Below are 136,374 nucleotides of genomic sequence, written 5' to 3'. Positions count from 1 at the left end.
TTTGGATGCAGTTCTAGTTTTTACTCTTGTCAGTTCTTCATTTCTCACCTTTTGATTGATTTTCTTCCTTGTTTAATATGGTGGATTGGTGGGAGGGGGAAGGGGAGGGGGATTGTTCGAAGGTAATCTCATGGAGGGTTGTTCATATTATTGGTGTTTTTTATACCTCCAACTCCTAACTGTTTCCGTAGATGAACATTTTTTGGTTTAGAATTTCACTCGAGTGCTGGAATTTTTAGAATGCAAGTAGGAAGCTATAAAACACGCAAATACAAATGAATCGACTATTTAAATCTTAGTTCTCAGAGATTAGTGTCATTGGCAGTAATCATAGGTGCTATAAATTTGAGCAGTTGTGATGGTTTAATGTAGATATTATCTTGTCAACAATTCCTGACGTCATGTTGCGCGGTTTGGGTATATTTACTGGGTTCCAATTCCTTGAACCTTCTTCTGATCTTGCTTTACTTGTAATAGCATGTACTGGAGCATGGCAAGCCACATGAGCGTACTGCTATAATTCAGGAGCTAGCCGGAAAGATTGTCCAAATGAGTCAGCAGAAATTTGCCTCAAATGTAGTTGAGAAGTGTTTGACTTTTGGTGATCCTAGTGAACGTCAGCTTCTGGTGAATGAGATGCTTGGTACAACTGACGAGAATGAGCCTCTTCAGGTTTGTCATTTCTTCCCCTTATAAATGATTCACGTTTAGTAATCTGAGAGTCGCAAGGGCTATAAAAAGTTTGATTATGCAAATTATAGCAGCCTATGAATAAGAAACAGTGTGAAGTTGATTTCAGGCTATGCAAAAGTTCAGTAGAAGATTGGTTGTTTTAACAGCCTGCCTCTTTATGCTTCTCTATGCAGGCAATGATGAAAGATCAATTCGCAAATTATGTTGTACAGAAAGTGCTGGAAACTTGCAGCGATCAGCAACGGGAATTGATCTTGTCAAGAATCAAAGTTCATCTGAATGCTCTGAAGAAATACACATATGGGAAGCATATTGTTGCGCGGGTAGAGAAACTTGTTGCTGCTGGTGGTATGTAGTTGCTTTCTTAATAAGTTAGTGTCTTCTGTAGTTACCTAAAAGAATTCACAGGGATGCCCAAATAGCTTCTTGCAAATTTCTGGTGTCCTGGATTCAGAAATTCAGACCTAAACCTGAATTTTACTTTTTGCTTGTTTGCGTCTGCTGGTGGTAATTTTTGACTCTCTCGAGCAATTTTGTGGCAATAAAAGGCCTATAATAACCTTCGGTAACCTAATATTGTGTGGAATTGCTCATGCTTTAGAGGGCTGTTCGGATGCCTGTTAGTAATTAACTAATAACTGTAGGCCTGTTGAAGGTTCAGCAATTCTCCTGGAACGTCTTTAGTTATTTTGGTGATGCAACTTATTTCAATCAGGTAAGGCGCATTTTGTAATTGACTAATTACCTTGATTGTGTGCAGAAAGGAGAATTGCTCTTCAGAACCCACATCCTGCTTAGATCAGATAGGAAAGGAAGTTGTACAGCTAACAGAGGATAGTTTGAGCTACCTCTCTTCTCTTTCTCCGGAATCTAGTGTTCGTGCCCTATGCCTGTCTTCAACAGGTGTCTTGGGCGACTGCAAATAAAGTTGTTGCTTGTACTAGAAACCTGTACATTGTGTAGTTTAAGGTTTATACGTAGAATCTAGTAAGCCGAGGCTCGGATGTCAAGTGTTCCTGGTCGCCTTGCAGAGGAGATAAATGACAACACGTGTTTAATGCATGTAAAAAGGATAAAATGTGAGGTAGTTTATGTTTCATCGCGACTGTACAAATGTTGCCTTGTGGAGAGTTGATCTTTTAGGTGAGAGCCAGAAAGTTTTATCATGTAAGGTATTGACAATTTTCATGTCATGGCCAAAGTATATTTAAATTCTCTCTGATCTGCCATGTTTCAATTTTGTGGTATTAGCTATTTCTGTGTTTTAGTATAGTCTAGTACGTTGATTTTTTTATCTGGGGATGTTACATTGAATGGTTCGTAAGGTTGCCATTCTTGTACTCTCATTGATCATTAAATGGGATAAAAACTCGTCCAAGTGGAGGAAATCTAGTTGTGAATTACTGTGCTGCCCGCCGAAGGATGGCCAGGGTCTCTGAGAACTCGAAGCTTAGCTGTGTCTTGCCGGTGTTTGAAGCACCGTAAGTTTTAGGCTGTAATGCAGCTGCATCTAGCAGAGCCTTAAACCATCCTCTTCCTTCTTCCAGCGCAGAGGGCTAAAGAAGACGGCAATTGAAAAGGCAGAAAATCGAGTGATAAAAAATTTAACCATTTCTCCTGAGTTACATTAAATATTTTTCAATGCTTTGCACTCGTCGACAGCTTATGTAATGTAATTGTGGATGCGGGGGAGGGAAGAGAGACCCCTTATATGTGCCTTGAGCAATTATAACCATAAGCAGCAAACGTTGACGATCTCTAATCAGCTCTTATGACAACTAAAACCAAAAAAATCATTGCCATTCCGTTATGTAATACAGAAACATTTCTTACCAAAAATTGAGGAAAAAAAAAGAAGAGGAAACATTAGAACGCGTGAAAAAACAAAACATGAAAAAGTCGCAGAATAATCCTAAGCGATTGTTCTCTTTCCTAATCTAATTCATCACCACCGTCCTCCTCAATCTTTTGTCCGAAACCTCTAGGCCCAGCTCTTGCTCTACTTCCCATCTTCCCCTTCTTAACCCTTTTCTTCTTCGCAGCTGCCTCCTCTTTCTCGAATTGCTCTCTTTCCCTTTTTTGCAAGAAATCCGTCACACCCATGTAGATTACCTGAGAAAGCGATCAAAACCATGAAAAATTAGCAGCAACCCACGTCAGGATATCACAAATCTGAGCACCCCCATCAAATTTAATTCTGGAAATTCTCACAAGAAATTAGAAAGAAAAAAAAAGAGAGAGTTGCAGATGTGTGTGCAAAAAAGGCTGCAGCTTTGAGTTTTTACCCCAACGGTGAGAATAGATAAGCCTACGAAAGCAACGAACAGCAGTGCAAATATGATGGAGGATGCACCATCATCACCTGCGGAGACCAGTTCTTGGGAATTCTCAACGGTGCTCGCCTCTAAAAGCAAAAAACTGTCCCTAAAAGCAGAAATTTTCCATCCTTTACCGGTTTTTAGAGGAAGCGCGCAGGGTGGATTTGGATAAGATAATTTTCTCCTTGAGGGAAAAGAGGAAGGTACCAATGCATGAGGCTTAGGCCTGAGAACTAAAGAGGTTGGAAGATGTGAAGGGGATATAGTTATGGATGTTGTGGCCATGAGACATCTGCCACCACTTCTTCCAGACTATCTTCCACCGTAGTTTTCCTAGCTATCCAACTCCCATGAGTCTTTTTGGCTTCCGGCTCCCAGCTGGGTAGGATAGTGTTCGGGGAAATCAAGGGAAAACATCAATCATCTTGCTGAGTGTGCTGTAAAAGACTCAATGAAAGACTGACACGTGTCATAACAGCACTTCCTCTTTATTGTTTCCTCCACTGAATATTATTTACTTTAGTAAATTCATTTAGACAAATTTTTATACGTTAAGAGCATAAAAACTAAATCGTGCATATGAGATTAATCTTTTATACATAGATATCATAATACCAGCAATTCTAAATACATGTTATAAGCAGTAGATAAAGAGATATTTCAATTTAGTAACATTATGGATTAATAATTCTAAATATCCAAGTCTAATTGAGCATTCTGGATTGTGATTTTTTGCAAATTTTTTTTTTTTTTTTACGTTTTTTGTAAATATATATTTTTAATTAAATTTTTACCTCAAATATATCAAATTATTACATTATATTTTTTTATAAAAAATTTCTAAAATAGCAATCCAAACAGGAACTTTCGTAGCAGTATTGGTCATTTGGTTGAGCTACTCTAGTGCTCCATAAACGTTTATTATTACTTATTCGGGTCAGAAGGGAATATTTCTTTTTTTTTTTTATTTTTATGGGAAAAGATATTGATTTTTGGGCCTAGCTAACCAATTTGATATTGGGCTGACTTCTCTATGTGATCAAGAATAATGGATGGTTACGTCTATTCAAGTGATGTCGGGACCTGCCACATCTTCCATTATACTAGTACATCTTTTCATTTTTGCCTGTCTTATTTCCTTTCTGATAGGCCAGGGCAGTAGGCAAAGCATACTTTAGATGGCATGACTGTTTACAATGCACCAGGAAAGAATGATACGCAACACATTTCGGAAATGGGGCAGGGACGGTCCCTGAGCAGTTAAAAGGCCATGATTTGGCCAAAAAATTCTGTGCGGTCCAGATAACAAGTTGTGCATCGATTTTCATACCGTGTGTGGGGCCCGCAAAATTTTGTATTAAAGTTACACGATGTGCAAATAAAGTTACGCCGTGTGTAATCAAAGTTACGCGCTGTTGAAAATGACCAAAACCGTTGGGGACGGTTGCACCTGCAACCGTCTGTGCCCTTTGTCCACACTAGGGTTGCAAATGAATCGAGCGGCTCGAGTCAAGCTCGACTTGAGCTCGATCAATATCGAACTCGAATCGAGTCGAAATCGAGTTCAAAATATTAAGCTCGGCTTGCGAGCTCGAGTATATATATATATTTTTTTATTTTAAGTATATATATATATATTTTTTATTTTAAGTATATATATATTTTTATATTTTTATAATTTTAATAGTAAAATTACATATATATCTTGAATATTTTATTATTTATTAAGAAAAAAATATTATTTTATTTATTTTTTAAAAAATAAAATAATTATTTTTTATTTTTTTCGAGTTCGAACTCGAGCTCGAGCTCGAGCTTGAAATTGTCAGCTCGTCGAACTCGAGCTCGAGTTCGAGTTTAATGAAATTATGTCGAGACTCGGTTCGATTAGGCTATAACTCAACTCGACTCGACTCGGCTCGTTTGCAGCCCTAGTCCACACATTTCAGGGTGGCAACGGGAGCTGGTGCGCTAGGGTAGAAATGGGGCGGGGCGGAGCGAAGGCAGGGGCAAAAAATTTTCCCCGCCTTAAAACGGGACGGGGGTGGGACAACATACACCCGGCCCATCTTCAACATACAAAAAAAATTATATATATATGTGTTTAAATTTATAGATGTATATATAATACATATATATATACACACACAATTAGTTATAATTCAATTTTTTATATTTAATAATATAATTAATAACATAATTGTGAACATATAATTGTGACTTCATTCTATAGCATCTCAGTCGAATATTTTAATGTTATTTTCATGCCATTGACAGGTTGCTAATATTCTGAAGTTACTAGTATTTGCAACTCGTTAAATGGTTTAAAGTTGAGTACTTAAGCATTTCTTATTAAATATTTTGAAATAGAATAAATGATAAAATTGTCCCATAAATAAGTAGATTGTTAAATATGATAGGTTGATTTATTCCCCCACAGGGATTGAGGGCGAAACTGGGTGGGAGTGGGGCAGGAGGCAAGAGGCAAGGGATGGGAAAGTTATTTGACAATGGGACGGGGGGTGAGGGATCCTTCCCCCGCCCCATTGCTACTCTTAAACACATTTAGCTGCACCATGCATTAACGTTTGGTTTAGTTGATAAGGATGAAGCGTTTCCTCACAAAATCAGTTATGTATACGGGTCTAACTATAGATGTGAGAGTTGTGTTAATAGATAATCTATAAATATGTAAATGAGGCATACTTAGATCACAGACATAGTGATCTACAAACTTACGGTCACCTATTATAGCAAATTTTTGTAATACCACAAAACACTTCTTCAACATTGCTAATTTATACATAGCCCCAATTTTACTTAATTTTTTTCTCATGTGTCGGTGTTCCCTTTCTCCGTCTATTCCCCATTTCCCTACCTTTGCTTGGCTTCCACTGCCTTTACCTTGTCTACTTCCTCTACTCACCCTTCTTTACTGTGCCTCTTTTACTTCATTCTAGGTGCCCTGAATACAAAATGTTTATTATTCAATTTTGGTACAAAATAATAATCAGGGCACCCACACAACTATCAAAAACTCAAGAATTAGGTTGCACAAAACCCAATGATAATTTGGAAGACAAGAAGGTAGGAGAGGAAAAAGAGGTTTAATTAAAGATGATATAGAATGTTGAGTTTGAGGGTGAGACAACCTGGTGTTGCCCTTCAATTTTTCTACCTTTCTTGTTTAAACCCTGATTCTCAACTGAGTTGTACAACAAATTCAAGGTTGTCTTGATTTGTGAGATTTTGAACTTTTCTTTTACTAATCGTGAATTGTGAAAGCAAAAAATGCCACGAAAATCATGGCAAAAGGCAAGAGTTTTGTTCATACAAGGTGAAGGAGATGGTTAAGGTTGCTTGTGAATGTAAGAGATTGACAATGCAATGAGGCTGAGGGGGCTGTTTGCAAAATTTGGAACTATGGGAGAGGAGTATATAAATTGATTTGCTTTGCTTACATAACTGGACATGCCGGTAAACATTTTATTCCAAAGTGATCGAACGGCCATAAGGTGTCCGTAACTCAAAATCAAGTTATGGACTGTGATGGCGCTATTTTTTCTATGTAAATATATGTAAGAGATCTATAATTTTAGAAATATGTCTTGATGGTGACTAGAATTGAAACTATTTAAACTTTCTATTACAAAAGAAGAGAGAAAAAAAATGGTGCATCATGCCAAAGAAGTCAAAAATCATTTGAGCAATTAGAGAGATATTGAATGATGACTCACAATGCAAAATGGGCCGTTTTGGTAAATTTAATGAGCTAGATTTGGCAAATGAATTTGCCAAGAGGCAGATTATCCTTTTGAATTGCTATTTTTTGAAGTTTTTGTAGAAAAATATAATGTAGTGATTTGATATATGCGAAGCAAAAAGTGATTAAGAAATTTATTCATGAAATCGTAAGAAATTTTGGATAGAAAATTGCAATCCAAACACCGCATTAACCTTTTTTTTTTTTGGGTCTTTTTGAGGGTTTGAGATACTAACTTCAATATGCAATTATAGGTCATTTTCATATGACCCTTTGGATATCGTAAAGACAACATGCATTTTTCTTAATTAAATATCACTAACACAAGAACGAACAACTTTTTCATTTTAAAAAAATTTGTGTTAGAATTTTGTTGTCAACGTGAGAGTTGTATTGATGAATATTCTGTAGATATACATATAAGCCATCTATGATTTCGGAGATATGCCCACTAAAGTCACCCAAAACTTTTTATTACCCAAAAAAAAATAAAATCAAACGTCTACAGACGGGGTGGAAGGTGAACAAGATACTCTACCAGATCCAAGTATACAAGCCTTTACGGTGAAAAAATGGATTACTTGTGGCAATTTTTTGTGGCGGCATACATACCGGTAGTACCGGCTATTTGATGTCTTTTGAGAACCCAATCCGCCGTAATGTCCATTTTTGTTGTTGTCACCAGAATGTTATAATGGGGCAATTTTCGAGGAGAGATATCCCCTTGAACTTCAGGATCTGCATCATGCGATCATGTTGTAAGTTGTAACTGGCTCTGCTCACCGTTGACGTGCCTAGGAATCTGGGCGTGGGGGCTAGTTCGTGGACAATCCAACGGTGAAGAGAGCAGCACCACAGCAGCTCCCAGTTTGTGCAGTCGGTAATTGTCCACGTCTTCCCGACACAGCTGTTTTCCAAAGTTAAATAATTCCATTGGTCCACGATGCCGCCTTTGGTATCTTTTCACCAATAACATCTCCACTTTGTGTTTGCGCTTTTTATCCCCATTTGCAGCAATGAATGCAATTAAGAGTCAAACGATGAAATGGAAGCTGGAGAAACCCGAAAACCGCTGCAGCCGCAATTCGGTCAATAGTAGAAAGAATTTCCTAAAATTGGGACCAAAAAATGTACAGTATACTCTTACACAATTTATGTTTGTAGCGGTATTACCAATCCTATGGTGGTAGTCCTCTTATTTGGATTTGCTTGACAAAATTGGAATACTACAGAATTTACACCTACATTCGTATGTATATGCATTTAGGCAATAAATTAGAAATCTATAAATGTATGTAAGTGTACGTACATTTCAGTGTTAATTTACTTTATTCTTACAGAGCCGATAAAAAAAAAAATCAACTTGGTCATTTGATACTCAGAAAATAAATTAGGGGTTGGGATTTGGATTCTTGAGAGTCTCTGATTAGAAGAAAATTCGTCATCATGAATTGGTGGTAATCAAAGACACTAAATTTTGACAAAAATAACCCATACTTTTTTTTTTTTTTGATAATAAAAATAACACATACTTGAGCTAACTAGCGTATGAGTACCTTTCCAAAGCAAGGAAGGTTTTGGGTAAGGATCGGAGAAGCGAGAGAGAGTGGAGCCCAAGTGGACGGAGAGCGAGTGAGAGAATTGGAAGAAGAAGATTTTCCCAAACATCAGACAGCAAATAAAGTAAGAGAGATAGATATTTAGAGGATCAAAAATATCTTAGCCAAGGCATCCAGCGTGGCACCCCATTTGGAATCAGATATTGCACTTTTTCCTTCACTTTTTAGTATTTCCCCAACTTATTTATTTCCCCCCATTTTCCACCGCCCTCTTCTTCTCTTTCTCTTTATTTCTCCTAAAAGTATCTTCCCATTTCCCCCCCCTGAGAGAAAATAAAATAAATTACGTGCCGTTTTTTTTTTTTTTTTTTTGGCTGAATTCAGGCATGGGCGAAGAAGTGAAAATTAACGGTTACGATAACGGCAGCGGCAGCGGCAGCGGTGATGACGACAGAGTATCCGATTGGGAAGCCGGATTACCTGGCATCGATGATTTGACTCCCTTATCTCAGGCGTTGATTCCGCCGGATCTTGCTTCGGCCTTCAGAATCACCCCGGAACCTTCCCGGAGCATGCTCGACGTCAACCGTGAGTCTCAGAAAATTTTAGCCTCCCTCTGCGGCGGAGCCAGCGGCGGCAGTAGTCATCACTCTCAAGCCTTATCTTCGTCGAATAATTTCAAATCATTCCACGATGGAACCACCATCACCGGCAACCGGACCCACCGGGACAACATGATTATTGATATTGACGAAACCACCGATCTGACCCGAGAAGGCTCCGATTCCAGGAAGACCCGAAGATTAATGGAATCCCCGACTGAAGAAGCTGATTCCTCAGCTGCCGGGAAAAATAGTTGTACTAATAATAATGAGAATTGCGGGGAGGATGTTTCTGCCCGGACTTTGAAGAGGCCGAGGCTGGTGTGGACTCCGCAATTGCACAAGCGGTTCGTCGACGTCGTGGCTCATTTAGGGATCAAAAATGCTGTCCCAAAAACAATTATGCAGCTGATGAACGTGGAAGGATTAACGAGAGAAAATGTTGCCAGTCATTTGCAAAAATATCGCCTTTATTTGAAGAGAATGCAAGGTTTGTCGACGGAGGGCCCGTCCTCGTCGGATCATTTGTTCGCCTCGACTCCGGTGCCGCCGAGCTTGCATGACTCTACCTGTGGTGGCAGCGGCGGAGCTGCAACCGGGCATGGACATGGACATGGGAATAGTAATGGGCATGTTGGTATGCCGATTCCGATGCCTTATCCGCCTCCGGCGGGGGCACAGATGGTTTCGGTGCCGATGATGGGAATGCCGGGGCCGACCCCGGGCGGTTATCATGGGTATGAATCTCATCATCATCATCACCACCATCACCATCAGTATGGTATGGTACAACAGCAGAGGGACTGGGCTGGGAATAAATTTGCGACTTTGGCGCCATATCATCACCATGTTGCTCCTAATGATAAATAACTTTTTCAAGTCTTTTGATGTGCCGAGGAGTAGTAGAAAGGATAGGTGAGGTTCTTGTTTTCTGTATTGCAGTCTCATTTAACATTTATTGGAGTTCTTCATTTATTTATTCATTTTTGTTTCTTAGTTTAGCTGATACAAGTTGGTTTTGGGTGTAGGATAGAGTGAGCTCTTTGGGAATGTGACTAGGCGAATTGCCAATAGGATTTTTTCCTTGGTAGATTTTTTTTTAAATTTGTTTCGTGGGTGAATTAATGGCATTTTGATCTTGTCAAGCTTCCTCTTCCTTCCTCAGTTTGGGTCCATTAGCTCTATCCTCAATTTTAGATCATTCTCCAGTTCAAATGTAGACATTCTTCTTGGTGCAGATGCAATGATCTTTCAGCGCCTGTTGGTTTTATGCCCTCACAGCCTTATCCATGTTAGTCATTGCATGGTCACGTACAACTTCACGTTTGATGCCATCAGAACCAAAACGGGATTCATTTTCTTGTTATAGTCTCCAAAATGATTAGACTATTGCCTATTATTATGCGTCAGAATGCAAAACAAATTATGCTGCTCTGTGGTGCCTTGTTTGTGAACAAATCTGTAATGCCTGCATGACAAGGAGCCACTGTTCTCAGTGATTCTTGAATTGCAAATGTTGACACTTATCATATGAGAATAATCTCAGTTACAGCTTGAACATTCATGCAACAACAGTGTAAAGAGTGACTTGTTTCTTAAGTGAATGTAAAACTGCGTTTTAGACAACTAAACTCTTTGACTTGTCCTACTTTTTTTTGTAAGGTGCTGACTGCTGAGAGTAAATCCAACCGGAAACAATGTTTGATTTTTGATTAATGTGATTGAATTTTGGATTGATGAGAAGAAATTAAATGTGGTTGCAAGGGGATGCTCATCCTAGATACAGGAAATGTGTATAATTGAAGTATACATCTTACACTTAAATAAAGTGTACATTCATATATGCTTCCGACTCAATAGTGCAAATTTCTCAATGAATTTTAATCACTGAATTTCAACTTATATTGTAGCTTGAGCATGGACCCTTCAGATGTTGGTGAAGTTTCAATGAAACCATTGGAAACAGTTTCAGATGTAACCAGTGACATTCTGCACCCATATGTTAGCTAGGCAGCAGAAAGACTACGGCTCGAAATCTAGTGGTGATACATTAAGTGGAAGTTGGTCTCAGGATAATATCATCTACCTGCTGCAACTTGTTAGTATATTCTTAGCCTGTTCATTATTGATAATAGTATTTTCTTATGTATTAATGACTGCTGAATGTTCCTCTACAGCAACCAGATCACAAATAAATAATAGAATTAGTCAAACATTTGCCAGCAGCTCTTGCCCATTGGTATTCTATGCCTATCCTCCTTTATCTACGTTTATGTATCAGGCCTTTTCTTTACAAAAAGAATTTAAAAAAAGAAAAAGAAAATTGTACATGCAAGGGCGAATATTCTCAAGTTTTGACTAATAGGACATTACTTAATTGAAATGTTTTCCTTGACTATATTAATTTGTATTCGTTTCAGTTGGACTATAAAGGTGGACTGTTTTCAGTACAGCTAGGGAACAATGAGATACTGTCTACATCACTAGGCTGTAGCGTAATGCATGGATACATGACTCTGATTTCTTTCCCTGGATGTGTTTAAACTTGTGCATTTCGGCAAGTGAAGTGAACTAAAGCCATATAGCTGCAGCTTGCAATATATGTGTTGTTTTGCAATCATCTTCTTGACGTATATTGTTTCTTTTAAAGAGCTGGAGATCAGTGCAGATTTTCCCAAATGTTGGATTTTCTGTGTTATAGTCATCATGTAATAATCATTTTTCTGTTCTAGTTTTGCAACTCTAATTTTTGCCTATCCCTACTACCATCCCAAAAAAATGAAATTACTTAAATAGCTTCTGATCAGCACATGCTGGATATATTGTTTGTTGTTGATTGGTGAACTTTAATGAGACAGTTGCAGCCCGTTTACTGCTTATTGCACTGGCACTCGACAAAGGGACTTGTTTCTGGATATAGTTGAGTAGATACTAGATAGGGAAAGCCTACTCAGCAACCAGCCTTGGATTGGCCATGCCCTGTGTCTTTTTTTTTTCCCCTCTAATCGATCCCAGTGGATATATTAAAATTTGTTTGCATGTTTGGTTTCCACATCTAAAATTGTGTTTGTATTTTTCCTAAGTGACTTGTTTGGACTTGGAAATGGATCACTTTCACAACTGTGTTCGAGTTTAAGAATTTACTAATTCTCCTCTTTAAGAGTTGCATAGGATTCGATTTGGGTTGTAAAAGTGTAGAAAACTACGAAGAGAAAATTTCTTATATGTCAAGTATGTAGCCTGATTCCTAGCTTAAAATTGGTTAATTGTTGACTTTATACTGTTAATATGGTACATGATCGACACTAACAATTTCACAGACAATTGACTGAACGATAAAACTGATTTATGTTTAACTAAATTTATTACGAGATCATCGTCTTAGATGAACTTAAACATCAATTTCACTATTTTTTTCTTCCGAAACGATAGAAGCTTTTATTACTCAAAAGGGTAACCATACATAATCATCAACTTCACTATGACAAATTTCTAAAGCTAGAAATTGGCCGCTCAGGAATCAACTCACTTGTTGCAACCACGGTTTAACGTCTCATACCACCTCTATCCAACTACAGCCAGGAAATTTTTTCAGTTTCTTTTTCTTCATTATCCTCTTCAGCCTCGTAGCTTTTCCCCACCTACTGGAAGCAGAATATAGATTTGACAACAAAACACTACTTCCTCGACTCTCAGGCTCAAGTTTAACCAGCTGATCTGCCGCAATTTCTGCTAGATCGACATTGCCATGCTGTCTGCATGCACCTAATAATGCTCCCCACACAAATGAGTCAGGCTCCACTGGCATCCTCTGAATGAAACCATAGGCCTCGGCAAGCTTCCCTGCCTTTCCAAGAAGATCAACCACGCAAGCATAATGCTCTAATCTTGGCTCAATCCCATACTTTTCTTGCATCAATTGGAATAGGCTCTCTCCAAGTGGTACCATCCCTGCATGACTACAAGCTGTCAGAGCAGCAGTAAAAGTCAAGTGATTCAGCTCTCTTTCTTCCTCTCTTAGCATTTTGTTGAATAGTTCAATTGCTTTGTCAGAATGTCCGTGATTTGCATAACCAAAAATCATGGAATTCCAAGTAACTGTATTCCTTTCAGGCATGCTGTCAAACAACCCCCTTGCTTCATTGATATACCCGCATTTGGCGTACATGTCGATGAGAGCACTCCTGACAAAGATATCCTTCTCCATTTCCATCACGATTGCATAACCATGTATTTCCTTTCCATGTTTTATATCTGCTGCAGTTGCACAAGCAGGTAAGAGACCACTGATTGTAGCTGTACTCGGACGCGTCCCAGCATCCAACATCCATTTAAATGTATCAAAAGCCTCTTTGTTACAAAAGTTCTGCACAAAACCAGAAATTACAGAAGTCCAGGACACCATATCAGGCTCAATCCCATCTTTGCGCATCTGTCTGAACGTTTCCCAAACCATCACTTCATCATTTTCTTGCGAAAATCCAGCAATAATTGTATTCCATGTGATCACATTGGTCTTCATTCCTAGTAACTTCATTTCTTGAACCAAAACCAATGCCTGCTTAACAATCCCATGTTGAACATATCCAGAAACCATAGCATTCAGAGCCACTAAATCTTTATCCACCATCCTGTCAAACACCCTTTTTGCACTCTTGATGTTCACACATTTCGAATACATATCAATCAGCGCACTGATCACAAAAGCATCAGACTCAAAATCATATTTCACCACCAAAGCATGTACTGTTTCACCAGTTCGCATATCGGAGAGTTGCCCACAAGCTTTTAGTGCACTAGGAATGACAAACTCACTGAGCTTTCGTCCTTCCTTTTGCATTTCAGAGAAAACATGCATTGCCTCCTGATACAACCCATTGCGAGCATAGGCCCCAATTAGAGCTACCCAACGTCGAACATTTGACTTGGGAATTTCATCGAACAGCTTCTGAGCATGGGATAACTGTTTGCACTCAGTATAAAAGGCTATGAGCTTAGAAGCGAAGTGGGGTTTACAAGCCAACCCGTTGATAATCAGGTGAGCGTGTAAAGCTCTACCAGATTGCAGGGCTCGATCTCGACCAAATTTCTCAATGATTTTTGTGTAGCTATTGGATGAGGAGTGAAAGGGACGGAAACTTAAAAGAAATTTCTGCAGAGGGCTCCATCTGGGAACGATTGTTGTACTAAGATCAGCCCTCCTAAACATGTGAATATCTACATTGGTTTAGGCAAGATCGATGTTGACACATATACAGAAGCTCTTCAAAATTCAAATCCACATCCCCGGTTATACGTAGGGTAGAAATCTCCGAACTTGATCTAAAATTAACAAAGCAGTTTAATGTTTTAAACCTTAATTGTGACAAAATATATGAGCACTTGGCTGCATTAGATGAAAGTGGTAATCGAAAATTGTACCTCTTTTTTCTTTCGTGAAATGGTATGCTGAAACGAAAGCTCTTTCTTCCAAGAGCTGAGAGTTATTGATGGATAGAAAATTGCGCTGGGAATAAAAGAACAAGGAAAAAAGAAACGAAACGCCGTTCAAAGAGGTAAGACCATGTAAGCTACAAACTTGAATCTAGTTTATCACCAGGGAAATGCTTCATGACTATTATCAATTCAAATAAATGCATGCATACATACATAATAACAATTGTACTACATGCTAATTTAAAGGGAAAATCTACCAAGAGTTCTACAGAGGTACAATTATGATCCCTCACAGGAAAAAAAAAAAGTAAAGGGATGATTTTGACAAGTCTTTCTTGAAAACTACCATCCCTATGCTTGAAAATACTTCCAAAAGCAAGCATTACGAGATTGTACAGCATGTTCAAGAAAGAATCCTAGTTGCTGCTTTCTACATTTTGGTAAAATTGGTTGAGACATGCTCTCATCTTAGCTACATGGCGTCATTGATAAGTAGTGGACAATTCTCCATTGCATTCTGATTGCATTGGAGTATCAAGTCCCTCTGAAAGTAGACTGACATCCATTTTGAACTCCTCTGATCAATTCAATGAAATTCGTTTAGTAGACTCCTGCAAATGCAGTACGATACACCTTGCAGCATGGTCAGATTAAAGAATTTTACTTCTAGTTCACAAAGGGGTCACTAACTAAAGATGGGTTATCCACATCTTAGTTAGCGTCACCAGAAATCCCCACAAGAACAGCAACCCTGCTTGAAGTGATGAAACCTGTAATTATCCCTTAGTAATATTTCATGTTTAGTAATCTTTGATATGTGCTTCATTGTTGTGTGACAATCTGAGCAGACTCGAATGTTCTTGAAAATACGAATAGGGGTTCCAGCAGGCAAATTTAATAAGCCAAAGCAAACTGCAAGCTTCTCACTATGATACAAAAGCTTCCCTTCATTACATAGTCCTAGTTCTGTATGAGGTGTAGATATCTCACTCAAAGTCGAAGCATGATTGACTACCCTGATATCATTAATGAGCTTCTCTAACAGGTCATATACTTCTGGAGTTTGAGGGTGAGTTGTATCTCCTGAAAAGAACTTGTACGTTTTATTTTTAACCTCAATCCAGCTATAACCTGGTTCCTTCTTAACCTCCTTCAGTTTCATTAGTTCTCTTTGCTTAACCAATTCACCTAATCTTCCTACATCAAAGTACATGTTTGACAAGGTGACATGAACTGATGCATCATCTGGTTCTAATTCTAGGATACGATTGGCAACATATTCCCCCAGTTGAAGGTCACAGTGACATCTGCAACCCGCGAGCAATGGTCTCCATATTGGGGCAGTGGGCTTGATTGGCAATCTTTTTATGAAATCTAGAGCATCCTCCAGATGTCCTGATCTGCTAAACAAGTCTACCATGCAGCAATAATGTGTTTCCTCAGGTATAACACTGTAGTTCATCAACATGGATTTGAAAAATTCTTTGCCTTCTTGAACTAATCCGCAGTGGCTACAAGCAGAAAGAACTGCAAGAAAAGTAGAACCACTTGGCTTTACACCCTCCACAACCATCTTTTTAAACAAAGATACAGCCTTCTCAAAGTATCCATGCTGTGAGTAAGCTTTGACCAAGCAATTCCATGACACAATATCCGGCATTGATATCTGGTCAAATACCTTTTCAGCATCATCTAAACTGCCACATTTTCCATACACTTCAATTAACGAGCTTGCAACATGTAAGTTTCTTTCAGAGCTGGCTTTAATCACCCAACAATGAATTTGCCTGCTTGTGGAAAGGGATGGGAGAGAAGAACAAGCTTTCAGGGCATTTGAAAAGGTGTACTCATCAATTGGTACGTAATTTAGAACCATTTTATGAAAAGCCTTCAATGCTGCTTCTATGTTATTATTGTGAACAAACCCTGCAATTAGTGCATTCCATGATACAGCGGATGCTATTGTACCCATCTCCTGAAGCTGTTTTTCAGCATTATCCATTTGCCCAAGCTCTGTATACATGTCTACGATTGCAGTGCCAACAAAAGCTCCTGAAGCCATGCCCTTTTTAACTAGTTGAGCATGAAGTGCATAACCATTGTCAAACTGCTTTATACCTCCACAAGAAGATAAGGCCATGGTCAATGTATATTCATTTGGTTCAAATCCATGTTGTCTCATCAAGTAGAACTGCAGCAGGGCCTTCTCTAATGCTCTTTGCTGGTAAAGTCCAGATATAATGGCAGTCCAAGATACAACATTCTTCTTAGGAAGACTTTGAAACAAACTTTGAGCATTCTCCATCATCCCAAACTTGCAATACATTGTCAAAAGAGAATTAGCAACAACTCCATTAACTACATCCTGCAGCTTCACTACATGTGCATGGAGCTGAATCCCTTCATTGATAGCAAAAACACTCCCACAACCAGATATCATGATCGAAAATGTGTAGTGATTCGGCCTTATTTCCCAAACTCCCATCTGGGCAAAGAGGCCTAAAGCTTCATCAAACATTTCATTGCTCAGAAACCCAGAAATCAAGCAATTATATGAAGCTACATCAATGGAAAGCATCCCATCAAAAACCTTCACTGCACTACCAATTTCGCCACACTTGGCATACATATTAACAAGAGCTGTATCCACAATCTTGTCACCACAAAACCCTGTCTTTATCACCAAAGCATGGAATATCTTGCCAACTCCTAAATTTCCTTCCCTACTGCAATAACTCAGTTGATCTACAATATTTTTCTTATCCGTCAAATTCCATTCCCAACAAAGCAAACCAGGCATTGCATTTACTCCCTGCTCTTTACATGCATCGTAAATGATTCCACTAATTAGTTCAAAGTCGGTGTCTTCTATTACACCCATTTCACTTCCATTTACAGGACGAGTCATACCGGAACCCGAGACAGAAACATTAATCCTTTGAGTGATTTTGTCAAGCAACTTAAAGTCATTCCTGAACCTGAGATGCTCAATTCCAAATTTCTTAATCCTTTGAGGCTCAAGAGGCTCTTTTTTGTTGCAAGCAAAAGAACATAAAGGTGAATTCCCCACAATCATCTTCCAAGTAGTTGCCATCAGATTCATATCTTATGATGATTGAATATGCATGGAGATTTGGCCGTCTCAGACACTTCAAAGACTATATTTGCCAATTTGGCAGCCTACAAGGACTTCTGTTTGAGCTCAAAATCTCAAACTCAAGCAAGGACTTCGACACCCATTTACAGCACTAGGAGAAAGAATGTACAAATACGTAGTTTTAAGGGACGGAGCACTAGTTCACTACAGAAAGCCTGATATTGTTAAGGTTGCAGTTCCTGCCAAATCTCAAAGCTAGGTGATTTTTTTTTTTTTTTTTTACTGGAAGCTAGAAGCGAGGCGATATTTATTTAACCAATTAAGAGAGGTACCTGGCCCGCAGGGTAGCTCGAGCGGTCTACTCCCTCTCCGATCTTCCTGATTTGTCCAGGGTTCGAGTCCCGCTGTTAACGTGTTCGATGTGGAGTGGGGTCTCCTCTCCCGGGCCGCAGGGGATTAGTCGGGCCCCGTAAGAATTGACCCGAACACCCCTGCGTCGACAAAAAAAAAAATAAAAAAAATAAAAAAATTAAGAGAGGTATCTCGTTACCATGCTTTTTTGGAGATGTTTTAAAATATTTATCATGTATAAAAATTAAATTTTTGATACGACAAATAAATTGATATATATATATATATATTTTTTCATCCTTGTCGGCTTCTGGTGGTTAAAAATAGGTAACAATTTGTCAACCGGGGGATTTAAGGGCCGCACCACAAAAAGGATAGATGCCGTCCCATCCACAAGCGTTCTCCTCTCCCCTTGAAGGAGGAGAAAATCACCGGAAACTACTGGCTGTAGTTATGAATACAAGTTCAAGAACATGCATGGATTTGCTCCGTCTCTGACACCCTTTAGAAACTTCCTAGCTGTAAAACCATTATTGTTCTCTGAAGCTCAATCCAAGTTTTTGGTACCGGATTGCAGCAAGTTTATTGTGATAAAGCAACCGGGTTTTTCTCACACTTTGAGCTGCAGAAACTACTACTGCTATGGAGAGAGGAGAAATAAGAGGTGCGCTAGTGTGAGGGCGAGTCGAAGAGAGTCTCCACACGAAGTTTTAGGAGTGTCTCCTTCTGCAACTCCCAATGATATCAAAAGGGCCTATCGCAAGCTCGCTCTCAAGTATCATCCCGATGTCAATAAGGAGGTGTGCTTCATTAATCTTGGTCATTATATTTATGGGATTTATTAATGTTTTCTGGTATTTTCTCCTGCTGATCTATAGTCTGTGTTCCTGTGATCTTTGTCCACTTAGTTGAAATTGTCACACATCTCAAACCTAATTTACTGTTACTATGCAAGATTAACATCAATATGTTTAGAAAAGTGATGATTTTTGAGCACTCGTCCAAGGAAATACGTATAGACTGATTTAAATTTTGATTTCCTGGTTCAAAGTTTGGTTTCCTCGAGTAGGAACGTGAGCGGGTACAAATAATGCTGCCTCGACGAACTTTGTCAACCAAAGTCGGAAAATTTTAATACTAGCCTTTACTCCAGCTAGCTAGATCTTAAAAGACTTTCCTTGGGACATATAATAATATCCTCTGTTATTTTTGTCTGAAGACTTCACTCGGTTCGCTGGTGTATATAAACCATTTCCAGAAATATGGCCAATTAATAAAATTGGAACTGTATACAATGTTGCCTTGTGAGCTCTTTGAGAATTGAAAGCTGCATCTTGGGTGGTTAATGGTAAGGATACGTTGGAGAAATTCCTAGAAATTGTGCTGTTATTCTTTGTATTTCCTCTTCCTTTCTTGCATTCTTCTTTTAATCTCCTTAAGAATCTTTTGCCTTGCATTTTGGGTGCCGCATCAGCACTCAATTGTCCTTGTTAAGGTATTGATAATCTTTTAGTAAATATTAGAGACGATTGACTGATGCTGGAATTTTCATGCTCTCTCCGCTTTCTTCACCCTCTTATTATAGTGCACAATTACCCTTGTCTCTCTTCCAAATTGCACGTCTCCTTGGCTAATGTCCATCAGAAACCAATTGTCTAGTTCCTTTCTGCTAGCTTCTCAACAGGGCCGAAGCATCTAATTGCTAGCAGGCACTGCCACGTTTACCTTTTGGTGTACTTGTTGTGGGGCTTTAACTCAAGGCCAGTAGTAAGTTTGCAGAAAGGAAGAGAGAGAGAGAGGGATGGGGAGAGGAGGGAGGGAAGTGGAGGTGAGTATGAGGGTGAAAGTGGAATGCATATAGTGGTGGCAAAAGGAGGACTTCTGATGGGTCAAATATCATGGAAGTGGTTCAATCCATATTTGAGCTTGTCTCATTATACCTTCTGGCAGAGGACATTAACTTTATTTTGCATTTGAGACAATGAACAGACAGAGTCTCAGAAGATGGTTTTTCCATGTCTAAAGGATTTAACATATTTGAGCTCATCTCATTATACCTTGTGGCAGAGGACATTAGCTTTATTTTGCATTTGAGACAATGAACAGACAGAGTCTCAGAAGATGGTTTTCCATGTCTAAAGGATTTAACTATGTTTATTAAACTGCCAGTAATGACATCAAGCAAATATTGTTACTTGGGACTCTATTCTAACTTCAAGGGCTTGTCTTTTGATAACATCCATCATCCCTCTACTGTCAAGCTCATTTCATTAATGCTGTTAAGAACAAAAGGAGTATCATTTAATTCGGTTATTTATTCAATCATGACTACTAGCATGATTGTCTATCGAGCTGATTTATATGATGATTGCAAATTTTCAAGGCTATTCGCAAATAAGCATCTCATACAACACTAGAATGTCACGTTCGGACAAGAATTGACATGTTAATAGAAGAGTCCTGGCTCATTTTATTACCTTATTGCCTTTCTAAGTACATGTTTTTTTCCTACTTTTTCTAACATCTTTTAAGCACTCTATACAGAAAAGATGCTTCTCGTTCCATTTTGGTTCTGTATACTGTGACAATTGTCAAATGGTGGACTTCATTGGAGTGAAAATATTTGAAAGTGTAAATCGCGTTCTCAATCAGCCACAAGCGGTAGTTTGCTGTTATTCTGGAATATGGATTAACAACATAATGTAAATGGAACAAGGGGTAAATATTGTCTGCTTAAAATCTTTGAAGAGCAAAGAATTTGTAAATCCAGGCTATTTTGTGTAATTCACTCAAAGGGATTTCAGTTGTGTTAACCTTGAAATATGAGTTCATGTATCAGACATACATTATTGGTTCACCTCCAACTCTTTGTACCCATTACAACCTCTGATTCTTTCTCCGTTTAATATCTGCAGGCGAATGCACAAGAAAGATTCATGCGGATTAAGCATGCGTACAATACATTGCTAAATAAATCTGACAGAAGATTTGATAAGGGAAACCGTGGATCTGAATCTTCTTATTCCACAGCTGGTAGAAATGATAATTGGACTGTGAACAATGATGAAGAGTTTTATGGATTTGGTAAAATCTACCTGCTCTTGGAAATCTTATGCTGTTTGACTAATGAGATTTTTGGTTTCTGTGCTGCATTTATGTGTTACTTTTGTTTTCTGTTTGCTTTTACTCTGAACAACCTTAAGTTGTGAGAAATGTCTTAGAAGGTCAGTTAGCTACCCTGGCTTTGTCCTGTCCTCCTTTTTTTCCCACTGGTACGAACTTGACATTTCATCCAAAACGAGTCACAGCTTGTCTTGCCCTAACAACTTGTACAAATTGATGTTATTGTAATTGTTCTTTATGCAATTTTCAGTTCTAGCTTTTCATTTCTATTTTGCAAGGCATTGCATGAACACAGAGCGCATCTAATGCTTTAGAGTATGACATTCTCTCCCATCTATTCTCATGTTTAACCCCTTCATGCTGCAGGTAACTTTTTGAGGGATGTCCAAATATCCATAGGTAGATATGTGCACTTTGCATGACAATGAGAGCCCTGATACCACCTTGCATTATCTTTCTTAAAAATGCTTTTCATCTCTGTCTTGAAGTTAATATGCACATGGTTTTGACGTTTAGATGTTTTGTTGCAGAGGACTTCTTTAAGGATCTTCAAGAAGAATTTCGGAACTGGGAGGCTGGTGCTGATTCGCAAGGAAAGCCAAAGAGCTTGTGGGAGGAATTGGCGGTAAGAGATTTTCTGCGCTTGAAGTAGACTGAGTAGAAATTCATTAGAAAGAGGGAGGTGCTTGCTGGGTAAAAGCACTATTGGTTCTCTTATGTTATTTCTTTGTTCTTTTGAGCCTGGGGGTTGAAGCATGTTGATTATATCCTTCCATTGGCCAATTTTTTATTTGCTTTTTTTTTTTTTAACTGAAAGCACCAATGATATGATCAAGGTGGCGGTTGCAGCTTGTCACTAATTTGATTGTCTGCAGGAAATTGGAGAAGAATTTGTTGAGTTTTTGGAGAAAGAGCTGAACATTTCTGACGTTGAAGCGGAACAAACCAAGGGTAACCAGCAGCAACGGGGTAATGCATCCTACGGATCAAAGGAAACAGGAAATGTAAACCAAAATGATGCAGGCAACAGTGGGATCGAGGAAAATATCAATGATATCGAGGCAGCCCTTGCGCAGTTGAAGAAGGAACTGGGTCTTTAAGGATTCTACGCTCAAAAAGATTTAGGAATGAGGACTAAAACTTGTTGCTTTTGGAATGGGATTTTGAGGAATCGGGTTGTGATTTTGGTATAATTTTCTGGTTGGATGAACCCAAACAGCTTCCGGCTAACGCTGCCTAATCTGCGACAGGATGTTTTACGTCAAAGTTGAATTTTTTTTCACCCGTACTATCTGAAATTCATGGTGGCCGTCTCGCCAGATTCCAAGTGTACAAGAATTGTGTAAATCTGGCCATGATTGTGAATCAAAGAGAGAGAAAGTGTAACTGATAAAAAGAAAGGTGTGTGGATAAATTAATTGTACAATTTCACATCTCCTGTTTCTGTTGTGCCAAAATAATTCATCTTTTAGGGGTAATTTCAGAAACCTTGGCACTCGAACTTTGAAAAATCTCACTTATGTTACCTCTCTTACTTTAAGCTTTTTTGTTTCATTTGCAGTCCATTTTAATAAATAATATTAACAAATTTATTTGAAAGAGTAAATATAATCTCATTTCAATATTGCCCCTTGTTATCTTATTTTTTATTACAAAAACGTGAGTATATTAATAAAAAATAACAATAAAAATAAAAAGTGTGAAGGTTTATTTTGATTGGATAAAATGTAATACATTTTTAAATACCAAGAGTTAATATATGAAAATTTATTGAAATTTTTGCAAGTTACAAAGATAATATTTTCTTTATTGCAATAATGTGTTTTGAGTTAATTTAAGTTTTATAAATCAATTGCATTTTTTTGAATTTTTTAATTTTTTTGCCCAAATCGATAGCTTGAAAGTTGAAAAGATATAACATGCTAAAAATTATATAAAAACTTATCTCTATCGTTTTTAAGCCAATGCAAAAAGGAATTATCATAATTGTAAATTATTACAAGTTATTTTTAAAAGTATTGTAAACTATTCACAATTTTAAGTAATTTAACATTTCTTATCTGAACCAATGACTTAAAAGAGTTTTTTGATCTTGTTATCAATCTTTAAACTTTTATTAAAAAAAAAACCCATCAATCAATTTACAAAAATTAAAAGATAAATTTGATGTGCCATGACAATTAACAAATAACAAGAAAAGGGCAAATTTGAATGAATTTATCTTTTCCATTCCAAAATGAATTTTTTTAATATTATATTTTGAAATCGCTTTCAAATGTTACAAAAAGTTTATTAGGAAAGTGCAATTTTTCAAAGTTTAAGGGTACTGAGTGGACCTGTTAAAAACGTCAAGGGAGGTTTCTGAAATCATCCCAATCTTTCATCCAACTGCTTTTCTCTATTTTCTTTCCACTTGTTTCTGTGAGTTCGAAAGAAATCGGAGCCTGTTCGGCTTATTGTCAAGTTGGCTGCACTGTGAAAGAGCATATTGATAACCAATGGTAATCATCTTGCACGGAGAGATGTGTGCGGAAGTAAAAACAACTTGCAACGCATATATTAAGGCACAAACTCACATCCTCAACTGTCAATGAATCCTCAAAAGTTAAAATAGTACTACAATACTTGCATTTGTCTAATATACTGTCTCTGCTGAATTTTCCCAGTTGCAGAAACCAGTCTAACTGGATAGCCAAAGTCCTATGCAGCTCAAACCCAAAATTTGTAAATTCCGACGCAGCAATATGTGTGTCAGTGAGAACCAGAACCGAAATGTCTCAGAATCTCTCACCAAACCGGAAGAACAAGGCTCCAGTTCCAGAGTTATGATCAACTGCATATTCTGCTCGTACTAAACCTAGCTTAACTCCAACACCATAAGAGGAACCATGACCCATCCGCCGATAAACCTCTGTTGGATTTCCTTTCACATCCTTTGAACTTCCAAGATCATTTCCGTGTTCTGCAAATGCATAAACATGTGTATTCCTCACAGGTACCCGTAGCTCAGCAGCGAACTGCGAATACCAAATAAATTAGTCAGATGATGAGCAAAAAATGTGGACGAGGGCTGAGAATTTTTGGCATCAAAAGATGCTTAATCAAACCCATCCATGTTTTCATAAAAGTTTCTTCCTCCAATCATAAATGGAAAACGTCTGATAAAAGGCAAAATGTAGCTTCTCTCAATACCATACACAAACCTCAAGAATATTTCGAGCGGCGCCTATCTCTCCCATGTTGTAACCCCTTACTGAATAAGGTCCACCAAGCGTAAAAGCATCGTAACTTGGCAGATCGCCTACACAACCACCATAATGGCCATGCAGAACTAAGACAGGCGGTGGTGGCCTACCAGCACCTTCTTCCACTTCCTTTAACTGGATAAATCGTGTTAATGTCAACTGGTGACGGTTAAAGAATGGGAACTTACTGCCGATACCAAGTCCTTGGTCAAGCTACAATTAACAGATAACAGTGTGCATCTCAGTGAATCAAGAATGTGTTTTATCCATACATCATCAAAAGCTGAAAGACCAGAGTTATAAAAAATTCATCCTCTGATATTCCCAACAAAGATTGCAAAACAACATTCAGCTTAAACAACCGGATTTAACTTCAGGATAAACTTCTTGAGTATTCAGATGTATGATATTGGTCATCAAAACAAAAGCAGCAAGATTTATTTTCCCCAGCTATGGATAGGCTAGGCATTAAACAGAATGTGACATCTTAAAGGAGAAACTATCAGAAAACTAATTGCTTACCCCCCCCCCCCCCCAAAAAAAAAAAACTATAAAGAAACTGATTAATTCACTACAAGCAACTTCCACCATGCACAACTAGAAAGCAACAATGTATCAATCTCACCAGCATAAACGAGGCATTTTATAGACCACAAAAAACCGGGGTACCCTTCTGTTTCATTTGGGTAGAGGGGCAGGAGGAGTAACAAACAATCGGTTACAACCCAAACCATTTGAGAGTCAGTTGACCATACAATTAGTCTGGTCAATCAGATAGTATAGAAAGCGAATCTCAAACATAAAGATAAAACTCACCTGGAATACATTCCTTTCCCCAACTATTGCCCCATTCATGAACTTGGTATTATCCCGTGTTATATTAGCTTGTACAAATGCCATGCGGTCAATGCCAGTTCCACTTAATGTTGTTGGAGGTCCATCTGCACTAATTCCTCCATTAGGAAGGACCCTTTGACCGTGAGAAGAGATGTGACTGGCTTCATCACGTGTTGTAATCTCTTCGAAAACAAGACCATAGGTGAATTTGCTCTGGCGAGTGAAGTTCTGGAAGAAATATATCTGTTCGTTACTTAATAAAGGAGAATACCACCAAAATACTATCTCGTTCAATTTCCTCTTGTTCGGTGGAGGACCAGCATTAAACTATTGCTTTATAAGTTAAACCAACAAGCGACAATAATGTTTGAGAAACAGCTCACACAAATGTGACAATAATTGGTGCAACTAAGAGCAACTCACAAAGCACAGCAGAATGCTACAAAAGTCCAGATAATTCATTACAAACAGTCCAAGAAACTCAATGCATAATTAAAAAGTCCACTGGTCTACCTCAGTAAGGTTGGCCTTAACTCCAGCTCGATCAACCCATATAGGTGGGACTTCATCTATGCCTGGCCCACCTGTGAAGACTGGGCTCAACTTTCTGCTGTTGAAGCAGCTAGCACGGAAAGTACGGTTACGAGGGTTATATACACCATCAAAGTATGGATGAACGTACTCGAGCTTGAAAGCCAGATCATCCTGCAAAACAACATTGGATCAATGTTACACAATAAAGAATTGCCAATATATAAAAATAAATCTCCACAATGAAGCTCCTTAGCTGTACGGTCACCTGAGGATTTAGTAAGTTGCTTGTGTTGACTGAACCAAGAAGTGATCTATTTAGGCCTTTGATATTCCTATGTTCAAAAGATACTGTTCCACCAGGCTGGATTGAAGCCTGAACAAAATACACAGATGAAATGGCGGTTATTAAGAATGCTTATGTTGCTAGTGAAGCATTCAAACTGAAAGCTACATATGAACTACTTAAAATAAGTACCAACGTAGGACGACCTCCCCGTCCAGGAACTATGCTCCATTCTGTGCTAACTTCAGCTGATGCCTGCTCTAATTCCTTTAATTTGATTTCGACAATGATCCCTCCCTCGTTCTTCTCATCAGGACGTGGATTAACCTCAATATTGGAGAATAGGCCTAAAGAATTGATATTCCTCAATGCTTGTTTTCCAGCTTCAATATTAAACACTTGCCCCTTCTGTAGCTGAAAAACCAATTCAAGCACCACCCCTCAACATCCATTTAAACACAACACAATCCCCAGATTTTAATTGAAAAATCTGGGGTAAACTTCCAAATCCTGAATAACATTCATATATGACTTAATAATCAATGCTTTAAAATCAACAAATCAAATGCATCATTAACAACTACAGACATCTTGTTCGCTTTTAGCTTGCAAATACAAAAAACAAGAAAAAGGTTAATGCAACGAAAGTTCACCACAATCACGAACATACAAGCTGTTGATAAAGAGTAAAACCATAATCTGCACAATCAGGGGAATGCATTGATTACCTGCCGGGGCAAATCCCTTCTGACGACAGCCAGCTGAGTATTTCCTTCGCAGACATTGCCCAACTTATCCTGAAACTGAATGACCAACTGCGTGATATCTCCTTCCACCACCTCACAAACCACCTCCCTGGTATTCAAATTTCCAAAATTTACTACTTGGGCGCAGGCATAGCCATTCTCATGGTACCATTGCTGCACGCGATCCCTAATCTTCTGCAGGAGCCTCGCGCTCACAGCACCTTTCTCCCTCAACAACTGTAAGATCTCCCTTTGCACCGGCGTTGGCAACAAACAGGGCCTCGCCTTTTGCATCCTCCTCCTATAATCTTGCTCTTGACTCCTGTAGAATTCTATCCTCTCCTTCTCAGTCATATCCGGGTCCATTTCAATCGGCTTCGACTGCTGCATTAACCCCACATTTATGCACCTAAACCTATCCGCAGATTGCCAAGTACTCTCCAAGAATGATATAGTGAGCCCAATTGTTCCATCCGGATTTGTTTTGGCATCCAAGTCAACTTTTTCGAACATCCCACAGCCCGCAAGAGTTTCAAGCTCTTTTTGGAGCTGGGCTTTCGTGTAGACCCCACCCGGGCGAATGGTAACCATTTCAAAGAAGGAATCCTCCGTCCCTTCTGTAGTTGACCCGCGGCGGCGATCGAAGAATAGGATGTCGGAGACCTTGTATTTCTTGAATCCGCTAAGCCTGCTGAGCTGGATTGTAATGTTGGCCGGCAAGCCATGAGAGTCCCAATCCTGAGATGGTTCGTCGTCCTTGGCTATCGCCGGCTTCGGGGAGAAAAGCCGGGACCAGAAATCACCACCCTCTCCGGCGCTCCCGCCTCCTCCACCACCGCCTCCGCCTCCGGAGTTGGAATTCCCGCCGCCGCCGCCAAGGAAAATGTGGGCAGTAGCCCCGAGGACAGTGGCGCCGAGGACGGTGGCGCCGACACTGGTGCCAAGGACGAACGAGGTTTTAAGAACGTAGTCGAGGGGACTAGTAGAGTGGGGGCGAGTATCGGATTTTTGGTGAATGGGTTTGGGGGGTTTGGAAGGGGAGGCGTAGGAGGATGATGAGAGAGGGGCGAGCGTGGATTGGATGGTGGAGGAGGTAGAGAAGTTAGGGAGGAATGGGGCAGTGGCGGAGGAAGTGGAGAAATTGCGGCGACGAGTACGGGAAGAGGGGAGATTGAGAGGGTAGGCCAAGCCCGGAGAGGCCATCGCCGCCATTTGGGATAAGGCAGCCATGACGCAAACAGTGAAAGAAGCTGTTGGAGGAAGGGACGCTGCCGTGGTGTTAACTGCACCCCTGCGCTTCTTTAGCCTCTCCCTCTCTCGACTCAGTGTCTATAAGGGTTTAAGAATTTTTAGAGTTGGGTTTATTAATATTATCGACGGAAAAAAAAAAGTAGCAAGAATGTACAGTTAGGTGAATTTTTTTTTTTTGGGAAGAAGGAATTTAATTAGGAGTAATTTCAGAAACCTCCCTTGAGGTTTCTGACAATTACAGACCTCCCCTTAAGTTTATTAAATTACACCTACCTCCCTTGACCATACTATTCTAAAGAGCTTAGCTAATCTTGTTGGTTTGAAGTTACTATAGAGGTTTTGTTTTTTGTTCGTAGGTGCGTCCCGTATGATATTTATATAACAATATACGTCCAAAAGGCCTTTTTTCTCAAAAGTTCTAAACTACCCTTTTTTGTACAAAAATAAAACAAAAATTATTTTGCCAATTGCTTTTTTTCATATTTAAGCTAAAACCACTATACTAACAAACTAGTCTAACAAATAGTGTAATTCCAAATTCTAAACCCAAGCAATTCCATCATCATAATCATAAAATTGTTTCTCCCAAAATATTTCTGAAAATGCATTTCATTCTTCAAAAATATTCTCACCATATGGTTCCATCTGGTCAAACTCACAATCAACTACCCTTATGTTAGCATAATTTTCAACATAGGGTATCATGGTTTGGTTCCATATAAGCGGCTTAACTCCTACTACATGAGCCACTTAATGGGCTTGAAAAAAATCCTTATGGGAGATTTAGGCATAGATGGGATTAATCAAGTTTAAGAAAAGAAAAGGCATCATTATGACTATAGAGATTTTCAAGAAATTCATTTTGCCAAAAATCAAAATTCTATTTACAACTAATCACATCCCAAACTTCAAACCCAATGCCTACACCTTCTCAAAACAAAATAATCTAACCTACCATTAAATCTCCAAACATGTTAACGTCTTAAATACAGAAAAGAAACTCTATCTCCATAACGAACTACAACCAATAATTGTCAAGTATAAAAAGAAATGGAAATATACTTTTTAATATCTTAAAAAGTTTTTTGGATAGATGATAGACAAATTAGTAAATTTATCAATTTCAATCCCTCGTGCTCTTTTAACCAATGATTGCGTTATTTGTTTCATTATTATTGTATGCCTTTTCATCTCCTTTTAATTTGATCATGAAATTGGATTTTACTTCAATCATCATATCTAATCTTTCAACTAAACATGTGATTTGACAATTCCAAAGAGAAAAAAAGGAGAAATAGAAATATATAATAGAGTTTGAGGGATCACTTATGGTGCGATTGGCTGCAATTATAGGTAATAGTTTGTGGTAATTTGAGATCGAATTATAGGAGAAAGGGGTTGATGGATGAAAATAAAGTGATAGTAAGTGAGAGAGAATCATCGTTGGCTGTAACTTGTAAATAGAATAGCTGAAAAGGTCAGGTTTCTCTTTGTTTTTTTTTTTAATCTCATTTCATTATACTATGGATTATTTATTAATTATTTATTAAGTGAAGGTCATTATAGTCATTTTATTGTGACAAAAGAGGTTAGTATAATTTGTAATAATTGAGAGGAGCCGAAAGAAATTGTCATAAACCTCAGGGGAGGTTTGTGAAATTATCCCATTTAATTAAGAAGGCAAACATAAGGAAATTGAGGCATGAGAAAACCATTTTGCTTTGCGTCTTTAAGGACAAACATTTTGCTATGTGATATTTGTAATATAAAAGGTGATGGAAAAGACAAAAAATTATATTTGTAATACAAGCAAATAATTTTTTGACAAATAATTCCTATCCATTATCTCAAAAGACAAATTACTAATTTTTGCTATAGCTAATGGAAGTTGGGAGAGAGAATCAAATCAAATCAAATGAGCTATTTAATTGAAATGTTAATCACACTTTATCCCTCCACCTTTTGGGATAGTCACACTTTACCATCTTTATCTCTAAAAATACATACTTTTATTCCTCATGAAAATTAGTCAACCTTAAATACCCTAACTTCGTGAAAAAAAAGTGTGTTGTGATAATATTGCTCCTTTGTTGCTGAAATTATCTATAATTTACTATTTTCGTTCTTTTATTTGCCCAAAAAATGAGTTTGTTTTAATCTCTATTCTCCACTTCAAGTTTAAAAATAAGGTATAGCAACCTTTTTTAGTAAATTTGGTTAATTATTTAATAGTTGATTAATTTAACAAATAAAAAATGATAACAATATTATTATAATAGTTTACATAAGCTAAAGCAAAAAAAAAAATTAAAATAACATGCTTGATATTTCCTTTTATTTTCAAAATTTTGCCAACTATATTTATTGTTATTACTATGTTATTTATCCTTGTTATTTGATTTAAAGTCTAATAAATTGAAAAAAGGTGTATATATAGATATATATATATATATATATATATATAGAAGAATGAATAGTAATCCAACAAGAATAAACAAACATTTTAAGAATAATAAATTAAATGTAAACTTTTTTCTTCTCTTATCAATTGGATATTTTTGTATAGTAGACATGATGGAGAAGATCAATATCTTTTAGCAAGAAAAAAAGACTAGTAATTTATAACTAATTTTATAAATAAAAGGGCAACAATTCACTTTTTTTTGTGGGAATTAGATTTCTTACCTTGACTAATTTTAATGTGGGTGTAAAAATAACTTTTAAGGTTAAGGGTGATAAAGTGTGACTACCCCAAAGTTCAGGGAGACAAAGTGTAATTAACCCTTAATTGAATAGCCAAAGGTAGACGATTGCCAGCTGCGAGCACGACCCAGAAAAAATGGAAACGGCGAGAAAATGATATTGCGGTCACATACATGTCACTTCCGGTACACCTTGGCAAACTCGGCGAAAGTGACCAATCATCGCTTTTCAGGCGCCGTAACAACCCATAATTACCATATCCAAGGCCCAGTAAATTCTTTCCACTCCTGTGATTTTCAAGACTTCACAACTCACCCAGGAAACAACCAATTGAACTGTTTTACAGATTTAAACCTCTTAGCTGAGTTTCATCAGCATGGGTTTTTACACAGACCCCATATTGTCAACAGAATCATTTCCACTTGCTCAAAATTTGGCTCATATTCTGTTGGGATTCAAATGCATACCCATGTTATTAAAATGGGATTTGGTTCAAATATCTATATCTCAAGCGCCTTGGTTGATATGTATTGCAAATGTGGTACCGTTGTGTCGGCTCACCATTTGTTTGATGAAATACCGGAGAGAAATGCTGTGACTTGGAATTCTTTAATTTCTGGTTACCTAGAAACCCTTTGTCCTGGAACAGCAATGTACTTATTCACAGAAATGCTAAGATTCGGGATATTTCTGACGCCATATAGCATTTCGGCAGCTCTTGTGGGTTGTGCCCAGCTTGAAGATTGCTGGCTTGGGGCTCAAGTCCATGCTCTGGGTTTAAAATTTGGTTTTGAGTTTAATGTTGTTGTGGGGACTGGTTTAATTGATATGTACGCCAAATGTTTGGATATTGAAGCCTCAAGAAGTGTGTTTGATAGAATGGTTTGTAAGAATGTTCTCAGTTGGACATCAATGATAACTGGTTATGCACAGAATAAGCTCTCCTTGGAGGCAATGACTTTGTTTCGGGATATGTTGCGGGTTGGAATTGAGGCAAATTATGTGACATATAACAGTTTATTGAGGTCGTTTTGTTGTCCTGATGACCTAGACCATTGCAGGGAAATCCATTGTCGTATAGTTCAGGAAGGTTTTGAGTCTAATATTTTTGTGTCAGTTACACTGGTGACTGTATATTCAGAGTGTAGTTGTAGCTTAGAGGAATTCTATCGAGTTTGTTCAACTATTACCCTTTGGGACCAAATCTCATGGAATGCAGTCATTGCCGGTTTTTCCAATTTAGGAAGTGGTGAGGAAGCACTAACCTGCTTCTCAAAGATGAGGCAGGCAGGCATCGGTGTTAATATTTTCACGTATGCAAGTGTGTTGAAATCAATTGGTATTATTTCAGCTCTTGAAGTGGGGAAGCAGATCCATAGTCTGGTTACCAAGGGAGGGCATGCTTCAAATATCTGTGTGCGGAATGGGCTTGTTTCCATGTTTGCAAGATGCGGTAATCTTAGTTATGCAAAGAAAGTATTCACGTTGATGGATGAACATGATGTCATATCATGGAATTCACTGTTGTCGGGCTATTCCCATCATGGATATGCCGAGGAAGCTATTAGAATGTTCGAAGAGATGATGACCACTGGGGTTAAACCAAATCTAACAACATTCCTCATAGTGCTTTCTGCTTGCAGCCATTGTGGCCGGGTGGATAAAGGACTCGAGTATTTTCAGTTGATGAAAGACGATGATAGCCTTCCACCACCCAATTTAGAGCACTATGCTAGCATTGTTGATCTGTATGGTCGGGCTGGTCATCTTCAGGAAGCCGAGGCATTCATTGATAACATGCCAATACAGCCAGGACCCTCGATGTTCAAAAGTTTACTGGGTGCTTGTCAAGTTCATGGTGACAAAGAAATTGCAGTACGATCTGCAAGAAGGCTTGTGGAGCTTTGTCCAAGTGATCCTGCAACTTATGTTGTGCTATCAAATATCTTGGCCTGTGAAGGTAGTTGGAATGATGCAGCTGGTATCCGCAAGATAATGTGTGATAGACAAGTGAGGAAAAACCCTGGATATAGTTGGATTTGATTCCAAAGAGCAACTAAGTTTAAGCCATGACATTAGGGGTGGGAGATCTGTACATCAAGATATGAAATCCTAACAGGTAACTTCGCGTGATTATGCCCAGGAAACATTCTTGCATTTAATTTAGGCAAACTAATGGACAGTGTTGTGAAGTTAGTCTTGGAGGACCATCTTGAGGAATGAGGAGAATAGTTGTAGACTTGTAGTAACAGCAATCGGGGAACTTTTGGCTCGACAGATGTTTTTTAACCCAATATTTTTCCTAACCGCCTGTCGTATTATGATTTTGGAGTTGGACTCTCACTAGCCGGAAACAAGAATCAGCCAATTTCATTCTTTGCAATAAAGTTTTAATTTCGTATTCTTTTTCGGTTTAGAAGTACCATCAAAAGGTCCCGGCAAATGCATCGCCTAGGTTCGGTGCTTTGCATTCTGAATACATAATACACGGAAAAGTACTTGATACTTGCTACAGAAGTCGAAGCCCAAAATAAAAATAGCCTGTTGCAAGAGCTTGTTGCCACTTGGAGAGCTAGGAGCCCTCGTACTCTAACGTCCAAAGTGGATGGTTAGATGATCTGTGGTTTGTGTCGTTTACGGTTCTGTAATCCACAAGGAACCCGAAAGCCATGCATTTACCAACGCTGTCTGCGCTTAAATTTTCCCCTCAGTTTAAACTTTCACAGAACCGGTGAAGAGGAGGCCATAGGGTGTGGTGGATAACAAGAATACTTAGGCAAAGCATTAGAAACCAGTGAAGAAGAGGATAACAAATTACGATGGATGACAAGAATATAAATTGGTTTGGAAAAGCATCATGAGACGATTATAATGGGTAACAAGAATAGTTAGGAGAAACCATCAGAAGAAGACGACAGCACACTCAGAAAGTTTACATTCTTGCACAATGGCCCAACTTGAAGTCAGCAGAAAATATGCCGAGACCCCAACCCCGAAAACTCCTAAAGCTCAATCCCTCACCTTTGAGCAACTCCTTCAAGGTAAATCCAAACATGAAATTCACCAAGCAATGAATTTTTTTTGTTTGGCACTTTTCTTCTTTGAATTTTTTTTAATGACACTTTGTGCGCTAAATTTTTAAACCATGCACGGTTTTCACTCTGGATTTTGCTTGTCAGATGATGAAGATTCATGGCAACATAGTACCTCACCGACTCTTGCAAGGAACCACTACCACGATGAAGATTTGAGCCCCCATAATAACAAGAAATCAGTTTTGACTAAAGTCAAGGAGAGAGCTAGGAAATTGCGCCAGTCATTCAGCGGAAAGAAGAAGCATGACGATGAGAATCATGAAACCCCGGACGGCAACACTACACCGCCTTGGGGTGTTAGTTTGGACGACTCCTATGATGATGAAGAAGATGAAGATGCTGAGTATCTTGGAGCTCCAAGTATCCTCTATTTATGGCCCTTCATGATATACTTATTCTTTGTTCAGACGTTTAATCTAAATATAAAACATTATAAATGCACTATAATATACGTTTGTCCTGATTTTGGCTTCATTTCATTAAGAATATTTCTACCTGCATTTTCAGTGTATGAATCAGAGCTAGCACCTGAAATTTATAGAGAAACTGCAAGGCAACATCCAAGAGCAGATCCAGTTGTTTCTGAGAAGCATCTTTTCCCAACCAGCATCAAACACGAAGATGGAGATGAAGGGAAAGATAAGGCTGCTGCTGTGAGCAAGACCATCACTGAAACCGTGTCTGAGAAACTCGCACCAGCATATGCTAAGGTCAGCGATGCCACTCAATTAATTGCTTCCAAGATTGCAGGGTTGACTATTTCAAGCCCTGAGGACCAAGAGAAACATGCAAATCCGGATACGGAGCATCTTCCTGCTGACGATGTCAAGAATATTGACAGGAGCTCCGAGATTAGAGAACATCTGGGTAATTGGAGCCCACAAAAGTGGGACAAAGGTGTTTCAGTGAAGGAGTATTTCATGAACAAGCTCGAGCCTGGAGAAGATGACAGAGCACTTTCTCAGGCCATATCTGAGGCAATAAGTCCAAGAAAGAGTCCTCGTGATATGGGCATGGTGGAAAAAGTGCGAGAAGCTGTAACTTCATTTCTTCGACACGATGAACACCCTCACTCTGCTTCAAAAGGCTCTGTAGCAGAACCCTCCACGGAGAAAATCAAGGGAACAAATTTTTCTCAAAACGTTCCCGTTTCTACTACCAAAACAGAAGCTTCACCTCCACAGCCAAACCTCAAGTCTCTTGGTGCGAGCACTGTGGAAAACCTCCACAGGGACCCAAGCAAGGCAACAAGTTTGTCATCTAATAATCCGGTTTCCCCACCAAATTCCCTCTCTTCAGTCAATGTAAATTCGTCTCCGGTCACCATGTCCCCCAGGGCAATCTCTAGGGAAGAACCATCCAAGGAGACAATTAAACTGACGAATTTGTCATTAAATCTTCCCAATTCTACCAAGAAAGGGGTTCCACCACCAAATTCCAACTCTTCTACCAGTGCACACACACCTTCACATGCCCCCATCTCCCCAGGTGCAAATTTTATGGAACAACCCGGGAACGAGAGAGCAAAGGCAGCAAACTTGTCGCCACAAGTTCCCCTTTTTATCAGGACCGAAGTTCCACCACTCAATTCTATCTCTTCTACCAATGCAAGTTCATTGTCACATGTTTCCAGCCCCCGTGGCGCAAGTTCTAAAGGAAAACCATCCAGGGAGACGATGAAAGCGGAATATTTGATATCACACAATCCCCTATGGATCAAAACAGAAGTTCCATCACCAACTTCCACCTCTTCTGCCAATGTAAATCCGTCGTCATACTTCCCCCTCTTCCGCAGCACAAGCTTAACGCCTCAGGTCCCTGTCTTCCACAGCGCAAGTTCATCTCCCCTCGTTCCAGTCTCTACTAATGCCCAAGAAGGTTAGCTCCTGTTTTATGAATTAGCTCCTGTTGAATGATAATAGTTATACAGCCAGAATACTTGCCTGGCTTCCGTAATTTGCTGAATGCCCAAAAAGTTATCCTCAAACTATATGAACAAAAGCCAGGGTCCTAATCCTGGCAGGCTGTCAGTCACTAAATCGATGCTGCAAAACTTCCGGAATCCTTAGGATTTATTTTTCTCTTTATTTCGTTTACTCAAATTCATTTTGATCTCCGATGAAATTTTGGTTGCAGATCTTGAGGAGCAAACTCATGGAAGAATACTTCAAGCCAACTGAAGACCAACTCTTGGTCAGGTGCAAATTGATTACCAGCTATTTCCTGAATCTCCTTTAGTGGGACCTTGTGCAATCATAAGCTGGTCAACCAGAAATAAGTTGCTTTTACAGCACCATTAGTAGGAATTTTGTACCCATTAGTACTGATGGATCTGCCATTTTAGTCCGAAATTAGTTACATTATTGGTCACTGCAGATGTGTCTGCATTCTTAATTAGGTTTGTAGGCCAAGTTGTTTAGACAAATAGACAAGAAGAGGACTTCAGCCGATGTGGATTCTTTGTTGTGATAATTGCATCTGTGCTGTATAATCATCCTTTGAAGTGAATGATTTCATCTTAAAGTGACACAGAATCGAATTACTATTCATTGCCTAAATAAAAGGCATAAGATTGTCGGGGAAGAACCTTGCATCCTAATATAAATTGAATTGAATTAAGGCCCAGGTGGATATTTGTGTAGACTCCTTTTCTTTGATTTTTGGCAAGTAATAAGGAGTAGTATTCTACCCATGGATGAGATCTTGATCAGTTTGTAAGGTAAACCAGAAGATTTTGAGATATTACGGAGGGAGGGTTGATCAGATGGTCCTTAAAAATTTTTGATGGTCTCTCAGTTAAGTCCTTAGAAATCAAAATGAAAGGTTTGAACAATACCTCGTATCATGGCATTTAAATAAGTACATCTCATTTCCAAGTCTTCACTGCAAGGTTGTCACACAATATCTACAAATCAGAGAACTGTTAGGTTAATAGAATCTAGTAATCACAGATCCTGACGCATTAAGCCTTCACTTTAAAATTTTGGACTCGATTTCTTCCAAGCTCAAGCCTTTGGTCTCAGGGACATACACCACCGCAAACACAAGCGACAATAGAGCAATTGCACCGAACAGAAGAAAAAGATTAGCAGCCCCAAGCAACTCCTGCAGAAATAGATAATGACAGAATGGATCAGTCAAAGAGAGAACCGGAAACATGAATCATGAATCCAAGCTTTGAGAGTAACAAGTTTCTGGGAAGAGTTTAAGTCACCTTCAGTGGAGAGAAAGCAAAAGTTACTATTGCGTTTGAACCGAAATTCGTAAGAACTGCGAGACTGATCCCCTTTCCTCTAGTTCGTAGAGGGAAAATCTCAGACACCATAAGCCAACTTATAGGCCCAAACGATACCTGATATAAATACAAATATGGAACAATTAGCAAAGCTGACCACTAGCTAAAAGAAAGTTTCAACCGCAACTGATAAATCCCATATTTCTTGTAAATATTTAATGCATCCCAAAGATAAGTCAAATCATCTTTTTTTTCTTTTTTTTGTTTGTGTTTTTGGGAGGAGAGAGAAGGGAGGTATTTTACCTGATAGCTACCAACATATAGAAGTAGAGCTGCCACAGCAACCAAAGGATAACCTCCAAGAAATTCGTAATAAGCCCAAAGAAGCAGCAAAGACAAGGCCTATGAACAAAAAGAAAGTTAAATTGTACCTACATATGACTTGAAAAGTAAAAAAAACTGTAGGGCTTATTAAAGCTTACGATGCCACCAACACCTCCAATCAGTAATGGCCTACGCCCAAGATCATCAACTTTTAGAACAGCAATTCCTGTCATCATCAACTTCAGAACAGTACCAAATGAAAGTCAATTATAAGCTTCCCTCAAACAGAAAAGATTCAAGAAATTTCTTCAGTCACCTGATCAGACACACCTTAAACGTGCCAATTACAACTGAAAGACGCGTAGCATCAGAAGCAGCAGCAAATCCAGCAGTCTTGAGACAAGAATTCATATTATTATAAGGTCAAGTGAAAACAGCAGCAAATTAATGGATAAATAATAACAGGGTGAAAAAGCAAACCACCTGAAGAATTGGACCAGCATAATATAGAACACTTGGCTGCCCAGTTATCTGTAATAACAATTTGGTAAACTTGCAGTTAGGATAACCTTTTATTTAACCCCAATGAATATAGAAAAGAAAAAGAATAAAGATAATATCATGCAGAGAACTAATTGAAAGAAGATTTTCATCACCTGTTGAAAAAGGACCAGGCCTCCACCAATTATAAATGCTTTCAGACTTGGACCCTGAAACACCTCCAGCAAACTCCCTTCAGATTGTTGATCAGCATAAGCAGTTTTCAATGAGGTAAGGGTTTCCTCTATCTGCTTTTCAGACACTTTATCGCCTGCAGCCCGGCCTCTTAGTCTGCTCAAAGCATGTTTTGCCTTTTCTTTCAACTCTTGTAAGGGCCCTTTACCTTGAACTGCCCTGAGAAGTAACCACCGGGGAGATGGTGGAAGAGACAGCATGCCTATCCCCATAAGCAATGCAATAGGAGCACTTAGTCCATACATGTAACGCCACCCTCCAACGACATCAATTTCATAGCTCCCAACAAAGTAACCCAGCTGCAGAAAGAGCAATTATTAACACCCCCATGTTCTTTTCAAAACAAAAATGGATGTGAGCTTCAAAATGGCAAATTTACCAAAATTCCCAGAACTATGAACAGCTCTTTCAAAGATATCAAAGTTCCCCGAATTTGTGCTGGACAAGTCTCTGCTATGTAAAGAGGAGCCCCATGCATTGCCTGTCAAACACAACTGATTAGCATGCTTGTCAAATTTCAGGATATTATTAGTCCTTTAGGATTTTTGGAAGGATAGAGGTTGAAAACTCAAAGAAGCTTACTAGGCCTATTCCAAGTCCATAAACAAGCCGGGCAAGTAAGAGAACAGCCAGACCAGGGGCATAGGCTGTTGAAGCACTGCCAATTGCATACAAAATGGCTGCCATGACGAGCTCCCTCCTCCTTCCTTCAGAAATTAAAGTAATATAGACAGTTAATATGGTAGTTCTAGCATAATAGCCACATAACAAGGCAAGAGCCATACCAAGAAAATCTGCCAGAGGATAAACGAGGAGGGAACCAAGAAGAGCTCCGTAAAGGGAACCACTAACCTAAAATCAAAAGAAATGAAGAACAAGCATTTACCCTCCATGAAATAAGAGTTAGATAATATGAAGCAGAATTGTCATGATTGCAAAGTCTACCACAAGGCCTAGTTGAACAGCCGAAAGGTTGAACCACGTCGTACCGCTAAGCTCAGGTGACTGCAAAATGATAGTGGAAAAGTAAAAAGAGTCTTCCAAAGTACAATCGCCATGACAGTTAGTAGTGTTTGGAACAAAAGAGGGACAGGAAAATGTTTGTGAACAGCAGTAAGTTACCAGCAAGGAGATTGTCGCACCAGACGTTGCGCCAATGTCATAGCCAAATAATAAACCACCGAAAGCTGGGAACAGAAACCTGGTATATGATTTCAAAAGGTGACTGGGATTAATGCGGTTCAAATTGGCAAGAAAAATCAAGTTTCAGCATTTTTACAATATTTATGACGTGAATTTGGGGGGAACAAAGGATATGTTTGTCCAATACACCCAATTATCGTTAATTTGCTGAACCAGTTACCAAAATTTTATCAGTGTGTGTAGAACTCCAGCTGCATGAAATAAGTCCTACCAACTCCAGCTTTATACAAATCCCACAAACATACACCTCTAGACACTTATGCCCTCCTAAAACATGGATTACATTATCCAGTACATCAGAAAACTATATTGAAAACCGAACTTAATACTGCAATGAATCAGACCCTCTCAGAATCGAGAATAGCTGGGTTCATATAAAAAGTTGCGGGTTGAAAGACACGAAAGCATTCGATTGGTCAGAGGGTGGACCATGTAAACGGGTTCAGTCAATCAATTAGCAATCCCTCGTCAGAATTGCAGCTAAATAATCGGACAAACATGAATCAGGAGGAATGCATTTTATCCACGAGCAATGCGTACGTAATTGAGAACTGCCAATTAACTAGTCACAAATACGAAAATTTCAACAGTTAAAATCTTCCTAAAGTAGAAAATCTGCAAACAATTGACTTACGGTAAAATAACTGAAGACCAGGAAAATTCCTCTTGATAGTTTGCTTCAGCGTCAAGAGACTCGCCTCCATCCTCTGAAGCGGCTCGAACCTTCCGATCACGTCAGTCAAAACCAAAGCAACAACCTTGATCAGTATTCATTACAATTCGCAAAGCCCCAGAAGTCTAAACAAGTACGACTTTAGAATTGTACCACACCAGTTCTGAACTGTGATCACGGTTCAACAATTTTATTGTAGTTCGATGGTGGTTTACCTTTGGTCTGCTTCTGCTGCCAGAGAACAACAAAAAGATGCTCCTTAACGTGGTACCAGAACTAAAATACGGACCACCAGTACCAGCCAAAAATGGACTGCATTTGGAAGGTGGGCTTTGGCTGCTCCATCGCCTGAAGAGAAGTTTGTGTGACCCTTTGGATGGATTGAGGGATGGTGGCCGAGGTTGCAAGTGTGAAAGGTTAAGGTTCAGCTGTGGGTGAAAAGAGGTAAAAGACATGATTGTTATAACCTATGATTCAGTGGTGATTGATGGGATTTTAGAATGTGTTAAGAGTTGCAGATTTTAAAGCCTTGTCATGTGCAGACAATTTTACCATTTACATGTGCAAGAAGTGGAAGAGGAAACCCCCATAAAATCGGAGGGCAGAAGGCAGGCAATAATACGCTCTAGTTGATCATTTTTGGTACTCTCCTCTGTGGTCTGCGTTTTTGGATAGACACGTTGCGTTTTGACATTTGTGCCTAAGCCCAAGCAAGTTGATCGGCGTCACTCTACTATATATATTTTTACTTCTTTTTTTTTTTTTTTTTTGGTTTGGGACGGACGCTAATAGTGGCATACATTTGTTAATAATGAGGCACATGGATTAAATATTTTTCAATTTTCTTTAATTATAATGACTAGTGTCTATCATTATCATTATCGTGCATCGAGAAAATACACCGCGGTAAGCTGTGGCAGTAATTATACAAACAAACCACTAAGGCTTGTTTCATTCAACCGACTCGAGTGAATGCTCGACCGGAAACCTGCTGCTAATGTGCGTCCTGCAACTTCCTCCATTACCGAGCAACTCTGAGCTCTAACTAATACGGTAGATTTTTTAGGACGTCTATTCGTTCGTCTTTACTTCTGCTTTAATCTTAACCGACTGGAATTTCGCTTCTCTTGTTGCCTTTGTTCCAGCTGTACTTCTCATTTTCTTTCTTCATATTTAGCATTTCGTGAATCTGCTTTTGTTGATTGTGCTGTGATTTGGCGACGCATGGTGGGGAAGCTGCTCTCCCAAAAGGATTCCGTCGAATATTCTTGCGTGTCGGAGTGATTGTGTTGTTAATTTGGTAGGATCGCTACAAATCATAGTCATCTAATGGGGTCCGACAAAGAGCTGTTTGAAATCGAAGTCTCGTATTGGGCGTAATCTAATTAGAGAGAAGAAACGTTTTCTCCTGAAGCTGATCGATCAGGTGGTGCTCTGCGATGACGATGTAGCTGAAGGGATTGAGAAGCAAAAGCATGCCATCCCTTCCAGGCTATGAAGAGGTTCCGCTGCGAGCAAAAGTGGCAGAAAATTGGAAGTATAGGGTGTTTTATCTTCGATTGTGGCGGCACTGATGAAACAATGCTGAATAGCATTTTAGATCAATCTCCGTGGCCCTTTGCTAGCAAGACCCTATTTGGATTCGATTTCCCCCTACTCTCAAGCTACACTACCATACATACAGCTACCAATAAATCAATTGGTATGTTAGGAAGTCGTGAATTTCTCTGAATAACCAATAAATCAATGTATTAGTTGGTAAAAAGCCAAAACCACACGATAAGTATTAAGTATCAAGCCCTTGCATTTGCATTCACCGACTTTTCAAGACTTGTTGCTAATCTAATACACAGAGACCAAGAAAAAAAAAAAAAAAAACATGGGAAGCATCACGTCAGAGCCGTTACAAATACCGTAACGTTCCCGACCAAGTATCTGAGTCGTTTTTGTCACCTGATATTGGGTTCTCACCCACGTAACCGATCCCATACTTTGCGCACCTCAAGACAAGAATCTCCTCCTCCTCATCCCAAATATTCACAGTCACTCGCACCTCCCCAAATATTCAGTCCCGCAAGCTATCTATTGACTATCCTCCTTTTTCTCCACCACCCTTCCCCGCATTCCCTCACTTCAAGCAAATCACACCGACGAGAAAAAAAAAAGAGAAATTTACTCCTTCAATTGCCTCACATCATATCCATAACACACATCCCTGACGCATTTGTTGTTTGTTCTGCAACTTCAGATTTAAGCAACGATGGAACGTGCCAAGAATGAACCCGTATCCAAATGTAAAGCCTCTGCCAAAGGGAAGCCTCCGACCAGGCTACAAAAACAAGCACCCACTGCACTACATCTAGATGGCATCAGAAATGCTTCCAAAGTTTTCCCTTGTTCCGATCCTCCTGAGGATGCTTCCTCTCTCGCTGCGATTCCTTTGCTGTCCCCAATTCCCCTACTTTCCCCGTCACGTGAGGCCCCAGATGAATCAAGCGGTGACGGCGGCTGCGGCAACGGCGCCAGTGGTGGAGAACAATGCAGAATTGAACAGCAGAACTTCGGTCACCTTTCAGCAAGTGGTGGGTGGCAGCACCCAGCAGTTACGACCCCGTTAACAGAACCTTCAGCATTATCCGCTATGTTCCAGTCGCAGTGCTCACTTGTAAATCCAAATCAGCTACAGGTTTCCCAGCGTTAGCCTGCTGTTCATCCTCAACTAGGCCGCTTCGCTGAATAATATTTACTATCGTCTTAAGGTTTCTTTTGATTGTTTTTTATTCTGTTCAGTTAGAGCTTTCACTCAAATTTAGACCTTTGCCTCGTCAAATGAAAAGAATTATGTTCACTATTGTTCTACCTCTACCGTGATGCAAAAATTAGTGCATATTTAATCCCTCCTTTAAAATTACGGAGTAAAAGGTTGTAGCGGTGTGCTGTTCTCTGGAAAAATCGGAGGAACACAAAAATCACACACACACACACACGTAGAACTCCAAACGGTTGAGCGACTCAGATGGCTTGTGTGCTACATATTGAAGTTGATATTTGACAAAAAAAAAAAAAAAAAGATGGCTTGTGTGCGCTGATTAAATATGATTAAACTGATCAAAATAGGATTCAAACAAAGATTCAGGAAAAAAAAGCAGTAGATGATGCAATTTACTATCTATCATCCAACAAGTGTCATATAAGGTTTTACTATAGATGCAGTAATACATTACAGTAAACAGGTAAAAGCTTCAACGTAGAGCCTCTCTAGGAAAAACATTTTAACTCATCCTCTCCTCTCCCAAGTTTCCACCACCTAATATTCAACCAAAGGCATACTCAGAAACAGCAAGACTCATCTCATCAGTTTTAATCTCTCAGGAGTAAAAACTTTTCTGACATTCACAAGAGCAGCAACAACTCAGAACTCGAACTCTCCTGTTGCCTGCAGAAAAGGATGAAATTTGTAATTATGATGAAATTTGGATAGTGAAAACATCGAAGGCAACCAGAACGCCAAAAAAAATAAAAATAAATAACAATGATGAAGTAGGAAAAGAATAAAGTCGTACACACCTTATTAAAGAGAATGTCTTTATTGTTTATGCGCATTATCCCATCCTTTAAAGTGCACTTCCACCTGCTCTTGGTACGCGTCACCTATCAAAACAAAAATGACATCCTTTAAATGCTGAAATGGTGGGAAAATTAAGGGCAGCAAAAACCCATACTTGATTGATGGTGAAAAGAGAAGCAATGGAATGATGAGGAAGAGTCTAGCACAGTACCTTATCAAACTGTGCCAAAACCAAATGAGTAGTATTTAAATCCTCCCCTTGATCCACGTCATCCAATTCATCATCATCATCTTCGTTTAAAGGTTCATCTTCATCATCATCTACAGTGTCATTCTGGGTGACAGCAGCAGGTGTAGCCGCTTGTATGTCTAAGTTATGCAGATTAAAGGAAGTTCCAACATCAGAAACGTACAGAGTGAGGGCAACTCTTATTATTTTGGACGAAATAGAATTTCACTTTACCATTTGGTGCAGGCGTATTAACGATGTTATAGTCTTCATTGACAACTCCCTGATAATTGTATATCTACACAAAGTGAGTAAACCATGTTAGTCAATACAAACTGGCAGGAGGTGAATAAACCGTGCTTGATGATTTTATAGCTCCAAAAGATGAAGAAGATAACATGTGCAAGATAAAGAGATCTTCCAAACAAATGGAATATGAGACCATTCTAGTATAACAAGGACACCAAAATTTATATAAATATAAAAAAACAAATGTACAAGATAACATGTTACTGCTCCTACGGATTTGGAAATGTACAAAGTAAATGTTTTAGTTGCACTGCCAACATCATTCTTTACCATTTTAATAAAGGATCATAAGATTGTATCCAAACCCTCTATCAACCAGTTGTTTCCAAACCACATTCAATTTAAACAAACTGGATAGACGGAGAAACACAGAGAGAACATTAAGAGAGGCATTGATTCATGTAGACTTATGCCAAGACACTCCCCTGCACCTATTGGATATAACACTCAAAACTCCTCCTAAAATTAGTTCTTCAAAACTTGATCAAGTAGAACCAACCTCCATTCCTGTCAGAATATTAACCAAAGCGCAGACATGAACTTCTGATACATTATGCAGGAATCCTTAACGTATTTCAACTATGATTACTGCTTTTATGGCCCAATTGTCAAACAAATCCGTAAAGCTGATAACCACGAGTCTAACAATCATTCCCACAGTGATAGTACCAAATGCAAACCTTTACTAGCACTCTGCTTTACAAGAAATTCTATTTATACAAATACATAATCAACAGATCAGGTAGTTAAAAAGTGATCGTAAACCTGACATAGCTAAAAGAACATGACGTTCAAGTCATAAAAGCAGATCGTACATTAGGTGTTGAAAGCACGTCATCATATGGATCAGGTATTGGACCATCTAGTTGAGAAATCCTGGACACAGACCTCCCTCCTAGCAGAGACATTTCAGCTCCAGCAATGGTTGTGTTGTGTTGGGTGTTACTCCCTTGTCCTACCTAGGGAATGACAAACAACTCTGTCAAAATTGCTTCGGAAGCAGAGATAACAGATACTAAGAACGAAATTAACAATGGATGGAAATGCGAAATTCTAGAAATCAAGCATTACTGGCATTTTTTTGGTAGGTTCTAACAAACTCAGCAGATCAATGACAAGACAATAGGGTCCACATTACCCGATTTTGATATTTCTTGAAGCTAGTTAATTGCAGACCATGAATTCTAAACAGATTTTGGATTGAGAAAAGGAAACCTTTAATTCATTTGAAATTGTATCCCCAGCTCCATCTTGTTGCGGTATGTAACCACCATTAGGGTACTGTGAAGCAAATTCATCCCGTTTTCTCTTTCCAGCAGACATCATGAAGAAATCCTGCAATCACATAATCAAGTCCATCACTGAGGTAAAGATATTTAACTCCAATACAGGGAAGCAAGGCAGTGAATATAACCAATGAGAGCTATAAAAATTACTTAGAAATGTAGTATAAGTAAATTTCATTCAAAGGATAGAAATAAGAAAGACCAAAAAATATATATGTACTCACACTTTCAGCAAGTTGAAGTCAAAATCATAGAGCCTACCACAAACTTTTAATTAGACAAATCTGGATACCAAATAATATACCAATTCCATAATTTTCCATCATGTCCACAACAACTAAAACTATTGGTTAGCATCTTTTGTACTGTTTCAACCTCACTTTTTACTTTCGAAGAAAATAGCGTCTTTCTGTACAAGAGTCACCCAAGGAAACACATTTTCCCATCCTCTCCAAGTCATAGGTATTGATAGGTAAGTAATGCATATAGCTGAGTTCCAGAACTGCTTCCAGAAAAACCACAAGCAAAATGTAAACATGTCATGTCAGAAGAGTCTCAATCAAAAGATTGTAATTACAAATTCAATTTTGATCATCACCATAGCATCAAGTCAAGATGAATTCCACTTTAAATAAAAAAATATCAAGGTAAGTGTGAATAAATACACATCCACATTCCTGTCAACTAACAGTTGACATCCTTCCCAGAACCTATCAGCATGCTTTAACCCCTTCCTAAATGTTCATCCACCAAGCTGTAACTGGAAAGAAATGAAATAAAACCAAGGACATAAAAAAGGAAAAATCACACAGTACCTTCTACCAGAAGTTTAAACCAAAATAGTAGTAAATCAATCATTAATGAAATACACTTACTATGTGACACCAAAAATCACCCTATATAAGAAATATGCAGAGAAAAAAAATGCCTACCGTATTCATCAGCTATAAAACATATTGCCAAATGTGATTCTAACTCTGATCAACTACTCCAATTAGAAAATAATGTTTAAAAAGTCCAGCATCTCCATGGTCACTTCTTATTTTAAACCTAATTGTATCTGTCATCATGGCGAGGATGCTCAAAAGACATTCAGACCAGGTGTCTGCTGTTATAGGCTCCAAGTACCAAGAAATGGATGGAGTGCTTTCCTCCACGTGCCATTCAAGTATGCTTACACATTCATGCACTCTGAGTTAGCTTTGTCAATTCTCAGTAAAGCACATAGCTTAAGGTAAATAATCTAGCTAGAACATAATGAACAACGTTTAAAACTCCAAGCCATGCTGTTTAATGAATTAGAAAGCACTAATAGACACAGGTCCTGTCAAGATCTGATGACCATGGAAATGAGGAACTCCAAGAAGAAACAGAAAGAAACAATCTGACAAATGGAAGCTAGATGCCCTTGTTCTCAGGTAAGCTCTCCTCATCCATGAGAGAGAGAGAGAGAGAGATAGAGAGAGATAGACGTGGGGCCCCACACACACACAGATGCTTAACAGATAGCCACACATGATTCTAGCTCCAGGTCAATTACTACAATTAAAAAATAAAGTTCAGAAGTCTAAAATATCCATAGTGGCTTCTTATATTAAATCACTACCTGTACACATTATCATGAAATGCATGCCCAATCCATAACATCCAGACAAGGTGGCGTCATACATTCTGATTTAGCTTTATCAATTCTAAGAAAGCACATGGTTTAAGGCAACGCTCCGTGACATAGTGGAACATATACAAAGCTCCAAGACATCCTATTTGATGAACTAGAAATCACTACTTGACAGGGGTCCTCTCAACTCTCAAAAGCCGATGCAAACAAACAAAAGGTGATTAAAACAAGGAAAGCCAAGCAGAAACTTAAAGAAGCAATCTTCATAATTGGAGATCAGAGATGCTCATTCTCACCAAGCTCCGCCTGCCCCCTCTCTTTCCCTCTTCCTATCCCTCCCTCTCTGTCCTCTCTTCCTCTCGCACATACAAAAACACAGAGAGAGACACACACACATACAAGGTGATGCTCGCATCAAGGATGGTTAACACAAAAATCTCTCTCCCGCTTTCCTCTAGAATCTACGAACTTTTAAAACAATCAACACAAAAATATACTGGTCACTGACGGATAGTCAATCAAGCTGTTCTGACAGAGCAAAGGATGCACACAATTATGGTCAGACATCATTGTCATTATGTGATCACGACTATAAACATGCAGTTCAGTTTTCAACCTACTAAACTAAATTTTCCCCCATTTATGTTGCACAGCAAGGCATATTTGGAAGGAAAGAAGTCCACTGTCCCATTTATCTGGTAAGACAGTTAAGAGATCTATTGCTAATTTAATCTGAACATAAGGCCAGCATCTTTAACTACACTTTTTTAGAAATTTGAGATTCCACACAATTAATCATTGTCCACACTTGCATGTCTACATCATTCCCCTTATCCCCAGCCTATGACACTACGGTAGCTCATTGAATGCCTTTAAAGAATTTGTGATAGTTATAAATCCAAGGTTACATGTATTCTTGTTGACCACATTGACTCTTCACACTTCCGGAGACAGTTAAAGTCCTTTATCACTCCACAATAAGAAATACTGTACAGTTGCAAATGCACATGGAAGGTAATATTCATAAGGAGGAAACAATTCCTTGCGTGCTGAGAACATCAGATGACCCAATTTCAACTCGACTTATATTCTTTTAATCAGTAGATAGCCTTCATTGAGTCCAACCTAGTTTACGAGTAATCACCTGTGTCATGGGTTGATGAGAAGCTCCCCTCTCACCCTCTTCACGGCCTTCCACATAAGCTACAATAAAACAAAAAATAGTTATGTCATAAACTAACGTCATCTGCTGTCTTGTGTCCTCTATGACACACAGTTTTGTAATAGTTTGCTTACCAACGTTAACATCAAGAGGAGGCCTTTGATTCAACCATGGTGAAGGCGGTTGCTGCAGATTTCAATATGTTAATATACAAAACCAAAAACACTAACGAAGAAATAAAGCCTCAGTCTACAGTTTCATCCCCAAAGCGATAATCCATGAAACCCAAAATCTTCAAATGGCACAAAAAAAAAACAAAAAACCAAGAAAAGCTCAACAGCAAGTACTGAGGATATAAAATAATCACAAATATGCAATTAGATGCTACAATCTTCAGCAAAACAAAGATGAACTGAAGTAAATACCATATAAGGACTAGGTCTCCCGGGTCCTGGTTTCACTTCAGGAGCACCACCATTATCATTTACAGAAGAATACTCATTAGGAGTAATAGGAGTGCCACCCGTTGGAATATTGTACAGTGAGCTATCTGCTGTGCCAGGTAAAGGAGTTTGAGCCGTTGCAGGCAACGGAGTCTGAGCATTTCCAGGCAAGGGTGTCTGAGCCATCCCTGGCAACGGTGTAGGCATAGGAGTCTGTAGTGGCGTCTGCATTCCACAACCCAAAACATTATTAACACAATCTCTGAATTTCCTATCAGCAGTATTGTCACAAATACTTACAGGAGGAAAGAGCATATCGGCAGTGGGGGTTTCGTACTCCTCAGTGCCTTCATAGGGTACATTAAGGTCATGAACAGGAGTAACCCCTGGAGTAGCTTTTGGAGCAGAGGACCTCTCAATTGGACCCAATATAGCTCCAGCTTGCATCATTTTCAATTCCCACAGCTATAAAATACAGGCAAACCACCAGACAATGCATCATACCATCAAATAAACACAAAAAATTCAACAAAGACGCAATCCCAAGTAATCAGAATTTAAAAATGAAAAAAAGATCCCCACGCTTACCCCCAACCCCTAACCAATAAAAAAAAATTGCAAATTCTTCTTGTCCAACAAAGAGGGGGAAAACCCATAACTTATTACTCAGCTTTCAACCTCTACGCAAAAGACCAAATCGATGAATTGAAAAATAGAAAAGCTAGGGGAAATCGTGAATAAAAGGTACTGAAATGGAAAAAAAATACATATATATATATATATATATATATATATATATTACCCCTTGAAGCTCAGTTAGGACGCTCTCGCCGGGGCCGCCATTATTGATGAACTCTTCGCGGACCTTATTGATAACGTCATCGATGACGTGGATGTAGACATTACTGGTGGTTGAACTAGCCATCCCCTAAAACCTTAGATTTATCCGAATAAGGAGCAAAAAGGAGGACCTTAGTTCCTTCTTGAAATCGACTTGAAGGGAAAATTGGGGAGATTTTAAAATCCCATAAAATCTATGGGTATGAATTAGGGTCTAGGGTTTGGAGATGTGTGGGTTTGAAGTGAGAGAGAGAGAGGTGTCTGTAGCTGTCGACAGAGAAGAGGGAGAGGACAAAGGTGGAGAGAGAAGGAGAGAGATGGGCGGAACAGAAAATAAGAATAAAGAGTGGAATATAAATAGGTTTGCATCCGTTTTCTGGAACTCAATCCACGTGGCATCTTCTCGGTTTTGCCTTTTCTTTTTTTGTTTATTTATTTTTTCTTCTTATCTTTGGTTTGTAACTCATTTCAGAACCAATCTGACTGGTTCACTTGACAATCGACTGTAGATCCTCATCTATGCTGGACTTCTTGTCTTTTCTCTTTTTTTCCCCCTTTTTTCTAAATCTCTCTTTTTCTTTTTTTTCTTTTTGCGTATTTGTCGATTTTGTTAATTCAATTCTCAATACCCATGTAAAATCTGTTTCCTTAATCCAACATACCAAACGTGGCCATAATCCTTCTCGACAAAGCTATTATTACTATTATTGGGTCATGTTGGATTAAGTGAGATTAAGTAGATAAATCCAATTAGATTTTTCATGATGTACAAAATTTGTGTTTGGTTCAATACAGGGTTTAGGGTTATTGCTGGTGAAAATGAGATAACATCATATATTAATTTTATATTCAGAGCACTGTGTTTGGATAGAATATTATTTGGAATAATTATTATAATACTTTTTGTGATTTGATGTATGTGAAATAAAAAATAGTTAGAAATATTAAAAACATGATTTGAAAAATGTGTTTATGATCCAAATGAAATATTATGTGAAATAATTTACCTATCCAAATTATGCAAATCCCAATATATATATATATATATATATATATATATAAAGTTTTATGTTCATCGCATCATTGTCAATTAGAATTTTATAAAAATCCAATCCACCATCCTTACAACACGATTAATCTCCCACTTAAAGTCTTAATCCTTTCCTTGAACCAAATGAGCGTTAAGCCTCGCTTGGCTGTGATTATTAAACTTATTCATATCACGTAATCATGCTTCCAATTGTATCTTGTCAAATCAGAATAAATCTTTTATTCTATTGCATCTAATTTTAGGAATGACTGGCATATTCCATATAGTCAATATTTTTCGCATAAGTCATCATACATGATCTGAAAAAAAAAAAATGGAAGCTATCACTTTTTAACACCATGTTATGAGGTATTGTATTTTTAAATATCAATGTGGCATTTGGCTGATTCAGACGAGTTTCTTGGTTGATAATTTGATTGGTCTAAGTTTTGCAGTACGTTTTTTTCCTTTTTTGACTCTGAAAAGCTATGCTAAATCATAAACTAAAAAGAATCATAATTCAAAAAAGATACTAATTAATAGTTAATTACAGCTTTTTTTTATATTTTCTAATAAAAAGAGGGGTGAGATTTAAGGAATTGAAAGAAAGCATCGGAATTAGAATTCAGAACCTTACATGTTTCAATTTTAGCCATTAAATCAGAGCCTTCTTGACAGTTAATTACCACGATAGTTTGCCAAAAAGTCCAATAGTGTATGTATTAATGTCCCGTTTGGAAGGTGAGTTTTTTTTTATATTTGTTTAAAACTTTACTATAACTTACTATAGAAGTTTTTTTTAAAAAAAAATTTGAAGTGTATTTTTTTTTAATATTTTGAAATATATAGTTTAAAAACTTTGAGAAGTTTTTTTAGGTTACTATAACTAAAGTTTTTAAAAAACTTGTAGCAGACAAACTTGACAAAAAATTTTATTAAACTCGTGTTGGTGTGTTATTCATAGCCTGAAGCAACGTTAACAAACATAATCCATGAAGCAACGTTAACAACATAATCCAGAATACGACAAATAGGTGTGCAAGATCACCACCGCAGATGAAAGGATAACAGACGACGTTACTTGATGAGACCAGCTTCGTTGTTTTGATTTATTCTTTTTTCCCAGATACACTTTATAGGGAAAATTTCAGAAACCTCCATTGAGGTTTCTCCTTCATCTTTGGTAGAATATTAGATCCCACTTCTTACATTTTCATAGATAAAATTACTTAAATATCCGCACAATTTATCAGATATTTCACAATTATTTGAACAAATTTACTTAAAATAGTTATAAATATGATTAATTGAATTTAATGATAATTTAGAAGTGTAAATAATATTTAAAATGTCATGAGAAAAAGGGCACCAAATTCAGGCAGTCTACTCTGGTTGATGTACGGTATAGAAAATTGCAAGAGCAAGAAGTCACTTCAATTAGAGCAAGAGAAGCATAGATTTTTAAGCTATGTGTGAAGATTTTTACCTTTATTATAGAGGATTCAAGAGTTTTCTAATCCACATACTCATATTAATCTCTAAGAATTTTGTACTGGAAAATTTTTATTCTTTGGTAGTTTATGTTGATATAGCTGTTCTCTGTGTATGGTAAATTATGCTAAGCTAATTTTCTATTTCATAAACCTCCCCCAAAATTTCATTCTTGTTAAATTGCTTGTGTGCTGTTCATATGAAATTATCTCACTAATGCAAGGCTTGAGGGCATTTGTGATATTAGGCGGTTTTCTCTCTCCAACTCCCAATTTTTTTATTGTTTGTCTTTTTGAATTTGGTTGGATTTAATACTAGCTACTTACTTCTAGGGGAGGTTTCTGATATTTTAAAAATCTCAGGGGAGGGGACTGAGACTGTGAGAAATCTCAAGGGAGGTTTCTGAAATTATCTCTACTTTATATTTTTGCCTCTTTCGTCCTTCAATTAAAAATTTAACAGAGTAAGAACTCAGAAAATGCAAAAATATGAGTTTTAAAGACATCCTTTACCTGCATGTGTGTGTACATATGTGCACTCACATATTTGTATGCATGTATGTATATACACATGCATATATGTGTATGTATATATTTATGTATGTGTATATTTACATAAAATAAATAGAGAGGGATTAAATCCATATCCCTACATACTAAATCTACATCCTATACATTTATTAGACAATTATTGCCCTTAACTTTTATATATTAAATCAACACTTTTTATAGTATTTATGTATTAAATCAACGCTTTTACCCTTGCACTTCAAAAGATAAAGCTATGCTCAGGTTTATCTTACATAGGGAGATTCCTTTTTTTGTTTTTGAATTTACACCGACCTCTCCAATCAAATCCAACCAAATAGTCATGCTAAATGTACAAGGCTAAGGCAAAAAACTTGAATTTAATACATATTGATGTGAGGAGTATAAGATGTTATATAGATCACATAATGCGTTTAAGTTTATGACATGATCATCCTTCATGTAAATAAATACCATTACAAAATTAAGAGTGAAGAAGTTCGTCTTGCAAATACGGCAGGAAATGAGGGGTTGGTGTAAATTCAAAGCAAAGATGGGAATTTCTGTACTAGTACTAGTATTTTGACCAGTGCTACACACGGGTTATATTTCAAATCAAAATAATATTAAATATATTTATATATTGTGGTACAGAATAATAAATATATATATTAAAAATTTTAAAAAAGTATATGCTTAATATTTTGAAAAAAATTTAACCTATAATGATTTAACCCATAAAACAGCTAAAAAGGCTCATCCCATATGCCAAAGAAAATAATTGACGGAAGAAAATATTGACGTGCAGTCAAAATTAGGGCAGTCACGTCCGTGTTACTTCTCCTTCCCTCCCTCAGCTTCTACCTAGTAGAATTCTCTCTATCACGATTCCCCTCGCTTTTTTTTTTTGGCCTTCGGTTCTATATCACAATTCGGCGGATAGCGCCGTGGAGAGTTACTCTGCAATCTTCCCGTTAGCATCTCCTACTACCATGTCCTAGGAGTTCCTTATCCTCGTGCTACCAAACGCTCTCTCCTGTTCTCGTTCTGGTTTCAAGTAGTACCTACTAAACCATATCCATCATCTACTAAGAGGAATCCGGAAGTCGTCGCCGCAGTAGCCTTGCGCAGAAACCCTAGACAATGTCGGGCGGCTTTTTCCGGGTAATTGTTTCTTCCTCAATCAATTTTAGAAAATTCAGTTAGTTGTTGATTACGAAGTGTAACCTAGTTCTGTTGGATAAGAATCAGATCTTCTTTCTCTTTTTTTTTTACTGATTTTTTCGTTGTTTTAAATTTTAGGGCACGTCGGCCGATCAGGATACTCGGTTCTCGAACAAGCAAGCTAAGCTGATGAAATCTCAGAAGTTCGCTCCTGAATTGGAACACCTGGTTCGTCTTCTTACTTCTAGTTGAATTACGTGTTTGTGTATTGAATTATTGGGGCTTATCTTATTCTTAGAATTGCTAGTTGTGATAAAAGCTCTTAAACATTTTTGAGGTTAGGTTCGTTTTATGTTCCGTTAACTTGGACTTCATTTTTTGGATGATCATGTGTTTAGGTGAGTGTGAAGAAAATAAGGATGGTTGTGGCTAAATTGAGTATCTCTAAAACTGATTTACTGGATTTCATCTGTGGTTTCTAGACTATATTGTGGCTGCTGAGTTTAGTCCTATTCTATTAAAGTTACGTGTAATTTTTCTTTAGGTGGATATGACGAAAGTGAAGATGGATGTGATGAGGCCGTGGATAGCAACTCGGGTGACCGAGCTTATTGGATTTGAAGATGAAGTGCTTATTAACTTTATTTATGGCCTTCTAGATGGGAAGGTATGTAACTGCCATTGTCATACTTTTCTCTATTCAAAGATGCTACTATTGAGCATCTGATGGTCATAATTCAGTTGTTCTGGAAATTTAACATATTTCCTTTCCAAAAAAGAGAAAAAAGAAATATGACCATTACATGGTAATGTGCATGGATGTGTTGCTTGGATATTTTGGGGCTGCAATTTCTGATTGTATCAATCTTTTTGGTCTTTCTGTGGCCTTTTGGTTTTAGTTGTGCTACTGTATCAAATTCTATGAACTCATATGATTGCAACATCTGGTGGAACTTTATCAACTCATTATGTTTTGTAGGCTAATCATCATTATGTGGTTTAAGTGCAATCGCCCATTTGGATGCAGGAGGTTAATGGAAAGGAGGTTCAGATTTCTCTTACTGGTTTTATGGAGAGAAATACTGGCAAGTTTATGAAGGAGCTGTGGTCATTACTTTTGAGTGCTCAAAAGAATGCAAGTGGTGTCCCTCAGCAGTTCTTGGATGCCAAGGAGGAAGAGACTAGGAAGAAGAAGGTCTTTCCCATTTTTTTCTTAAATTTAAAATTCACTTCCATTCTGATGCTTTTCGTGGTTTCTGTTATGAATGATTTTATGGGTTATATTGCAGGCTGAGTCTGATCGAATAGCAAATGAAATCCGGAGAAAGAAAGAGAAGGAAAGTCAGGAACTGGGGCAAGAGGGAACTAAGAAGATGGTAAGTATTTTATTTTCCATGCAAGAGTTAGTTGTGTGGAGCTGACTCTTTGTTTTTAACTTTCTTCGTGTTTCCCTGAATTCAGCTGCTTCTGCAATTATTTGGGTTCATGTCCTTTACCTCAAACTACTGTAGGACCATGGCAATGATATCTCAAAAGATTCTGATATGGGTGTACATCCCACTTCAAAACATCAGTCGGGTGGAATGTTAACTGGGGAGAAAGAGTCTGTGCAGAGGAATGGATCGCGAGGACGAAGCAGGTTAGAATTGAAAATGACGCCTTTAGATATTTGATTCACTTCATTTTAAATGTTGAACAACCATCTCCATGGTTCTTTGTACTTTGTGACATTTCAAATGCACGATCTATGTATCTTTTTGGGGTTTCTGGGTCCGTTATCGGAGTGTTTGACGTGTTCATTTTTTGTCTCGGAGTACATTGACTTTTGTCTCGGAGTACATTGACAAGCACGAATTGTTTCTTCCTATTTGTTAGGCAGGATGTAATATGCCAAATGTGATGTTTTCTTGTAATGAGATTTTCTGATAAGAGAGACTAAAACCTGCTTAAAGCAGTCACCGGGAGATTTGTCAAGCTCAGTTTTCCACGTTTTGATTATGATTAAAACCTGCTTAAAGCAGTCACTGTGGGATTTGTCAACCTAAGTTTTTTATGTTTTGATTATGAGGGAGTTTTCTAGTGTTCTTGAGCTTTAAAAATCTATCATTGTTGATCTCTCTTCTCTACTTTTCAATCCTGATGGTCATCTGTTTACTCATTGCTCATAGTTCTATGATTAAAATTTTGTGGCGCTCTGAATTTCAATGGTTTTCATCATCTCTCTCTTCCTGAAAAATTGAAGTGTGTTTACAATTTTTTCTGTGCCCATCTCTCAGTGAAGACTAATATTTGTCTACCTGCACAGGGCCTCTAGATCTCCACATTCTGCTGATCATTCCCCTTCTACTAGGTATTTCATTACTCAACATGTGCCCTCTTTTTAAATGAAACTGTTTTGCTGTTGATCAATGATGTTAGAGTAAATTTCCTTTTTGGGTTGCAGAGGGAGGCGGTCAAGGTCAATTAGCAAGTCATTCTCCAATTCAAGAAGTTACTCAGGGTATGTTTTCAATTTTAAACAAATATGGATCTTTGATTCCTTAGATTTGGGAGTCATTATCTCATTCCATTTGTTGTGTGCATACTGATTATGTTGCGAGTAGGAATATTTTGTGCTTTTCCTCTCTCTTTTCTGCGTGAAATGGTGCTACAATTGACATATTGTTTTAGTGGAAGACGCAGGTCAACAAGTTTATCTGCCTCTCCTAGGCGAAGAGGGCGCTCTAGTTCATCAGAAATGGTTTACCGCTCTTCACCTAGACGATCTCTTACTCCTCGTGGGAGACGTTCACCCCATCGTTCTTTTACTCCATCCAGGCGCAGATCATCTTATTATAGGCAACGATCATCATCCCGACTGCGTCGTAGGTCTCCATCTCCTACTCGTTATAGAATGCGTTCTCCTTTGCGTCGCAGATCACGCTCTCCTCTTCGGCGTAGATCAAGGTCACCCATCTGGCGTAGGCCAAGGTCACCAATTCGACGATCTCCTCCTCGAGGTAGGTCCCGGTCACCTTTAAGACATAGATCATCATCTGCAAGGCGTAGATCACCATCCCCCATTCGACGAAACTCACTATCTCCTGCAAGATATGGGTCACCATCTCTCATGAGGCAGAAGTATCGACGATCTTCATCAACACCACCAAGGAGGTCTCCTTCTCCAGTTATGCGCAGGTCTCGATCTCCAATCCGGCGTAGGTCTCCTTTGCCAATTCGGCATAGGTCTCCATCTCCAATTCGGCGTAGGTCTCCATCTCCAATTCGCCGTAGGTCTCCATCTCCAGTTCACCGTGTATTGTCTTCTCCAGTTGGGCGTAGGTCACCCATGGGGCGAAGAAGATCTCCAACTCCCGCGAGTCATAAATCCGATTCACCTCAAGTATCGAGTTCTCCCCCACCTCGTCGCAACATTCCTTCACCAATCAGGAGGAAATCACCAAGAAGGCAGAGGAGATCACCTTTGCAATCTCCTAGAGAAAGGAAGAGGTAACTTAACACATCAGTAATATTTTGTCCAGGAGACTATCTTGTTTTTTGCATTTTTGGCATATTCGATTAATTGCGGTCTTAGTTTTGACTCGCGATTTGGTGGCAATTCTAATAATTATGGAAGTTGAGATGCTAAATGTTTAGACGATATTGGAGGAAAGTTTGGGAGCGGAATAAGATTGCACAGAAAGTTTTATGCAGTAATCAATCGATGATTGTACTTCATCAATGTGTTCTTGCATTTATTCTTGGATGATCATTTGATATTTAATTCACTGCTGCAGAAGTCGGGAGAAGTACTCTCCAGTTCATCATGCTGCTCCAAGAAATACGGTTGAACGCCCAACTAATGATCGTCATAGATCAAACTCATCAGAACGTCAGTCTCAAAGTGTCTCTTCGGACCGTAATAATTCACAGAGAAAAGTGAGAAGACTGTCTCCTTCACCAAACAGGTCTCCTGCTTCAGAAGCTGACAGGGAACCAAATTTAAATGAGAAGAGAAGGTCTGTACACATCATAGTACTCTTCTACAGCTTTTATTATTGAGAAGAGAAGGTATTGCTTATTATTGCTGGCCAAGCTTTAAGAGAGGCCTTTTGGATGAAAACAGAGATAAGAGGACTTGTTCTGATTGGCCAAATCCTCATAGAATAGCAAGAGAAAATAAAGATCATGATGATAGTTCTGAAATGAGTGCAGATGATTAATAAACCAGTTATGCTGGGCAATTGTGAAAGACTTTGCTAAAATTCACTGATTTTAGTTTTACCTAGGCTTCTACCTTTGTCAATTTCTGATTGTGATGTTAAAAACACTCAGTAGGCCTGGTAGGATGGAGTTTAATAAGAGAGATCACATATTGTAGAGGTGAGTTTCATTGCATTGAGGTTTTTGTGCTACTTTCTACCCTTATATGATCTTAATTTCATCGGTATGTAATTGATAGGGAAAACAAATCTCAAGGTCATCAAAAGAAACCTGCTCAGCGAGATTCACAAATGATTAAAGATGCATTGCATGGTGATAAGGGGAAGCAATCACCTGTTGGAGAGACACACAGAGCTGTTGAAAAGAATCAATCTTATTCAAATGATACTAAGATTAATGATCGCCATTTTGAAGCTGCTTCAAAGTTGGCAAGAAAGGCTGAGCACAATGATGAAAATGCTTCTGTGGGTTCTGACTCTGAGGAGAGTGATAGGACCAGGGCTAGAGTCAAAGATAAGAGAAAGAAAAGGAGGGCAGAGAGGCGAAGGTCTGAGTCGGCTAGTGAATCAAGTTATGATTCTTATGAAGAAGAAAGGAAAGAGGCTAAGAGAAAGAGGAAGGAGGAGAAAAAATTGAAAAAGGAGGATAGGCGTCGGAGGCGGGAGGAGCGTCGTAGAAGAAAAGATGAAAGGCGTGCAGAGAAGCATAAGCTGAAATCAAAAGATGCTATTTCTTCACCTTCAGATGCTGAAAGGAATCATGGTGGTCATTCTGATGATGATCAAAGCGATAAGAAAAAGTTAGAGATTGAGTTGCGAGAAAAGGCCCTCGAGTCACTTAGGGCTAAGAAGAGCATTGGCCATTAAATTTCTTATGCGTTGGAAGATTTCGCTGTTATTTGAGCATTTTAATCTTCTTTTGGCTCCTTTTACTTTATTGGAACTTCTGTGTTTGGTTGACTGTATTATTGATAGCTATTTAATGTAGTCTGTCTTTACTCCTGGCAGCTGAATGGATTAATGAGGATTTCCTGAGCTATTGTCTTGAGTTCCAACTTTTTGCTGACTTCCTGCTAAATTTGCTGGTAATATTTGTCTTCCCTTTGCTGGGAATATGTTTCTGTTGTTTTATGGGTAGGTTGCTGGTCTGGATATGGAGCATCTTGTTATACGAACTGATGCTTGTTAATGTATGGTCGTTCTGTGACCAATCAGACATCTTATCATTATTTGCTTGTGTGGCCTGTGTTGAAATTTCAAGTAAATCATTTGAGAGAACTTATTGTTTTAAGTTTGGCTTATTTCTTATCAATTTTTTTTTTCATTTTCTCTGTTTTGGATTATTGAGTAAGCATGAAGCGTCTTGGCAGATTTTTCTTAATTGTATAAAGTTGTGACTAAATTGGGTTTCTGGTTAATTGATAGATGAGAATATTTTCAACTAGATGACTTGGTTGAGCAGATCTTGTGCACCTCCAAAATTTTGAACTCATAGCAGGTGAAGTGTTTTCATTCCTTGCTTGGCTCTCTTAGATGGTAGACTAATCTGTAGGGTTAAACTCTCTGTATATGAGGTTTCTGTGACACTTTATTTTTTCTTAATATCTGTGTTGTTGACAGCTTGAGAATTGCCGCAGGGTATTTGGTTGTCTATTCTTCAGTGCCTTATGTTCATACCTGTTCATCATATCCGATTGTTGATAGCAGCAGTTAAACAAATACTGGTGCGTAGCTATACTGCCAATGCTCTGTAAATATTGTGTAAGGAAGCTAATGCTACTCTTCCTTCTTGTCTCTTTTATCCTATGTATTGCTTATTCCTCGGTTTTTTTTTTGGAGGTCATGTTTAGAACTAAATTTTTGTGCTCATAATAGCAAATGTTCTGGCGTAGGCACTTATCCAGACAAAAAACAAAAGGTTGTTCTGAAGCCTAGTATCTTAATTTGATCGGAGCTTATTCTTGATCTTTTTTGTGTAGGTATGTTATGCTAGATTATATTTCGTCTCTTGTTCTATAATGCTTTTTAGCATGAGAAACCCAAAAACTTATGGTTCTGTAGGGATTGAAGGAAAAATACTGCTGGAAAGTGCAGTACAGAATCGAGAGAGGTGTAGGCGTTTGAAATCACATTCCTTTGAACTTTGTTCAACACGTTGACTGAATAATTGCGAAATGTTAATGGTATTTAGGAGTAGTTCTGCGAGTAGTGGATCCAAGTAACTCTAATTTGGTTGGGGTCCTTTCTTTCTTTCCTTTTTCATTTTGTTTTGTTGGGCGGTGTTTTTTTTTTTTTTTTTTTTTTTTTTTTTTTGCGCGGCAGGGGGGGGGGGAGGTTGCGGGGGAGGGCATGAGCCTGCACAATACTAAAAGTGTCGGCAGCTTTTACTGTCCATTTAAATACATTTCTAATGAGATACTGTTCCTTTTCTGTTTCCAATTTCGAGGGCATGCTGCAGATGGAATAATTAAAAGGAGAAGGGAATGAACTGCAAAATAAATTTGAATTAGAGAATTGTGATTTAATTCTTTTCCTAGATTGATCTTCCCTGACAGGCATGAACTGATTCTTATGTTTCTTTTGAGTGCAACTTTTTAGTTTTGGTGCCGTACGTCTCCGCAATTTTTTGAGTTTAAGTTTGTGGATAATAATTTTTGTCGGGAGCTCTTCACTTTCAATCGACTAGAGTCAAAAAGTTTTTGCTTCTGGTACGAAGTAATAGTGCATCGATAAAGATTATGCATTCTCAAGACAACTTGGTGGCGTAATCTCTCTGGTTATTTTGTGCCAAAGAATCTCCAAATTGGATTGTTTTTTCCCTGATGATATAATGCTCAAAATTTAATGGAGCTGAAAGTGTTTTCTGGTTTTGTACTATAATTTGTGACGGCTCGTCTGATGAAATGATTTGGTTAACTTGCTAGTTTGACTATTAGATGGTTAGTGCAAAGAGACCGAGTATATCTATCTCCCTCCCTCAGGCGCCGAAGCTGAAGATGCGTTGCCTTTTGCCCTTTTCCTTATCCCTCATAAAGCCAGTTCCTGAATCCCGTAGTTCGTCGCACAAAAAAAATTGAAAATGGTTGGCTGGGGCGATCAGAATTGAGGACAAAGTGGTCTTGCGGGATGGGCGGCCTCTGTTCTTGCGATTAATTAACTTGTATCTGGCCTCATTTGACTTTTGGCAGTTTGGAAATCAAAAGCATTTGAGAATACTTATAACGCCATAATAAATCAAATTTAGTTTGCGCATTTGATAGGTGGGTATATCTCTTGTCATCAAGTACTTTTTGCTCATAAATCCTTTCATTTTGGATAGGTGAAAGTAATCCCTTCTATAGTACCGTGGCAGGGTCAATGTCTTAACCACCCGCGCATGCGTAATGCCTATCTAAGCGGAAACGAATGGCATGATTCTTCTATCCATCAATCATGGTACGCATCACACGGTAAAGGTCGTCATTTTGCTGCGATGACCAAAGCTCTCCCGGGAATGAGACATGGTGGGTATCTATTTTTGAGTTGCAATTCTCAGTAAAAGTGAATTAAGACGTGTGAATCGAAGGGCTTGCTTGGGGTTGTGCGATTGAGTGTAAAAGCTAAAGGCACTTTTAATATGTTTGGTGAATATTGAGTGGAGGGTAAAAGTAAGGAAGAGGAGAGAATACTCGGGAGATGGGGCTAAAGAAGAGGGAGGGGATGGGCGTAGTCTAATAGGGAAGAGAGATGGAGGGAGCTATATTCCGCTACCAAAAATGGGAGATGAGAGGCGGGGATGAATACAGAAAGAAGAAAGGGGTAAACCAGAGAAAGGAAATAACACTTGGATCGTTATTGTCACATTTGATATGTCACGTGGTCTATCTTTACTTTACTTGAATATAAGAGTGGAATTTTTAAAAATTAACACACTTTTAGCACAAGTTCAAAATTGGTTTTTAGAGTAATTTTTATCTTTCAATAAATAAAAATCAACTTTAACAATTTTATTATAAATTTTAATCTAACTAAAGATATAAATGTGTTTTAGAAATTTAAAATTGCACATCATCAAATGGAAAAAAGCACTTATTCAAGCTTGCACCTAAACAATATGATTAATCACTTAATAAATATTTTAATTAAAAGCTCTACTAATTGAAGTACTTTTTATTAAGTCATCGCAGCTGTAAAGGGACTCTAAATTAGGGAATGAATGGCTGTTTTGCGTTTTAGTGTACCAAAAGGAATGGGGGAACGGAAAGTGGTCTTATCGTTGTCATAGCAAAATCTGACGATGCAAGTCTTTTTACGGACAAGGGGCTCGAACGGTTATTAGAAAACTGTTCGAAGTGATTTTGTGCAAAATATATACAGCGTAATTCTGTTTACATATGATATAATTCATTTTCAACAATGTATAATTATAAAATAAAATTTTATGAGTCTCACACATGGTGTGAAAAATAAGGTACAAGATGAAATCTGAATTTTATATATATATATATTTTATCAAATCTTGAACATGAACTGTCAGGAACGATTACAGGACCATTCCTGCCCCTCTTCCGTCTTTTTACTAATTAGAGAATAAGTGCAAACTCTAAGTGTTAAATATTAGGAGTGTAATTTAAAAGGCAACTTAAGAATGGAGATACGTACGTCTTATTTGTGGCGGCAAAGACATATCTAAATTGTGGCAAGACAAATTAGGGAGATTATCGGTATTTACGTACGTTTTTCATGAGTATATTTTTTAATTTTATACACATCATATTGTTATAATAATTTTATAAAAAATTCAAAAAAAATACAATCCAAAACAAGAAGGCGTTTCGATAACTTGCTTGGAGTAACTAGTGCATAGTTATTAAACCCGGCCCGGCCCGGCGGTCGAACCGGTGAACCGGCCATTGGGCCGGGCCGAGTCTTAAATTGGATCGTTCGAGCAACGGCCCGGCGGTCGGACCGGGCTAAACCGGAAACCCGGCCGGTTTTGTCCACTGACCGATTCTGGTGGAAAAATTTTATTGCCTTTGTCAAGGCTCGAACCTTGGACCTCCACCAATCACTAACGTATGCTTACCACTAGGCTGCTCCGAAATTTGTTAATGAAAGGTCTTTATTATATATATATATATTTTTTCAATTCTATCTTTTTTTTCTCTAAAATAAATTTATTTGAAATTTTTTAATAAAAATTAGTACCCTCCAAACTCTATAATTTATAAAATGAATTTCAAAAATAACACATTACATAATTCATTTCAAAGACAAATATTAATTTAATAATTTTTTTACACTTAAAATTCATAAATAAGCTACATTATTACACTAAATATAGATAAAATTTTACACTTGAAATTTGGTGTATTACTAAATAACTTTATATTTAATTGATTCTTATATGAATTAATTATTTTATAGCAAATTAAATTAAATGAGCTTTTACTATGGCATTATTTATTACAATTTATATCATATATCTTATATAAAAAATTATGAAATATAATATTTAAATATATTTAGTGACCCACCGGTTCAACCACTCACCCACCGATTGAACCAGTAACCCGTTGACCCACCCCCTTCGCCGGTTCCTTCCCGGGTTGGGTTTAATAACTATGAACTGGTGACTTGACTGCTTCCTGAGAACAGGATTATGTGGGGGCCAAATTTTGAAGCATCTTGTGATCTCTCCCGCTGCATGTTATGCTGCCTATAAACGTCTGGTGCTGAATTTTTTCCCGTGGATAAAACCTGGCCAGATGGCTTCTTCTCATTGGCTGGTTCTCTTAGTCCCCAATCCAGATCAAAACTTGAACTGAATCGACACCGATCGTACAGAAACTGATATTCCCGGGGACATTTCCACACCTAATGGGTTCAACAAAACTTGAGAAACCAAGACAAAGAGTCTAGTTTGATACTACATTGAATCAAGAAAGAGGCTGCTTGCTGGTAGCTCTTCTTACCAATTCCAATTGTCATGGCGCCAGCTCTCTCTTCAAATTCGTTTTTACTGAACATACCCGCATCCCAATCAAGAAAAACAGTCAAGAAACAAAGGCTTACTGCTTTTGCCAAAAAAGCCGGCGCTGGACCTTTTTCAGGTTTTCAGTTTGGTAAATCAGCAGATGATCCTTCTTCAAGAGAAGGCCAAGAAGATATTTCCGGCAACTCTTCCCCGTTTAAGTTCAATTTTGGCAAGTTGCCCGACGTGAAATCCTTTGTTCCTGCTGTCAACAGCCCGGCTTCAGGATTATCATTGATAAGGCGCAAGGATCCCGGAACAGTGTTCGTTGCTGGTGCTACAGGCCAGGCTGGAGTACGCATTGCCCAATCACTTTTGCGGGAAGGGTTCAAAGTTAGAGCTGGAGTTCCTGACCTTGGTGCTGCCCAAGAACTAGCTCTTCTGGCTGCAAAATACAAGGTTTGCTTCTTCAATTTAGTTAATATGACGTTCAAGAACAAATGGAATCTTCTAATAATTCATAGCGAAATGAACCTCTAGTCTTCTGTCTTGACAATTTAAATAAATTACAGCAAAACGAACGTTAAGCGTTCCTACGAACTTTCAACTACGATTAACATGCCTATAATCCTGCAGATCATTTCTAATGATGAATCGCGTCGTCTCAATGCTGTTGCATCAAATTTCAATGATGCGGAAGCAATAGCAAAAGCTATAGGAAACGCTAGTAAAGTTGTCGTTACAATCGGCCCTGGAGAGAATGGTCCGACTGCAGATGTCACTTTTTCGGATGCTTTGCAAGTAATTCAAGCTGCGCAGTTGGCTAATGTTGGTCATGTGGCCATAATATATAATGGATCATCATTCACTGCGTCAACTTACAATGTGCTAGATGGCATAACATCCTTTTTCGGCAATATGTTTGCGCGGTCTGCACCATTGACGATCCCAGAGTTTCTCCAGAAGTTAGTGGAGACAGACCTTAGATACACCTTGATAAAGACTAATCTCACCGAGGATTACTTGCCAGAGAGTTCGTACAATATCGTTGTGTCGGCTGAAGGAAGTGCTGGTGCAACCGACTACAAAGTAATGTAATGTATGCATTTTCTTTTTTCTTGTCATTGTCAAAAGATGCAGTAGACTTTGAGTTCAGAAATGCAACTCTTAAACTGCTTATCTCGTTCATCCTCATTGAATTAGCTGTTTGTTTTGACTAACTCAGGTTTCCAAGTCAAAAATTGCCTCTCTAGTAGCAGGAATTTTCTCAAATACTGCTGTTGCTGAGAATAAGGTATTGCTTCGTGACTCATAAGAAGGCCTGTCCTTTCTTCTTCTTTTGTTGAACAGAATGGTTCAGTTGCTCATCTTGTACTAATATATCCTCCAAAAAATTAATTAGTAACTGTTAATTTACCCTAGCCCCATTACAAAAATAAAGTGCTATCGAGTAAAGTCATTTGCACGAGTGCTTGAACTATTACCTGTAAGTATATGAGGATGTGCTTGGAAACTGGAAAAAGAAATTAATGAGCATTACAAGAAAGACAAGCAATGGTCAAAAGATTAACTTGAGTTGTTTCACTAAGTTGAATTGAAGATGTGCACTTTTCATTGATCAATCTGAGGCTATTATAGTGCTCAAAAATTCTGACCAGCCTGATTCTTCTGATCTATGCTGGAAGCAAATTCTGTTACCTAATTCCGTTTGTTGTATATGGATTTCCCTCTTCTTGATCTGATGATATTTTATTTCTCACCACTTAGTTCCATTTGTTCCCTTTTCTCTTATTCAGGTTGTGAAAGTCTTTACTGATCCAGCAGCACCCTCAAAGCCTGCAGAAGAACTTTTCACGTAATGAAAGTAGAAAGAATCCTCAAGTATCTTACGTTTTCTGTATGAATTTTGATTTATTAAATGTTGGGCATGGCCGATGATGCATGTTTATCAATATATCGTTTATACATCAGCATACAATAATGCCTTCTGCTTAGCTTATAGCTGGAGTGCGGTCTAAATATGTGAACAAACGTTCTTGCAGCATCATCCCGGAGGATGGGAGAAGGAAGGCTTATGCAGAAGCCCTTGCAAAAGCCAGGAAAGAGGAAGAGGCTACAAGAGCAACAGAGAAATCTCGTCTAGCTGCGGAAGCAGCAAAGATGAGCAAAGAAGAGTTAAAGAAACTTGCAAAGCAGGAAGCTGAGGCTGCCAGTTTTGCAGAACAAGCCCAAGAGAAGGCGGCTGCTGCAGGAGTTTCAGTTGAGAGCCTCTTAAGTAAAGCCCAAGGCATAAGCTCAGGACTATCTTGGGAAAACCTGAGCTCACAGCTGAAATCAGCTGTTCAGCAACCTGCGGAAGCAGCAAAGATGCGCAAAGAAGAGTTAAAGAAACTTGCAAAGCAGGAAGCTGAGGCTGCCAGTTTTGCAGAACAAGCCCAAGAGAAGGCGGCTGCTTCAGGAGTTTCAGTTGAGAGCCTCTTAAGTAAAGCCCAAGGCATAAGCTCAGGACTATCTTGGGAAAACCTGAGCTCACAGCTGAAATCAGCTGTTCAGCAACCGGGCGAGGACTCTAAAGTGCAGGTCGCTACTGTGAGGGGTCAGGGTAGGGCTCGAAATCTGCCTGCCCAAAAAGCTGTAGTCAAAAAATCTGCTTCCTTAAAATCAAGGGAGCTTCCAAAGCCAAAGGCCAAACAACCAGAGTCCAAGACAGAGGTCAGAAAGGTTTTTGGCGGGTTGTTTCAGCAAGAAACCATTTATGTTGATGATGACTAAGAAGATTGGAGCTACATATATTCTATTCTCTGTGACTTTTTCATCTGCCTGTGTGTTCATTATTGATGCTGGGTTAAGTTGGTTTTGACAGAACGAGCTAGAATGGAGCACATTTTTGCACAGTGGTAAGACTTCGAAGAATTGCTATTTATCAGATAGTAGCATATTTGTGGACTCTGAGTTGTACTACAGACTTCCAGCTTGTTGTAACAAATACTTAAATGTTTAAATCGAGATTCCAACACATACAGCCGACTACAGTCCTCCTCTATTAGTTACTTAGTCACTGAGGGTTCTGTTTCAATGGTTTTATAGTTTACGCATGAAATGGAATAGACCAGCTCATAAGGTGAAGTCAGAGTGCATAGACAGTAGCTCATACAGAATCTCGCCTCTCTAGTCTAGTTACAGTTACTGCACTGCTAAGTCTATTGCAAACTAACTTTAAGGTTCTAAATTCCATGTATTTATGGCACAGGCTACTTAGATTTTCTACCTTGAGATCAAATTGGTAAGTATTAAGTATTTATACTATTGAACTGAAAGAAAGTAATAGCTAGTAAAGAACTTAATAGCTGAGATAGCTTAACTCGCCGTAGGACTTCATTCTGTACTTTTAGGTGAAAAGGCAAAATAATAATAATAAATAAACATCATCTGGTATTAAGAATGACATTTAAGACTAAGCAGTAAGAAAAATGTGGACAAGAAGAAAACTTTCTAATTCTCTTTTGTGCGTCTTTTCATCCTGTAAACGGTGTCCTGAAGGTTGCTCAGCTTGTCTTACCTACATCAACCATCGTGTCTTTCAGACCGCAGATTCTTTACAGTGCTACCGTCCACAAGTTGTTACTGCATGTCACATGGTTAGTGCAATCCAATCACGAAAGGTGTAGCAACTTTGAATATGGAGAACACAACCAGAAACAAGAAACTTGATTTCCCTGAGAGACTGTTTCATTGCTCTGGCTTTTGATCTTCTGCACTCATTCCCTGTGCCATCTCTTTAATCCTACCTACGTAATGTTTTTTCTCATTAATTTTGCTGCACAAACATCTCGTACGATTAAGCAAAAGGTTATGTTTTTATGCAAGGTACTGAGCGGTAAGATATGTAAATCACTCGCCATTTCAGGGCTATTCCTGTTGTTAATGTACTTGTACCTATCTAGCCATGCATCCAATCAATCGTCGGCATTGTTATCTGCGGTGCAATCAAGATGGAAACCTTCATCACCCAACCTTAACTCTCCTACCAAAATTAGCGACATTGTATTTGGAATAGCGGGTTTATCAAAAACATGGGGCTATAAGAGATGGTATGTCGAATCATGGTGGCGCCCAAACACAACCAGGGGATACCTATTCCTGGACACAGCTCCAACGCGGCACTTCCCGTGGCCGAGGTCATCTCCTCCTTTCAGAGTTTCCGAAGACATCTCTAAATATGACAAGTACTACAAACATGGAAGGCCATTTTTTATCAGAATCTTGCGCGTAATCGAAGAAATATTTCGTGTAGAAAGCGAAGGAGCCAGATGGTACGTCATGGGAGATGACGATACAGTTTTCCTGATCGAGAATTTGGTAGAGGTTTTGTCTAGATATGATCATCGAAAATATTTCTACATTGGAATGCCTTCAGAATGTGTAATTTCCAATTTTGTCAACTCTTTTGAAATGGCATTTGGAGGAGCTGGCTATGCACTGAGCTATCCCCTGGCCAAGGCTGTGGTAAAGAACATGGATGTATGTATCAAAAGATACTCAACTGCATTTGCCAGCGACTTCATCATGCACTCCTGTATAGCTGATTTGGGCGTCCCCTTAACCAGAGAGAGGGGGTTTCATCAGGTAGCATTCTAACTGCATTCAGGCAAATTTTTATCGTTTTAATCAAATGATATTTCCGTCGTCTAATTAAGATTAAGGAATAAGCCTCCTTTTTTTTGTTTCTCTGTTTTATATATCTGAGTTATATGGCATCTTATTTGTTCTTCCTGTTACAGATAGATCTACACCGTCACATATCAGGGTTTCTATCAGCTCTTCCTCACACTCCTTTACTCACTCTTCACCACATTGATGCAATAGATCCCATCTTCCCCTCAATGAATCGTCCAGAATCAGTAGCACATCTCATGAAAGCTGCAAAAGTTGATCAGTCTCGACTACTGCAACAAAGCGTGTGCTATTTCAAGCGAAGCAACTGGACTTTCTCGGTGTCATGGGGCTACTCAGTTCAAATTTACGAAGACATCATCCCTCCAAGCATTCTTCACAAGCCCATTGCAACGTTTATACCGTGGAAGAAGGGTGCCAATCCTCCATACATGTTTAATGCCAGACCTCCCTCTACAAATCCTTGCGAAGCCCCTCACGCTTTGTTCTTTGGTGGTGTTGAGGAAGCTAGAGCAAACCATTTTGTTACCAGTTACACCCAGAGATCCCAACGCGGGTTAGGAACGTGTTCATCAAGCGGCAACCATTCAGCTGAGTTTATCTCCAAGATTTATGTTCTTTCACCGATGGAAAAACTTGAATGGGTGAGTTGGTCCAAGTCATCATTACCCGTTCTCTCCTTCATTGTTGAATTCGCTTGTTTCCATCTTGTACAAAACTACATTTCCATGATGATTTTCGATTCTTCACACAATTGATGGATTTATATTTAGGCACGTACTATAGTAACGTGATTTTGTTCTCTGATTCTTTTTTTTTTTTTTTTGGGGTGCAGGACGGAAGCAGAAGAGAATGCTGTGATGTTGTGCAACTGGTTGGCAAGAATTCTATAGGAATTAAGCTTAGGACTTGCATGAAGGATGAGATAGTAGCCTGATCAATCCATTCTCCATTTATGTTCGTGGCAATGACTCAACACATCTCAAAGCTTGTAGCGATTTTCATTTTTACTTTGCTTTTTTCGGCCAAGTCCTACATTTCTTGGCCAAAAGAGAAAAACTTTTTTTTTCCCAACTCTTAAATTAGAGATGACAATGAGTTAATGACATCCCTCCTAAGTCCTAATATATGGAATTTATTCAGCTTTGGAGAATTAGGATGTAATTTTCTTACGATTTTATCTTTTTTTGTAACTTTAAAGTTCACATGTTTAAGTTTTCGAGTAATTGATTTCCAAATTGTACTTTATTTATTTATTTTATGCTGTCAAAATTCAACTAGTAAACAACCAACTTTACTGTCCGCTGGAGGCCCATGTTCGAAATGGTAAGCCAATGGAATGTATGATACTGAACTCGGGCATGTCAAGCCCAATCCCGCAAATCCCAATTAAGAATCATACCAATAAAAATCTTCTTGCTAAACAAAAACTTGAACGTTTTGCGACAACTTGACATTATACACTTACTAGCATCATACATACCCACTTTGGGGTACGTCCTTTACATATACATGAGAATTTCACAAGATGGCAAAGACAAAAGTGGAGAAATGGAATGGCAAATTTTGGACAAGACCCATAAACTCCTCCTTGTTGGTAAAGTTGAATTTGTTATTTTTTTGGAGTAAAGTGCTATAAAGAATTTGCATGAACGAAATTAGTTGATTGCCTTGTGAAATTCTAAGTTCTACCAGCCTAGGAGGAATTAATTGAATTGACCGAGAAAATGACAGGTGATAACACCTATTCACATAGATAAACAAGACTAGACTATATATCTAGATTGGTTGATCGTAGAAACAAGACAATTTTGTACATAGTACAATCGTGCTTAGAATTCTGTATTCATTTGTTCCATCTTAATTTGGACTATATGCCCAATGTACAGATATCCAACTCATCCAATCCGTAGCTCACAGCTCATATAAAACGGACTAACCCGAAAAAGAAAGAAAGCCAAAAAGGGGAGGAGGAGAAGCCAACGCTGTCAACTGCCACACTTTATTTACAAATTGTCCCGTCCCGCAATGACAACAGACAAATTAAAAGCATCGATCTGAAAGAGTAAAAGGCGTGTTTGCGCCGTGCAAATGGGTGAATGCAAGATGATAAACACGAGCCATGATCAGTGTAAAGATTGGCATCACGACTTCTCTCGTCTCATTTCACGCATTTCCAGCTACTCTTACTCAGGAAAGAAAAAAGATACCTGCACCATTTGCTTTCACATGTTTGAATGCGTCCCAATTGATCAGTTTTAGAGACGTTTCCTAATGGCAGTAGTAAAGTAATACTGCCGTCTGACGGGTTCTCTTCTCTCTCAACCTTCTAGACTCTACAGATCCATGGTGACTTTTAATCTCTTTTTTTATTCATTTGCCAATTTTAACAAAATTATAGTAGCTGTTGAACTGAAGCCAATTCCTGAGGATAATAGCCAATACAAACGAGCGTGAAGAATTCAAGCGATACGAAAACAAGTAAATTTCAGCCCATTTTTATCCTATTTATGTCGCTTCTCAGGAGGTATAATCTGATGTCCCAAACCAATTCCACAGAACTGATCAGGAGTCAACAAAATGTCGCGCAATTTTCTAATGGGGTGGCTAAAAAGTTGTACAAGTTAGTGGTCATTTCCGGGTTGGTCCTGTATATCATGTATATTCTTTGGCCTGGTTTTCATTGTTGCTATTCATTCTCAGTTTTAACTCACTTTAGGCCAACAGTCGTGGGTAATTTAGAGAGCTCATACTCTTCTGGTACCGGTACTAATAGTACTACTAGCATTAGTCATATTGTTTTTGGAATAGCGAGCACTTCGAACTCATGGAGGAACAAGAGATGGTTCATTGAATCCTGGTGGCGGCCAAATGTGACCCGAGGATTCGTGTTTCTGGATACATTCCCAGTTGATTTGATTCCATGGCCTGCTTCTTCTCCTCCCTTTCGGATTTCAGAAAACACTTCCAGATACAAAGATTACGACAAGCATGAAATGACTCACGCGATCAGATTGGCCCGGATAATCAGAGAGATTATTAACGAGGAAGATCAAAATGATGAGGATGTGAGGTGGTATGTTATAGCTGATGATGACACTGTCATATTTATCAACAATTTGGTTGAGGTTCTTTCGAGGTATGATTACAACAAGTACTTCTATGTTGGGATGAATTCAGAATGTCATGCATCCAATTATTTTCACTCGTTTGAGATGGCATTTGGTGGAGCTGGATATGCTTTGAGTTACCCTCTTGCAAGGGCTTTGGCTAAGAACTTGGATGTGTGTATCAGGAGGTATCCAAGTCTATATGGCAGTGACCACATCGTGCAGTCCTGTGTGGCTGATTTAGGAGTCTCTCTCACTCAGGAAAAGGGGTTTCATCAGGTAATTAGACTAGCTAGCTAGAAGACTGTTGAAGTATTCTTTTACTTCCAGGAATTACAAAATGCTTAGAATTTACTATGAATGTTATTTGAGCTGAATTGCAGTCTTTGTTAGTATTGAATAAATGGCGGATGCCAATTGCAATTTGTGTTTGGCCATGTTTAAATTGATATATAAATAATTCTGTTAGAAAATTTTCAGAAAGCGCATAGCATAATAACTCACCTTATGCTGGTGCTGATACCATTGAATTAAATCAGGTTGACCTCCACAGCGACATCTCAGGTCTGTTATCAGGTCATCCACAGTCTCCTCTAGTCTCCCTCCACCACCTGAAAGTCGTAGACCCCATTTTCCCCTCCATGACCCGTAACCAGTCGCTGAACCATCTAATGAAGGCTGCAAATGCTGACGAGTCCAGATTACTCCAACAAACCATTTGTTATCACAAGCAAAACAACTGGAGTTTCTCTATTTCATGGGGCTACTCCGCCCAAGTTTATGAGGCCATATACCCTCCCAGCATCCTCCGACTGCCCCTCCAGACCTTCAGGCCCTGGATGTTTGCTAAGCCATTTTACATTCTCAACACCCGAATCCCTTCCACAAAAGATCCATGCCAAATACCTCATGTCTTCTTCTTTGATTCCGTTGAGACAATTACTGATATTATTGGACGACAGCACCTTATAGCCACAACCTATACCAGGAGGAGGCCGCGTTTTTTGCCAGCTTGCTCATCAACCGGGAATCATTCTGCTGCCCACATCAACATGATTCGTGTCCTCTCCCCAGTATTGGAGATGCATGACGGGGTGAGCAAAATTTATTCAAGTCTTCTTCTCTGTGCATTTCATTTCTTTCTCATTTTTCTCCATTTGGTATTGATCATTTGATATCGGAAAAACTGTATGTTGTTGCCCCTTTGGTATCAATGCAAGTCATATCCCGAAACCAATTGAACTGTCCAAACTTTGCCATGTTCAACAAATAATTACGTTACTATGAGTTTGCGATGTACACTAACTAATCTTTCTTCAAATCTATAGCTTAAATCTGCCTGAATAAAAGAATCTAATTAGGCTTATAACTACCAAAAAGTTATTTCTATGAGCTAGTATTAATTCCAGTAGTAGTCTAGTCCATTTTTTCAAAAAAAAAATAAAATATTTAGTGTAAGTGGGTTGGAAACTGTCACTTACATTCCCTTCTCCCAACCACCTAATTCATCCGCAACGGATCTTCTGTCCCATACCCTGTGTCTTTCTCGAGGTCTAGTCCATGTACATATATGCAAACTGATTGAAAAAAATACAAGAAAAGGGGTCATTTTTACGGTGATGTACTTGAAAAGAAGTTTCCACATTATTGCAGTAGCGTTACTATTTTTCTTAATTTCATCTAAAACTAATTAATTAAGGGTTGTTTCTCAGGTTGGAAGAAGAAGGGAATGTTGTGAAGTTGAGTATGAATCACGATCGAATACTACGCAAGTGCAGATCCGAGCCTGCGTGGAGGATGAAATAATTCCCTGAATTAATGCGAATCACTTCTGCAAAGATTTTAACCTTTTTTTTCTTTTGTCAATGTCTCTTGAAACATTAGCCTTACGTGCGGAAATTAATCGAAGGTAAAACAAAAGCGTATCGTACTACTTGCAGCGGATCCACAAGAAGTTAATGTCGTTAAAATTTGTTAAGCAGGCATAATATATCCGGTAAAAAAGGGGAGGGGGGGGGCGGAATGGAAAAGAAAGTAAAGAAACCCTGTATCAATAGAAACGAGTTTTTCTAACTGACTGCGAGGTGAAGTACACTCCGAGAACGATTTCAACAAAAAAGGTCAGAATTTTGGATTCAATTTGAACGGCTAGAGAATGAATTCATGATTACAAACTTCTAGTTGAAACCTCATGTTCATGTAAATTGAAGCCATGACTCATATGCGAGTTATAAAGGAAGAGAAAACCAACTTATATGCGAGTTGTAAAAGACGTTCTAGCTCTAACGAGAAAATGTGCTGTTTATTCATCTCCACGATCACTAATATTCATCAGAGTTGCAATGCAACGCTTCATTGCAACTTTAGTGCACATTGGTCATCACACACAACACACTACATTTTTCACACACACACACGCACAGAGAATGCCCATGATTGTTTTGAAAGAAAATCTTTACTGCATGTTGAGGATTTTTCATGATCTAGTTTCTCGCTTTACTTGTATTGTTCATTTAAATGAGTTCCTAAAGAAAGTGAAAAATATGTTATGCTTGATCTAAAGAAAGTGAGGAAGTTAATGCAGTGAAAAATATGTTTTCCACCACTTACTTATGTTGAAAGGCTCCGGCCGCTAAGAAAGAAGAAGGATGCCGAAAGGTGAAGATTAAAAGGATTACGCTGTCGCATTGAAACATATGATTGGTGACTAATGAAGCCAAGACCATGTCTCAAACATATATGAATGGAAGAGAATAACAATGATGGTGATACAAAAATGTTGATAGGTGCAAAAAAGCTAGCATCTTTTTATTTAATCTTAATTTCTGCAACATGATCAATAAACTAAAACAACATTCTTTTTCCTGAAGAATGAAATATAGAATCTTTTCTACTCGTTTCTGTGACCCAAAAATCTTGCAGTCTAGCGAATAATTCAGAACTAGGTTTTGCTGAAAACTTCAACAGGATTATACTGAGAAAAAACAATAAAGATCAAAATTGATGATTTTTCATAGTTCATACGTACCGTGAAATACTATTTCACAGATTAATTAACATCGACCTTCACAAGCACTGCATGTGAGGAGGCAAATCTGGTCATTCACAAGATTGAGCCATGATCAAGAAAGAAAAATGAATAAATCAACATAGCCAAGCTCCAACTAATTTCATAGCGGACCAGGGTTCCAAACGGAAAACAAAAGCTCAAACTATGATCAAATTAACCTTTCCCTTTAGTATTCAGGAACAAGTTAAAAAAGGAACCACTGAAACCAAAGGAGAAAGGAGCACAGGAAGGATGTATTTGTATATAATCGAAAAGTGGCAAGTACCATGTAATCAGGATTATCATGATTAACATCATTATCAGAAGAACTTTCTTGTTCCCGTAACAACCGTTGATTTCGGAGGCTCATGTCCAAGCCTAAGCTCAAGGTCCAACTCGGCACCAAAAGATCCTTGGCCAGATATAAACTCTTCTTGCCAGCTTCCGGAATTAGCTTGTATTACTGGACCCGAATACTCCGCGACGGCCACACTTGATGCTGTTTCAACAAACAATGGTAGCTGTTTTAGCTCTGCCATGTGGCTTTCATAAGAATAATTTTCTCGAAGATGATCAGGTGCTAAAGCAGATGAGTGCCACTTGGGACTGCTGATTTTCATTAGTACTTGGGCAGATGACGTGAACTCCAATGGCTTACCTATGTTATTTCCAGGACTAGTGCTTGAAGGAGTCAACGGATTATTAGGCATTCCTTGAGCATCAATCAACCTCTGATTCTCCTTTGAAGCTTGTTTCAGTTTTGCTTTATCTTTCCTGTGGATGTTCATGTGGCCTCCAAGTGCTTGAGCGTTTGAGAAACCTTTCTTGCAGAAATTGCACTCGTATAGCCTGGATTGTGAGGTTGGACTCCTAGCTTGCTGTTCGTGATCAGAACTGTCCCCCACTCCAGCCTGCCCCCGGGGGCTGGGGATTTCTGAAGTGGGCTGCTGATTAGTTTCCATTTTCTCTATTCAGAGAAAAGAAACAAGAGAGATGGAGATAGGCTGTAGCCTGCTGATGTATGGGGGGGGGGGGGGGTTGGAGAAGACGATTTTTTTTAGGGGAAGAATGAATGTACTAAAGGCCTGCTGTGAACCAAGACTTTATTTTGCAGAAGTTAAATAAATATTTTTCCAGGCCGAGTTTTGTGTGCTGTTGCTTAAAATTACTAAAGAAGCCCTGGAGAACTTTTGTTGCAATGGGAAGTGGTCAAAAAGAATTCGATCGGTTGATCTTAGCTAGCTCCAAGTGACTGAGACGGTGGAATATGGAATTCATCATTGATATATGATTGAGAGGAAAATGATTTATGACAACATTAAGACAAGTGCTTAATTATTGTCGGAAAGATTAAATAGCATAATATCTAATGAAAAGTTATATGCCTGCACATAGTTTTACATATATCCCCTCTTGTTCTAGTTCTTAATTACTTGGAGTCGTCAGCTATACATAGAGATCGAGATACATTTTCTAGGAATTTATTTGTTCTTGTGTGGCGGTGTTTGACATTAATTATTGTTTATGGCTAAGTGCATGCTTCACTTGAACACTCAAATTAAGCCAGTTTTGCGTTGGAGATGAGGTAGGTATTATTAGTAATAAGAATCTTTAAACTACAGAGGATTTTGACTAGATAACAGTACTATAAAAAAACTGTTTGTGCAAGTGGAGATATCAAAGTGACATAAGTACATGGAGGAGTCTTCCTTCCTTAACAACGGAAAAAAAAAAAATTCTTTTTTCAGCTTGAATTTCTTGATTAATTACTACTATATGGTTTAATTCAAAATGGAACTGTTTGGCCATCCGCAAGTGGTTTTTCTTGATTACTATATGGTTGTGTTTGTCCATTTGCCGTCGGCCGTCCGTAATCGATCTGCAGGGTATTTGGGCCATATATAGTTAATACATGCAAGATCTTGATGGAAAGGTCCTAACACAAGCTTTTAATCAGAGAATAATTAGCATATGTTTTTTGGATTCCCAATTCTCAGGTCAGTAATTATTATTAGATAAATTATGAACACAGAAACCGCAGCTGGCATCTCAAAGCTAGCTTCTTCCTCTCTAAACAAACCGGTCCGGCAGCTGAGAAAATGCCACATGGAAGCTCAATATAGGGATGGCCAAAATTGTCCCTCTGTCAAAAGGCGTTCATTTCTTTGGTCAAGAATTAGTTGAACACCTATTATTAATTATGGCATGTTTAGAACTTGCTACAAGATGAAATTGGATTGAAGCCAACTTAATTAATTTCCCACTCGACATGCTGATTTTTCGAGCTGATTAATGAGAATTAATGGAAGTTCGATCTTCAAAATGTGTAATTAACCCTTGATTTCACGCTACAGCTAATCACACAGTTAAGGGGTTCTAATTATACAAGTACAGGTACGTGGCCATAAGGTACGATTTCATTCGATTATGCAATTTTAAAATGTTGGTTTATATAGTCTCTTGTGAATGACTCTGGGCATCAATCGCTTTCCCAACCGGACGCTATCGAAACGTTTGATACAGAACTACTTATGTGACGTTGCATGGCTCATTATCTTACGTAGAAGTGGGCACGCGTGTTTTTGGGAAGGTCCTCATGCATGCACGTCGTAATTGGACTAACTACTAATAACTAGGAAAATGATAGTCTCACCCATGATGACTTCGTTTCTCTTTTTTTCTTTTTTTCTTTTTTTTTAAAAAAAGACTCCCAAAGTTGATGTCGTATCTTTAATTTCTCGGATCTCAACAAAAAAAAAATGTTAGTCTCTATACAAGGTCATAACCACCCCCCCCCCCCAGGGAAAAAAAGACCATAATTTTGGGACGATGGGATGGCAAATTTTTTGATGGACTTGGTTCACGAACTTAAGTGTGAACCTTGTGCCCTTTCAAGTGTCCAAACTAATGACTAAATAAACATATGCTGATGTAATATAAGGTTACAACGGGGATTTAGGCACTTAGTTGCATGGCCATAATATCCATTGGTGGAACTATGGATCAGATCTATGGACCAGATTAATTTTTTTTTTAATGGGGCCGGGATTATAATCTACAAGAATATAGGGAAGTAATCCAAATCCAAAGACACCAAGCTTGGCCTTCCAAAAGATAAGAACAAGAACAAGTTTCACTTGCTTTTCAGCCATCGACGTCCCACTGTTCTCAAGGGCGCCATAGTCATAAAACTCGAGGCTTGACCGCAAGGATGGACTTACCTGCTCAATTTATGGTAAGTTCTTTCTGGTGTATGTATAGGTCTTTCAGTCGAGATATGCACCTCGTCCACCATAGAATCAGCCCTAAGCAGAAATCCTAGCTAGAGTTTATAACATTCGAAACTCCTTCGCTTTCAATCTGATCAGGCAGGAAATTGACAATTCGCTGAATTTGTTCCTTTAAAAAGGCATGCGACATATTTCAGGCCTATTTTTCTAATCATGTTTAACTTTGTTTGGGCGTTCTTCAGAGCTAATAACTTAATGAGTCTAATCTGCTACACTATCTTAATTTAATGAGTCTAATAAGCATTAGGAAGTCTAACCTACCATTTTTAATGGGTGAAGCACCGTATTTTATAAGGGCTTCCCTTTTAATTTGTACGTCTTCTAAACCAAAAAAAGACAACTTGACGAGTTTCATTTTCTAACATGCAGGTAATTAATCATCCACTTCCTCTGCTAACAGGGTTCGTAAATAATACTCCTAATGCTATATATATTGGTATGTTGTGGTGCTGACCTTTTGTGACTTAACAACTATCAGCAAAATATCAAAAAACAAATCCATCAGTCGGACACTTGATCAGTTTTAGCAGCTAATTAACTACAATTAAACGATAGTTGTCATATATATATACTCTACTCATGTTAATTAATTTAGTTGCATATTAGTACAATCTTAATTACTGTGTCCTAATCAAGTGCCGCAATATGTAGTACTCGAGTAGGTCTCGAGATATGATATATAACTGAGATGTGTGTAATGCCTTGAAATAAATTTTTTTTTTTAAAAAAATATATATAAAGTCCAAAATTGAAGTTCAAAAAATATCAAATTAAGACCTCCGACTCTAAAAGATTGTCGTACGTGTAATTAAAATAATCTAAACCATTTCCTCATTCTCGTGAAAAGTTCTCGATCGAAGCAGTTTAATATAACTAGACACAGTTTGACCAGAAAACATAGAATGATCCTCAAACATCTAGAACTTTTCACGCTTAATTAAAGATTTCATTACAAATTTTCATGGCGTTTACCTCTTCAACAATGACTCATTTTCTTTAATATACTTTCTTTTTTTTTTGGCATTTCAGCTTTATCTTTTAGTGCAAGATTCGTGTACTGCAGTACCTTAGCCTACAATAACGTGCATGGTTACTAACGAACAAAAGCTGTCAGTGTCAAAACTTGCGCCTGACTATTGATAAAACTATACATATATTCTCCTTTCAGATTTAGGAGTAATACCTTCTGCGCAGTCCCAGTAGTTTTTTCTAAGGAGGTTTCTAGTACTTGGGGTTGGGAATGAAAAAGATAGAATTGTAGAATCTGAATTTACTGACCATCATATATACACGAGAGTATGTAGATTAAAACAGAAGAAATACCACAAAAAGTGGTGAAAGTTGGAATTTTCTGTTGGATGGTTACGTTCAAGGTCACACGACACAACTCAGTAAGTACCATGCTATGCTTCCCTGCTTACAAAGTTGTCAACCGAAGGTATACAGAACTAATTAGATCAAATGGATGCTCTGACACCATTTTTGAAATTTTTTCATTGCAGGTAAGATTTAAACTCTCGACCTACAAGCCAAAAAGAGCGACTTAGGTCCCTCTTTAGCTCAGTGATTTACATAGTATTAGCTAACTGTAAGAGAGTAACTAGTTCAGTATGTCAAAGACTTTAGGAAAATATGTTCTCAATACATGTTGTTGAATTTTTTTTATTCTCTTTCTTTTTCTTTTCTATTTTTCAAATTTAGGGACAGTTTGTAACTAATTTGCGCTAGATATATGTACCTTGATGCCAAAAAAAAATATCAGAGGGGCAGTAATTAGGAGGTCCAAAATTTGTGGCAGTGTTAGATCATTTCAAGATGGCAGGTAGCTCCCCTCTAAATCTTCAAAGGTTTAATAGGGATCGGTGGAAAAGTGATCAAATTAATCCAGAGTAGCTCACCCTTTGAGAACAAAGAAAACTAACAATAATAAAAAGAGAAGAATCTTAGAAATGTTTGAACTCAGAGTGATTAAAGCTAATTAATCATATTCAGGGTTAATACTAGCTTTGGTCTCCAAAGTTACTGTTCCAGTGCATCTATTTCGGCATCCTATCCTAAGCTCGAAGGCAGCCCACAATCAACTGGTTTTGGGTCTCACAAATTGTTTGGTGTTAGGTCCAGATCTGACTACATCCATATTCGCATTTTTATTACTATGTAAAAATCTTTTGTGGTCAATAAGTAAATGGCCTGCCCATCCGTAGGAGTGATTATTTGCTTCATCTAAAGAACTAAGGGTTAAAATGTGATTGTGCAGACATGTTAATCGCATTTTTATTACTGTATTCACAGATCTTACAGTAAATCTCAATTAGAGAACTGGAAAAATGTACACTACTAGTCTACTAGTCCGACAACCGTGCCAAGCAGCGTCTCCACCGCTAAAAACCCATCCTCTCCACCTTCGATGTCCAAAACCAACGTTACATTGTTCAACTCCTTCAGGCACAAAAACCTCAGTCGCCAATTGCTTATGTCTTGGACTCACAGCATCCAGCGCTACTCTGCCTCCATCAAGCAGGGCCTCCAGATGGTCCCTTGGGGGCATGACTGCTCTAGTCACCGGCGGCACCAGGGGCATCGGGTCAGCTTCATATATAAACTTGTCTCATCGTACTTTTAGTATTTAGTTTGTCGAATTTGTTTGAAAGATTTGATTTTGAGATGTGGGTTGTGTCTATATTGTGTAGCAAGGCATGCTATTGTGGAGGAATTGGCTGGGCTTGGAGCCACCGTGCATACGTGTGCCCGCAACGACGCTGAGCTCTGCAGCTGTTTGAAGAAATGGAAAGATGGTGAGGAGTCTTTTCAGGTCACTGGGTCAGTTTGCGATGTGTCATCTAGAGCCGATCGTCAGAGGTTAGGGGATACTGTTTCGTCCTTGTTCAATGGGAAGCTCAACATTCTTGTAAGCGTTTTCCCATTGTACAGCATTTTGTTGCAAGAATGTAAAATGCTGGAAATGCATTGAGAATAAATAATGCATATGTATTTCATGTGTAATTGGATACAACTTTTGGTGATAATTGATCAAGGTGACTGAGATTTTTAAGTGGATTCTGATGACTCGAGTCAAATTTTGTGGAACTAGGAAGTTTGATTGCTTATGTGACCTTGAATATTAACCCTTGTTTTATTGAAGGAATTGGTACAGGGTCCATTAATAATTAATGTTCATGATTCGCCTAGATATTCTCTGCTTTAATTGGTTCTGGAAAAGTAACCTGAGGTTATTTTTGGTTGTGTCAGTTTTGAGATTTTAGCTCCCTTCGATCTGAATGCCCCTCAAAAGATGTTGCTTTGATACTTTTCTCCTATGTATTAATGCCTAGAAATAGCACTTGGTTTAAAGTGAGAGTTTCATTGAAGAACTAATTGGTAGTGTAATCATTGTTGAGCGATCAGAAATTTATGATTGTAGAGGGTGTTCAAGCATGCATGCAAAATGACATATTGAGTTGATGAGGAGAGTAGGGCATGTAGGACTGTGGTTACCACTTCAACTGGAGATATTTGATCGGTTGGAGGTAGAAATGTCACTATAAATACTGAGTTGAACATAACAATGCTAGAACAACCCATATAGTAATTATGTTTAACAATCTCAAGACCCAAAATTTCATTAAGGTACTTCTATAGCTTTTGCTTCAACTTATCTTGATAGATACTCTTTGCCATATGTGAAATCATTTCCATGTATCTTTCCTTTTCCCAAACATCCATCCCAGATATGGTTTACATCATTTTCTGCTTCTCTTTTCTTATTACTTTGCAAATGTTTTCATTTCCTAATATTTGTAAACATTGCTAGTCTTGTTGCAGCCTTATAAAACAATCTTCTGAGTCTATTAGGTATGCATTCATCATCTGAAGTTCCAACAGCACTTATCTAGTTAGACACAATCTACTTTCATCCTGAGATTCGCATTGTCAATCTTTCTACTACTGTTGAGAATTAAATTCTAAAAATCTAGATGTTTTTTGTATTCTCCTTTTCACAAAGAAGGTACATGGTTAGATTTGCTTCTGCCCTTCCTCAAAAAAGCCACCGATTTAAATATTAATTTCCATGAAGAAAGTATGTATGGCCGTTCCCAATGGGCTGCAGGTGTTTGGTTTTAAGTTTCCATTTTATCCCTATATTCTGTCCACTAGCATCATTTGAAGGTCTCTGATGTTTTCTAGTTGTAGCAATTAATGGACTTCAACGTTTTACCTTCAATCACTTGTATGATTAACAAGTTCACTTGCTACTTTTCTGGATCAGTAGGTAAATAATGTCGGCAGCAATATCCGAAAACCTATTGTTGATATCACGGCAGAAGAATTCTCCGCTCTGGTCACAACGAATTTTGAATCTGTTTTCCACTTGTGCCAACTGGCATATCCCCTTCTGAAAGCATCAGGATCAGGAAGTGTTGTGTTTACATCTTCTGTCTCTGGTTTTGTGTCCTTGAAGTCCATGTCTGTTCAAGGAGCCACCAAAGGTACTCTTTGTTAAAACAAAGGCCTTTTACCTTTCCATGCTGACCATGACTATGAAAAGGAGCAATATGATGTTCTTTTTTGGTCTGTGACTTGCAGGAGCAATTAATCAACTGACAAGAAGTTTAGCATGTGAGTGGGCAAATGACAACATCAGGAGCAATGCAGTCGCACCGTGGTACATCAAGACCTCAATGGTGGAGCAAGTAATTATCTTTTGCTTTGTCTCTTGGGTAATATGATCAACTATTTCCAGTAAAAAGTTCACATTTGGATCTTTTTGTCTCAGTGAGATAGGTCTTCTGTGAATCTGAAACTCTGCTAAAATGTCAATATTTTTCTCAATTTTTGCTCCGTTGAAATTTTCTCGACGACTGTAGCAATGTGTGACCAAATTTAAATGCTTGTACAGTCAAATTTGCCAATCCTTCTGTGTCTGCTGGGTATGCCAGTAGACGTTTTAAGGGAAAGAAAAGTGTAAGAGTAGCATAAAAGTAACAAACCAAAGAACAAATAATTGTTCGCCCGCCTTGCTTACCCCCTCCTCGTTCACCCAGGCAGATTGTGGGGTGGGTTTGAGCTGAAAGCTTTGGAGCATTCTTTGGGTCCTTTGTTCTTCAGCGTCTGCATAGTTGCACTAAGGTAGACTTTTCAGGCAGCACCTTGTATAAAATAAGCACATGCAGTTTTAGGAAGGATATATGTCAATTCCAATATGCAAACTGCATATAGGAGTATAATTATGACAGCAGTTATGTTCCCTCTTCTATTACAGGTGTTGAGTAACAGAGAATTTCTAGAAGACGTATATGATCGAACTCCACTCCACCGTCTTGGAGATCCGGCTGAGGTCTCATCTCTTGTTGCATTCCTCTGTCTACCAGCATCATCGTATATTACTGGCCAGATAATATGCGTCGATGGAGGGATGTCCGTGAATGGCTTCTGCCCTCGTACGTACTAGCAACTTGCCACTTTTCTTGTTTGTCGTTATAGGGTAATCAGTACATATTGCCATCTCCCATCTATGTTGGAACTACCATGGATTCGCTCTGGATCGTTCTTCCTTTTTAGTAGCTGTATTTGTTGGATGAGTTTAGACAATAGTCATGCACTCGAAATAAGGACTCTTGGTTTAGACATTAACATGCTCTTTTTGCTTATTCACTGCCATTCCAAATAACAGATTAACTGCTAAACTTGTTTATCATGCATAATTAGATTTGTGATAGGCATATTGCTAGGTAGCCGAGACTGCTGTGAACAGCCTTGTGACCTTATTGGTCGGATAACATAATTCTTGCTTCTTCTCTTTTCTTTTTTTTTAATTTATAGCCCAGCTCAAATACAAAATCTATCGACCGAATAGGACATGAGATTGATGAACATTTTGCAGATTTTTGCAATCTAGATATAGATAGAAGTGCCATGGATTCAAACTTTGTCCTTGACAAAATTGCCTCTAGAACCATCAACCTTTGGACTGGTGGCCACCACCAATGCATTTCCCACCAATTTATCACAATTAAATGTGGCCTTGCTTAAAAAATTCAATCAGGTGCATAGTGCACCCGTCTGGTCCGATGGTGATTCAGTTCTCTTCGAGTTATCTCAGGACCTTTTCTGGTCCTCCCTTTCTCATAGTATAGGAAGCTATCATATCGATAAAAAATAAAATTAAAAAAAAAAGGAAATTGCCGCTAGGATTGACAGAAGGGGGCTCAATCTTCTTTCTCATTCCTACCAAAGGGTCTGGCCTTAAGGGAGCATTAACTACGGCGTAGTTTCGTCCAAGCTTCATCGCGTGGTCATGGATGTTAATTGCCCTCTGTATTTCTCTTGTTATGCATAATTCCAACGAGTAGTGGGATCCGCGAACTTGTTTATTGAAGGTGAACTCCTCCTCCTCCTCCTCCTAATAACGCCAAGTATAGCAATAGTAGGTGTTTCCATCATTTGATGGCTGCTACAAGTTATAGGCCACCAACCCCACTCCCAACCGGTCAAAAACTTGAGAGTTAAAAACTGGTGCGGTGGCAATTTCCCTAAAAAATAAAATCTGGGTTCACAAAACGACTTTTTTTTAAAAAAAAATACTTGGGACGAGTTTTGCAACTTCAAAACTACTATATAATCACATGTTTCAGCAATTTAATTCAAAGTGATGCGTAACCGCCCTAACTTGGAATATTTCTCGTTCAAGAATAATAAAACGTCACAACTTATTATAGTGATCAAATCTTCGCTCCCGACCTTTCTGTCACTTTCAATTCTACGGTTCTCATTTCTTTCTTTCTACCATCAAAACCAAGAAAATGGCAAAATCTTTGGGAAGACCATAATGAAAAATGGCAAAAACGTCGCCCACCCTTTTTGTTCGAGACGTGGCAATATCAGGCAACGAGAGTTTGCGTTTCAAGATGACAAGCAAAGTGATTCATGCAGACACGGACGGGCAAGGGTTGAAGTTGGAGCATGCATGCAGGAGTTATCAAATCTCTGAACCACCACCGTATCATCATTGATCAGTCAGACTCAGACCACTCCTTGCCTTGCTCCCGGACGCGGGGCTGGAGCGGTTGTTCTGACAACCGCTCCGGAAGGTGTTACATCATTACATCATCTGTACAAGGTATAACAATAGAACAACAGCGAGTAACACTATAACAATATTTTTGTGAGTCCCACACGGCGTGAAAATTAAGTTACAAGACGTGATTTAACCTGCACAAATTTTTGAGGCCTCATCCAGGCCATGAACTGCCTGGGTCTGACAACCGTCCAGGCCCCTCGTCCCTTGCTCGCTTGCATACTACCTACCATCTTTAACGTCAAATACATATTGGTTTGGGGTTGGTGAAGTGTCTTCGAATTTCACACCACATAAAATATCTCTAAATATTTTTTTATAAATAACTAATGATCTCGGGGTATATTTTAAACCGTAATGAAATGATGATGGGAGTTGAAAGTGACCAAACTTGATTTTATTTTTTTTATTTTTTTAAAAAGAAAAAATCTTGGTTTACCATCATGGAAAAGCTCTCATTTCCTGGAACGTTCATCATCATGGTGTATGATTATAAGCTAACCTAACTTTTTACTACCAGGATTCAAGAGTTTGAAATTACCCGAACAGAGAGCCCTGAATCAATGAGACATAACTTTCGTCGCGGTCTGGTCAGGTTACGTACATACTTTTCTCCCACCGTCCTACTTCCACAACACGTGTCCTCCAGCTTTGGCAAGAAAGCACATCGTATACACAACTGACACAAGACCATAAGACTTAAAAAGCCTGAAATCTTACCTAAAGATATTCCGCGTGTCCGCTCTTGGTAGACTCAAGAATCCGGTTACGTAATAGTACAAGGCAGATGGCACTATCAAAATCAAATGTCGATCATGATCATGCCGCTGATTGATTTATTGAGGAAGGCACGGGGGGTTTATTCTGGTTCGGTTCATGCTGGTCAATTCCTTGTTCGCTATATATCTAAGGGTTATTATCACCCATTCACCCCCCCCAAACTATATATCACTATTATCATATTATCTTCTATAATTATTTTTTAGTCACTTCACCACATAAATAATTCAACTCAATATGTTAGAAATTTTAGATAAAAATATTCCTTTATTGTATAGTATTATCACATTGTTATTATCATTTTATCCCTTAAAATTGTAATGATACAGTCGCTTAAATTCCTAACATTAGTTTCTATGATTTTTTCTCATCGCTAATCTAACTAGTATGATCAAAATTTTTTAAATGTATTTACCCTTTGTTACATATAATTAAAAATAAAAAGTTGGAATGGTTATTCTTTCTTTTTTTTCACTTTAAAAGATCCAAAAACATAAAAAAAAGGATTTTCTCAAATTAGTTTTCACATTTATTAATACTAGAAAAAGAAAAAGAGATAGGGAAGAAGGGGACAAAAAATTAGATTTTGCTAAAAAAGAAAATAAAAAAGTCTAATATTAACATATTACTTTAAGGTTATCAGGATTGGGATTGGAATTTGGTGGTAAACAAAAAAGTGAAATAATTTTAACATAATAGAAGTATTTAATTCTTTCTTATTTATATTTTTTCAAAAAAAAAATTGAGCTCTCCCTCTCCCTCTTCCCCTCCCTCTCCCTCTTCCCCTCCCATCTTTCTATTTTTTTTTTCAATATTAATAAAATTGTTAAGAAGAAAGAGATTAATATTTTGACTTTTTTTCTTAATACTAAAAAGTAGAAAAGTCACTTTAAATTATTATTTTTATTATACAAATAGCAGGGTACTTTTTTTTAAAAGTTCTTTAACTTACTATGTTGGTTTAATGGTGGGATAAATTGTCTAAAAAATAATTTTAGGGGATAAATTGATAATGAAATTATAGTTTATAGGGGTAAAGTGATAATAATTTTAAGAGTTAAACATGTCTTTTCACTTTAATAAACGAAATCCGTTAAGTTTGACAAGTTAATTTTGAGGATCAAATAACTAAAAGACAATAATATTAAGGAGAAAATTGATAATTACACTGAATGTTAAGGAGATAAAGTGATAACAACGCTGCAGTATTTTTGAAGATGATGCAGGGTGCAAAATGTCAGAACAAAAGTTTCACTTCCATTTTCGGTATCATTATGCGTTGCACTTGGCGGTTTTAAAAGCATGTGGCATTTCATTTTCTATCAAACTTTTGGCAAAAAGAACAGCGGTTACGCAATTAAGACTTCACCACTTTAATTTTTCTATCCAATAGTAATTAGTGTTAACATTTTAAGAATTAGAAGTTCTATATTCAAATTCCCTTTCCTCCTCCCAATTCTTAAATCTCATTTTTCTTAAGTTAAAAGGTTTTTTTTTTAAAAAAAAAAAGAAGAAAAGAAAGAAGACATTTTAGGAAAGCCATTTATTTTGTGAAAATCAATAAAGTGGTGGATCGGGACCAGCTGAATAGTGCGAGCAGGTGGGTGGCGTGGCAAGAGTGTAGGATGGGGTGTCAATTTCAATTAGGAGAGAGTACAATTGCTTGCCAGCCAGAATTTACAGGTGTTGGATATCCAATGGCTTCAGCCAGCAACTGGTCCTGCAGTATTATTATTATCAGTATTAAGCTCCTAGGACGACCGCTACAACCAACTCCTTGATGGATTTTCTTAAATGTTTCACAATTTTGCATTTGTTTGATTCGATGATGATGACGATGATTCAATTTTCTCCGAGTAAAATAAAAAAGTTATTATGTATATAAAAAAAAAAAAAATACTAGGACGGACTACTACTCCTACGACTACTTCTATATTCTGTTGCTTGCTTTGATGGGTCGTGTGTTGTCCTGCTCTAGTTTGACGGGTTTCCTCCTCCATCCATCCAAGGAATTTCCCTTTTGCTGTTTCCGCTTTCCACCTGTCAGTGTTTCCCTTTTCGGCTTTCAAGCCTTCTCTTTTTCTGCTGTAAAGAGGACCCGGAAAATCATCAGTGTTTAGTCGTAGCTCGTACTTTTTTGGTTTTTTGAGCCTCTTTCCTATCCTAGAGGGCGGAAAGGAGAGTTTCAAAATTTTTTTGGGATTCATTCAATGCTTGTGACATAAAATAATAATTAAAATTTATGTGTATGATATAAGTAAAATAAAATTTGACTTTTTTTTTCCTGAAATTCTTGATATCCAAATAACCTCATTGTGTACAGACTCAACTCTGATACCTCATTTTAAATTTTTTTTTACCGTAAGTAGAGTTTGAATATCCAAAAAAAAATTTAATTCCCTTTTTATCGACATTAAGACAAAGCTCAGTGGTTAGCCGTGGTAGTAATTTGCGATTCCTTATACTATATAAGATTGAGTTTTAGTCAAAGAGAGAGTTGAATTTCAACCGCATGGGCGGGGGCATTTTGGAAATTTAAAAAATATATTGTTTTTTTTAACCTTTGGTACAACTGATTGCAACATGTATTTGGATGTTTTTATATTAAAACCCCCATGTTTGTACATTTAAAGCTTGTATTTATAGACACATCTGAATATTTGTGGAATGTAGGTTAATTTTGGTGATCATATGTCTGAAATTCAGCCATTTGAAACAGCATCTCTACCGGTAATAAAACACTATTTACATTCCAATTAAACGGTCAATAAATGTGGGTATGCTGCTAAATTATTGTTTGAGCATCTCTTTCAATTCTTCCTCCTTCACATTCTTTAGTTTTCTCCCTTTCGACTTCCAGGATTACGTTATTGTTTTAGCCTTTACACTCAACATTTCATAATGGTTTTCAGTAGAAGCTATATTTCCTTAGTATTACTTAATATGCGCTATTATCTTATGTTTATTTTTATTTACTGGCGCACCACAAGCATCTAAAAAATTTTCTTTAACCACTCGTACCAAACACCCGTGCGATGGTCAGATATTCCCCCTCTAGTAATGTCTATGAGAAAAGGAAAACAGGGAAAATTGCTTTGACACAACGCTAACAGAGGCCTCCAAGTGCCTAAACTTAATAGCGAAAGTGAGCTGTTAATTAACGGTGGAAATGAGACAAATCCTTTTAGTCCTAAAATATATGTTTGCATGACGAGACAGCACAAATTAAATTAATACGTGTGGAAACTATTTAGTCACTCTCTCTTTTTTTCTTTTCTTTTTTGTTTTGACGTGATAGAAGTATTTCTTGTCAATTTGACTAATCTTTGAGTTATTTATTAGCAGTATCCAAACTCACCATTCCTTTTGTCTGTGCATGTGTAACTAACTGCATATTGCTTCGTTTACTAATACCTGAATTGGTTTTAGCTTGTACACTTAGAAGTTGTAGTAATTGACTAACTCGAACGTTGATGGAATTCGTTTTTTCACTTTGTATCAAATTTTAATCACTAAATTGCTCCGTTTGGATTGATCATTTTTTCAAAAATAAAATTTTCAAATACAACATTACAGTAATACACAATAGCTCAAAAAAGAAAAAAAATCCCATCCATACAATATATCAAATATTTCAAACAAATTTATAGTAAAAATTTTTAATATACACTGTTACAGTAAAATTTTTCAAAAACACCCTAAAAAAGGCTAATCCAAATGGAGTAATATTTAGCTATTTCTTCTCCTACATAAAATATATCGAAATCAACTTGGAAAAATTTTCGTGTAAGCAAGGAACGGACACGTTGTTAAACTTTGTCTTGAATAGTAGTGGTTAGTGGCAGTAGTATAAAACACAGAGGTAACACAATTTGATAAGAGTCTTCTTCCCCGGCGGCTACAACCAAAAACGGGGACTCCGGAGTCCGACCTATTTCGTTAATCGGCGCCGAAATGATCCAATGCAAACTAAAAATGACTTTTTCAAACAGTTTATCAACCTAACAAATGGGCTACCGGCCGGCCAATTTTGTCAAAAAGGCAAAACAAAAAATAACACGTTTGAATCTTTGAGAATAATTTTTAAAATAAAATCACTAAAATGGCTCTCAACTCACTATTTTTAAAAATTAGAATCTCGAAATGCGACTAGCAATTTGGGATGGAAAGAATAGAGTTTATATTCTTTTCTTTTTTTTTTGGTAATAAAAGAGACTATACATTGAACAAACTTAAGTTATATATACAAAATGAGGGAAGCAAATTCTCTTAAGATCTGCATCTACTAGATTTCTCAAAGCATAAGGAATACTATCATAGCATACAAAATTCACGTTTTGTTGAGTACTCAGTTTCGTCAATCTGTCAGCACACTGATTTGCTTCTCGATAAGCATGTCTGTGTGTGACTTTCGGCAGAGTAGAGATCAGGAACCTGCAATCAGAGATAATTGAAGCATACTCATGAGTTGAGGTATCTGCAGATTTAAGCAAGCGTAGAGCAGTATATTCGTTCACCTGTATCGTTGGTGTGATGGATATAGAACACATTTGATGTTGCATTCTTAAACGTGAAATATTAATGTTTAAATTTCTTAAACATTTCATAAAGCGACATTTCTACCAAAGGTAATGTACTAATCAATATCCTTAATTTTTTTAAAAAATATGCTTAATTATGTTTATATGGTATTTGAACGTACTCTAAAAATTCTTCCGTTGAAAGCAGCATCACAAAGGAATGAGATTTTGAGTTAGCTCTAAAATTAAAAAAGGACAAAACAAGAACGTGAAAAATGAATCAATCGGACCGAAACTCTTGAAACGTGTCATGTTTCTTCCCATCACAGCCAAGACGACCTTCTTCATCATCATCGTCCCCCTCCCCCCCCACAGGTCAGATATTCAAATATTCTCCCGAGCCGAGTGTCAACGACGTAGACGTACCAGTGGGTCCCCCAACCCCCGCCCCCCACCTTCATTCTTCTGCTACGTAATCACTTGTGATTGGACCCCGTGACCCCATCATTCAGTATAAGCCTCCCCCACCCCCCCCTTCTTTTTAAAATTCCTAATATCACATACAATCTCGTACTCCATGAGTTATACACGTGTACTTAAAAAAATAGACATTAAAAAATCTGATTAAAAAAAGTTTAGGGATTGATTAAAATTAAGATTAAAAATGATTGAGAATATAAAAAATTAAGTCGAGAAATGTGTTTTGTGATGGAAACGAAATATTATTTTAAAAAATTTGGTATTCAAACAAATCTAAATTAACAAGAAAAGTATAAATATCACAATTAAATATTATTTTTAAAAAATTAAAATTTTAAAATATGATAGTAAAATAATTGGGACGGAAGATTGAATAAGAAATGTGAACGTGGTCCGAGGAGCACAGGCGTGTCAGAAAAGGAAGCGTTGATAAAGGATAGAGTGGTGTTTTCAATCCGCCGGGCCACGTATTGGGCCCTTTCCGTCCCCTTACACGTGTTGTATTTGAACCGACGAGTGGAAGATGTTTTTGGACACTTTAACGGCCCTGATTTACTACTCTACTTATTTAGGCGGGTACGCACCACACTATTATTAACTCTCCTCTCAATTCTTACATTTGTACCACCACCCCAGCGGCAGCTGCTACTACTATTTCCTACCTAAAACGCTGTCGTCCAATCCCCATTTAGCATGCGCTCTACTGCTTTTGAGTTTTTTTTTTTAATGAACAGTAATAATTAAAGAAGAGGAAACGGGAAAATTAAGGAGGTCTCTGCGTACGCCGTGGGAGGAAGATAAAAGGGAGAGTAGAGGAAGACTGGTGTCCTTTTAAGGGGTCCAATTGTCCCCTCCCACTGCTTTCTTTATTATCTACTTCTCCATCATTTTCCTTTTCTGCGAGATCAAAACAAAACGAAGATAAAAAAAAAAAGAGAGGAAACTAAGAGGTAGAAGAGATAAATTTGGAGCAAATTTGATTCTTTTTTATTTTTTTTGAATATTTGGAGCTGGATTGGTTTGTAGTAATCAAGGAGGAGGAAGAATTTAGGTGCAGGTGCATGCCGCGGAATGGCGGAGATATGTTGCGGAGTGGCGAGTGAGAGGGAGGCGGCGTCGTCGGTTTGCAAGCCGAGTTCCAGAGCGGCGAGGCGGAGGAGAATGGAGATCCGGAGGATCAAGTTTGTAGCGCACCCGGAGGATGGTGCGGAGAACGGAAAGAAGCGGCCGAGGCTGGAGATATATCCGGCTGCGTCGGTTTCGCGGGAGTGCGATTACGCTGTCGGGGATCAAAATCTTGTCTCCAAGGTGAAAAACGGAATGAATAAGGAGATGACCGACGAGTTCCCCCCGATTTTGAATGGTGCTCCGATTTTTTTGACTGCACAATTGGCATCGACGCTGCTTGTCAATTCCAAACCGTTCCCAAAGTTCGGAATGGCGTCGGTTTGCGGGAGGCGGAGAGATATGGAAGACGCGGTGGCGATTCGTCCTTCGTTTTGCCGCGGAGACTTTGAAGACGCCGCTCTGCTTCATTATTTCGCCGTCTATGACGGTCACGGATGCTCTCATGTGCGTTATGTGTGCATATACATACTCTGTGAGGACAAAAAAAACGCGCACACACGAATCAGTTTTTTTTTGGTAGCCTTTTTCTTTTGGATCTAAAGGCTTAAAATTGACGGCAGAATTTGAATTTTACAGGTGGCGGCAAAGTGTAGAGAGCGGTTGCACGAGCTGGTGAAGGAAGAGCTAGAGAGCAGAGAAGAAAGTACGGAATGGAAAAATGCAATGGAGCGAAGCTTCATTCGTATGGACAAGGAGGTAGTTACATCCAGCGCCAGCTTGATGGCCTCCAACTGCCGCTGCGAGCTTCAAACGCCCGAATGCGACGCAGTTGGATCGGCCGCCGTCGTAGCAATTGTAACTCCAGATAAGATCATTGTGGCCAATTGTGGTGATTCTCGTGCCGTCCTTTGCCGTAATGGCAAGGCCATCCCCCTCTCTGACGATCATAAGGTAAACGCATTACGTGGCACTTTTCTTCTTAACTAAAATATATATTTCATCTTTGGTTTTAAAATTTATGTGTGTTTTCCCACCACCATTTTGTAATCTACAGCCGGATCGGCCAGATGAACTGAATCGGATACAGGGCGCCGGTGGACGCGTAATATATTGGGATTGTCCACGCGTCCAAGGAGTTCTTGCCATGTCACGAGCCATAGGTAAAATTAATAGTAGTAATTAAAATACTGGACTAGACCAGTATTTTCAAATTAATTCTTGCGGGCCGATGGAGGAATATTAGCTGATTAAAAATTTTTCTTTGGGCGGTGTTTAATTTTTTAGGTGACAATTATTTGAAGCCATATGTGAGCTGTGTGCCGGAGGTGACGATCACAGATCGGACGGCGGACGACGACTGTTTGATATTGGCAAGTGATGGATTATGGGACGTGGTGTCGAACGACACCGCATGCGGGGTGGCTCGGATGTGTCTGAAGAAGGGGAAAGGACCACCGTGTTCGCCGGGGGAGGAGGTGGGGAATGAGAATTCAGACAAGGCTTGTTCTGATGCATCAATGCTATTAACAAAGCTGGCTTTGGCTAGGAGGAGCGCCGACAACGTCAGTGTTGTCGTAATCGATCTGAGGAAGGACGTGTCCAGACTCCAGAGATAGATTGATTTAGAGCTCTCTCTCTCTCTTTTTGGGTTGGTTGCAAAAAATCAATCGTTGTGTAATTTTTAATGTTTTCCATCTTCTTTTGTTCAATCTCTCCAAAGAATGGGAAGAGAAATACCAAGCTTGTTATTTGGTTCCCTAACATGGCCTTTGGCTTTTGTAAATCTCAATCGTACAAAGTTTTCCCATTTGAGGTCTCGTGCGGATCTAGATTTTGCGAATGGAAGCAAAGGGAAACGAAATGAAAGGAACCTGCATCGTCTTTTTTTTCGTAGATTTTTAGTTTGGAAGTATTACCTTTTTTATTTTTCATATATATATATATATATATATATTGTTAAAATTTGAATACGTAGGTTTGGGTAGAAAATCTCTGCATGCTGCACAAAAATGGCGGAATGATTTGTTTGCCTAGTGCATATAGGGTGGGTAGGGGCCGTCGTTCCAGAACGATGGTGGGTCAGTCCTCAAGGCCGAGGGTCGTAAGATGATACCCTATACAAATCCCTCAGTCCCCGCTTTCTTTGATCTTTTGCTTGGACAATAAGTATTGTACATGCTACTCGTTCGCTTTGACCGTACACGACGTGATTATTACTTAAATTTGGTCTCAGACGGATGTTTTTGGTGTGCTTTGTATACGGCTGTAAAAGAGAAGTCTAGTTTTGGATTAGTTGAGTCAATTTTGATTCCATTTTACTAACGTTTGAGTTTGGACTCACAACTTTCAATGTAAAATTTAAACTGATTTTAAATTTGAGCCTAGTCAAGCTCAAATTTAAAATCTACTTGAGTTTTAAAAATAAAAATATTATTTTATTTTTAAAAATAAATAAAATATTTTATTAGGAATATATATATATATATATGTGCATATGATTTTACTATTAAAATAAAAAATAAGAATTCAAGTCAGTTCAAGAGTTAATAAATATGAGTGGAATTTTTCTATATTCAACTAGATTTCGATAGCTCGATTTGGTAGATTTCAACTCTTGATCAAGCTGACTCGCAAGTAAATTTGTAGCTATAGCTTTGAGCAAGGAGTCTTTGCACCAATTATTTATTTCATCGAGGGTAGCATATTGAAAGTTCGCGCTATAAAAGCTGGCGCATTATGTTATGTAAGAGCCTAAATCCGGGGATCATACATTGCAATTGCAGCTGAAGTCTCAATCGACGAAATGGACAAATTAAATACAGAAGACTTCCATTTTTAAGTTCAAAATAACTTGTCAAGTCTTAGATTAAGAAAAGGTTTTGACACTCCACAGTTGTACAGATGTAAAGGCAAACTTGCGGCTTCAAGAAGGGTGATGAATCGTAAATTTATGGTCTTAATTGCAGTTAGGAAGATGTAGCCGCATGTTCATCGCTGACATGTGTCGTTTAGAGGATGGGTTGGTTGGTTAGTTCCATCATCCATGGGCTGGCATAGCTAAACAAGTTCTAAATTACGTGCCGCATAACAAAGTAGTGCCTGAATATGAAAATGAAAGGTCCGGCTGCGCATTTAGATTTTAGAATGGACACAAATTTATAGAATAGCGAGCAGTAAAACATATGGACATTGATGTGGGGTTCGCGCAGTCGCTGTTACAAGTGAGTTTTTTGGATATTTATATAAAATTTTACTGTAATTTATTGTAGAAGTTATAGAAAATTTTTTTGAAGTGTGTAAATTTTTAGATATTTTGAAGTGTACAGTTTAAAAATTTTGAAAAGTTTTTAAAAATTACTGTAATTAAAATTGTTAAAAAACTTGTAACAGATAAACTTGACTAAAAATTTACTTGCCAAACAAGGCCTAATCATTGTCTACTGTTGAATGTCTGGGAAGGGAGGCTTTCCCCTTACATTTCATCTACTCCATTTCTTTCTTTTATTCTTTCTCTAGTTTGTGTGCGCAAAATATTTTCTAGGGTTTCGATTCATGATGACAAGGGAAGTAGTATTACTACTATTATGGTGGTCAATGTCAAAAATCTTAAGGTGGGGTCTGGAAGGGATACGGAAGCTCGGGAACGATGCCGCGTCATGGTCGCGGCCCGTACAAAAGCAGTAGTAAAGAAAAGTAGGATCCCATCCTATTTGTTGTCCATCATCTTTATTAGGCAGCCTTTTTCGCGATGGACTGGACGCACAAGTTTTCCAAGGGACTGGACTCGGCCACCCACAATTCCTTCCGGTATCCAAAACATCTTTCTCGTATGTGCGTGCTCCTCTCCACTGTGTGGAGAGTGAAACTTTGACAGGCATGCGGACGTATCATACCAAATGATTGTCCAAGTCGAACCAAGCAAAACTGCAAAAGGCAAAAGCTTGCTACTGCATCATACCTAGAGGTGCTGTCGAGCCGAGTCGAACTCGAGTAGCACCATGCTCGAGCTCGAACTCGATCAAAATTTGTGCTACTCGAGCTCGAGCTCGAACTCGATCAAGTAAAAAAATTTGGACTCGAGCTCGACTCGATGAAATAAAACTAAACTCGAACTCAACTCATTTGAACTCGAGTAAGCTCGAGTAAATATCAAACCCGAGCTACTCGAGTTCGAGCTCGAGTTTTGAAATAAATCTATAATTTTTTTTAAAAATATATAATATATAATATAATATAAATATATAATATAAATAAAATATGAAAACTCGATTAAGCTCGGCGAGCACTCGAGTACTTATTTCTTGAGTTCGAACTCGACTCGTTAAATTTAACGAGTAGTTCGAACTCGAACTCGAGCTCGATTTTACCGAGCTCGCGTCAAGCTTTTGATTTACTCGCGAGCAGCTTGACTTGCTAGCACCACTAATCATACCAAATGATTCTTTAGAACGATCATTTAGGCTTCTAAAAAACTTTTAGACGAGAAAACGGTTCAGGCAGAATTTGTCGTGCTTCATAATCTGCGGCTTTAATCTCGATATAATAGATCTTGAGTAGGTAAGATTTGTAAAAGAGGCCTAAAGTCTCTGCCTGCTTATTTCTGTAAATTGATACGGCTATTTCTTGGTGTTGCGTGCCATCATCGGAGACATTTTATAAAATTGTCACAAAGGCTTTCATTTCATTGCCCCACGTTCGGTTTCATGTACCTTCAGCTGCTACCAACAGCTCTTAAGACCACCAAAGCACTCATCTACAGTGGGAACTATAAATAGGATCTTCAGTACAGTGATGTTTGACAACGTCCATTCTTTTTGGTCAGAAACGGCGGTTGTATAATATGAGGTCAAAAAGACTTCTTCGGATGAAGTTGTAGGGTGAGTACCCTTAAATCATCCCCGTCTTTTGAGTTGAGCCATGGAGGGAAACAGCTAGTGCTCCCAGATAACATCATAGGCAAAGTTTGGGGGAAACAGTGGTGTTTGCACATAACAGGGTGTTGTTTAGTGGACTTTGAGACAGCTTCTACACTTGGCAGCAATGCTTTATGCACCTTTAAGTCCAACCTCGTGCAGCAAGAGCAAGGTAACACTGTGAATATTGAATAATGAACACGAATACGTTGAGCACCTTGTAGGCTTGCATTTCCTATACACTTGCCCGCCAATCCATGTTCTCTTTTTATTTTACTATGTTTTTGCTTTCACTGCATCGGCCACCATTTCCCAAGGCATTTCTACAGTCAACAAATTCTCCATCAATGTTGGAAAAGCAAAGTTAACTGAACGAGTTACACAACTTTCTTGGGGAACATGGTCAATATGGACATCTGACTATCAGCCAACGTCCATAAGATAGACGGTTGTGCTTTGGATCACAACTTTCAATAGCCGCAGATTTGATGCAAATCAAATCTGCAATTGTTCCTACTAATAATTTCAGATCACTGAAAGGTTACAGAGTTATAAAAGACGCCAGAGTTGGAGCCAAAACAAATGGTTTCTATACTTCAGGATGTAAGCAGTCAGACTGTCAGAGCACAAAGTTCCCCGGGAAGTTGTATGGTATTCATAAACTTTGACTAATTAACCACATTATGTTCCCAAAACATGAGGTGAGGAAATCCAAAGCAGGAACACCACAAATCCGAAAGGTGGAGCTTCATTCATGGGGCGGATAGCAGGATTAGCAATCCAAAACATACTTTGGACTACAGCCACACTAATACACATTTTAAACCTAAACGGCAATAGAACAGAAGCAGGTGCAACAAAAGATGCTCAGAAACCAAACAAGAGCTTAGCCCAGATGCTTTCAGCTCAAGATTTCATCATCAGATTCCAAAGCAGTCAAAATGGTTTCCTTTTTCTATTCCTATCATATATCTTTGCCAGCGGCTTCATCTCCATAGCTCTTCAATGCCTTCAATTTTCTGTAACCTTTGTCAGTGCCAAATATCCTGACACAAATTGGTAAAAGGAATATATCAGATTCATGTACCACGTATTGGGAAGGTGATTCCCATTCATTTGCCGGGCAGTGAGCACAAGCATTAATTCTGAAAGGAAATATCCTCGAAAAGGAACCATGCAGCAGATTTTCACACAAACAGTAGAACACAGAAGATGCGACATAAAAGATACTCGAACCTTTTTGACTTGTAAAGAAAAATAGTCAATCCATTTGCATACATGCACTAAATCAGCAAGATAGGGGTAGAAGGACCTAAGGGTATCATTAGAAGAAAATGTCCCTGAAAGCAAAAGCAAGCTTATTCGTAATTTATTTACTAAAATATGTGATTTTTGGACTATATCCTGTTGCTTGGGTTATAAATTGTCAGTCTATCATCTACTATGAAAGCTCTCTGGCACAGGGAGGAACAAAAAGCTTGTAAAAGCTTGTGCTCCATCTTAATTCCTATTAATTAGTCCAAGAAAATTTGGTAACCTACAAAAAAATGAGGAAATAAAAAGTAAAGCACAAATAGCAATTGGTCAAAATAAACCTCAGGCAGTGTGCTGTTAGCATGCAACCTTTTCAATGGCATACCACAATTCCAGTCCCCTTCCGGGAAGGAATTTTCAGATCAACCAATTCTCACAAATGGAATTACAACTGGTTCAATCTTTGGCTTCCAAAGACTCTACTCCAAACAAGAATGTAACGGAAACTCATGGCAAATACCATGTAATACCTAATTAACTACCTCGAAGATGCACAACTAGAGTAGGGTCCCATCTTATTGCTTAGCTAATAGGTATTCATATTTGGCAGTTTCAGTATCAAACGGTAACCAAGAATGCCCATGATTTTCACACTTAAGGCAGTGCCTAATCCACCAAAACACCTCTAAAAAGCAAACAAATGTGTTTAAAGTCCACGAAAACCATTTATGTGGAAAGCATATTCTCTCAATATTGTCATGTTCACCAACAGACCTTACAAAATTATCAACAGGAGAAAGTCAATATTCTCCAGGTAGCCTGTGTGACGAATCGAAAAATAACTTGTCACACCCTCAAGAAGATTATGGTAATCTTTGAAACTAAAAAAGGAAAAAAAAATAAAACATCTAAAAATAGACTCCCACCATTTATAATCAAGTCAAGAAGACTGTCTTCGAGCTTTCAACCTATATCACCAGTCCAGCTAAAACAAGAAGCTGCTCAAATGATCTATGGTCGCACCAATTCAACTTGGATGACAAGGAATAGAAATTGCATGAGATACTTTCAGCTCTAATGCAGAGATGCTGGCATTGTGAATGAAGGCTACTCATTCAAAATAATAATCACCCCTTCTGAGTTTTGGCAAATCCAGGTAAAACATCTCTTCTGTAAAAAGATTAATAACTAGTCTGCATCCTGCAATCAAATGATTGTTTTGTTTTGGCAAATAATTTTCCGATGCACACTCTCATTAGCATAAGATGTGGCGGGCTAAAGAATCAGCTACACCTCTCCCCATTTCTCATTGTTCTTCTCTTATTTCTGTTTTGGTGATTTTTAGTTGTTATAACCATATTCCTTAACATGCCCTTGTGAACATGATGATATTTCCGATATACAATTTCTTCTTGAGTATATAATCTTCAAGCAGTGTTTAAAACTAAATAGTACAACTCACCAGTCCATGTAAACAAAGGTTGATGAGTAGTTGCCAGACTTTGTATAGAGCAGTCGATGATGATAATCATGAAAATCAGCACTGAACGTGAGAGAAAATTTCAGGCATATAAACAATATGGGGGCTAAAGAGACAGATTTATCATAAAGCATCGATAAGGGCATTAACTGACCCCCCATATAAGGGTAAGAAATTTGAGAGACTCCATGGAAAATGATAACCACAATGCGCCTCGACAGTCTCAAGGACTCTAAGCATCATCCATAGCCAGAGTGTAATCAAATGGGGCCCAGTGATGGCAGGACCAATTATTGTAGCAAACCCAAGGAACAAAATTTCAGCAGGGTGAGCATATTCAGAGGTCAGTCCAAATGGTGTTGCATACCTGTAGATGCAAACACCATAATATTGCACCCAAAGCATATAAAAAAAAGAGGACGACTTTAAATTGACGATCAAGAAAGAAGAAAATGACACTCTACTTACTCGTGATGAACACTGTGGACATGTTTGTAGAGCCACTTAGTATGTAAAATTCTATGTCCCCAGTAGAATACAAAATCCTCCAGAATGAAGTAGAACAAAATCTGTGTTGAGATTACTTTCCTGCAGATCCAAAGTTAATGAAAATTATATACATGAAAACAGAAGCAACACTGAAAATAAAATTAGTATTAGGGGGTGCAGAAGGGGTAGAAGAATCAGTAATTTTACAAAGAGAAAGAACCAAAGAAATCAAATTCGTGTAAAGTTTGAAATGGCACTTAAGTCACTGGTCCACCCAGAAAAGAAAGAGAATCATAAAGAAGAACATCTGCTATCTAAGATCTAGTATATAAAGAACCTGAAAATACCAGGACGGCAATGGAAGGCTACTTCTCATCCCCATGTATCTGAAGACAGGATAGGAGAAAACCATCACTGGCAGGTTGACACAAAAATGGTACAGCAGCAGACGACTGATACATTTCTCCTGAGCAGCAGGGGTGTTATTTTTTGTCTGCAAGAAAGCAGAGATGGGCGGTACCAATTAACATGTGCACTGAAGGATGGAAACCTAGAAATATGTTAACTCCATCTGATCGACCAGTCTCTATCAGATGTTTATCATGTAGAACCCCAAACCAAAACAATCTTCACAGGCATGTCCAAGTAGTAGAATTCAAATCAACAGTATTATGAGTTAGCAATGCTCTGACATATGAAACTAATTCATCTGTACTTTCTCATAAACAACTCTCCAATGAGAATGCTGTAGAAGATTTTTTGAGATGAAAGAAACAGAGTATATTGAACCATAACCAGCCTTTAATGACTAAATAAAGAACAGATCAGTGTCCATCTACTGAAACAACCACCAAGAGCATCCTCAGTCAGCCACACCAAAAAAAGAAAGTATATATACTCCCTCCAAAGTCAAACCGACATAGACTAAGTTTGAACTGGAACAACATTTACAGTTGAAGTTAAAAGCATGCTCGTCGTCTTTTTATTGCCACTCATGCCCTTAACTCAATAATTGAGTGGGTTTAATTAGTTCCTCTCAACTCGCTCTCATCCAACCAACACATATAACTGAATATTTGCAAATATTGTCTTTAGCTGGTTACCAAAAAGAAGACAAAATGTAGAGAAAAGAAAGAAAATAAAAGGGCGGGGGAGATTGCATGCATGTGTATATGTGTGAGAGAGGCATGCCCTTCTATCTGTTTTCTTCTATGCCTCAAATTCTACTTGCAGATGAAATTAAAGTGGAGACAGTGAGCAGACATAAATGCAATGCAAATCAAACACATAAATACCTTCGTATTATTATACAGGTAAAAATCCACACACACACGCATATCAAAGAGACATACAGGGTCGGCTTGCAGGAGCTAAATGAAACTATGAAAAATATACCAGAAGAATGATATTGACAATAGGAACAACAGGCCACGTTATCCACCCGAGAGAATAAATAACTGGCCATTAGAAATTCTACAAATGGCCGCAAATAAAAAGCCTAAGACTCATGGAGGAAAAGCAGACTGTAAAGCTATAGATTTTTAAAGGTGAGAGTTAGGAATTGCACTCTGATGAAATTTTGAAAATTCAAGCATGAAAGCTAATAAGAACTTGTAGTGAGTGCATGTATTTTGAAGTGAGTGTGTGTGTGTGTGTGAGAGAGAGAGAGAGAGAGTGAGAGCTTTTAAGCACTTGAGCATCCTTCAATGTGGTTTATTTTACAAGGTTAAATAAATATGCCACCAGCAGATGATTAACATGCAATATACTATGCCATCCATGTTTTCTCCACATAATGTGGGTAGACAGCACATGCTGTGATACAATTTTAAAATACAAATAAAACCAAAATTAGGGCGAGAAACATAAGATCTACAAAAAGAAAGCTGACTATAGGATACACTTTCAATTGGAATGCCAAATTGTCTACTAACCTAACATGATGATATCATCAGCGGTCATAATAATTGGGACTTTAAACAGAACCCCCTCATCTCCATCCCCAAAGAAAAAACAACAAAGGAAAAGAAAAGGAACCTATGGCATAGTCAAATCAATTGAACGTTAACCAATATTACAATATAGAGTAGAACCATGATTCATAGTGTCGTAGTTCAAAAAATAGTAGAGCCATTGTCCAGAAGTACAACGAACACAAAAATGAAGAAGATCCATCATAATCATTTACAAAATGAATAACTGAAAAAGGAAACCTGAATTTTATACTTGCTCAGCCATCCAGCCCTTTCAAGATAAATGCAAGGAAGGCCAGACAAGAAGAAGACACTTTCATGAAGAAAGAAACTTCCAAGACAGGCCAGCTGAAAGTCACTGAAGTGAGTAATCAAATACTGCAAAATCGTCACAAAAACAAAATGAGCAGAGCACATTCCAAAGTATGGTAGTTATCGAGTTCTGGATAATAATAATAAAGCACAAAGAGAGTAACCGACAACCAATATGTAGACATGTGATTGACTAATAACTAAAAGATCAAACGTAAAGCACTGCCACCCAGACAAAAAGTACACTTCTTGCACACGGCAGCATGCATAAATCGCCTCACTGGTAACCCCAACAAATAATGAAAAGCAAGTTAGTTAATGATTTCAGAGAACTATAACTTAGACCCGGTTCTTTTTCAGAATAAAATGAAAAGAATAAGATATCGAATCGTGAGAATATAAACTCAAGGAAAACTTCCAAACAACAGTAGGTTTCACCCTTTTCCTTTTTGTGAAGATAAATTCGAATAATGAAGCACCAAAGGGGTGATCCAAATATGGCAGAAACAGTATCATCTATGTATGCAAGAGATATTTGTCTACACATAGCAGAATCTGTAAATTATATAGCAAATACGGAGAACCAAAAATAGATTATAATTATGTAGTCAAGAAAAAACACCAAAACAAAAATATTGTAGTAATGATATAAGCTTAATTTAGATAATGAACAGAATACATAGCAATTCGCAGGGGAATTTATTAAGCAGGACAACTAAACCCACCCCCCAACCCCCCGGGGAAATCTTACCAAGAACAGACAATTCAAAAAATGCACTGTGTCATTCAAGCACGACGCCCACGATAGCGCCTTTTCGGAAATCAACAAAAACGACAGCTCCCGTCACTATCCTGTCCTTGAAATACAGGACTTTATTCCTTGGAGTTTGTGACACATTGACACTTGGAGGAAAATTACCACGCAATCAGATTCTGGAACTCAACTCCTATTCTTCCAAAGGAATACATGAGAAACTTCTTTTGCGTTCAGTAGCATAAAAGGATGAGGACAAGCTCAGATCACCAAAACGTCCAAATTCCACTTCCATGGAAATTGCTAAATCAATAGTTTCTCACTTATAATGGTGATAAATGTCCACTTTCCCGCATGACCGCAGAATATAAACTTTCTCGCACAGTAAAATTTATTCGAATGTAGTTGATTGATAGATATATCTAGCGGGTAGACATTCAGATTAATTGTCCATTGGTAGTGGCAGCTAAAAAGTAGGAGTCACATTCCAGGCCAAATTCAATCATATAGTCAGTCTCTGCCTCGTCGAATCCGTGCAAGGCATCCCGAATTAACATCTATCTAATAATAACATGCAGCAAGCATGCAGAAGTGATGCAGAACTACGCAGGCAACAAACGGAAATGTAAAATCCATAGATCCTAGATTTGCAGTTTGTCAAGTTCATGGCGGCAAAATCCTCCGACAAAAACTTTTGAGGTAGTGGCTTCACTCACTCAAAGTCTTCTTTCACAAAATTCGCCATGAAAAAGGTAAAATAAATAAATAAAAACAAATGTAGGCAAGTTAAAATGCAATCGAACAAATTCAAATGTTGATAGCAAATGAAAAGAGCTAGGGCTAAAAATCAGGGAATGCCGATTAAAGGAATTGAAAAAACAAAAAACGCGTGATTTTAGAGAGAGAGAGCAGATAGAGATTATTATTACCGTCCAACCAGATTCAAGGAGGGAAGCAGCCATTGCGGTGGGGGAGGAGGACTGGTTTGACCTGTTGATGACGATAATCTCAGAGCAAGTCACAGATGGAGAAGGAGCACTATAAATAGTACTTAGTAAATTTGAGTAATGAGTAAAGAGCGAAAAAAAAAAATCAGTATTAGTAGTATTAAGTAACGAGGCTGGTGAGGGAGCAGTAGAAATATAAGTAGCAATTAGCAAAGGCAGGGTAGAGAGAGAAAGTGTGGGCGAGGAGAGCGGAGACTGTTAGTATATAGGAGTAGTTACTACAGAAATAGGAGTGACTGGTGAAGGGAGAGAGAAAAGTGTCCATGAGATGAGACAGACTGTCACGAGAATCTGCGCTCGTGGCCTCTTATATTTTGTGCTCCTCCTGCTTACTCATCATGCTCTTCCAATCTTTAGCATTCCTTTTTCTTTTTCTTTTAAGCCACTCCCTAATTATTCATAATTTACTGCCTCTTTTACTCGTTCCAGTGGTTAATTACTGCTTCCAGCATGATGCAAGCTCGCACTGTTGTTTTTCCTTCTTGGCTACAATAATTTTAGGGAGTAATAAGTGTTTGCACTAGCACCCTTAAATGCCACGAGTGTGAAAACAAAAAACAAAGAAAGAAAGAAAGAAACTTGAATTTAAATTGAAATTAAATGACACACATTCAAGGATGTATACATGGTTATTGTATACAAAATTAAAATTGAAATTTGAAAACTAAAATTTGAAATTTCATACGTAAATTTTGAGTCTATTAAATTGAAAAAATTTTTAAAAAAATAGTTTTTCCTTAACACTAAAGACTAATTATTAAATGCCGCATTCATTCATCTTCTTTTCATTTTTTTCTCTCTTGTCAAGTTTCAATCTTTATTTTTTATTTTCCTGATTTCCTCCAAACTTCAAGCTTCTTTTTTTTTAAATTGTAATCTCTAAATCCCAAAAACGTGAATTAAAATTTAAATTTACAATGTCTAATTCCTATAGATATGAATATTGTATAATTTCATAATATTGTGGTATTTTTGGGTTGGATTTAAGATTTATTTTGGTAGATACAATTGAAATTGAGATGAAATTTATTTGTTTCAACTTATAATTTAGAAAATTTATTTGTGAAAATTCATGTTCTTTTAAAATATTAAACTTTTCATCATATAAAGTTTTAAATTATTCCATTGCATGTCTTATTTTGTGCACATATATTTATATAAATTAGTTTTTAAAAAAATTCATTGAACCAGGTTGAACCAAAATGACCGATTGAATCTCAACCCGAACACTTCACCAGTTCAATTAACAGTCCGAGTTTCAAAATATTAATTATCACTTGTGGGTCTGTCTAAAAAATGCCCATCAATTACTCGTTAAAATGTATTTTAGGTGTCGTATTTTTTAAAATATAATATTAATTATGAAAAGTAAATAAATACAAATGAAATAGGTAAGATTAAATAGAAAAAATATATAAATGCAAAAAAAAAAGATAATAATTATTAGTATGTGTATGTACATTGTAGGCTAGGTGAATTTCACATATATTAACGTGTGTCCAATAGGCACCTGTTAAAAAAAATCCATCACTTATTGTTTGGAGTAAATTTTATTTAGAAAATTAAGTTCACTTAATCAATTAAAATATTTTATATTTTGTTATCAGGTGTGTTAAATATGTTAAGATATAAATCTATTAAATATAAATGATGAATTGAATTATCAATAAAGGATTTAGGTCTTGTTTGGTAATTCAATTCAATACTTAAATTTAATGAATTCAGATTTTAATATGTTTATGAGTGTTTGATAATAAAAATTGAACATTTAAATTAATTAAGTAGTACTGAATTTTTTAAGCAAAACTTACTCACAAGAATAAGTGATAAGATATTCACTTATCATTGAATATGATATTTATTTAAATGCATTTGATTTAATATTCAACAATTCGTTAACTTAATGATTTCAGATTTCAGATTTCGGATTTCAGATTTCAACTTTATCAAACACATACTTACTCTTATCTTAGACTTCTTAAAATCTAAATCTAGAACAAGATATACTCAGTAATTATGAGACTTGTTTACTTACCAATTATTTTATGCAACCTGTTGAAGTTGCTTGTGATATTATTGATTGGTGGTGGTATGGTGAATCCAATGATGAAACCGTAGAAGATTAAAGGGTTTGGCTCATCTCAAGTGAATTTTCTCTATATATCTCACAATATACGCACTTATGGATGATGTATAACATGTGTCTTCATTTACTAGGAAGGATAATCATCATTTTAAATTTGATTAATTCTAACCCTTATTAATAAATGATCACGTATTCAGATATGCACTACTAAACATGGAAAGAGAATTCATTGGAGATGAGCCAAGTGTGAAAATTAAATTAGGCAACATATATTTTGCAAGATTGTTGAAGTCTTTTCATTAATATTCAGCGCATCAAATTAATAGTAAATAGCAATGTACTAAAATTGCATGGATGAAGTTCGTATAGTGATACAATTCATAGTTTGGGATGCAAATTACCGGATGGTAGAATTTCTTAGAGAAAATCTTATACGCCCAATGGACAAAAAATAACTTCCTTACACACGATACTGAAGTTATTTTTTCTTCTAAAGTCACAGCCTCTTCCAGAAGACAATCAGCAATCAACCATCAGCCATAAAATGTTTTAAATTTCTATAACCATCAGCCACAAAGACGATTAGCAATCAACCTCAATTTCGTCGGTGACATCTCCAACTCCGGCAAAGATATCAATTCATTTCATCTTGGAACTCAATACGTACAAATCGAAAGATGCATTCTTACAGGGTTATGAATTACACACTAATTTAAGATTAATTGGATTGATAATTTTGTAATTACTTAATTGTTTCATGACAAGAGCCCTAACTATATCATTGATTCTACCGGGATGCACATCTTTCAAGGACCAGGAAGTTCTGAGTTGAATCTATGAGGGAATTTATAGGGACCTAACAAAATTGATTTTCTAATTGTAAATATGCTAAACCTAGGAGAGTAAAAGAGATCGAGATTAGTCATCTAATTATAAATATGCCAAATTTAGGAGGGTACCGTAATTACTTAATTGCTTCATGACAGGAGCACCGCAGGCTACATTGACCTCGCCTATCACTGTGATGAGGTCTGGTATAACGTAATCGATGACGTGAACCCCCAATTTCTGAAACACTAGAAGGAATTTATTGAGGCTTAATGAGAGGACCAAAAAATTCATTTTGTGCAATGTGAGAGACGAAAATTTCATTTTGTGAAATATAAGGGACTATAGATTGCATTATGTAAAATTTGATTTGATAATTTTGCTTTCGAAAATGATCACGTGCCTTGCACGTAGTAGATTCCTATAAAAAATTAGTCGAAAACCTAGATAGAAACCAAATTTGGCCAATTTAAATTTATAAGAGATACAAAATTACATTTTTAAAGTGAAAAATGAAAAAGTTATTTTACAAAATTGAGGAACGTTTTGCAAAAACTAATCCGAAACCTAGGTCGTGGATCATGTCATGCAACCTGATGTGAAAATGGGTGATTCTAATGAATGGGTTTGACTGGATCACAATTGGATTATACGTATAACTAGATCACTTTATTTATATCCATTTAATAGATGAGACAAAATGGACGGGTCATAAATAATAAAATCATAAATACACGCATATACCTAATTATCCATCTTGACTTGCTTAAAATCATACTTCATCCGTCCCACTTTGATAGTCATGTTTTCCTTCTTTGTCTGTCCCAAATTGTAGTCCACTTTTCAATTGAAGAATATAGTTGTATTTTAATTTTTCTAAAATACCCTTATTCAATGTAAGTTGTTGTTACTATAAACCTACCCCATTTAATGAGAGTTTATTCTTTTTTTACCATCAATTCAAGTTCTCATAAAGTTGTACTCTAATTAATGTGAGGGTATTTTAAAAAAATAGCTACCTAAATTGATTGTTCCAACAAACTTAACTATTTTTTCTTAAAATTTATGAAAAAAAAACCAGGACTATCAAAATAGAACGGATGGAGCACTTACTTTTTTTTCCCTAGATGCTGTTGGCAAGAAATATTAATATTTTATTGCTATTGAATTGGTAAGGTTTTTAAATTTATTCATTTAACACCACATTCATGCAGAAATTTGTGTAGTGATTTTTGAATCAACTACTATAATATAATCTTGTCCAACAGCACTAATAGATGTTAGATGGAAAGTTGAAATTGACTAACAAGTAGTTACTACAGCTCGGGTGTGAAGTTACTTTGCAAAATTTTGTTGTGCAATGCTCTATTGCATGACAAGCTACAGCCCGTATGCAGCAACTGAAGCAATATAGAACACTATAGACCCGGCCCAGTCGAATCAATCTACAAAATATTCAGTTCTGCGATCATTTTACAGAATGTAGCTGTGAAATGCTGTATGATAGGATAAGCCACAGGCACAAGCTATAGCAACATACGAACGACTACCAAAATAAAATCACAATACTTCCAGACCAAAATGCTTTCATATTATATACCAAATCCCAAATGACCCCTAATCACTAGGAATAGAGCGAGGGAATAGACTATTGGCTCAATTTCCACCATGCAAAAGAAAACTTTCTCAGTTGATTCCCGACAAACCAAACAAAAACAACATCAATTAACCATGTTCAGTACAACATCTCTAGTAGGCAACAAGTAACAAAACTTCTATAATAATGCCAATGGAACTGATGAACATCTCCAGAGAAGGAAGATCTAATTTGACCTAGGTGCAGCCCATTCAACTCTCAGGATTAAATTATCATAACCATAGCCATTAAGTTTGTTGATGGCTCTCTCAGCATCTTCCCTATTCACGAAATTAACAAAACCAAAACCTCTGCTTATGCCAGTCTTCTGATCAACAGCAACGTAAACTCGGCTTACAGGACCAAAAGGGCGGAATAGTTCAAGCAAGTCAGGCTCCCTTGTATCCTCCGAAAGGTTAGTCACCCTGACAGAGTTTTCTTCATTTCTGCGTCTCATTTCAGTTCCAGATCTCTCTGCACCTGCCCTCATGCTAGGTGGCACATATGCTCCTTTTGTAGAATTAGCTGCTGCAGTGGTGGCCTCAGAAGCTGGCTTATCCACAAAACCCTCACTTGGGGGAGCAAGGTCCTTGTAAGGACACTTTGAAGTCCAGTGATCACCCTTCTTTCCACAGGTCCTGCAGACCATGAGAACAGCTCCTGGTTTACCAATTTGACCTGAGTCTCCAACAACCTTTACTTCCTCCTGTTTAGTGCCTAATTAAAAGTTGACAAGGAAAAAAAAGATCAGCAACATTGTCAGCACTTGAATACAGAACATACCTCCAGGTCAAAAGAAAAGTGAAAAGTAGCAAAGAACGCAGAAAGCATGCAAGAATTTTAAGCATTGCAATGAACAGAAGGCAAAATCCTAAAAGCAAGAACATGATATATGGCCAACAAATCAAAGTTTAATATCAGTTACTGAAGTAGACAGTTGAATTAAAAAAAACGCAACCAAAGTTTACAACTAGTTACTTTCATCAAGTCAACGACCTCCAATCATCCCACATTCAAGAGAGAGAGAGAGAAAGAGTGCACCATCCCACATTCCCTCCTCCTACAAAGTTTTTTTCACACTTCCCACCAATTTTACCAAAACTCGATCCGCTGTCCACAACTAATTTCGCAAGTGAAATTATAATCAGTAGCAGAACTGATCACTGAAACTCAGAACAATCACGAACCTTCTGCTCTATGGGGTTATTCACCATACAGGACAGCTCTCTGGTCCACGGATCCAGCACAAACTAAGAAGATTATTGCAGATAGTAGCACTAATAACGCTCAATTAGCACAACACACAGGATTGAATTTTATTTCCAGTTTGTAAAGTTTAACGACTACATATCCCACCTATCAATAATGCTCAGCAAAAACCCAAAAATAGGCAACATTAAATCCATCCAATAGTGCAACCCTGCCTTCAACAGATAAATTCATCTGATTTGTCCACAATAACCTAATGAATAGGACTTGCCCATCGCATAGCCAACACCAAAACTGACAAGCCAAATTCAGTAATTACATAAAAGGTCCCAAACAAAATCGACTTCATAAAATAAAATAAAGAGTAGTTTTAATAAATAACAAGAGAAAAACAGATAGATAGTTGAAACAAAAGAACCGCAGGGGGGAAAATGGGAAGATGCACACCAGGGGCTCTAGGGCGTTCAAGGATAATTTCTTCAGTGGAGACCATGGTAAGGTGGCTACCGACATCTTCATGGACAGCATCGCCGAACTTGGGCCAGGAGCGGCGCTCGACGGCCCGCTTGCTGAGGCGTGCGTTAGCTAGTTTGCGGATGCGAGTGGTGGTGGTGATCTTGATTTTGTTGCCTTCGTCGTTGAACTTGTACTCGATAAGCTTCTTAATCCCGTTGTCATCGGGGCCAATGACCTGCTTTGGGGGCAAAAGGAAGTCAAGGTCCTCTCCGTCGTCCTCATCCAGCTCTCCCCATCGGAGCTTGCTTGGTTGGTTTGCTGTCTCTACCGCCATGGCTGCAGTAAAACGATTCGATTCGATGCGATACGATTTCTGAGGCCTGAGATTTTTAATCTAGGGTTAGGGCGTTTTCCGACTAGGTGGTGCTAGGGCTTATCTTCCGAATTTGCTTCTCGCGTATTTTTGTGTGCTTCTATGGGTGAGCCTGGCGCTATTTATATACTCTTACTTTGACCCTTTGTGGTAAATTCACAATTTTAACGTGAGTTTGAAGGATTCCCGGCAGTTACTCTGATTTATGCAAGGCCTGTTACTATTTTAGGGTCGGATTTGTTTGGATTGAGATGAGTTCAGATAAAATAATTTGTTTCATAAATTTTAGTTATTTTTTTTAATTTTTTTAATCATTTTTTTATTTTACATACATCATATCATAAAAAAGTATTGTATTAATTATCTCAAATAAATCATCCAAATAAACTTTTATCCAAACAAACCCATCGCTGCTCTACAATTTTGAATTCTCTGGACAGCTTTATAGACTTAAAAAATTATTTACTATTTCCTTTCAACAGTTGTAGGAATCAGGATCTCATCTTTACTAGTATAAATACCCGTGCTACGCACAGTAGATTATATTTTTGAAAAAAATTACAATTTATGGAGGAATTTAAAAATAGTAAAATATTATAATTACGGGCACATGAAAGTATATTTAAAAAAATGAAACTTTGTAACAATAGTTCAATATATGATAAAACATCTCCATTATTTATAAACTATCACTTTGATGAATGTTGGATCCTGAAAAAAAATAGAAGTCTATATCATAAATTGAGCGACATAAGGGTCCAATTAAATATAATTAAATATTTAATTTGATAAGTAAATGAAATACTTACAAACATTTTGCCTTTGATTTGATAATCTTCTACAAAGGTGTGAACATTCTTCACACCAATCACCTCTAAGTACGAACGCCAGTATTGGCGGTTTAATTAATTCTGTTGATTTTTGTGAAGTTTGTACTATAAATGAGAATGCACGATTTTTGCATGAATTAATGTGTTAGTCGAATAATGCACCTCTATTTTCCTAACAATTAAAAGCATACATAATTTAAAATTATATTTTGTTTTAGACAGTTTGTAAATAATATTATATAAAAATATATACATATAAATAATGTATACCTTTGTTTTTAAATTTCTAAGATAAGAAGCATTACAACGAAACATGAATCGTGCATGCTTGTCTTGAAGAGTGAGGTATAGGTTACCACTGGAATCTCTAACTTCTATGTTAACATTATATCTGTTAAAAAGAAATTGTGATGTATCATGCAAAAAATTATATTAAAATTCAAAATATATGAAAATAATTACCTAACAATAATGTCGACTACATCATTACAATGGATACACATCATTTTTGCAAAATGAGATTGACATGGTTGTCCACAATTTTTGCATAACTCATGGAACATATTATCTATATTGATACTTTGAATGTAAGCAAGTATCCGAAAATATTTAACCTATAGCCATCCAAAGAATGTATAAATTACAATTATTAATTCGAAACTACATGTAGATACTTGTTCATTACTTAATTAATTGAGAGGAATTGTACCGTACGTAGAACTGCATATTCGGATATCGATATTCTCTTAGCATTTGATATCAACAATGCTTGGGACATTGTAAAATTGCATGACCGCAACCACGTCACTAATTTCTGAGCACATTTATCATTCTCAAACCTGCACATTTTTCAAATACATATTCGTAAGATGAAATATTATTAATAATTTAATATTTTGGTATTTGTAAAACTTACCAACTATGTAGGTATTGAGCTAAATCCAAGTAGTAATTGACATACAATTTGCTTGCTCGAATAGTATAAAGTGATGGTCCTGCACAATGTGCATATTATTGATAAACTATAAAAATAAAATAAAATAAAGTGAAAATAAATTGAATTACCTTTATAATTTCTCACACAAATACCATAGGCTAGCAAAACATTATTTTTTGTAACAGTTTGAGGCAAGTGTTCACTATCATCAGTTGCAAATTTATCACATAAAGTCAACCGAACTACTGTCAAACTTCATTTAGAGAATTTTGGTAAGTATAAATCAAAATTTGCAGAATATAAAATATTTTAAAGATATTGAATCTATAAACTAACCTTTTGTCAAGTAAAAGTATGTCACACTTAGTTTTATCATTGATAGATGTTTGATAGTGTTGAACCAACAGATACAACTAAACCAATTACATTTGCAAAAGATCAAAAAGTATAAGTAATACCAGTTCAAATATACAACTTAAATATAAGTATGGTTAATTAAGAATGAAATACCTATCAATTGCAAATCATTGTCCATGTGTTGTTCTGTATCTCTTAGTTTGACCAGATTAAACTTGAAACGGGGTATGGTTCCACAATCATCTAAAATATTCACTATATTTGTATCGTTTCCAAATGATAATTGGTACTGATGTGGTGCAAGCCGATATTTAAAATCTGCCAGAATTACATATATATTTTGAAACCAGTATACCTTGACTTCATGGAGATGATATGCGAAAATGTTCATTGTAATGGAAAGGTGGGTGAGGAGTGTTAGTTGGAGTAAGGTGTGTAAGGAGTGTTAGTGGGAGTTAACTTCTTGTTTGAGGGAAACGTGGAAGTGTTAGTTGGAGTTAATTTCTTATTTGAGGGAAACGTGGGGGGTGTAACGTGCCCATGATATTTTTTACGAAATAAATTAAATGTAAAATGCTAGAAAAATAGAGTTGAGAGTGGGAAGGTTTGTGAAGGTTTGTTGCTAAAAATCCCTTTTCAAATTTATATAGATATAGATTCTGATTTTTGTTGATTTTATGATTTTGTTTCCTTTTACTTAAAATCGGTTGCTTGGAAACCAAGGAATCCCCCATCACTCTTTGATTGGGGTTGTGTGTCACTTGTTACTTGCCCCTTTTCTTGGAAACCAAGGATCGTGATAAGCAAATTTTTTTTTAAACAAAAAATGGAAGGTGGATCCACAATTAATAACTTACTACTTGCGCCCTTTCTTGGTTATTTTGCATCGTTTATTTGATTTGGGATCTTATATTTATTTTGATTTTTGTTGATTCGATGATTTAATTTTCTTTTACATCGGTTGCTTGGGAACCACGAATTTCAACAGTCTTGATTGGGGTTGTGTACTGGAGTATCATTTTAAGCTTTTTTCTGTCGTGATCAAAAAATGGAAGGTGGACCCACAATTAATACCTTACCACTTATCTCTTGAATTGTAACACTTTTCCTGGAAAAATCTCTTCTACAGAAAAAAATATGTATATATATATATATATATATATATATATATAACACCAAACACAATAACCTTGGATAGAAGATTATTTGAACTAATTAGTGGAATACTTTTTCGATTCAATATCATATATTTGAGATTGAAAAAAAGATTATTGGAAAGATAAAAAAATAATTAAAAATTATAATTACGATACAAGCAAAATAATATTTGAAAAAATTGTTGCTATCCAAGCACACCTAGTATTAACCACATTTGCGTTTATCAAATTACTCAGACCTTGGAGGGCTAGTTATCAAATTACTTGGACCTTGCTGCAAATATCTGATACAAAGTTGACTATCCTTGAAGGGGCTCTAGTTGCATATTCTGATATAAAGGATTTAATTTCATGCTTCAAAAAGGTGACTATAAATTTTGTATATCGCCAATGTAATCAAACTGCTGACTTTATGACTAGTCATCTCAATAGGGTGGATAAGGTTATTTTTTGAGTCAAATTTCTCCCATGATCTTCTTAGAATTGTAGATGAAGATGAGAGGAAAAAGTTGACGGTTAGAGTGTAAATTCTTATTTTGTTATATAAAACTCGCTAATTCATAAAAAAAAAAAAAATTTACTCGTACCTCTTATATGTGCGGGGCATCGCTAGGCCTACACCCATACTGAGATTGGGCTCAATATTTATGGAACAGCTAGAATCAAAGTGAAGGCTAGAAGCGAGGCCCAATTGTAAGCGGGTAAAAGTAAGCCCAAGATGTACGCCTTGTTTCATTTTTTTTTTTTACCGAAAGGGGTTAGAAATCCAGGAGACGGTCAATTAAGGAATCTTGCATCCAAATCATTTCATGAACTAAAAGAGCCATAAAAACTTCACATCCTATATTTGGTCAAATCTTGCACCAAACATTATTAAAAATCTCTATATCTTATACCTTATATCTTTTCTGGCTATTTTATCATTCAATTCTTGCAATTTTTAGAATCTCCATAACATAGAAAATCTAAATAAACTACTTACTTGAAGGTTATAGCATATGGAGAAGTATACCTCCTTCGACAACTCCCTGTTGATTATACTCAACGTAGTACCTTATTTTCGGAAATGTATCGACGATAAATAGTAACTGAAGAGAAGATGCTGCAATGGTGTTGATCAACTCTTCTTTACAATAATGAGCAACGGCTTCTATGAATGCTTCCAGTTTGGTTTGCTATTTTTTGTAAAAAAAATGTATCATAGCGATTTGATATATATGAGATAAAAAAATAATTAAAAAATTTATTTATAAAAAATATAAAAAATTTTTGAAAAAAAATGACAATCCAAACAAAAGAAGTGATTTCCATCATTATCTAGAAAAAGTAATGAAAAAAATTACACAAAAACATACGCAATAAACGTCCCCATGTATGAAAATGAAATTGTGTAAATGTAAAGTTGGCCAGGAGAGGGATTGGTTGGATGATTCCCACTTATACTGTGAAAAAAAGGGGTCGCTATTAATGCAATTCAAAATGAATTAATAACCAAATTATACAATCACCAAGACAATGAAGCTTAATAAAAAAAAAAAAGAAAAGAGGAGTACTCTCTACATAAAAAAAATGGTGCAATCATGGAGCATAGGAACAAAATTTTCTTTCTCCTCGCTCAAGGACAGAAACAGAGCACATAAAAAGATCAGAAAATTTTGAATATTGAATTGAGATGAAACAAAAGCCAATCGTCAACCCCATCAAACGGCATCATCATGCAAAGGTCAAGCGCACGGACCACCGGAACATGGCTAGCAGTCCAATATAAGTACAGTATATAGCAATCAACAATTAATCACACCAAAAATACCATATCGGATATGTAATGGTCCCCTACTACTCAAAGCTGGCGAAAATGGAACAATATGACAGATAAGGATGATAAGGAATATATATTGTTGATCTTTTTTGGTGTGTAGTCAGCCACCACCGCCGCCATCCCCACCACCGCCATGTGAGCTGCCACCACACCCACCACCGCCAAATTCAGAGGCATGAGAGGCGGCAACAACCATCACAGCGGTGCCAATATCAGTGCTGCTTGCGGTATTTCCGGCATTATGGGAGCTGTCAGCATGATGACTACCATGATCAGCACCCACATTCACATTGACATCTTCTCCTTTCTTCCTTCCTTTCCCATGTGATTTAGAATGTGAAGGTTTTTGCCTTGGAGATACCTCCGGCCGATCCTGATCATTCTTTGGTTTTGTTGTGCTGCAGCATGGGATGCAAGATAAAGGGTTGCAGCAGCATATCTTCATAATTAATGTTTTCCGAAAACCTCCAAAAAAACAAAAAAAAAATACTGTAATAAAAAAAATCACAGAACTCCCTTTCCTTTGGAGCCCTTCTTCTGATCTGAAAGGCTCTATAACCTAAATAAATGATCTGGGGGGGGGGGGCAACAGTAACAAAATGCTTTCTTAGTTGTCATGCAATCATTAAGAGGAGGGGAATTTGGTACAACACTAGTGTCTTTGAATTATTCTCCCTCCTTTTACAGCTAATACATGTCTTTTTGAGCTCAATCTCTGTTTTCAAATGCTAATCCACTTTTCATGAGGGACTCACACTCACAGTCACTGCACTAATGCATTGACTAAGCTTTTTATACACGAATGCTTTTAGTAGTAAAGTGAAGGTTCCGTTCCCATGGTAAAGTGGATATATAGCTGAATGATTGGATGTATTTGTGGATATATACACAAGTGACTATAACTGGCATGGATCAAGGAGATTCTGTTGTGTTGTACTTGTACCCAAAAAAGGGAAGGGGGGAAAAATGGAAAATATGCACAAAAAGAAAAATGATGCATGAAATAGAGAGATTGTTCCATCCACCTACTTAGCAAGTTCAATAACCTTGTAAATTTGATTACCAAACACACACCGATTAATTTGCAATAATAACAATTGATCTAGAAGGCATCGCATATAAATGACTATTAGTATAAGATTAAAACAGTTGATCTGAACATCTCATAGACTAACATTGATGAACAGGTTGCATTGTCTTATGGGACTCAATTGTTCAAATTAGAGCTCCAACATTGGCCATTTAGCCTGTCGTTCCTAATTCATCAAAAGTAGATAGTACAAAAAAAAAAGATAGTACAAAACTGGAAGCAACAGAGCAGGCAACAAGAAAATGTCTGAGCCCGGGTTCGAACCGGGGACCTCTAGTGTGTGAAACTAGCGTGATAACCGACTACACCACCCAGACGTTGTTGACACTCCTTAGACTTTTTTATATTTAACAGAAAAACAAATGTCTTTTTGTTTCCACACGTACTTGGGCCTCTTGTTGGGTCAATAGCACTACTAATGACTCTCACGGTGGTTTCAATGGAGAGACCCACAAGCAGAGAGCCCAAAAGCCATCCACTGTCGTCATGACGTCATCTTCTCCGACCCGAATTAAATGTAACGGACGTTAAATTCGCCGTCGAAACTTTTAAAAATTTCAGACAGCTCTGAAATCGAAGCTTCTGCAGCAGGCGGATAATTGGTTCATCAAATCAATTCCTGTAGATTGCAAGTTCTTCTTCGACCAAGGCGGCAGCATTTTGGAGTCCAAAAATCATGGATGCTCGTCACGCATCTCTAGGTCGACGAACGGTACGGATCTCTGCTTCTGATCAATCAGGGTTGCCTCAGCCCAAAAAAAAAAAATTCATACACACACACACACGCACACACTCATGTGATTTTATTTCGTAGACATTTATGTGTTTAGGCTTCCATTTTTCAGTTGGAAGAAATTCGTCAGAAAAGAGCGGCAGAGAGATTGAGCAAAGCCGCGTCCGGACCTGATCTCACCCAAGTCTCCAGCTCATCCCCTAATGGTATCTAATTTCGAAGTATTCTTTTCTTTTCCTTACCTTTCCTTCCGTTTTTTTCATAATTTTCTGTTCTTTTTTGTCTTGCAATCGAGGTTATCTTATCTTTTTTTTTTAATTCTTATTTTCTCCATTTTCGCTTCTTAATTTGCGAAGATGCTGTTGGGTTGAAGAAATCGGAGAGCGGAACCAGATTGTCAGAGGTATCTGTACTTACCAATGTTCGATTTTTATGTTTTTTGGGACTTGAATTAATTAAATTGAGATGTCATTATTTCATTTTTATGAAGGATCACGGTTTTTATTAGGGAAAAGAGGTTTAAATACCCTAGGCATGAATTTGAGCTAGATTTGCTTTCTCTTTTTTGATATTACTTTGTTGTCGAATTTCCCAATCATACTACCTGCAGACTGATATTGGTGGCTTAGTATCTCAATTAAAAGAAATGCAAAAGAGGAACATGGAGCTGGAAGAAGTAAATAGGACTTTGTACTCCAAGGTATTACTTTACGACATGATTAAATACCTTTCTCTACTTCAGCCTTTACATATTTATCTGGCAGCATCTATTTTGCGGGATAATTCTCCTTACTTTTCCACAACTTTTTTAAAATAAAATCGATATGGAAATGATCTTACTGACATTTGTTTCAAATTGTTTAAGCTTCAAACTAAAGAGGTTGAGAGTGAGACACTACAAAAGCGGCTTAATGAGCTGGTAAATGCATTACTCATTTTTTTTAATTTCTATTTTTTATGCACACGGTGAATAGTCAGTCGATTGTGATATTTCCTTGCCATTGTTTTTTCAATATATTGTGGCTGATTCAAATCTATTTGAACTGGAATTGCAGGAGCAGAATACTGTACCTTCACTTAGAAAAGCTCTCAAAGATGTTGCTATTGAAAAAGATGCAGCAGTTGTTGCACGGGTACATTTGATTAACTTCTACTGTTTGTTTGTGTTTGTGTTTTCTTATAAACTTTGCATATCTTTGTACTGTTTCTCACCTCATGAACTCTATACTTTAGTATAGGAGGACCTGTCAGCCCAGCTTAGAATGGTGAAAAAACGTTTAAAGGAAGCAGAAGAAGAACAGTACAGAGTATGGTAGTTACTTTCAGAACTAAATAGTAAAATTTTGCTGTATCTTCCTATGCTGATCATTTGTCTTCTGCTAGGCTGAGGAGGATGCAGCTGCACTCAGAGCAGAATTAAATTCATTACAACAGCAAGCTCTGAGCGATCTACCCAGTGGAATCCCAACATCAGGATATGCACCTGACCACATAAAAGTCATGGAAACTGAACTTTCTAATATAAAATCTCAACTTGAGGTTAGATTGCTACTGCAGCTTATGTTACCCGGACTTGGTATGGGAGTCCTGCCGACACGGCTAGCCTAGTGTAATATGAAGAGTCGAGGGTATGCCAGGGCAAAGTGAAGAGTCCGAGTAACATAAATTGCAGCTTCTTGTTTTCTGTGAGCTCATTTCCTCTCAGTTTGATAATCATTGCTTATAAACGTTTACAGCAAGAGTCACAGTTAAGGCAGCAAGAGCGACAACAGTTAGCTGACGAGCAGGCCCGAGCATCTGTCCTTATTTTACAGAAGCAGGAATTGGAAGAGAAACTTGCTGCAATGTCCAAAAGGGTAACAGGTATTGTTTGTCGGTCATCTTAGCAGACTAAATTTGAACTTTAACTGGCAGTTGCATATATTACCTACAAGTACTGTAACATGTTTTGACATCTCACTATGTGTGGTTGTAGTAAGAAACGTTTGATTTATAAGCTTGGTTTGTTTAAGTTGACTTTAATAGTTATCCTGCTCAGCTGCTATTTTGTGACACGCTTTTTCATTGTTAAACATGCTTTACTATGCCAATGTTGTTCTTTTTGTAGTGTTATTTTCATTGCAGCATTGTATTGTTTGAAGGATAAAACCTTAGTGCTATTGTCAGAGTCTTTCTAGAATCTTCATTTTCTTTTTACACATGTTGTTTAGATAAACTTTTTTCTCTGTACTCTCCATGTAGATGAAGCAGCAGAAAAGCCAAACGACAAAGGGCTGTCAGCGGTAAGTGTTTCCATTGCATGGTTTGCAGTTAGATTTTCTTACTTGTGCTACCCAGCACTATACCTGTTTTCTTGGGTAGTATTTCTTATAGTAACAGGAGTTATTGGTACATGTGCCCATGTTCTTCTGACTGATTCCCACCGTAGCCTCTATCCTTCTTTTGGTTTTCTTTTTGTACTTTGTGATGCACCTTAATCATTGCCTTGAACGTCATGCATAAATTACATTAAAGGTTTCTATATCTTCCAAGTCAACAATCTCATGACATGTGTTTACAGGAAGATAAAGAGAGACTGGAGAAGCAAATGCATGATATGGCAGTTGCCATTGAGAGGTTAGAAAATAGCAGGCAAAAGCTTTTGATGGAGGTACTGTCTTTTGTTCTATGACCTTGGAATTGCCATCCAAAATGCACATGTTGTTTTATCATCTGCAGTTGCCAGAATAGGAATTAAGTTTCTCTCTGATCCTGTTACAGATTGATTCCCAGTCTTCTGAGATAGAAAAGCTTTTTGAGGAGAACTCAAATCTATCATCTGCTTATCAAGAGGCCATGGGAGTTGCTGTGCATTGGGAGAACCAGGTACTTGCTATTGCTGTCCTCGTGGTCCTTTGCTCAGCTATTTGTTGGGAATATCATTGTTCTTTCTTTTACTTTCCGTTTCCAAAATGCATGTGTAAAATGTATACCATAATTTGCCTGACATGATTCATGCAGGTCAAAGATTGTCTAAAGCAAAATGATGAACTCCGTAGCATGTTACATAAGCTGAGAATGGAACAGGCCAGTAGACCAACTTTGAATGATAAGGTGGGCATTTCAGAATCCACCAAAGATGGCCAAGATGAGATGGCTTCATCCACATTTTCTCCCGAAATCATCTCTCTGAAAGTTAGTTCTCCACATTTATAATCTTCACCCCTTTTATTACAGTTTTAAGTTTCTTTAATGCTTATACAGTGGGTGAACATGTGTATCTCTTGTCAATTGTATTATGCATTTAGCATCTTCATTTTTGTGTGTGTACCTGTGTTTTTTTGGCATTTTTTTATTTTTGTGGGTGTGTTTGTTTTTTTTTTTTGTTTTGGGGGGGGGGGGGAGGTCCATTCCTGTACACATTTAAGGTATAAGGGTTTCGTTCCCATATGCATTTGAGGTCCAAAAAAATAAGTATTTTCCTATGCTTGCAATTTGTGTCTGATATCTTACTTGTTTCGTCTCCTTGGGTTTTTAAGGCAAAAACGAATGGGAGACTGGTACAGATGGATTAAGTATAATGCTTACTCCTAGTTGTTTGATTTGTATAGGCTCAACTTGTAAATGAAAAAAGCAGAGCAGAGGGTCTATCTGCAGAGGTGCTGCAGCTCTCAGCACGACTCCAGCAAGCTACACAAGCTTACAATGCTCTTGCACGCCTGTATGTATCTTCTCTAATACGTGTAACTGCTAAAAGAGCATCTTATTCTGCCTTCCTTTTCCATTTTTGTTACTTAACTTTTGTCTTTACTGTTCCAGCTACAAACCAGTCCTGCGGAACATCGAGAATAGTCTCATAAAGATGAAGCAAGATGGCTCAGTTTCAGTGCAGTGAACATATCAGAGCTGTCTAGTTGTTTTTCTTATACCAAACTGGAACGGAAGTGCTTATTTTGTTAGAAATGTCGTCGTTTTAGGAAAGGAATGTTTTGAGTTAGCTGTAGGACGTGGGCAATTGATAATTTTAGCCACACAAAATTCTTTGAATGAATACGTTGTTCCATACTCATCGATGTATGCGACTATATTTTTCTTCCCTTTGGGTGACAGAGGTAAATGATTCCAACGTAATTACAGACGTTACGGCGAGGATATTAGCGGTCTGTGAATGTATTTTAAGTTTCTGGGTCCAGCAGTTGGAAGTAAGAAGGGTGTGAAGAAAGGTCAGTGGTTGGAAAAAAAAAATGTTCTTAAAATGTTGCACATGTACCTTTCTTTTTAAATTAAATTTTCCATTGTTCGTTTATTACAGTACAACGTTTGGCATCGTAGGCTCGCATAACGATTAGACCTCGCCTATCAGGCACGAATGCGCAAGAATCGAATGTACATGCAAATTCATAGGCATGTTTATACTTTGAGATGGTAAATGGTTATGACATACAATGTGAAGTAGAATTATAACTGTACCTGCGGAAGACAAAACCAGCCGTACAAAAACAAAAGTTAAAAAAAAAAAGGTTTTCTACGAGCTTTAGATGAGGTCTATAGAGGATTCTATAATGAAAATCAAAGAGTTGAAACCAAATTCCGAGTTACCAGTAATCCGCACATGAACAAACTCCATCTTTGAAATGGTGAAAGCGGTTCACGTCTCTAACTAATATTTCTCTATCTGCAAATTTAGAAATATACTTCGTAAAAGAGTGGCAGTCTTCACATAACCTCAAGTTCTTGGTGATCCTTATGGTCTCCCCTTTGCTGTTATTAATCAGGCCAAAGGCAACAGCCAATTTTTCACTATGACCGAGTATGATTCGCTCTTTCTCATCTGCTTCAAGATCATAAAGCACAACTTTGGTTTTTGGTACATAACCCTTTTCCTTCATCTCTATGAACAGTTTTATTAGCAAGGCATGAATCTGCTCAATTTGTGGATTAAACTCGTCAACAGATGTGAGTGAGTAAACTTTTCTTCCTACTTCAATCCAACAACAACCAGAAACCTTTTGCAGTCCCCTAGCTTCTATAAGCTTCTTCACTCTTTTCACCTCACTCCACATCTCAGCTTCTGCATAGATATCAGCCAAAAGAACATAATTACCTGCATTTCTAGGTTCAAGCTCAAAAAGCCTCTTGCTTGCTCTCTCTGCAAGCTCAATGTTACAATGGATCCTGCACGATCCAAGAAGAGAACCCCAGACCTTGGCTCCTGGTTCAATCCGCATGTCCTGTATTATCTTTGCTGCTTCATATAATCGATTGGCTCTACCAAGAAGATCAACCATACAAGCATAATGTTCCACAGTAGGAGTAATTCCATGTTCTTTTATCATGGATTCAAACAAAAATCTGCCCTCCTCAACGAGACCAGAATGACTACAAGCTCCCAATACACTAACAAATGAAATTGGACTCGGTGACACTCCACTTACTATCATCTCTTTAAAAACTTCAATAGCTTCTCTTCCGAACCCATGAATACCATAACTCGAGATCATGGAATTCCAAGCAACGACATCCTTCTTCTCCATCTGAGAAAACACGCGTTTTCCCCATTCAAGATTACCACATCTTGCATACATAGTCACCATGGCACTGATAACTGGTAAAATGGAATCAAGACCTTTTCTAAGTATATAGCCATGTATCAACTTCCCTTGACCCAATGCAGCAACCGCAGCACAAGCTTGAAGCACGCTGACCATCGTAACTGAATTAGGCAATGTATCGCAGTTGTCAAGCACCAATTGGTGAAAAAGTTCCAATGCATCAAATGGCTTGTCATTTTTTGCATAACACGCAATCATAGCACTCCAAGAAACCACATTTTTCACCTGCATCGAATTGAATACACTAGTTGCATCTGCCACACAACCAAATCTTGCATACATATCCACCATAGTAGTCATAATATGGATATGGCTCTCATACCCATGTCGTAGAATGTGAGCATGAATTTCCTTCCCTTTTTGTAGCAATGAACCCAATGTCTCAGCAGCAACGCAAGCTTTCAGCACATACGTATACGTGAACCTATCCGACGGAATTCCAATCCGATTCATACGGCTATAGAGACCCAATACTTCTTCACCACGACCCCATAATGTTAATGCTCGAAAAAGTGCATTCCATACATAAATAGTTTTCTTAAGAGTTTTATCAAACACTTGGCGGACACGTTCAATGCAATCCAACTCGTGATACATATTGATGAGCTTGGTGGCCAAAAAGGGATCCTGATCGAACCCATTATCGATCAGTTTCCGGTGAACAATAAGGGCGTCAGAGAGGGAATGTTGGTTGGCGCAAGAGAGGATGAGGAGCTCGTAGGTGTGTTGAGTCGGATAGGGCTCCTGGGAAAGGAGCTCAAGAGCTTGTTTGAGCTGGCCCTTTTCACAGAGAGATTGAATTGATGGGTTGTGATTAATTGTGGAGGGGGTGGTTGAGGTGGCGGTGGGGGGGCGGAAGGCGACGGTGGCTTGGTGGTGTGAGCGTGAAGCCGGCCGGAAGTTGAGTGGAAAGTAGTGTGGTTGAAGAGTGTGGGAAGTGTAAAGCGTCCACATTTAAATCAGAGATTTTAGTGCTGTTTTGTGATGGCATAGCAAAAGAGACAGCTAATTACTGGACGGAATCTTGATTTTGGAGCTTTGGACCGGTTTAATTAAGTGACGGGAATTAGCTTCAGTGAATCATCGGAGAAGGCCGCCGCTGTCCGCTTACTCCATCTAGTGGAGGTCGGTTTTTCTAATTTCTGATACTTTTATCAACCGGCCAGCAGACTCAATACCACATACATGAACATGCACACCAGCTTGGTCTATTGGCAGGCCTGGGCCTCTCCTAGAATCACCGGTGGGCCAGCTGTAAACATTGGAACCCCATAATGTGCGTTGCTTTTCGCATTAAGCCGCTTTATCTGCTTTAGTACGATTAATGTACTATAATATAAAATAAGTTATTTTTAGTATACAAAATTAATCCATATAAAATACGATAAATTATACATATCCTCAGTAGGGTTACCTCAAGAATTGCGTATAATCAAGCCAAGCCAAGTACAAAAATAGATCTACTGTTCAGTCACGCTTGAGCTTTTTCCTTTTTTTCTTTATTTTTTTTCCAGCTTAAAGTCCAGACATTAATCAGTTAGCCAAATAGCCAGGCGTTTTGCGCAGAAATGTATGCACTTCATGCAAAAAAGGCGGTTGTTGACAAATGTTGTTATAGCTCAAAATGCCACAGCAATAACTATTCTACAACGTTAAAGGAGGGGAGGCATTAATGCCTGAATGAACACAAGCATCAAATATTACTAGATCCCGGTGACTCATATGCTCATTGAGCAACTGTACATTCTACAAATCAATAAAGCAGTTTCAGCATCAGGAAGTTGAGCCAGGATCGCTGATGACACCCAAGAAGTCATCCTTTATGGTGCCAATGCAGAACTGCAAACAAGAGCTTTATTTGTGAGGAAAAGATCATTGAAGAATGAAGAGAAAATCATGAATGCCAGCAGTCAAAATGCAGATATTGAAGGATTAACACGTTCATTTACACGTATGGAAATAAAAATAGCTTTCATTGCTATTGTTTGTAATAGTCCCATGGAGTCGCATCCTATTCTTCAGTTGTTTTATTCAGCTTTCTTCTCCTTTTTGGAATCATTAAGCAGATTATTAAGATAAATATTTTTTTTTTAACAACCATCAAAGAAAGTTCATGGTGGACTTCTATGACACCTTAACATAAACTCGAACGACTTGATAGTGATGTTTACATATCCAAAACAATGCCTGTTCAGATAGTTCATAAAACTACTAGAGTTTGGTGACAGCCTAAGCCTTTCTATCAGTATACTCAAAACTCTCCAGCTTACATCCCAATACAGGAACAAAACATACTCAGGACCAAAAAACATTTCAACCAAGCCTTGTACCCCTACTTGATACACAATTTCATAATTTCCAGTCAAAACCCACTTAGTAACTGTCATATTACACATTGACCACATACTTGGGGCAATCAATAGTAAGTAGAATAGAATTTGCAGAGAGAAAATTGCTTCAAATCCAAAAAGAAAACCAATGTTTACTAGCACCACATCACAAGATGGATAGAATAAGTACATACAATTTCTGTAGCATCAACACGAGTTCCAATTATCTTTAGCCGAACCTCGCTGTCTTTCTGAATCTTGACCTGTTAAGAACCAAAGAACTATGAACTCTTATGAAATATCTGCAAATTCAAATGGATAACATACATGCTGAAATACAGGATTTGACAAAATCGAAAGTATGTATGCTACATACAGATCCATCTGAAGTTGTATAATTAGGCACGTCACCAGATTGAAATTCCATATCATCTGGTATCAACTGTGAAGAGAGAGAGAGGGGTCATATACATAAAGGACAAATAAATCCTTGTCATACAACATCTACATAGGTCAATTATACCAAATGCCAAAAACCATAGGATTTAGAGATGAAAATGGCAAACCACTCAAACAATAAAGTAGAAGCATCTGAATACTAGAATTTTATATCTGTGGGGGACTATATAGTTAATCATGTCATTTAGATAAGGATCTCAAAATGATTTCATCAAATTATCTTGATGGCATACTTAAAATAGTGATTCAGTATGCCGGTTAAGCATATACTATTTCCAAAAGAAATGTCTGTTATTCTGCCAAACATGGGTAAACTTCACGGGTGGGGCATGAGTATCTTGAGCTCTGTAAGATCCCTCTGTTCCTCTAGTTGATGCTCATATCAATCTCATAAGGCAGTCAAATAAACAAAAAAGGAAACCAAGTTTAAGTAACATATATGATGCCAGAAACATCAGTCTTGAGCAAAGAAACTCAGCTTCAACTTCCTAGCTCCATGTACACATTTCCTTCTTAACCTCCTCAAGCTACTCAAAAGTGCAAAGGAAAATTGGAGTTAACCAAGGACGTCTAATAGTGACCAGGAATTGCAACTTAGGGCACCGCTAGAGTTTGTAAAGCATGCTAAATATGAACATCAGGACAGGACAGGACAGGACAAGACAAGACGCCACAGTTACCTCTAATTATTCATTAGAGTTTACTCCATTGGCCAGACCACTCTTCTTTTCATTGCCCATTAATCCAAAATTTCCTAAGAAATATAGTTACTAGTAATAAACATCAAACCCTCAAAAGCCCCAATTTTGGGATGGGATTTCAGCTATAAGACATCTTCCAACTCAAAAAAGTAGCCGCAGAATTATATATATAAATATCGAACAATTATACTCACGTGATTTGAAACAAAAATTTGGACAGGCCCTGCTTCAGCGAAAAAACCCATCTGCATAATAAATAAATAAGTAGGAGATCAATACGTGAAAAGAGTTGATCAATTATAATCCGATTAATATAAAGAGAAAAGAAAAATGGAAGCAGAGAATTGGTTTTGTAACCTTGTTGACCATAGTAACAACAGCTTCGAGAATTTCCCCCTTGAAAGGTCGAAAAACGACGCATAGATACTTGACCGGAAAGGTGACAAAGCCGGTGCCGTCCCTAATCAAACCCTTGCCCACGCTCTCAATGCCCGTGATTGCCACCACAAACCCATGTCGCCCGCTACACCAAAAGTTTCAGGCTTTATTTTTTTTTTCCCATTTTTCTGTTGTGCACAACTCAAATTTTCGATTAAAGAGAGAAATAAAAGTAACCAACCTGCAGGTGCCCTCGACGTCTTTCATGAGCTTCGAGACAAGCTTATCGCGCAGGTCCCGTCCGAAGTGGCGTGGGTGAAGCTGCATATTCCTCTCCAGTACTATGTGGAAGAACATCTTCTCTCTCGCTCTCAGATGATCACTACTATTCTCTATTGCTGGAACAAATTTCGACTCGCTGCAGAAACCCCTCTCTCCTCTCTTACAGTAGCATTTCCTCTGTCCACATTATATAATCCATGTCAGAAATTGGGGCGCAGATAATGCTTCCCAATATGGGCCGATCTTGGAATTGATCAGGCCTAATACTGATAGGCTTGTAGTGAACCAAAACTAGACAACTAGTACAATTAATTTAGCTAGTCTATATAACTTTACAAGGTAGTAATATTCTAATTCATACTACTATTTGATACAAAATTAATATCCTAAAATGCAATTTTAGTCTCTAATGTTTAACTCATGTGTAGTTTTAGTCTTTATTTATTAGAGTTTTGGCAAAAACAATTTATGGTCCTTAAAATTTTAGCAAGAGTAAATCCGATCTCCAATGTATCTAATTTAAAGCAAATATAGGAGAATTTTTTTCCAATTACTGACAGAATTTACTCACGTCTAGTCATGTGTTCATTAAATTAAAATTCAAAAGAAAGAAGCAAAATATTAGCTATCTTTCAATAATAAAAATAAAGACTAATAACTCATGTGCTAACTAATTAACTAGTCAATGAAAAAGGAAAGCTCTTAAGCTAAAAAAACTAAAACTAGTCAAAAAATTGGTCTGTAACTCACTTTCACTCTCTATCCCCATTGCTTCTAAACAAAAAATTGTAATACTTAATGTTTTCGTATACTTTAATAACTTTCTTTTCTTTTTTGTTTGTTGGTTAATTAGTTATTAATGTGCCATCACATAAGTTAATCTTATTTATTATTCAAGATTACCAGCTATTTTGCTTCTTTTTCAAGAAGTTTAATTTAATAAACATGTAATTGCACAAGATTGATTATGCTAATATTTGAAAAATTCCGTAAATTATCCTTAATAATTTGCATCAAATTCGATACACTGGGGACCATATTTGCTCCTGTCAAAATTTTAGGGACCAAAACTGCACATGTGCTAAATATTGACAAGAAGCTAGATTTGCTTTTGCCAAAACTTTAAGAACTAAAATCATATAGGGATTAAACATTATGGACTAAGGGTCCGTTTGTTTCGGGTGAAAATGTTTTCCAGGAAAATATTTTCTTAATTTCCCGTGTTTGGTTGCACAAAAGTTACTGAAAATATTTTCCTATGTAAAATATTTTCACTCATCTTATGGAAAACAACTTCCCTTCCAAACTTACTGAAGTTGTTTTCCGAAATGCATGCATCCCGCCTGTAGCATGTTCCAAACTTATTGAAAACATCTTGTAGTATGTTTTTTTTTTTTTTTTAATGTAAACAGGAGGATTCGAACCTAAGATCTCTTCCTTACACTCCCTCCCCCTTACCACCCAACCCAACCCTCCCCCTAGTATATTCAAAATAAAAAAAAAACCTCATCCTGCTCATCCTATGCTAGTAATTAATTATGTATAATAGGGACATTCTTTTTCTAGAGAAACTTTCAGCAGTGAGAGTGCAAGATATATGTCATAATAAGCATTGCATGTGATTGATATTTGACACTAAATGGCCAGCAATTTGTTTATTGCTTAAGGAGATATTTTTTTATTCATATATACATTTCTCCAAGATTTTTTAAAGTTAAACAATGAGATAAATTTTCTTATTTTGCATGGGAAGAAGTATGTAGTTATAATGTGTAGAAAGTTAAGATAGAGATAAAAGTGAAAATATTTCAAAAGTTAAACAAACACCAGAAAAATGAAGTAAAAAAATATTTTCAATAAGCTAACCAAACACCTGAAAATGATGAAAGGGAAATGATTTTCATGGAAAATTACTTCCACGGAAAATATTTTCCTAAGGAAAACATTTTACTTCCAACCAAACAGACCCTAAAAGTACATTTCTCCCAATAACTCATATTAAGTAATTAATATCCTTCTTCATGTCAATTCATACAAACGACTTATTTACATTATCAGCGATTGTAAAGCAAATAGCATAACAAGTACAACAAACACATGAGATTGAATTAAAGTAGAACCCTAACTGTGCCAAATTTGTAAACTTATGGGGGGATTAATCGTACATCTTACAGTGAGCTGGCAAACATTAAAAAAGAAAACAGGCTTTATAATTATCAAATGCTGATAATCAGTATATGCAGGATAAATTAAGTTAAACAATATTCCAACTTGTATCAATTTATTAATTCAACAGTTCATATCTAAAAGGATCTTTTTTGAACTAGAATTTGGCAAATTCTAGTAACATTTTATCAATCCATAAGTCGATTATGCAAATCATGGAAGCAGAACACATGGAAACGTACCTTATTCCCCCCCAAAAAAAATCGTGTTGTATAATTAGGCACGTCACCAGCATATTAGGAACTTATTTAGGAGTTGGAAGAGTGATAAATGAACATCGCCAATGATTGTTAACATTGAAAAACATCTCAACAAAGCCGCGTAATTCTAGCTAGTAGAGAGATTGATTGACAAATTGACTGCATGTAGTATTATTGAACTAGCCAGTTGCTAGAATCGTGATTTTTGAACAAGATCCCGCAAGTGAAATCCAAACCATAGAATTAATGACGGCTGGGATCGATCAGGAAAGAAAAAAGGGAAAAAAAAAAAAAAACCCTTAAGCGTTACAAACTACTCAAACGTGGAAAGTAAGGACTTGGAGCTGGACTAAGGGATAAGGTTGGGAAAGTAAGGACTTGGAGCTGGAGGGTTTGGAGGAGGTGGAGGCCCGTAATGTGGCGAAGGTGGTGGTGACTTTTGCTTTAGAGGTGAACGTCCGCCATGGTATGGGCTCCGTGGTGGTGGCTGCCCTTGAGGAGGAGGAGGTGACTTATAAGTAGCTGGTGGAGGCCGCGCAGCATAAGGTGGAGATTGAGAAGGTGGTGGAGAGCTGGGAGATGGCGGCGTGTGTTTATGATTTGGCGGTGCATGGCCATGCTTAGGTGGTGTATGGTGGTGACTAGGTGGCTGATGTCCATGAGATGGTGGCGCATGATGGTGTGTGGGAGGCGGATGCTTATGTTCATGATGAGATGGTGGCGGATGCTTATGATGTCCATGAGACGGCGGCTGATGGTGATGATGACCAGGTGGTTGATGGCTTTGTGGTGGTGGAGAGTAACTCGGAGTAGAGGGCGGTGGATAGCTGCTGTGGGAAGGTGTAGGACTAGGAGGTTGCCGGCCGCGAGATGGTGGAACATGTCCATGATGTGTTGGTGGTGGAAGATGGTGATGAGACGGTGGTTGATGTTGGCCAGGAGGTGTATACTGCTTGGGAGGTGGTGCATGAGCATGACCATGTCTTGGTGGCTGATTGCCATGGAAGGGCGGTGGTGGATAACGGTGGAAGGGAGGGGGAGCACCAAAGGGTGGTGGTGGAATATGGCCTACGGGTGGTGGAGGAGAGCCATAGGAAGGTGGTGGGGTATTACCTTTTGAAGGTGGAGTATGCTTTGGAGGATGGCTATGGTAAGGTGGTGGTGTAAGAGGAGTCTGAGGTGGTTGATATCCACGAGATGGTGGAGGGTGGACCGAGGGCGGAGGGGAATGTTGTGGTGGTGGATAACCATTCTTGCTATACATGATGTGTTTGTCTAGATAACCATCTTCAATTTCTAGTTTTCCGGCAACATAGGTAGGAGCTCCAAGGCTTCCTACTGCTATGGCAACCAGTAGTAAGAGGTGGACACACGGAATGGATAGCCTCATCGTGATATAGCAACCTCACTAGGGCTTACCGTAGAAAGAGCTGGTGGCCGAGAAAGTGACCATGATGAGGATTTAAATAGGGGCCAAATAAGATCGCTCCCTCCCTCCCTCGGTTATGCCTGTCAATCAGGCCATCTGAATCCGCTTTTAATAAGTTCGGACTCTATCCATATAGTTAGTATCATTTTTAGGATTCGGATTATGAGTTTCGAGTTGATATACGTGAATCTCATATTTAATTTACAAGATTTTCGGGTTGTAAGTTTATTTCGAATTTAATTTAAATTCATGTATTACTCTTTAATTTTCTTAATATAATTACTATAACTATTAAGTTCTAAAGCTAATTTAACATCCACAAAATCACAACATTAAAACTATACATGAACTAGCAATAGTTTATCAAAAATATAGAAACAGAGACTATTTTAATAACAATGTATCTAATTAGTTCAAAGTACATGAAAAATAGTGACAAAACATGATCAACAGTCAATACATATTTTAAGGTTTTTAATTTGCTCGTACTAAGAATTGTACCTCTGAATCTTTTAACATAATTTTGTATATTTAATATTTCTTATATATATTAACATATTTTGACACTTAACTCGTAAGTATAAAGTACTAGTGTTACATATATATATATATATATATCAAAATATCAAAATATGAATATATTATACGTAATTATATATACATAGATTAAAGTGTCGGGTCTATATTGAATTTGAGGCTAATAAAGTCCAATCTCAACTCATATTTAATTTGAATTCAATATTTAAGCCCATTTTCAATCCAATTCAATGAAAAATTAGGTTCATTGGGTATTTTTTGAGTTGAGTAGGCCAAGATTGAGTTGGTCCAACCTCATTGACAGTTCTACACTCGTGCTCCCGGGTTTGGTTTCACAAATTGCACTTCTAAGTGCTAACTAGGGCCACAATGTGCCTTAACGAACTTAATTGATCATAAGCCAGTATTTGGAATTTAAATATCCTTATATTATATAAGATTGAGTTTTGATCAAAAAGGAGGTTGAATTTCAACTGCATAGGTAGGGACTTTTTGGGAATTCCTTATATTATGAAGTGTTTTGCAACCTGAAGGTACAAGTCAGGAAAGCCTGTGATTGGGTATATTAATCGAAATGGCCTCCTTTATAGACATTTAAAACTTTAAATGTGGTTGCGTGTTTGGGTATTTATGGTATGTGCAATTAATCTAGAACCATTTGTTGCTTTTGGTACAACTCATATAAGCATGTGGGTTTGTGTAATTACTGAAATGGCCTTTACACAGCACACGTTCAGCTCTTGAGCCGCAGACAGCCGTTTGGGACTCGCGCTTTGGCTGAAATTGCCTAAAATGAGTCTTGGCCGCTCTCACAGACAATCGTCTGTGTCTGTAACTTGAACAGTCTTTTTTCCCGCTGTTCTTGGCCACTGTTGCCTAATGTTTCATGAGCTTTCCAGATAGCTTCATGTTTGCATATGGGTATTAGTTTTTGTATTCTTTGGATGTTGTCTCATGATATTGTTAGCTTTACCGTCCTGATTCTCAGCTTGTCTTTTCATCCTCTCTCAGGTGTGAACTCCACTATTTTGCTGTCATTTATGCCTGAATTTAACGGCCATAAACATGGGTTTATTAATGACTCCATGTTTGGCCTTTGGGATTGGATCTGTTTCCCCCCTTTCAGCTTCGGGGATTGGGATTTTCCATGCCTCTTCCTTTCCCCTCTCATCCGAGCTGATGTCCGAAAGACCCCATTTCTTCGACATTATAGCCTCGAAAGACCCCATTTCTTCGACATTATAGCCTCAATTAAATAGCCAAGCGTTTGTATGCTAATGCCCGAACGGCTGCGCATTGATTATGCTTATTTTAATGCCTCCTCTTTCGTCTTCTTCGGTTTCACCCTTTTAATATTCTGGGATTTGGGCTATTTTTTATGCCTTTCTACCGAGCATCTCAGAATGTTCTTTAGCCGCAGCTACTCCTGGTGATTCAGCTTGAGGTAAGATTTTTCCCGCAATTTTGTCGTTCATGTGGGTGATTTGGGCCGTGTGTGGCGTCAATGTGTGCTTAATTTCTAAAATTTGACACTTAGCCCTTGTAATTTAGCTGCAACATACAAATTTTTTCACAAATTTAGAAGGCCTCTGTAATTTGACTGGTTTGCTAATAATGTTATAGGTTCGGGATAACAGCAAGAAAAAGCTCTCGGTGGGGTTTTTGGAATAAAGTTAGCTTTTTGGGTATCAAGTCATTTGTGTGATTTTCTAATATTTGTCATTTAGGAACAACATCTGCATCCTAGAATACTGGAAGTGCAATAAGCGCAACTGAAGTAGCCGACAACTCAGACCTCAACTCTAAAAGAACACAAATGGATGTTGCAATACAAGCAGTGGAGACAAAGAAAAGAGACAGCTCGACCACTTTGGCACCCTCACCATCTACAAAGTCCAGTGAAGGAACCAGTGGTACAACCCCTACAAAACAAAATGAAGAAACCACCAAGAAGCAACGTATCTGAATGCTGCCTATTACAGCATCTAAAAGATTTTACTACTATTACTATCACTAAATAACTGGACATACTACTCTATTATCTATCTGGATCATGGGAAACCTATTTGTCCGTACATTTTTGGGAATTTGTTGCATCTACTTATTTGTCTTTGAGAACTTGCTGATTCTAATATTGGGTGGCTCTTATGTTGTTTGTCTCGTAATTGTACCTGCCTCTAATTATGTCGCACAATGTACTATTTTTAGTTCAATAAAAATGCTTCTTTAACCACAGGCACCAAACACCCGCGCGCGCGGGCACTCCCCCCTAGTCTAGTACAAGAAGTTTGTGTGCAACCACTAGCTCAGGTTGGTGGCCACCACTAAGCCATTAAGTGACTTCTTAAAAAATTTAAATGAGTGTGTAATACATCCGTCTGATCCGACGATGGTTCAGTACTCACCGCCCCTAATCCTAATTTACTCTAGTTTAAACATCTTTTTAGGTCTCCAATTTCCAATATAGTATATATATTTCTCAAATGCAAAACCGAACAAAAACCAAGGTTGGTCAAAAAAGTTGCCATCACCTAGTCCTAGTCCTGTCTCCTGTGCAAAGATGGAAATTTGCACACGCCAGAGTTCCGATTTCCAAGTCTTGATTCCAGACTTTGAATGCGGCAAGTTCTGTGAGGTAAGAAACTCAACGAAAACATGGGATTTAGCAACTCAAGGGTTTTATACTAAAAACAGAAAGTGGTAGTCAAATTTTTACATTAAGGAGACGAGAGTCATCATATCATCCTCCCCACCACATTTTTTGCATTAACTTGAGGCTCTGGAAACAAGAAATATAGTATATCTATGTCTGGACGTAGAACCCCATTAATTGGCACGAAAATGGTGAAGTCACTTTTGCATTCCCCATGCAGCTGCAAGCACAAGGTTCAATTCGGTTTTGATGATAATGCCATTGTTTTGTGGAGTAAAAGCAGGGAATTGTCTTGGAAGCTGGTAGACTGGAATGAGAGCAAGTAATCTCTGGCAGATGTTCAGGTGTATGTACGAGCCACCAGCAACTGCACTTGCACCATTTAAATGCTACTCTACTCTCGAGCAAATACTTCCCCGAAGGAAAGAGAGGGAGAAAAATGGCCTCCAGTAAGGTAGTAAACTCACTTCGGATTGAAACTTCTGATAACCTGATTAACGTTACTTCTTGTATTTGATTTCAAAGTTATTTTTAGACTATAATAGATTTAAGTTCGCTCAAACACTACTGTAACGTACTTCTGATCTGCTCCCTCCAGGGAAGAAGAATAGGTGGCAGCACAGTTTCGAAATTTTAGGTGCGCCTTCAGGCCCACTTCAAGCCCTGATCATAAAAAGAAGGATACTTTTAGAAACCTACTTTGAGATTTCTAATAATTTCATCTAGTACCCTTAAACTTTTCAATATTACACTTACCTCTCTTTACTTTATAAAATGATCATAATAACTTTAACACATTCAATAACCTTAACACACTGTTCATGCAATAAAAAATCCACTTCTAATCTTATGCATACACAATTAGACATTTAATGGAAACAAAAATAAGATTTACCTGTGAAATAATCAATTATGTCATGAACACAATTTTATCATATTACAAATTAATTTTACCTTTGATTGGAGGATCTGAAGATGGACAGAAAAAGATGTAAGTTGAAAGCTTAAAAAGGCTAAGGTTAGGGTTGGTGCTCCAACATTTGAGAGATAAGATGTCATATTAATGTAGTTGGTCAAATTTTTTGAGTTTAGTAATGCTGATTTTTCCCCCCTTTTTTTAACTTAGATTGAGGTTTAGAATTTAGGGGCTGATGCTAGTGGTGATGATCATGATAATAATGGTACTAATTTGAGATGTGAAAATATAAAAGGTTTAACATACTAGAGATGATGGTCGAAAGTAGGTTTGAGATTTTATGCATTTTTCATTTTTTAAAGAATTTTATAGGATGGTAAAATGAATTTCACAATTTCAGGAGGGTATTTTGGATAATTCATTCAAAATTTTGATCATTGAATGGTTTTTGTTACCAAAATATCAACTCAAAGGAGATATGTTTAATTTTTGAAACCTTAAAAAAACTAAATGAAATTATCAAAACCTCAAGGGAAGTTTCTGTCATTATCCCTAAAAAGAATTACCTTGCAACACATTTACAAATTAACACTCATAAAATATAACGAGCAAACAGTCATACAGACCGTTTGGCAAAAAAAAAAAAAAAAAAGTCATACAGACTGATCTTTCTTATAATTTTCGTAGGCTATGAGTTTCTAAATCAGCAACAATCTAGTTAAAATATACATGCCAAAGTAATAAGCTGCATTGACTTCTCATATTCACTGCCAACTTTTTACTTTTCAGAGGATAATTCAAAAAAAAAAGCAATGGATGTCTAACTCAGTGGGATCTACTTTCTATCCCATAAAATTTGTCATGTTTATCACTTTTTTTGTTTCAAATTAATTATAATCTTGAAAAAATTTGTCATGTTTGTCACTTTTTTGTTCCAAATTAATTGTAATCTTGAAGAGGTATCCACTTTTTTCAATGAAATTTAATCCTTACCCATCATATACCCCAGTGCTCATTTTCTACAATTATCAACACAATAAAATTTATCTGTCTATCACTTTTTTTGTTCCCAATTAATTATTGCCTTAAAAAAATTAACCTACAATTATCAATACATTGAATAAAAGATAACCCGCCACTAAAAATATAAAAAAAAAATAAAAATTCTCTTTTCTACTAACATCACTATACAATTTTTCTCCTAAAAAATGACAAATTTTATGGAACTAATGCCATTATAGAAATTTTCTCCTAAAAACGACAAATTTTATGGAACGGAGAAAATATATGACACCACTCTTATTG

At 37.6% G+C, this 136,374-nt stretch overlaps 25 protein-coding genes and 1 non-coding gene across 41 annotated transcripts in view; 13 read left to right on the top strand and 13 right to left on the bottom strand.

Moving 5' to 3' along the window:
- Positions 1-1,930, top strand: part of LOC113751696 (pumilio homolog 2-like) — a 7,122-nt gene extending 5,192 nt beyond the window's left edge. Inside the window, exons 7-9 of the mRNA XM_027295803.1 lie at positions 478-672; positions 867-1,041; positions 1,454-1,930. Of these exons, the coding sequence (XP_027151604.1) occupies positions 478-672; positions 867-1,041; positions 1,454-1,491 (408 nt within the window). The 3' untranslated portion in view covers positions 1,492-1,930. The remainder of the gene's footprint in view (positions 1-477; positions 673-866; positions 1,042-1,453) is intronic.
- Positions 1,931-2,441: 511 nt separating this feature from the next.
- LOC113762330 lies at positions 2,442-3,406 on the bottom strand. Its single transcript, XM_027305728.1, has 2 exons — positions 2,979-3,406; positions 2,442-2,805 (listed from the first exon to the last, which is right to left on the bottom strand). The coding sequence occupies exons 1-2, from the start codon at positions 3,294-3,296 to the stop codon at positions 2,626-2,628; spliced, it is 498 nt and encodes a 165-aa protein (XP_027161529.1). The 5' UTR covers positions 3,297-3,406; the 3' UTR covers positions 2,442-2,625.
- Positions 3,407-8,705: 5,299 nt separating this feature from the next.
- On the top strand, positions 8,706-11,653 carry LOC113782977 (transcription factor LUX). Of its 4 annotated transcripts, XR_003469874.1 has the most exons (4): positions 8,706-9,850; positions 10,846-11,033; positions 11,113-11,174; positions 11,356-11,653. XR_003469874.1 is itself a non-coding variant. In XM_027328982.1 (2 exons), the coding sequence occupies exon 1, from the start codon at positions 8,720-8,722 to the stop codon at positions 9,803-9,805; it is 1,086 nt and encodes a 361-aa protein (XP_027184783.1). In that variant the 5' UTR covers positions 8,706-8,719; the 3' UTR covers positions 9,806-9,850; positions 9,964-10,046. The 4 variants fall into 4 exon arrangements, 1 of the variants encoding a protein (XP_027184783.1); XR_003469875.1 differs by lacking the exon at positions 11,113-11,174; XR_003469873.1 differs by having other exon boundaries at positions 10,846-11,174.
- A 663-nt stretch (positions 11,654-12,316) lies between these two features.
- On the bottom strand, positions 12,317-15,068 carry LOC113762536 (pentatricopeptide repeat-containing protein At5g59600). Its single transcript, XM_027306063.1, has 2 exons — positions 14,357-15,068; positions 12,317-14,198 (listed from the first exon to the last, which is right to left on the bottom strand). The coding sequence occupies exon 2, from the start codon at positions 14,142-14,144 to the stop codon at positions 12,489-12,491; it is 1,656 nt and encodes a 551-aa protein (XP_027161864.1). The 5' UTR covers positions 14,145-14,198; positions 14,357-15,068; the 3' UTR covers positions 12,317-12,488.
- Positions 15,069-15,078: 10 nt separating this feature from the next.
- Positions 15,079-17,597, bottom strand: LOC113762448 (pentatricopeptide repeat-containing protein At3g24000, mitochondrial-like). The gene has a single exon (XM_027305943.1). It carries the CDS (start codon positions 17,472-17,474, stop codon positions 15,093-15,095), a length of 2,382 nt encoding a protein of 793 aa, XP_027161744.1. The 5' UTR covers positions 17,475-17,597; the 3' UTR covers positions 15,079-15,092.
- A 587-nt stretch (positions 17,598-18,184) lies between these two features.
- LOC113775200 (dnaJ homolog subfamily B member 9) lies at positions 18,185-22,496 on the top strand. Of its 2 annotated transcripts, XM_027319975.1 has the most exons (5): positions 18,185-18,619; positions 20,735-20,903; positions 21,309-21,341; positions 21,473-21,567; positions 21,818-22,496. In XM_027319975.1, the coding sequence occupies exons 1-5, from the start codon at positions 18,293-18,295 to the stop codon at positions 22,040-22,042; spliced, it is 849 nt and encodes a 282-aa protein (XP_027175776.1). In that variant the 5' UTR covers positions 18,185-18,292; the 3' UTR covers positions 22,043-22,496. The 2 variants fall into 2 exon arrangements, with proteins under 2 accessions (XP_027175776.1, XP_027175785.1); XM_027319984.1 differs by lacking the exon at positions 21,309-21,341.
- A 971-nt stretch (positions 22,497-23,467) lies between these two features.
- LOC113756417 (protein TOC75-3, chloroplastic) lies at positions 23,468-27,903 on the bottom strand. Its single transcript, XM_027300128.1, has 7 exons — positions 26,570-27,903; positions 26,034-26,255; positions 25,824-25,931; positions 25,538-25,729; positions 25,004-25,252; positions 24,146-24,400; positions 23,468-23,959 (listed from the first exon to the last, which is right to left on the bottom strand). The coding sequence occupies exons 1-7, from the start codon at positions 27,815-27,817 to the stop codon at positions 23,720-23,722; spliced, it is 2,514 nt and encodes an 837-aa protein (XP_027155929.1). The 5' UTR covers positions 27,818-27,903; the 3' UTR covers positions 23,468-23,719.
- A 2,791-nt stretch (positions 27,904-30,694) lies between these two features.
- On the top strand, positions 30,695-32,761 carry LOC113783394 (pentatricopeptide repeat-containing protein At4g13650-like). The gene has a single exon (XM_027329521.1). The coding sequence runs from the start codon at positions 30,695-30,697 to the stop codon at positions 32,582-32,584; it is 1,890 nt and encodes a 629-aa protein (XP_027185322.1). The 3' UTR covers positions 32,585-32,761.
- A 549-nt stretch (positions 32,762-33,310) lies between these two features.
- On the top strand, positions 33,311-36,169 carry LOC113782875 (sialidase). Its single transcript, XM_027328820.1, has 4 exons — positions 33,311-33,582; positions 33,721-33,996; positions 34,144-35,514; positions 35,773-36,169. The coding sequence occupies exons 1-4, from the start codon at positions 33,489-33,491 to the stop codon at positions 35,814-35,816; spliced, it is 1,785 nt and encodes a 594-aa protein (XP_027184621.1). The 5' UTR covers positions 33,311-33,488; the 3' UTR covers positions 35,817-36,169.
- Positions 36,170-36,403: 234 nt separating this feature from the next.
- LOC113779858 (D-xylose-proton symporter-like 3, chloroplastic) lies at positions 36,404-40,464 on the bottom strand. Its single transcript, XM_027325617.1, has 14 exons — positions 40,022-40,464; positions 39,768-39,856; positions 39,053-39,131; positions 38,876-38,935; positions 38,716-38,782; positions 38,513-38,637; positions 38,310-38,411; positions 37,852-38,229; positions 37,679-37,726; positions 37,526-37,588; positions 37,354-37,434; positions 37,175-37,273; positions 36,851-36,988; positions 36,404-36,741 (listed from the first exon to the last, which is right to left on the bottom strand). The coding sequence occupies exons 1-14, from the start codon at positions 40,259-40,261 to the stop codon at positions 36,607-36,609; spliced, it is 1,704 nt and encodes a 567-aa protein (XP_027181418.1). The 5' UTR covers positions 40,262-40,464; the 3' UTR covers positions 36,404-36,606.
- A 1,602-nt stretch (positions 40,465-42,066) lies between these two features.
- Positions 42,067-42,507, top strand: LOC113774608. The gene has a single exon (XM_027319179.1). The coding sequence runs from the start codon at positions 42,067-42,069 to the stop codon at positions 42,505-42,507; it is 441 nt and encodes a 146-aa protein (XP_027174980.1).
- Positions 42,508-42,935: 428 nt separating this feature from the next.
- Positions 42,936-49,577, bottom strand: LOC113779863 (transcription initiation factor IIA large subunit-like). 2 transcript variants are annotated; one of them, XM_027325637.1, is made up of 11 exons: positions 49,224-49,577; positions 48,722-48,886; positions 48,404-48,646; positions 48,113-48,164; positions 47,961-48,019; positions 45,128-45,247; positions 44,728-44,871; positions 43,838-43,901; positions 43,586-43,743; positions 43,374-43,457; positions 42,936-43,242 (listed from the first exon to the last, which is right to left on the bottom strand). In XM_027325637.1, the coding sequence occupies exons 1-11, from the start codon at positions 49,344-49,346 to the stop codon at positions 43,219-43,221; spliced, it is 1,236 nt and encodes a 411-aa protein (XP_027181438.1). In that variant the 5' UTR covers positions 49,347-49,577; the 3' UTR covers positions 42,936-43,218. The 2 variants fall into 2 exon arrangements, with proteins under 2 accessions (XP_027181438.1, XP_027181431.1); XM_027325630.1 differs by having other exon boundaries at positions 47,961-48,164.
- Positions 49,578-53,160: 3,583 nt separating this feature from the next.
- Positions 53,161-59,641, top strand: LOC113780604 (serine/arginine repetitive matrix protein 1). Of its 7 annotated transcripts, none has more exons than XM_027326568.1 (14): positions 53,161-53,473; positions 53,612-53,701; positions 54,018-54,140; positions 54,501-54,668; positions 54,763-54,849; positions 54,985-55,112; positions 55,779-55,823; positions 55,917-55,973; positions 56,144-56,962; positions 57,250-57,471; positions 57,915-58,760; positions 59,101-59,173; positions 59,313-59,436; positions 59,580-59,641. In XM_027326568.1, exons 1-11 carry the CDS (start codon positions 53,453-53,455, stop codon positions 58,540-58,542), a joined length of 2,388 nt encoding a protein of 795 aa, XP_027182369.1. In that variant the 5' UTR covers positions 53,161-53,452; the 3' UTR covers positions 58,543-58,760; positions 59,101-59,173; positions 59,313-59,436; positions 59,580-59,641. The 7 variants fall into 7 exon arrangements, with proteins under 7 accessions (XP_027182369.1, XP_027182435.1, XP_027182313.1 ...); XM_027326634.1 differs by having other exon boundaries at positions 59,313-59,399; positions 59,568-59,640; XM_027326512.1 differs by having other exon boundaries at positions 59,568-59,640.
- A 3,849-nt stretch (positions 59,642-63,490) lies between these two features.
- LOC113781032 (protein PLASTID TRANSCRIPTIONALLY ACTIVE 16, chloroplastic) lies at positions 63,491-66,660 on the top strand. Its single transcript, XM_027326897.1, has 5 exons — positions 63,491-64,087; positions 64,265-64,717; positions 64,854-64,922; positions 65,425-65,483; positions 65,671-66,660. The coding sequence occupies exons 1-5, from the start codon at positions 63,644-63,646 to the stop codon at positions 66,398-66,400; spliced, it is 1,755 nt and encodes a 584-aa protein (XP_027182698.1). The 5' UTR covers positions 63,491-63,643; the 3' UTR covers positions 66,401-66,660.
- Positions 66,661-67,154: 494 nt separating this feature from the next.
- Positions 67,155-69,410, top strand: LOC113748642. Its single transcript, XM_027292149.1, has 3 exons — positions 67,155-68,254; positions 68,410-68,946; positions 69,138-69,410. The coding sequence occupies exons 1-3, from the start codon at positions 67,424-67,426 to the stop codon at positions 69,237-69,239; spliced, it is 1,470 nt and encodes a 489-aa protein (XP_027147950.1). The 5' UTR covers positions 67,155-67,423; the 3' UTR covers positions 69,240-69,410.
- A 1,402-nt stretch (positions 69,411-70,812) lies between these two features.
- On the top strand, positions 70,813-72,755 carry LOC113774601. The gene is made up of 3 exons (XM_027319167.1): positions 70,813-71,691; positions 71,952-72,506; positions 72,741-72,755. The coding sequence occupies exons 1-3, from the start codon at positions 70,813-70,815 to the stop codon at positions 72,753-72,755; spliced, it is 1,449 nt and encodes a 482-aa protein (XP_027174968.1).
- Positions 72,756-74,781: 2,026 nt separating this feature from the next.
- LOC113774590 (probable transcriptional regulator RABBIT EARS) lies at positions 74,782-75,423 on the bottom strand. The gene has a single exon (XM_027319155.1). The coding sequence runs from the start codon at positions 75,421-75,423 to the stop codon at positions 74,782-74,784; it is 642 nt and encodes a 213-aa protein (XP_027174956.1).
- A 4,559-nt stretch (positions 75,424-79,982) lies between these two features.
- On the top strand, positions 79,983-83,399 carry LOC113776960 (tropinone reductase homolog At5g06060-like). 4 transcript variants are annotated; one of them, XR_003469139.1, is made up of 6 exons: positions 79,983-80,335; positions 80,446-80,659; positions 82,022-82,238; positions 82,336-82,442; positions 82,798-82,878; positions 83,012-83,101. XR_003469139.1 is itself a non-coding variant. In XM_027322013.1 (5 exons), the coding sequence occupies exons 1-5, from the start codon at positions 80,079-80,081 to the stop codon at positions 83,198-83,200; spliced, it is 984 nt and encodes a 327-aa protein (XP_027177814.1). In that variant the 5' UTR covers positions 79,983-80,078; the 3' UTR covers positions 83,201-83,399. The 4 variants fall into 4 exon arrangements, 2 of the variants coding, with proteins under 2 accessions (XP_027177814.1, XP_027177822.1); XR_003469138.1 differs by having other exon boundaries at positions 82,794-82,878; XM_027322013.1 differs by lacking the exon at positions 82,798-82,878 and having other exon boundaries at positions 83,012-83,399.
- Positions 83,400-91,281: 7,882 nt separating this feature from the next.
- LOC113775442 (probable protein phosphatase 2C 24) lies at positions 91,282-93,567 on the top strand. The gene is made up of 4 exons (XM_027320329.1): positions 91,282-92,178; positions 92,311-92,625; positions 92,729-92,834; positions 92,959-93,567. Exons 1-4 carry the CDS (start codon positions 91,678-91,680, stop codon positions 93,288-93,290), a joined length of 1,254 nt encoding a protein of 417 aa, XP_027176130.1. The 5' UTR covers positions 91,282-91,677; the 3' UTR covers positions 93,291-93,567.
- A 3,441-nt stretch (positions 93,568-97,008) lies between these two features.
- On the bottom strand, positions 97,009-104,063 carry LOC113777886 (methylsterol monooxygenase 2-2). Of its 2 annotated transcripts, none has more exons than XM_027323115.1 (7): positions 103,779-104,063; positions 102,024-102,161; positions 100,158-100,303; positions 99,790-99,909; positions 99,476-99,688; positions 99,304-99,384; positions 97,009-97,633 (listed from the first exon to the last, which is right to left on the bottom strand). In XM_027323115.1, the coding sequence occupies exons 1-7, from the start codon at positions 103,809-103,811 to the stop codon at positions 97,552-97,554; spliced, it is 813 nt and encodes a 270-aa protein (XP_027178916.1). In that variant the 5' UTR covers positions 103,812-104,063; the 3' UTR covers positions 97,009-97,551. The 2 variants fall into 2 exon arrangements, with proteins under 2 accessions (XP_027178916.1, XP_027178923.1); XM_027323122.1 differs by having other exon boundaries at positions 99,476-99,553; positions 103,779-104,062.
- Positions 104,064-108,339: 4,276 nt separating this feature from the next.
- On the bottom strand, positions 108,340-110,534 carry LOC113763311 (eukaryotic translation initiation factor 3 subunit G). The gene is made up of 2 exons (XM_027307083.1): positions 110,063-110,534; positions 108,340-109,123 (listed from the first exon to the last, which is right to left on the bottom strand). The coding sequence occupies exons 1-2, from the start codon at positions 110,403-110,405 to the stop codon at positions 108,594-108,596; spliced, it is 873 nt and encodes a 290-aa protein (XP_027162884.1). The 5' UTR covers positions 110,406-110,534; the 3' UTR covers positions 108,340-108,593.
- A 6,343-nt stretch (positions 110,535-116,877) lies between these two features.
- Positions 116,878-116,951, bottom strand: TRNAV-CAC. The gene has a single exon. It is a non-coding gene; the product is annotated as a tRNA-Val (tRNA).
- Positions 116,952-117,112: 161 nt separating this feature from the next.
- Positions 117,113-121,495, top strand: LOC113777634 (autophagy-related protein 23). Its single transcript, XM_027322791.1, has 15 exons — positions 117,113-117,346; positions 117,480-117,573; positions 117,724-117,770; positions 117,978-118,067; positions 118,233-118,286; positions 118,423-118,500; positions 118,606-118,674; positions 118,751-118,906; positions 119,104-119,230; positions 119,609-119,649; positions 119,928-120,017; positions 120,128-120,232; positions 120,368-120,541; positions 120,958-121,067; positions 121,166-121,495. Exons 1-15 carry the CDS (start codon positions 117,311-117,313, stop codon positions 121,239-121,241), a joined length of 1,347 nt encoding a protein of 448 aa, XP_027178592.1. The 5' UTR covers positions 117,113-117,310; the 3' UTR covers positions 121,242-121,495.
- Positions 121,496-121,776: 281 nt separating this feature from the next.
- Positions 121,777-124,088, bottom strand: LOC113767900 (pentatricopeptide repeat-containing protein At3g46790, chloroplastic-like). Its single transcript, XM_027312136.1, has one exon. It carries the CDS (start codon positions 123,910-123,912, stop codon positions 121,942-121,944), a length of 1,971 nt encoding a protein of 656 aa, XP_027167937.1. The 5' UTR covers positions 123,913-124,088; the 3' UTR covers positions 121,777-121,941.
- Positions 124,089-124,542: 454 nt separating this feature from the next.
- LOC113764545 (DNA-directed RNA polymerase II subunit RPB7) lies at positions 124,543-127,296 on the bottom strand. Its single transcript, XM_027308474.1, has 6 exons — positions 127,068-127,296; positions 126,806-126,971; positions 126,643-126,693; positions 125,665-125,730; positions 125,483-125,551; positions 124,543-124,797 (listed from the first exon to the last, which is right to left on the bottom strand). The coding sequence occupies exons 1-6, from the start codon at positions 127,181-127,183 to the stop codon at positions 124,732-124,734; spliced, it is 534 nt and encodes a 177-aa protein (XP_027164275.1). The 5' UTR covers positions 127,184-127,296; the 3' UTR covers positions 124,543-124,731.
- A 2,587-nt stretch (positions 127,297-129,883) lies between these two features.
- Positions 129,884-130,924, bottom strand: LOC113774580 (extensin-like). The gene has a single exon (XM_027319144.1). The coding sequence runs from the start codon at positions 130,922-130,924 to the stop codon at positions 129,884-129,886; it is 1,041 nt and encodes a 346-aa protein (XP_027174945.1).
- Positions 130,925-136,374: the final 5,450 nt, after the last annotated feature.

The sequence above is a fragment of the Coffea eugenioides genome, chromosome 1, assembly GCF_003713205.1.
Source record: "Coffea eugenioides isolate CCC68of chromosome 1, Ceug_1.0, whole genome shotgun sequence".
NCBI lineage: Eukaryota > Viridiplantae > Streptophyta > Magnoliopsida > Gentianales > Rubiaceae > Coffea > Coffea eugenioides.
Note: the sequence above shows the minus strand (reverse complement) of the source record. Positions and strands in the feature narration are given on the sequence as shown.

Coding starts and splice junctions, on each gene's coding strand:
- LOC113762448 (XM_027305943.1), bottom strand. CDS start 17,474: ATGAATCTGATGGCAACTACTTGGAAGATGATTGTGGGGAATTCACCT.
- LOC113767900 (XM_027312136.1), bottom strand. CDS start 123,912: ATGTGGACGCTTTACACTTCCCACACTCTTCAACCACACTACTTTCCA.
- LOC113777634 (XM_027322791.1), top strand. CDS start 117,311: ATGGATGCTCGTCACGCATCTCTAGGTCGACGAACG. Junction 118,068..118,232: donor ATAGGACTTTGTACTCCAAG/GTATTACTTTAC, acceptor AAATTGTTTAAG/CTTCAAACTAAAGAGGTTGA. Junction 118,287..118,422: donor AAAAGCGGCTTAATGAGCTG/GTAAATGCATTA, acceptor CTGGAATTGCAG/GAGCAGAATACTGTACCTTC.
- LOC113783394 (XM_027329521.1), top strand. CDS start 30,695: ATGATATTGCGGTCACATACATGTCACTTCCGGTACACCTTGGCAAAC.
- LOC113748642 (XM_027292149.1), top strand. CDS start 67,424: ATGTTTTTTCTCATTAATTTTGCTGCACAAACATCTCGTACGATTAAG. Junction 68,255..68,409: donor GAGAGAGGGGGTTTCATCAG/GTAGCATTCTAA, acceptor TTCCTGTTACAG/ATAGATCTACACCGTCACAT. Junction 68,947..69,137: donor CGATGGAAAAACTTGAATGG/GTGAGTTGGTCC, acceptor TTTGGGGTGCAG/GACGGAAGCAGAAGAGAATG.
- LOC113781032 (XM_027326897.1), top strand. CDS start 63,644: ATGGCGCCAGCTCTCTCTTCAAATTCGTTTTTACTGAACATACCCGCA. Junction 64,088..64,264: donor TTCTGGCTGCAAAATACAAG/GTTTGCTTCTTC, acceptor ATAATCCTGCAG/ATCATTTCTAATGATGAATC. Junction 64,923..65,424: donor CTGCTGTTGCTGAGAATAAG/GTATTGCTTCGT, acceptor TCTCTTATTCAG/GTTGTGAAAGTCTTTACTGA.
- LOC113775200 (XM_027319975.1), top strand. CDS start 18,293: ATGCATGGATTTGCTCCGTCTCTGACACCCTTTAGAAACTTCCTAGCT. Junction 18,620..20,734: donor ATCCCGATGTCAATAAGGAG/GTGTGCTTCATT, acceptor TAATATCTGCAG/GCGAATGCACAAGAAAGATT. Junction 21,342..21,472: donor GGATGTCCAAATATCCATAG/GTAGATATGTGC, acceptor GTTTTGTTGCAG/AGGACTTCTTTAAGGATCTT.
- LOC113763311 (XM_027307083.1), bottom strand. CDS start 110,405: ATGGCGGTAGAGACAGCAAACCAACCAAGCAAGCTCCGATGGGGAGAG. Junction 109,124..110,062: donor TGAACGCCCTAGAGCCCCTG/GTGTGCATCTTC, acceptor ACTTTTAATTAG/GCACTAAACAGGAGGAAGTA.
- LOC113774601 (XM_027319167.1), top strand. CDS start 70,813: ATGTCGCTTCTCAGGAGGTATAATCTGATGTCCCAAACCAATTCCACA. Junction 71,692..71,951: donor AGGAAAAGGGGTTTCATCAG/GTAATTAGACTA, acceptor GAATTAAATCAG/GTTGACCTCCACAGCGACAT.
- LOC113780604 (XM_027326568.1), top strand. CDS start 53,453: ATGTCGGGCGGCTTTTTCCGG. Junction 55,824..55,916: donor GATCATTCCCCTTCTACTAG/GTATTTCATTAC, acceptor TTTGGGTTGCAG/AGGGAGGCGGTCAAGGTCAA. Junction 57,472..57,914: donor AATTTAAATGAGAAGAGAAG/GTCTGTACACAT, acceptor TGTAATTGATAG/GGAAAACAAATCTCAAGGTC.
- LOC113756417 (XM_027300128.1), bottom strand. CDS start 27,817: ATGGCTGCCTTATCCCAAATGGCGGCGATGGCCTCTCCGGGCTTGGCC. Junction 25,932..26,033: donor GGGGAGGTCGTCCTACGTTG/GTACTTATTTTA, acceptor TATTTTGTTCAG/GCTTCAATCCAGCCTGGTGG. Junction 23,960..24,145: donor CCGCTCGAAATATTCTTGAG/GTTTGTGTATGG, acceptor TGGTATTCGCAG/TTCGCTGCTGAGCTACGGGT.
- LOC113782977 (XM_027328982.1), top strand. CDS start 8,720: ATGGGCGAAGAAGTGAAAATTAACGGTTACGATAACGGCAGCGGCAGC.
- LOC113779858 (XM_027325617.1), bottom strand. CDS start 40,261: ATGTCTTTTACCTCTTTTCACCCACAGCTGAACCTTAACCTTTCACAC. Junction 38,936..39,052: donor GTGCGACAATCTCCTTGCTG/GTAACTTACTGC, acceptor ATCATTTTGCAG/TCACCTGAGCTTAGCGGTAC. Junction 38,230..38,309: donor TCATAGTTCTGGGAATTTTG/GTAAATTTGCCA, acceptor CTCTTTCTGCAG/CTGGGTTACTTTGTTGGGAG.
- LOC113776960 (XM_027322013.1), top strand. CDS start 80,079: ATGTACACTACTAGTCTACTAGTCCGACAACCGTGCCAAGCAGCGTCT. Junction 80,336..80,445: donor GGCGGCACCAGGGGCATCGG/GTCAGCTTCATA, acceptor TTGTGTAGCAAG/GCATGCTATTGTGGAGGAAT. Junction 80,660..82,021: donor ATGGGAAGCTCAACATTCTT/GTAAGCGTTTTC, acceptor CTGGATCAGTAG/GTAAATAATGTCGGCAGCAA.
- LOC113775442 (XM_027320329.1), top strand. CDS start 91,678: ATGGCGGAGATATGTTGCGGAGTGGCGAGTGAGAGGGAGGCGGCGTCG. Junction 92,179..92,310: donor ACGGTCACGGATGCTCTCAT/GTGCGTTATGTG, acceptor TGAATTTTACAG/GTGGCGGCAAAGTGTAGAGA. Junction 92,835..92,958: donor TGCCATGTCACGAGCCATAG/GTAAAATTAATA, acceptor TTAATTTTTTAG/GTGACAATTATTTGAAGCCA.
- LOC113774590 (XM_027319155.1), bottom strand. CDS start 75,423: ATGGAAACTAATCAGCAGCCCACTTCAGAAATCCCCAGCCCCCGGGGG.
- LOC113764545 (XM_027308474.1), bottom strand. CDS start 127,183: ATGTTCTTCCACATAGTACTGGAGAGGAATATGCAGCTTCACCCACGC. Junction 126,694..126,805: donor TTGTTACTATGGTCAACAAG/GTTACAAAACCA, acceptor TTTATTATGCAG/ATGGGTTTTTTCGCTGAAGC. Junction 125,552..125,664: donor ATACAACTTCAGATGGATCT/GTATGTAGCATA, acceptor GGTTCTTAACAG/GTCAAGATTCAGAAAGACAG.
- LOC113782875 (XM_027328820.1), top strand. CDS start 33,489: ATGGCCCAACTTGAAGTCAGCAGAAAATATGCCGAGACCCCAACCCCG. Junction 33,997..34,143: donor TGAGTATCTTGGAGCTCCAA/GTATCCTCTATT, acceptor CTGCATTTTCAG/TGTATGAATCAGAGCTAGCA. Junction 35,515..35,772: donor CTCTACTAATGCCCAAGAAG/GTTAGCTCCTGT, acceptor TTTTGGTTGCAG/ATCTTGAGGAGCAAACTCAT.
- LOC113774608 (XM_027319179.1), top strand. CDS start 42,067: ATGGAACGTGCCAAGAATGAACCCGTATCCAAATGTAAAGCCTCTGCC.
- LOC113774580 (XM_027319144.1), bottom strand. CDS start 130,924: ATGAGGCTATCCATTCCGTGTGTCCACCTCTTACTACTGGTTGCCATA.
- LOC113779863 (XM_027325630.1), bottom strand. CDS start 49,346: ATGGCTAGTTCAACCACCAGTAATGTCTACATCCACGTCATCGATGAC. Junction 48,165..48,403: donor GGAGACCTAGTCCTTATATG/GTATTTACTTCA, acceptor TGAAATCTGCAG/CAACCGCCTTCACCATGGTT. Junction 44,872..45,127: donor CAATTTCAAATGAATTAAAG/GTTTCCTTTTCT, acceptor GTCATTCCCTAG/GTAGGACAAGGGAGTAACAC.
- LOC113762536 (XM_027306063.1), bottom strand. CDS start 14,144: ATGTTTAGGAGGGCTGATCTTAGTACAACAATCGTTCCCAGATGGAGC.
- LOC113762330 (XM_027305728.1), bottom strand. CDS start 3,296: ATGGCCACAACATCCATAACTATATCCCCTTCACATCTTCCAACCTCT. Junction 2,806..2,978: donor TATCTATTCTCACCGTTGGG/GTAAAAACTCAA, acceptor TCGCTTTCTCAG/GTAATCTACATGGGTGTGAC.
- LOC113777886 (XM_027323115.1), bottom strand. CDS start 103,811: ATGGCTGCTTCCCTCCTTGAATCTGGTTGGACG. Junction 99,910..100,157: donor AGCCTTCCATTGCCGTCCTG/GTATTTTCAGGT, acceptor TTGGATCTGCAG/GAAAGTAATCTCAACACAGA. Junction 99,689..99,789: donor GTCCACAGTGTTCATCACGA/GTAAGTAGAGTG, acceptor TTGCATCTACAG/GTATGCAACACCATTTGGAC.